Source organism: Astatotilapia calliptera, chromosome 7 (genome assembly GCF_900246225.1).
Source record: "Astatotilapia calliptera chromosome 7, fAstCal1.2, whole genome shotgun sequence".
In the NCBI taxonomy this organism is placed as follows: Eukaryota; Metazoa; Chordata; class Actinopteri; order Cichliformes; family Cichlidae; genus Astatotilapia; species Astatotilapia calliptera.
Genome location: NC_039308.1, coordinates 60,748,608 through 60,889,976, shown reverse-complemented (window position 1 = coordinate 60,889,976; position 141,369 = coordinate 60,748,608). Strand labels below are relative to the sequence as shown.

Sequence of the window (141,369 nt, the reverse complement as noted above, 5' to 3'; positions counted from 1 at the left end):
CATAATTAAAAATTGCATCAACAGTTATCATCTACTTCATGAAAGAAAAAGAAAAAAAGAAAGCAAAAGAGGTAATAATAAACTGGGTCAAAATCCATTAATCCTGAAAGCAAAACATCACTTTTTGTGGGAATAACAACGCTCCCCTAGAAGAGCATTTTGTGTATCTCTAGAGTACACGGGGGAAAAATAAATGATGTTTCGGCTCTTCCAACATCTATATGTAGCACCTAATGCAAAGATAAAAGGCAAATTTAAAAAACCCAGATGAGCAGTTTGTAAATACAATGGAAAATGGTGAAATTGGGGTTGACCCCAGAAGGAAACTGGACTTTTTATTATTTTTGTAATAAAGTCAGACGATTTAATCTAAGAACCAATTTTATGGCAATTATTGCCTCATTTACAAACATCCGTTCCAGTTGCATCGCCACGCTAAACACATTTTATGAGAGAAAAAAAAAAAAAAGAAGAAAAATTATTTTGCTGGACAATCATTTTTGTTGAAAGGCAAGCCAACAAACAATTTCAACACTCAAGCAAAAGAATCCAAGGAGTAGGAGAGAGAAGGGAAGAAAGAAAAAAACAAAACCCTCTTCGAAAAGCTAAACAAAATCTGAAAATTTATTTGGACAACATTTTGAACAACCTCTGTGACTCCACACCAAGACAAATATTCTTGACAGCTGCGTAAAGGATTCGTTCTGCTTTCTAGCTGCTCACAAGCAAAGAAGTTAGTGCGCAAGACACCTCCGTGGCCTCTTATGTTCTGCTGCTGGACAAACCTTAAATTATGCAGTGAACCTAAACATTACGGTCAAATACGAAGTCCACAAGGAGGAGGACAGCTGTTAACAGCTGTTTTTGAGCATATATTGATGAAATGATTATTTGTCAGGATGAATCAAAACAATCCTACAGTCAAATCTTAGCCTAAAGAAAAGCAGGAAACTTTTAACCGAAGTCAAAAAAGGCAACACAAAATGACCCTCATAATGTGGCTGCTAGTCCCATCTTATTAAGACAAAAATGGGTTCAAATATATATCTTGCTTAGAATTTCTGCTTTAAAAAAAAAGAAAAGAAAAAAAAGGCAGATTTATTTCTCACAAAAGCAAAAAACTACTTTCAAAAAAACCTGAAAAACTAGACTATGTCCAACTGAGTCAGACTTCTTTATCGCTGGCTTCGTTTAATCCATCGACCAGAGGCAGTTTACCCATGTCTTCTAGGACATAATTCATGCAAAAAGGAAAAAAAAAAAAAATCTCTCTCACCTCATGGCAAGAACACACAGTACTAAGAAAAGACAAATTAATTAATAACTAATGAAGGTGTTAAAACATTCAGAGATGAGTAGGAGTTTGCATGCATACTTATCAGTGGCATAGCTAAGTCATACCTAGAGGTCGTTAGAGACGGGGACAAAACACGGGGGCTGGGATTGGATCTCATCTGGCTGACTGTTGGTCCTTTCTTCATATCCATATTGTCTACGTGAGCGGGATGAAAATTCATTCTTTGGCATCCCATACTTTTAAAAAGGTCATTAGAGAACATGACCTTTCAAGCAAAGAGAAAATTAACTCACGGTTTAATGAATAATTTGTTAAACATAATTTGCAATGCAATTGGCTCCCAGCTCTGTAAAATGCTCCAAATCAGCATTATCATTTAAAAAAATAACAATCCTAAATTCATCAGGCTCTTGAACCCATATTGTGGGCAACTGGCACTAAACTGAAAATGAAGCTTATTGGTGTCCAAAGAAGCAAATAAGAAGAGAAAAAAAAAAGAAAAGGCAGAAAATTCAGTTCAGGTTTAGTATTGTGTGGGTATGGAGAAATAGGCTAATAATTTAGTGTAATGTACAAAATGTATTACTTGAACTGTTCAACATAGTTGCATTTTTTTGTCTTAAAAGGGAATCATTATTCACATAATTGTACACTTTGTCTTGGACTTCTTTTTCTTCTTTTTGCCCTCCTTGCTCATCTTCTCCTTATGCTTCCGGATTTCTCGCACTAACGTGTAAAAGGCATCGTCGACGCCCTGGAAAACAAGCAGAGAGTGTGCACCGTTAGAGTTAAGAAGCTTTGTTCATGACTGCACTGTGTAAACTTGTCTACTAAAAGTGAATCAAAATCTCCAAATAAAAAGTCTGTCCATTTTAAATACACCGTTTTCTGATTAAGTGTACATTCTGTAAATGAGACACAATTCGGGGGATCAATCCGATTCGAACCATTTAGGACATGCTGAATAAAATGTGTGTTTCAGAATAAAAGTCAGTGGTGCTTCCACTGACATCAAAGACAGTGGCTGCAGTTACATGGGCTTCATTTCTCAATGTCATCAGCACAGTCTGGCACCAGTACAGGATTTAAAATGTATGTACCTGAAGTATTCATAAAATATAGTTCCAGTGGAAAAGATGCACCGCTGGGAAAAGTGCTCTCACAAGCAATGAATAAACAAATTTAAATTAGCCCTTTTAAAAAAAAAAAAAAAAAAAAAAAAAGAAAAAAAAAGAGTTAAAGGGGTAATAAAACTTTGTTTTGTTTTTATATAAATACACCAATTTATTCTGACAGAGGTATTTAAATTAGGCTTTTATTCTCTCACAAAGATCCTATTCAGATTATTGGTGAGTAACAGGCTCCATGGAAATGCAGCAAGTGTCGTTTTAATGGCACACTGACGTAAATGTGTGATGAACATTTTGAACGGTGTGTAAATGTGACAATAATCTGTAAGGAGCAGTAGAGTAAAGAGCCTGAGGCCAATTTAAGGTTTTGACAAAGACAGCAGGAAAACAAAACAGAGTAAAGAAGAAGGGATTTATATCAGCAGGAAAAATTGCCTTAAAACCACACGCACACAATTTGTTGACGACACATCTCTGCCATTTTCTCAAAGCGCATCCTTCGCAGAAACACATTCCAGCAAATGATTCAGTCCAATGTTTGCAGTAACATCCTCTAATCACACATGATGGCTAAACCAGCCCAAAAACCCCATTGTTCATGCTGATTTCAGCCCATTAGGACACTTTCACACTGGTAGTCTGAATCTAGGAACGGTTAGCCTGGAAATCTGACTGTGTGAACACAAGTGCAGACCCCTTTCCAGGTTGACTAAAAGGAAAAGGTCTGGCTGCCAAAGTGCAGAAAGAAGGTTTCTTTCATTATAGGAAAATGTATTTCAGTAGTCGTGTTTGGATTAAAACAGGACAGAAAACAGACTCCCAGCTTTACAGTCGGAAAACAAACCCAAACCTGGTGCTGTGTTAGTTTTTATGCTCGAGTTGAGCAATAAGGTAGGCACTTGTTTGGGTTTTTTTGTAACATTTCTCACTCTATGCAGACTGTTACTTCAGTCGTGCTTTTTCTACTTACAGCGTTCAATTTTTCTGACATCTCTCAATAAGCACAGTCATCATTCATAATGGAAATAAGGGGAGAAAAAAAAAATCCCCACCCCTATATGAGGAAGGCATAATGCAAATGTCCACCAGTGTGAAAGTAGACTAGCTTGCATAGATCAAAGTTCTTTAGGCTCAGTAAACCAATCCAGTGTGAAAACAAACTCAATAAAATCAACCATGATACACAGAAACACTGAAAGGACAGGAATCATCAGCTGCCTCAGCCTCATGTTAGACTCACACCACAGCCCCAATAGAAACCAGCAGGTTAGCTTTGAGAACATGTGAAGCACCAGCTCCTCACTGAGTGTCTTCTTCCATTTCCTTCACCACAATTCCCACTAACAACACACACGCAGAGCTGGTGGGTGTGCGGCTGCATACACTTACCCCTTCACATCACAACACACTTTTTAAGCTTGACACAGCGCGGAGTCTTTTCTTCCTTGCTGATCTTATTGACCCGGTACAGCCTGATCTCCCGTACCAGAGTGTAAAAGGCATCTTCCACTCTCTGCAGTATGAAACACAACTTTCCTCAATGTTGAGGAATACACAGGAGGAGGGGGGAGGACATACTATTTGGATGCATTTGTTACAAACTACAAATACGAAGGAGTAAAGCAAACTGGCGGTGCAGGTCTACTTGCAAAGTTTGCCCTGCCTAATCCTCTGCATAACACTTTATTTCAAAATCTTGGGATATGGATGAATATAAATGTTGATTTCCCCCCCTCCATATCTTTAAAAAGATAATTTGAGTGTTTTTAAGGAGAGGAAATAAATATTAAGTCATTCAGAAAACAAATACTTTGATTCAGTATGTTGCCTGACCTGACTACTATTAAGCAATGATGCACTGTAGTCTCCTTACTTTTCCATCCACATTGAAACTGACAGAAGCAGTGTATTCAGCTACATCAGTCCAAAACAAGTGCAACGCATTGAGTATATGTATACAGTTGTAGTCAGAAGTTTTAATTCACTTATCATGGGCATGAATGTCCTGATAATTTTGGGCCATTATTTTTTTCTTTCAATTGATTGTACAGCATACATCTTTAAGCTTGAGCTTTGAGTTCATTTTAGTTTTCTCTAATCCACACAGGCTCAAATACAAAGACACGCCCCCACTAATATTTGGCTAAATGTCCCTTCTTGAGTTGCACCTCAACCAGACACCAGCCATCAACACGCTTCTGGCATAGTTCTGGCTGGATTGCTGACCACCCTTCTTGGCAGAATTTGTTGAGTTTGTGTAAACTTCTGACCACAACTGTAAACAGACAGTGGAGAGGTGTAATATGGTGCAGGAGTGGTTCAGAATTTTGATTACCAGTGTGGCTGCTCTTATTTTCACCTTCTGAGTACATGTATGCAAGTGTTCTGTGATGGTAAATAAGATCCCTGAGACATCTACTGTAGTGAGGACTAAGACAAGGCGGCTCTCTTTGCTTTAGCTTGTGGTTTTATATCTGCTTGTGGACAGATTGTTATGAATGTGATACCTTTACAACTATGTAAGACGCAGTTAAACTTTACAGTCATAATAAAAATGTCACAATACGAATATATTTGCTTTTTTTTTTTTTAAATTGCATATTTAAAAAAAAAAAAAAAAAAAAAAAGCAGCAAAGCTCAAGCCACCAGATTTTAATTTAGCCAATTATCCCCTCTGGCCTCTGCACCACAGCCAATTTTAGATGATTCAGTGAAAATCTCATTTTTAGCAGATGCATTTGGGAATCTGAAATGGAGTTACCATTACTTCCAGCAGAACAAGCTTAAATGCTTCTCTAGAACTTTATTTTTCAAGATGACAAATGCGGCAAGCAGGGTAAGTCGTGAGCGAGGACTGTGTTGGTGTGTCCAAAACCTCCTTCGTTATTCATGTAACGTGTGCAAGTTCCAAAACTGTATGCCGTTTTAAAAACAGACACCTTCCAAGCTTGCAGTGGGCGAGTGGTAACAGTATTTGTTTGGTATCATTTAAAAATTGTATATTGTGCCCATCGTGCATTTCCAGAGAAGATTAAATTATTTAAGAGTAGCCATGAGTGGCTTCAAATAAATGTAATAGTTCCGGTTCTAATAGAAGCAGCACTGTGTGGACACTGAACTTCCCTGCACCAAAAGGAACTATGATTCACCCCAGATCAGAGAACACTAAAATGCACTTACAGATCACTCCAATAGCCAGTCTGCTACCTAAAGCCATGCCCACAACACACACACCACTGATATCACAGAAAAATCTTCCAAAACCCCAGACACAGCAACCAGTAAGCAGAATCATTAACCCTCTGATTAATTTCCGACACTTTGCCCTTTCATGCAGAGTCCCTGACACCGATTTGCTGATTATTTATAAAGCAGGATCCTTTGCAGGTGGGCTAATAATGATTTAATTCACATATCCGTGACAAAGCAGCATGCAATGATTACATTGTCACCCATTAAATTTAAATTAACCAAAAAAGATTTAATGATGCACAGCGTGTTACCTGAGACAATTTCAAGCAAGATAATCATTTAAGAAAAAAAAAAAATAAATAAATAAATAAATAAAAAGGGACCAACAGAGATAGCAACACAAATCAATAATCCCTCATGATACAATCACATTCTTGTGATCCATTTCCCAAAATCATCCAGCTGTGTTACCAAAATTACCATTAGCTTACCTTTTCTGAAAAAACAATTTGATACGAAAGGAACATTTATGGAAATGACAAAACGACCAATAACCCTGAGACCACATGCACCTCCACACCATTTAACATGCTCTCCATACCTCCAGTTCAATCCCACAACAGTTTAGTGACAGAGTTGACAAATGAGCCACTTTGAGTCTTGAGGACAACACTCAGTCTGTTGTTGGGATTCTCACCTGTCTGGTTTTGGCTGAGGTCTCAATAAAGGGAATGCCGTAGCTACGTGCTAAGTCCTGAGCCTGCTTTGTGTCCACTGTCCGGGACGGGAGGTCACACTTGTTCCCCACCAGCACCATGGGGACGTCCTCAGAGTCCTTCACCCGCTTAATCTGTTCTCTACACATTCACAGCCAGAACAGAATTGCAGTTTTAGTTTCATTTTACTTGTGTAGTACTCCATTGGCTACGTAATACGATGTTAGAAAACACTGTACAAACAAACCACACTGAACACACAAAACACTTGTAGTGTACAGAATGACTTTCTATAAACTGCAAGTGTTGCTGTAGTTTTCAGAAACAAGAACATTAATGACTTAAGCTCAGCCCCTTACAGAACACTGATACACATATTCTGCTGTAGTTGTAATTCCTACAGTGTTTTTGTACATTTTAATAGAAGATCCCATATATTTACAATATTTTAGTATATCAGTAAGTTGGGGGCGGGGGGGTTGCTACAGTAAAAAAATAAATAAAACTAAATAAATAAATAGCAATGATACTGGTATCGATATTGAACCGTTCGATACAGTGCTTTCGGTTCGGTACGCATATGTATTGAACAATAAAACATTTATTTATTTTATCAACTCTTCTTCTGACGATACTGTCTGTGTTGAGCGCTCAGTGGATCTGTGTTCGACTACCCCGCCTAGGCTGCACTGTCGAGTGCAGATCCACTGAGCGCAGCGCAAGCTAGCAAGACAGAAGCTAAGCTCGTTGCAACATGGCAACTGCCTCAATGCTACCCGAAATTGAACCTCCCCCACCCTCATTCAGATCTGGCGTTTGGAACTATCTTGGTTTTCATGTGAAGCATGACCCTGATGGTAAGCGCGTCATGGACAAAAGTAAAACAGTATGTCGGATAGAGGTGGGAATCACCATACATCCCACGATACGATATTATTGCAATTTTTTAAAATATTTTGCAATAGTTAGATTCTGTACATAAAGGTAAACTTTATCAATATTCATTTTATCTAATATCAAAGTCTCGCACTCAGTCTTTCTCTCATTTCAGTCAGTTTTATTGTTGACAAACTGAACGGTTTGTATTACAGTCTAGTCCAACTTAACTGAATGCAACCATCTGGTACAATTATAGCTATTCTGAACTATGCAATTTGTGAAAACTATGCACCCCATTCAGCAACTGAAGAATTTGAAAGTAAATTAAAACAAAATATAATTTTACATTAAATAAAAAAGTTTTAAACTTAATTTAAAAAAAAAAAACATGTCTTAAATTAAAATAAGTAAACTGTCATGTTTATTGCTGCCAAAAAAAAGTTAAACACATTTGGACAGTGAAGGAATGTCAGGATTCTTGCTCAGAAAAAGGAGCTGATCAACATGCTCTGAAGTCAGAGCACAAAAACTTTTTTTGTAACAAAATATCGATTTCTGCTGTCCCTGTATCGATACATTATTAGCAAACAAAATATCACGATACTACACAGTATCGATTTGTTTCCCCCACCCCTAATGTCGGATGTGCCACGCAATGCTCAATTTGTGGGAACTAGTGCGTTAGCGCAGTTAGCCGTTTACGTGTTGACGCCGTCCAGCCCCACGCACGGAGCGATCCGCGGTAACTTGTTAACGGAGATTTGACGCGTTATGGTGTTAATGTCATTTTAACAAGATTAACGCTGACAGCACTAGTGGGAACAACGAATATGACTGCACATTTACACCGACATCATCCTAGTGCAAAGACAAGTGGAAGCAGGCAAAAACAACAAGCACGCATGCTACAAACTTTAGCCGAGTCATTTAGACAGCCTTTAGCACATGATTCTCCTTATGGGGACCTGATATGTTTAATATGCTGCTGAGAATATACCCCAGAAGAAGGCTATAGTATAGCTTTTATTTTGGAAAGAGCCATTTCTCTGTAATAAACTCTCTTTTCCAAAGATGAGTGATTTCTCGATCAGATAGATTTATTTTTTTTATTTTGTTGTTTCAGCAACATTAAATTTAAAAACTGTACTTTTGAGTTAAAATATACATTTATAATTTTAATAAATTAAAAATTAAAAAGGCATGAACATTTTTTGTATCGAAAAAATATCGAACCGTGACACCAAAGTATCGAACCAAACCGTGAATTTTGCGTATCATTGCACCCCATATATATAAAAAATATACATTTTTATATATACACTTTAGTGACTTCAAAATACAGCATGTTATTTCTTAGTTTTAAGTAAACTACTACATACTGGTTACAAAGACATGAGGCAATTTCTCCCCTAGCTCACCTATAGTGGTGAATGTCTTCAAAGGACTTGGTATTGTTGATGGCAAAGACACAGAGGAAACCCTCCCCTGTCCTCATGTATTGATCCCTCATGGCGCTGTACTCCTCCTGACCTGCTGTGTCCAGGATGTCCAGTAGACATGTCTCTCCGTCAATGACTACCTGCTTTCTGTAAGAGTCCTGGAAGCAAAACACATGAGAATCCTGGAATTTAGTGGTTTTAAGAGATGTAATACAATGAGATGATAGCTTATTTAATAATTTTTAAATAGATTTTAAGTTACTCTAAATGTGTTGGCTGAGTGTGATTTACCGATGATATCGCATTTTTAATCTAATAATTACGATACTTAAAGTTATGAGATGATTTCAATAAAAGATACCACAGGGCATCTTCTGTTCACTACACCAGTAGGGCACTTCATTTTTCAGCAGACCTCATATTACAATGAGCTCATTTCTACCGTGTCGACGTACTCCAGCTTTTTATTACACTGATAACTACACTCAATCCCATCTAACACAAATAATTACTCTTTGCTCCAGTGAACAGCCATACCTTTGGATGCCATCTTCTATTTAATCTATATCAATGGTCTAACCTCCAGCAACAAATCAATAATTGATTGAAATCATGATGGGACTTAGTTTGATCACTGGCCTTTTGAGAGCTCGGGCAGGAAGACATCCATTGAAAGTTCTAGAAAACCTGTTTGGAGTCTCTCTTTAAAGCTTAAACCAGTAAAACCTGTTGAAACTCATTTTTGTGAATATATACACATATATATATATATATATATATATATATATATATAAAACAGGACTTACAACTTGTGCTGCCCCCTTTCATATGTCGACACATATACAAAGACACAGGAACAGAAACATTCTATATTTTTCCTTTACCTCAATGGTGGGGTCATATTCATCCACGAAGTGATTCTGGATGAGCTGAATGGTAAGTGCGCTTTTGCCAACGCCACCAGCTCCCACCACAACCAGTTTATATTCTGTCATGATTCACCTGCAAGTTAAAAAAAAACAAAAATACAATCTCATTATATGATTATCTTCAGTGAAAGTCAAATGGAAAGTATTAGTTTATCTGGTGCACAATCAATGCCTCGTGCATTTTCCACTTAAAACAATTTTACAATCTAATCGCATTCAAACATTGTCATTTCTGTACAACAACCCGTTTGTTTACTGGAAATCTGCACACTCAGGACTGGCAGAATGAGAAGATATTAATATATGAACACCACTTCCAGTAAGTAACTCAACTCGCCCTCAGCTATTCGTTTAATAACACACCTGAATCACTGGGAAATTAGATTTCACACCAAGTTTAGTTTGCTTTTCACAGAGAAAATGCCCATTTTAGTATTAACCAAGAGGCTTGTAGAAGAAGCTTGCCACAAACACAATAGATGGTTAATCTGCATGTGTTTGTATGCAAATGGAGGCTATAAACAGAAAAAACCCAAATGGATTCACAAAAAGCTGCTATATTATCAAATATTCTTTAAATAATCAATTGAAATTGCTGTCTCTGAAAATTGTCAGAAACATCAAACGTGAAATAAAATGCATAAAGATGAGATTATGCGTATATATAATTAAATGTCTAAATTCAGTAGTGTTTTCTGAGTGACAGCTCCACAACAGACGCCAACCCCAGGCAGAAATCCATGACATTACATTAAGGCTCCAAAATTGACAGGCAACTGGGAGGGTCTCTGCTGTCTGTCTGCTGTGTGGAGCGGAACACATCAATAGTAGTTGCTGGTCTTTTCAGAGGCTACAGCACAGAAAGCTCAGCTGAGCCTGCAGTCAGGGAGGAGTGCCACTAAATATTATTGCTATGTCTAGAATGCTATGCATTTGCCCAACTACTAATAAACTAGTTTGTGCTCACAACACTTTTCTTTATAAAATTGTCCCCCATTATTTCATCTACACACTAAGTGATTTACACATGTCATTGATGAGGATGCCATCTGTAAAGAAACAACCTCATCTTTAACCTGAACAGACAAGACCAATTCCAGTGTCAATGGAGATTCCTCTGAGTGTGCCACATGGCTTTCACGTCTCTATGTCTATGCTGTCACTTTGCAGCATACTAGTCAGTGAAAGTGGAAAATGAATGAATACAGCAAGCTGTCAAGCAATAAACAACAATTTAAAAATAAGGAATTTAGCTCTTGTACTCCAGTAAGAAAATATAATTTGCGTTTTAAGGATTGAGATTCTTTTTTTTAATTTTTTAATACAGTGAATGATATCTGCTTCAAACTGTGGCAAAGTTTTGAAGCTGTGGAAGGTCGATGGAAACCTTATTTCCTTAAGATAGGAGTGTGCCACTCGTGGCTGTAGCTTGCCTTAAACTGAACCCATTAATGGCATGCAGTGCATCCAACTTTATGTTGACATTCCTGAAATCAAGGACATTCCCAATAGAGGAAGAAGAAGAAAAAAAAACCCACTGAACTGAATATCACTGCGGGAGAAAAAAAATATCACCCATTTCACAAGAAGACTTGTCGATATTTATTAGCAAACATATCGTTATGCTAGTTTGGAACGGTTAGCCGGCTACGTGATTTAGCTTTTCAATGAAAGACCACCTATCATGCTTCAACAGGTAGAAGCATCAGTAGCATACTTAAAAGTCAACAGGGATTTTGATTTAAATTCACCGCTTTGCGACTACAGGGTTACCATAAAGGCTGTGTGAAACCGTCTGAGCACCGGGCTGCTGTGCTGCTAGCAAGCTTAGCATTGGAGCTCGCCAACAGCCTCGAAAGTAAACTCACCATGAGACCACATCAGCTAACTTAACGTATTATAAAAATGTAATTCATTAAAAGGAGCACTGGCTGCACCGCCTACCCCGACACACTCGTTATCATTCATTCAAAGGGGAAGGGTGCCAGATTTTGAAGCCGCCATTGGTAAGCTAGCTCACAGGTCTGCGTTGCAGGGCCAGACGGTAGGTTAACAATTGGGCGTAGTTAAGTTCAAAAAACCGAAAATGAATAATACCACTATAGCGGTGTTGTTTAGTGTTTAGATAGCGGGCACGGTGACCGACTAACTACATTAGTGAAAACAATGTTTCGACAAGCACTACAAAAAAAAAGGAAAGGGGGCCCAACATGTAATAATCTCCTCCATTTGTTTTACCTTTTACTGAGTGGAGTTCCGCGTCCGAAGTAGCGACCGAGTCAAGCTGATATTCCTCTCGTTTCACACGATCTCTGCATTTCCTATTTCTCACCAAAACCCCCGCATTTAAGTTGATCTGTCGTCGGTTCACAAGCAAGAGAGAACATGCGAAAAAGTGAGCAAATTAATCGATTGAACTTTCCATTTGATCCAGCGCCCCGGCCTAGCTGCTCCGTCTGGCCTGCTTTACGCGTATATGGGCGGATACCAGGCGTACTTTTACCCATAAACCATAGCAGGATTTCAACCGGTCTGGGGCATTTATCTCTCGATGTGTGTATGTGTCGCAATATGAGTTGTAATACACTGTACTTTGTCATTTGTGTGCGCATTGCGGCTCTTTTACACAGTTTTCATTTATGACTAGATTTATATAAGCACTGATTATTCTACTAGTAGTGGAGATGTTACCTGTCTTTTTTAATTCACATATGTATGTTTTTAAAATTATTATTTTTTAACCAGAGTGAGAGGTTCATATCAATACTTTAATGATTGAAATGATTAATGATTTCATTGATATACCCACAAAGGTCACAATTTGTAGGACTTGTGCTCTGACTGCTGCTGCCTGCAGTCAACAAAGCCTAGGGGGCACTCCACGAGCTTATTTATAGGCTCTAAATATAACTGGAATGTGCAGGACGGACGTCATTCCCAGGCAGGAAAATGATTTGGCAATCCCTTGTCAGTTTTCCTACGTGTTCACAAGGGTTCCTCCTGCGCACTGCATGTGCAGGCGTTCGTAACAAAAGACGGACACAAAACCCAAACTTATGTTTGAGGATAAAAGGAAAGAACAGCATATAGCATGTTTTGTTTGTTTCTTGTTTTGTTTTGTTTTCTCTTTTAGTCATGAGGATTATTGCCCATTGTACCAGAAAGGTTGTTTTTAGTGGATTCTGTCTGGGACCTTATACTAATAACATTAAATAAATAACATGCAGCAAACATAATACGTTCTTGTACCGTAAAATAATATGACGTTGTTTTTAAAACCCAATGCATTGCTTTCACATTGTACAACAGACACGCTAGAGGGCACTATTGAGCTCTCAATTCCATGTGCTGCTGGATTTAGAGATCATCTGTGAAACAAATGTGTAAATTGAGAATATCTGAATCACTTTTTCAATTTTTAATCACTTTTTCATTACTTTAAAAGATGCCAGGTCAGAGAGGTGCAGGTAAGAGGTAACTTTACAGCTGAAAAAGACTATAATCAAATGCTCAAACGTATTAAGGTCGCATCATTCATTATACTGTGAGCAAATAACAGTAATTATCATAATCTGTGCCTGGAATTTTACATTAGTGTCAGAGAAAATGCTGCATTGTATCTACATCTCAAAAAAATATACAGTGTGTAAAACTAAGGAAGTAGTTAAAAGAGAGAACTCTTAAGTTCCCTCTTTTCAAAGTCATACACGGTTCAAATGTTAATTGAACAAAAAAAAAAACCTCCTATCTACCAACGAAACTCTAACTATAGTATCACCATTGAACTACACATATCAAAGGCACTGTTATTTGCAGACATGAGAGCAAATTTTGGACAAAAAGTAATTTCCACAGTGACAGGCATGTTCCAGCCACATGTTCATCAGTAAAATCACGTCCATAAGTTTTTGGACAAAGATACAAATTTTTTAATTTTGGTGGACAATTGTCATATTAATGAAACGCTTTAATTCTTCAATAGTTAATGTCTTTTTTCTTTTTTTGCTAAGCTAAAAATCTGTACTCAAGTCACATCTCGATTGTTTGATTTAGATTCTACAGTGGTGTCACACAGGGGCAAAACTACAAAAACCAATGTGTCACTCTCCTAGTATTTAACTGCACATTAAAGAAGCTTCTGTGCTATGACACATTTTACTCAATTTGAGCACTCAAAGCACTTTTTACTTAAGTCTCGTTCACACCTCACTTTTATATATGACTAAGGAGTTCTTGTCTAACAGTCACACACACACAGTCCAACTGATACAAGGATATCTCAACACATGGACTAGAAGAGCGGGAATCAACCAAGCGACCTTCGATTAGTAGATGGTCTGAACTTATATATATACTCACAAAATAATAAGCAACACTTTGTGTTTGTTTTTCTCCCATTCCCCATGGGATGACGTGACTAAAATTCATCAGATATACATAAACATCCTCCCAACACTGGTCAAAATCATCCAAAGTGTGGTAGTGGGCACATGCTATATAATATCCATCCCACCTCCAGGTGTGCCACATCAGGATTGATCGCATCATGAGTAGTGCACAGGTGTACCTCAGACTGCCCACAACAAAAACCACCTAAATGTGCAGTTTTTCGCTATTGGGGGTCTGGGACCACGGTAATCTGTGTGACCCCATTTGCCTCATGCATCAAACATCGTCGCATGGATCTATCAGATTTCATTTGCTGTGAATGTGGTCCATCCACTTATGCTGTGCGAGGTGTGGATATTCGTGGAATGGTACACGCTTCGTATACGCCGTCAAGCACATCCGACACTCAATGGGCGAATGTCCGGGTATGCTGGCCATGCAAGAACGGGACATTCTCAGCTGCATCTGCCCGAACAATTGACTGATCATCTGAAGCGACACCTCTCAACGTGCAGACGCCATCGAATTGAGCAGCCCAACAAGTCTGTACGGCGACGCTGAGTCAGGTCAAGACCGATGAGGACGACGGCATGCTTGAGCGTCTGGACGTTTCTGACAGTTGTGCAGAAATTGTTTGGTTGTGCAACCAATTGTTCGAGCAGCGTCGGGTGCTGGTCCAGACGATCTTGGGGTAACGCTGGATGTGGAGTCCTGGCTGTGTGTAGACGAGGTCTGCGTTGTAGCAGTTGATGTGCGCCATATCTCTGAACGCCTGTGGAGACGGCTATGGTTGAGAATGAACATTCATGCACGGCACACATCGGACAATCCTGCTGTATGCCAGTTGCAGCTCCTCATGCTTGTGCAGTGCATTTGCTGTGGACAAACTGACATCCAGGTGCCTTTTGTTGTGGGCAGTCTGAGGTACACTGTGACTACTCATGATGTCATCAGCATCCTGATGGCACACCTGTGTAGGTGGATGGATTAAATATGCAGATGTGCCACTACCACACATTGGACTGATTTGTGACAGTGTGGAGGATGTTTATTGTGTATCTGGAGAATTTAGTTTATATATATATATCAGACATTATACTTGCTGACACAGTCCACTGTGCTTTAGTTTTGAAAGCAATTTGGCAAAGATCAAATTGGTTATTACAAAAGCGATTATGCACATCAGTAAAATAAAAATGTATACATTTATACCAAACCTCGGATGAAGTAATGTAAACCTCACCAGACGTGTTGGTTAAGAGCACTTAAACCACTGATTGCACCACTTCTCTGTCCTTAAGAATTTAAGAGGAAAGTCTGTTTTGTCACAAGAGGGCACTAAGCCTCCGTTTATACGCGGTCTCACTGCTGTAGGCTCATCTTCATCATTTGCATCAGTTTGAATGCATCTACATGCTGTGTATTTGCAAGAAACTGAGGGAATGTAAATGCAGCCTACAAATTCATTCACGTGATTTCTAATATGAATATTTGACAGTGTAAATGATGTTGTTTGAAAATAAAAGTGTTCAGAGCACCAATTTGACTTTTTTTTCAGTTAGATGATACAATGATGATTTATCAGCTCTTTATGTGAGCTTGCCTTTATGGTGTCTCAACAGAACTGGAAGTAAAACACGATGGTGTTTAAATGTCTATTTTCACTCTTTTGGTGCAGTCTAACTGTAGTTCAAAGCTTTTTCGCTCTCTCACGGGCAGATTTTCAGTCACAGCCTACGCGACATCCCCCCTTATCCCAGTATTTCCTTATGTAAGAAAACCCTGCATGGTATCTTTCTTCTTCTTTTAAAAAGTCTGCGGATCTGTAAAAGTTGGCTGGAAGTCATCCTCCCCCTCACAGTGTATTGCAGCTTTAAAACAGTCCACAATGCCTTGCGGTGCGTCCCAGTTCCAATGCGACTCCAGCAGGAGTAATGAAACGGGGGAGAGGGGCTTTTTCCGCATCTTATTGGTGAGACCGCAAAAGACTGTGTGCCTAGAGAGGACTGACACAAACTTTCGGACCGCGGATTGAAGCGACAGTTCATCTGTTTTCGGTGGGTTTCCTAAGCCTCTGTTTTTTTTCTGTTTTCGAAACGTGACTTTGTCGCAGTTCGTTGGTAGTGATTTACTGGGCAATGCTGAAAAAGGAGGACGAATTTTGCGGAATTCTCTCCTCTACCTGTGTTTTCCCTCTAAACTTCGGTCCGGACAGGAAGGACTAACTTTAATCCAGCAAAGGTAAGACCGTTACGCAACGTTGATTATTCGCAGATTGCGCCGCAGCTGAGTCCGCTGTAGTTGCGTGTAAGGCGGAGATAACGGAAACATTTCTGTAGTAGAATTTAGTTAGACTGCTCAGGACCCACTACAGCCCACTATCGCCATTTCTCGGGCTTCCTCCCACTCAACACCCACTACAGCTCGAGCTACACAAGCAGCTAGAAGGTGCTTGTTTTTGAGGTGTTTCAGCTCACAATGCTCCTTGCGTTCTTTCATGTGAATTTTAGAAATATTGTCAGTTACAATCATGTGACGTGCTCAAAGTCTATGTTTGCCCGTGTTGTGTTGGCTTGCCCCGGGTTTTTCCACAATATCGGGTAAGCTGCAGCTTCTTCTGCAAATATGTCAAGCTCGTATGGTCTCAAAAGTATGTATGCATGTTTAATAATTTAATAATCTGCATATAGAGCCACTTGGTTTATTGTGTCTAAAGCTCCAGTGCTTTAACCACTTTGACACACACACACCAAGTGCAGCAGAACCAACCTGTAGAGTTGTTGCACTTGCACAATGTCTTATTCTCTGCAGCCTTGGAGCATTACTTGGGTTTTGTAGCGGAATCGAGTCATTTGGTGGTCTTTTCTGCATTCTGTAAAGAACCATGAAGACCAGGCTGAAAACAACCACCTACAGACTGGAAAAATATATATATAATTGGCACATTTTTTTTCGTGGCTGCCACTTCAGTTACTCCTGTAAAAACCATTTGAGTTCTATAAACGCATACGCAACAGTTTGACTCACAGCTGCAGCTTTGCAAACCACAGTAACATGTAAAAGAAATTGGCCAAAGGCCTCTGGTTGCCCCGCTGAGCCGCCGCTGTGCTGCCCTGCTGCAGGAGCCTGCTGCTTGGCCCTCTGGCTCTTTAAAGCTGGCTAGTGAGCAGAGAATATGGCAAGGGAACAAAGGCGGCATTATTGCTGGCTGAACGTGCTGTCCAGATGTTCCAGATTCTGCCAGCACTGACCTCCCAAATGGGGGAGGTTGCTTCAGCGCTTAATAGTTTAATATCAACCAGACAGAAAAAAAGAGAGAGGAGTAGCTCCAGGGCAAGGGGCCACTGGAGACATCCCAAGAGCTGTGGGTGCTGGGTGTAGCCTAACTGGATGGGGGTTTAATCCCAAACTCTCCTATCTTCAGAGCGAAAACACAAATTCTGAGGAAGTGCTGGAAACATTTTTGTCCTTATTTTTGGGGTTACTTTGGTGGCTTGGGGCATTTACTTAAGGCACACACATTTAAAAAGCTTCACATGTAATAAGTATGTTGAATGCAATCCATTATCTTCTGCTACGTTTTCAGCGGATTTAGTATAGGTGCAATAAATGGACAACAACCATCAATTGGGAATCCTCAGTTTGAGCCTTGCAAACGCAATTTTTCTGACCTTGTAATTATTATTATTGTAGGTTCATGTTATTTAGGTGCCATTACCTACTGTTGTACTTTCCATAGCCACCAGTATCACTATGCAAAGGACCCCATAGCTTTCTTATCTCTTAGTCATGGCCTATTGGATTCTCACAGCCCAGGAATGCATACCCTGTATGTTATCAGTTTTCACTCTCCAGGATCAAGGCTTTTCTCTGGTCCTTACCATGCTCTGTGATGTTTACAGTTGCACAGGACATTGTACACACTCTAGGCTGGCATATCTGTGAACAGGAACTTCTTTATCTGGTCATCAGTGCAAGATGGATAACTTTTAGCCACAATTGTTCCATGATGTCAGCGTGTCTTACATTAATTAAAAACTTTTGCCTCACACAAGTGATTTAAGGCCAGGGATTATACTTGTTTATGTAGTTGTAGCGCTTGACTAAAAGGGAAGCAGTAGATTACTCCTGTTTGTTCCAACCCAGTCGCCTCCACGATAAAACCATCATCTGTCTCTGGCTGCTCACAGTGATCTATTTCACAACAGGTCTGTTACCAATTACAGCAGAGTATAAATTGCTACTAATTACATGCTTCCCTGCAGGGTGTGCAATTTGAATTAAAGTTTGGTAAGTAATAGGCTGGAAGGTTTAGAGAAGACTTTTGTTGCTCCAGTCTGTAAGAAGGATCCTATTGTATTTAGTTAACAGCAGTGTGGGGGAGTTTTAAATCTCAGAAGGCTTCTGCTATAAATCTTTATTAATAAAGATGCTGAATACGAATTCCAATAATGCCTGAATGCCTGAACCTCTGCTAATAGCATTGTTTACCACCTTGTTGAACAATGGTTAGCAAATATAGACAGGAACTGGAATTTTATAAGAACAATTTTATTTCATAGTCTTGTGTTTTGTTTTTGCTGCTTTACAGGCCTTTTCCTTGGTGAAGCACACTGGCTTTGATGTCTCCTTGTTCAGCATACTGATAAAATGCACAATACACCTGCCAGATCGCGATGGCTGACAGACTGTAAATCCAAGACGCAGTTCCGTATTTAAGCTCTAACATTGAAACTCCTACAGTATTTCTGTATACTGTATGTTACTGAAATGTGTTGGTTGTGCTGAAACACCCACAGGAGCATATGGTAGCTTGTTTACAGCAGCAGCCAGTAGAAGCCTTTTCCCTGCCAGCTTGGTGTGCTCCTGTAGGTCTGGAGAAGTGTCATCAGCAGCCGGCCAGGCAGGCTGCTCATTTCTGCTCGTACACCTCACTACTCAAAGAAGACTACTTAACCAATACCAGACCGAAACAAATGTGAGCGGTCACTAAAGTCATTTGGGGTTGTTGTTTTTTTTTTTATGCAGCTGATCATGGCTCAAATGGGCTTAAGCAGAATTTGCAGAAATTCGAGTGTTTCTCTGTCTTGTGAAATGCTTCTCTGGCAAAACACAAGCTGCCCAAATCAGCAGGCGGGCATCTCCCCAGGCTGTGGCTTTGACTGGCCAGAGGAATGGAGCTTGCAGGGCTCAGGATGGCACTCTGCCTCGCACCGCTGTGCCTGTATCATCAGTTGGGTTTTCTGGGTTAATGGTAATGAATACAAATGTTGCAAGCCTGGACTAAACCGAGTGACATTTGTAAATTCCCCTCTGAGTCTTATAGAGCTTTTGCAAAGAAGAAGCCCTGAATCAGCCAGCAGATATTTCTAATGCCAGTGAAATACAAAGTGTTCCATGCAGTGGTCTTTTTAAAATCCTTTTCAGCCAGATGCCATTAGTCTGGAAGTGTTGCTATAGTTTTTTGTTTTGTTTTTTTTTTTTTCTTTTTTTCTTCCAATCAGAATGGCTGATCACCTCTGGCTGCTCCACTATGACTGCTTTGCATCAAGACCTAATCAGTGCCTGTTACTGTTTCTACGCCCCCCTGGAAAAAGGTCTTTTGGGTGATGGCAGAAAAATCTAAGCGTCTGCATGTGTTGGCCGTTATTCATGTTCCTCTACGTCCTTCAAGCATGTAATGCCATTTAGGTTCTGTTTTAAAAGAAGGATAATAGCACTGAAACTAGATGACACTAGTGCACATACATACATAACACACACTGCAATGAAACTACGTAGGGTTTTTGCTTTTCTGCTTTTTGTATTGCAGATAGGTAGAAAATTCTTCAGTCAGTATTATGAAAATTGGAGGATTAAAAGATTTTTTTAAAAATTTTTTTTAATCCAACACTTTGGCTGTTTTTAAATTTCTAAAAACAATCATTTTAAAAATATCAACTTAAATTTCTGATAGGCTTTGAGGACCATCTTTTAAAACAGTAAATATTATTAAGAAGTCTACTTCTGTTTCTCTATTCTTGCATACCATACCTTGTAGCACTGCACAACGTCTTGACCATATTTAGAAAAACTATTGGCGATGGTGACTTTGTGGTTGTGGTCAGGGGATATGTGGGGCGTACAGGAGGTTTAACGGCGGGGCGGGGGGTGAACAAAAGAACCTTTTGACACAGTAGTGTAGGTGCATTGAAGGTTAGATTCATGGAGAGTGATACAGGTCTGCAGAGAAAGTATGCATTCATTCGGTTGCTGTCCTTGAAGTGCATGTCGACAGATGCCTCCATGTAGATTCTTGTTTCTTGTGTGGTGTTTTGTCACTGGTTATTTACATCTTTGTGTAAGTAACCAGCTTTCATAGGCATAGCCACATAGCTGTTGGTATAAATCAGTCAATGTTAATATTAAACAAACTTCACGAGGATACATCTTTTCTTGTATTTTGCTGTATTGTTCCACAGTGGAGAATAAGGGATTCTGTCAATACGATATACATGCCACGGCCATTTTACAGAACCGTGAGCACGCATCCAAAACGAATCTCTACTCCCCTGTGTTGTAATTCTTTCTTTCCTTTGTTTTAAATTACATTTACATTCCTTCTCTGTTTCTGTCCACCCTGCTAACTGAGTTAATCTTTCTTTCGTCGCAGCTGTACAAAAGCAGGAACTGGCCTTGGGAATGTCTCCTGGCACTCTCTTCCTGCACCCCCAACAGACATGTACCTATTCATAGAGAAGAACAAAACAACAGCGTTATGGCCAGCTGGCCCTGGCATGCCAGTCTCTTTGAGTCACTCTCACTGGATTATTTCTTACCTTAACCTACTGCGAAAATAGCGCCACTCTACCTCCACATTATTATTTTTCCCTTCTCAACTGGGTTCTTGTTAACAAGTAGGAAGTATACACCTTTGGCCTTGAGTACATGCAGACTAAAGACTTCCTGTTTCCCCTTGTTCTCTCCACAGCGAATTAATCAGAGGGGCTTCCGCTGCCCTGCCATTGCCACCTTCAGTAATGTTGGGGCCAGCACGCAGCACCCGGCCCCCTTGCTTCTGACCCAGCATGGAGCTCAAGGTATGGGTGGATGGAGTCCAGAGGGTTGTCTGTGGGGTCACTGAGGCAACCACCTGCCAGGAAGTGGTGATTGCTCTGGCACAGGCCATAGGTAAATAATCCCTATTTTATGAAAGCTACAATAAGCACACCTAAAGAAGTTCATTCAAAATGATTCAAGTAGTGTGAATGTATTAGTATTGTCATGCATCAGTAAGTAACTGATTTCTGCACAAAAATGTCATCATGAAAACATGAAAGGTTACACCTGCTGTAAAAAGACACTGATAATTGGCTAATATTAATAAATTCTTTTTCTTATACATGTTGGCCCAATGGTTGAATAGTTTACAAATATTTTTTTAATACCACAAACACTGAACAGACATTAACTTTCATCAAGTGTATTTTTATGCGTTAGCCAACCCACAAAGCTTTAATCTTGGTTTAAATCCCCTAAATGCCAAGTAAGTCCTAATGAAGTGAAAAAACAGACTCTCCTGCCTACATGCTAAGTCCCTGCAGAGATGTAGTGGGACATAGGCTTCATTGGTACTTCCTTAAATCTCAACACCCTACTCTCTCTTTCCATATGGTTCCTGCAAGAATAGGGGCACTTGAGCATACTGTATTGACATCACTTTCCACAAAGCCCAGGGTAGGAGGAGGGGGAGGAAGGAAAGTCTGACTCATCCCTCAGTCTCCTGCCAAACTGAGAAAGCAGCACTTCTGAGCCCCCTCCTTTGCTTTTTAACGCCATGTTAAGTGATCAGACATCAGTATTGATCTGGTACTTAAACCTTTTCTGTCTGCACTCTACTACTAAGTGTTGTGTCTACGTTTTCCCTAAACAGCAGAAAGCAGTTTCTTTGTTATAATCATTGAATGAAATGTACTGTGAAAGAATTGCTCATTGAGCTGAAATCGCTTAATAACACCCCAACAATGCAGATCTGTGCAGCTCGCATCCTGTTTAGGCTGAATGTTCTGTATTCCAGACAGTATTTTTACAGTATGTTCAGACTGTACTCTATAGTGTGAGACTCAATGCTCTTGCTGCAGTTATAAAAACCACTATAAGGTGTTTCAGAAACCATGTAAATAAGCTGGGTGAAATTGTTAACTGTTATTGTTAATGCAGCCAGAAAAATCATTCCAATGAGGTCATCATTCTAATCTGTGTGTGCTAATGGTTTAAAGGTTGGAAAGATTGTAAACACCAATCAGTTAAAACCACTTGCATAATATTTGTAGGTCTCCCTTGTCCTGCCAGAATATGGTGTGAAAGTGGGACTCTTGGCACTGGTTTGCTGGTGGCAGGTCTTTAGGTTCATAAGGTAGTTTTTCCAGCATTTCCCACAGATACCTGATCAGAATGGGATCTCTGGAGTTTGAATGCTAGACGCACATCTTTCAGACTTTGTCGTCTCAACATCCAGTTGAATATTAGGACCCAAGTTTTCTTAGTTAATGTTTAGTGTATGTTGATCACATCACAACTGCATTTCTATGACTTTGTTTTAGAGATTTTTTTCTAGCAGCAGTTGTCACGTAAATGTAAATGTGCTATACTGTGTTGTTTTCAGGTCGCACTGGAAGATACACTCTTGTAGAAAAATGGCGCGACACTGAGCGTCACTTAGCCCCTCACGAAAGCCCCGTGGCTTCCCTGAACACTTGGGGCCAGTATGCTGGTGATGTCCAGCTGATCCTGCACCGCACAGGCCCTTCACTGACTGAAAGACCCCCCTCAGAAGGGCCCCCTCTCAGGGGGCCAGAACGCGGTTTGCATCGACAAAGCCTCCCTCCGCTTGCAAAGCTTCGTCATCCCAATGATCGCTCCCTTCGCCGCCGTGAACCCCGCCGCAAGTCTCTTACATTCACTGGTGCACCCAGAAGCCTTAGGGAGATACTGAGCGGAGGCCGGATTGGTGAAGCCGAAGCCAAACGAAGGCTTCTTCTAGGAAATGGAGGAAGTCTTCACCATGCTGGACCCACTATCGGGACCACGTCCCCCAGCCTTTGGGCCTGCCGCATGGAAGATCTTGTCAGGCTGGTCGGTCTGCAGAGAGAAACTCTCAACGTGTTGGAAAAAAAGCTTGAGGCCTATGAAGCTGAACTTCAAGTCTGGGCTGAAGGACAAGGGGGGCGAGGTGAAGGGTGCGCTGGGAACCCAGGTGTAGGTGGAGGGTTAATAGAGGAGATCCTGAGGTTGGAGAAGTACCTGAGGAAGAATGAGGTGGAGATGGAGGAAGAGGAGTTTTGGGCCACTGAGCTACAAATTGAGCTTGAAAGTGAGAGACAGCTGGAGGAAAGGCTGCAGGAGCTTCGTGGGCGTCTGCAGAGCTGTGAACTGGAGATTGAGGAGAAACTGGCAATGGTGCAGGTGTGTTGTATGTGGGAGCTTTTTTTTGTTAGATTGGATTTGTGGGCGGAAAATACGTTTTTATCATTGTTTCAAAGGTTTTACAGACTTTCTAGTCATCTTTTCTTCCTTCCTTTTCCTGAGTAGTTTAGTTTCTTTCTTTTTCTTCCACCTTCAGGGTGTAGAGGCAGGCCTGGAAGAAGAGAAACTGCAGAGAGAGCGGCAGGAGACCCAGTGGGTCAGTGAGGCTGAGGCTCGGGCTCAGGTCCTTAGGATCAAATCAGAATTGAAGGCCCAAGAAAGACAGGCTGTCCAGCTGGAGAGCAGTTGCAAAGCTGTGGACAGGTCGCTTGGACAGAGTAGCAAGAAATTGCAGGTGACTGATTTGAATGCAGTGTGCAAACTTTCTATGAAAACACTGCTGCAGAATGATGTAATTATAACACAACTCTATCAGCAAGCTCTTCTTTAGCACTGTTCCTCTAAGCTGTGAGGAACAGTGATAGAGGAGTGCTGAGTATTACTCACTCAATTTAGAATCAATAGGAAACACTGATAACAAACCACAGATAACAAACAAGTGCTGTTGTTCTATGTGATGGTTTTTTTGTTGTTGTTGTTTTTTTTTTTTTAATTAGTCAAACATTTTGAGCATTTGTCTGAACTTTTCATGGAAAAAGAAGCTGTCTGAAGCTGCTGGTAATGCTTTGCGGTCTTCTGAAAAATAATTTCTCCCACTGCTGCGTTTTTTTATTGAAGGACATGCAGCATGACCTGGAGCAGCTGACCAAGGAGCTGAGGCAGGTTAACCTGCAGCAGTTCATCAAGCAGACTGGCACCAAGGTCACTGTACTGCCAGCTGAACCTGCTGAGGAAGGAAGTACCCACAACAGCCCCGGTATAGGTATTGAAATTTTCTTCCAAACATTGAATAAGTAGCTGTTTCGGGTCTTCTGGGAAGTTTTCTTTGGAGTAAAATATGTAACTACAACTCCGTATTGCAATATGGATGCTTTTTTTTTTAGCCAAAGTGTGGAGTCTGTAACAGTGGTTTCTTTGAACTAATGGTATGTCAAATTGCAGCGTGCCTTTGGTGGTTTTTCACATGCTTAACATGTGATCTTTTTTTTTTTTTTTTTTTTTTTTTTAATGAAGTAAGAAAGCTGAGATTGAGTTTGCCTGTGCATTAATACAGTCAGTCTGTTCCATCAAGGTGCTCATTATTCTGCTGCCTCGTGTCTTAACAGCATGCTGAGTGAAAATGACTCTGCTGTGTGTTTAAGTGTTTGTTTTCTTTGAGCTTAATCTCATTGTAAACTGTAGGGATTGTATTCACCTTGGACCAGCAGGTAGAGACTAACTGCTGAGGGCCGAGACTTGGTTTTAGGGATTCAAATTAGATTACTGGTAGGTAGAAAAAAGTATCTCGATGGCTCTCCCTCACCTTGTCCCATCAACTGACTCGTTAAACTGGGAAGGCAAAGGCTCAAGGCAAGGTTGCTAGGGAGCTCAGTATGCCCATGTATGTTCATAGGGAGCAAGAGTGAGAGTTCTTTATTATGTAGGATAAAAGCTTAAGTGTATGTTTGCGTGAGAGAAAGAGAGAGAGATTATCCTGCTGAAAACTGTGGTAGGTAAAGGGCTCAGACCTAGTTTATTACCCCCTTCAGTGGCAGTTTTAATCTTCACATCAGTCTGGATAAAGGGAGACCTAGTATCAGTTGTTTGCTACGTTTATTTATTCTTGACTCCTTCACATCTTCAGAAGTTTCTGTGGTGGGTCATTGGACCAAAGCTATCTCATCCTACAAGAAACCGTCAGACAGCTGACACATAAATTAAGAGCACTCAGTGAGAAAGTAATGCAACAAAGGAAATGAACCATCATCCAGCTAGTTGTTAAAAACTTTACGATACCAACCCACAGTTGGATATAACTCTTAAGTTTTGCAATTCAGCCTTTGTAAAAACATTAAAAAAACAACCTCAGAACCAAATGTATAAATGCAAAGGCATAAATATGATAATAATTAAGCCTTTATTCTCATGCATAGGAATGATTTTGGTACTCCACATTCACACCTCCTTAAAAACTGAGCATTTATTTTTAAGTAAATAAAAACCTGGATTTGCGTTTATTAATACTGAATATTGAATCGCTTTATTTAAATGAAGTCATTCATCTGAATGAATTCCATTTACTGTGCATATAGTGAAGCTGGTTATATAGTTTGGTTATACTGATGGTGTAATAATGTATGCCACATTGGATTTGTGCTAATTGAATTGAACTGTTTACACCATTGGATCTCTTAGATGCACTTCATGGTAATAGTTTCTCATTATGAAAAGTAATAATGGAGGGTTGATGATGATCTTCTTGTAACCTTCAGTGCAGAGTGTAAATCAACAAAGGCTTTAGTTCCTGGCCATTAAAATTAACTGCACTGGCTGATTCTTTGCATGGCCCAATCCTGCCCCCTGGTGCCCGTTTAGCAAAATTACACTGCATTACATCATCAGCATGTGTATGTTTTTAACTAATGGTTGTCATTTGGAAATCTCACCATTAAAATTTGCATTTATTCATAAGCTTTGGGGCATTAGTTGATCATAAATCAAGTTTTCAATTAAAAAAAAAAAAAGCTAAATGTTAGTCTTTGATGCCGCTTGCCACAGTCCAATGCTTTTATTATTAAAATTTTGAAATGCTCTTGATAATTATTGTTTCTCATTTTGGTGATGTTTTTATATTTGTTGTTAGATTTAGTGCCCCTGTCTGGCTCGTTAAAGCGCCCTGTGTCAACCCACCCAATGCCCAATCATCTCCGGGCCCTTCACAGTCCTCTCAGCTCTGGTCTGAACCCAGAAGGGATCTATGTGTGAGACGGTTCTGCTGTGGAAGCAACACATCTTGCCCCCGTGCCAACAGCCAGTTTCACCCCAGAACAGTTTTGTAAGTTGATATTTTAGTACAGAATGCCTCCGTAGCACACTACTATGCACTGTTTTTGTTTTTTTTCTCAATTAAGGCAACCTTTACTTTGAAGATGTAATCTTTGACTAAAAGGCATGGAGCACTTGGTAGGAATGAGAGATGGTTAGCAGCTATGGCATGAAAAAAAATGATAACAGAACCAATAAATTACCATGTAAACATCTGGCTTTTTGTTATAAACATATCCACCTGATGTACTCTCACTTCAGTACCTGCTGAATGATGTTTATTGTTTTCTGCATAGCATGGTGAATCAAAACTATTGCCTTTGGAATTTTGGGTATGTGAACCTATGAACCTTGTGTCTTTAAAATCAGCTGATTCTTAAATAAGTGAAGGATCTACTTAGAGTAAAATTGTGAACAATCCATCATTTTGCATATCAGAATCTATTCCTGCGATCTTTGTTCAAATTAAAACTATGCACAAATGCTTTCCTTACTGTAGAATGTTGCATTCTGTATGCACCAAAATGATGGCTTATTGTAAATATGTTTTCTTACTTTTCATCTTTATTTAGTGGATTAGTATATTTTATTACCAAGCGGTGCATTTACCGTCATACCAATGCTGTTCCTCATTCCTGCAGTAATATCTGCACACTGAAATGGTGTTATTAATCCTTTTACACTGATTTTTGTTTTTTGTTTGTTTTTTTTCTTCATTTTGTGTCCTCACACTATATTTTTGCCAAATGTGTTATGCTTGTTTTTCTTGATTATCATGTGGCCAAAGATAGGCAGGTCTTGATGCATGATTATGTTGTCCATATATGAATGTGCACAGCAACCACACTCCATTTAATCTGTTAGTTATATCTGAAAATGGAGGCATGTAGTAATAGGGTGGATAGTTCCAGCTAAGCTAGTGTGTCTATTAGAGTTTGTTTGTAACTATGCGCATCAAAATAGCCAAGGTATGAAGCCCTTATTAAGTAGTAAAGTGTGTGTGTGTGTGTGTGTGTGTGTGTGTGTGTGTGTGTGTGTGTGTGTGTGTGTGTGTGTGTGTGTGTGTGTGTGTGTGTGGTGCACGCGAACACAAACGTGTGAACTCCTTGGGTTGTAGTCCAGCTGCTAATTACATCAAAGTGCCTTATATCAATTCCACAGTGGGTGTATTCAAATAATGTACAGTAAATCTTTAGTGGGGCCATTTAAGGAATGAGCCAGTTTAGACCAAATGTGAGTAGATATTAGTGAGAGAAGCTAAAACGGCACAGCAGCAAAGAGTATATAGTATTTTTTTTCTATAGTTGTTGTTTTTTTGTTTGTTTTGTTTTTTTGTGTCCCTGTGGAAGGAAAGTACATTAGTTTTCATGCTTTTTTTTTCCCCTTGGTGTATTATTGTCACCATAACAGTAGTGCTGTAAAATGAAGTAAACATTAGTTTAGATTTATTACTTGTCATGCAGCACATTTATACTGTAGGTTGGATCAGTACTGTCTCATAGTTATGGTCGTTGTTTACAGCTGCATATCTTCTAGAAAAGCGTAAGATGTCGACTGTACATAACCTGTTTTTTGTTGTTGTTTTTTCTTCTTCTTCTCTGCCTTAATATACTGCAAAGTGTTGACAGATGTATGGCTGTAACAGGTTGCTGATATGACATGGATTGCATGGTTCAATAAACCATCTGACAAAATTAAATGTGTCGCTGGTGCTTGATGTAAGTGTTAAAAACAGCCCATGGGTGTAAATGAAAAAGATTCTGTACTACGTTGTATAGTGTTTCCGCTTTTCACCAGTAGGGGGAGACATTTACTTTGTAATTGAGGCAAACATGGTGGGAAATGCTCAGGAGTTGGGTATGTTTACATGCAAAAGAATGCAGTGAGGAAAAAGAATAATGTTAGAATATGAAAATGAGCTGTTTAGAAAAAGTATGTTTTTGGTGAAACTGAAGTTTCACCAAAAACAATCTAAACTTTCAAGGGTTTTTCTTTTTTGTACCATAATAATGACTTTTTTTGAATTTTGTTGTTGTTGGATTTGTAGTGTGGGTCTTATTCCATCAACAATGATGGAACATGTATAATGAACTTGTTTATACCGTTACCAAGATTGCTTCAAAAAAAAAAGGTGAGAAACTGGAATGCCATGTTAATATTAAAATGATATTGCGACAAGCCAATTAACGGCAACAACAAAGACTGGTTTTAACCTTGTTTAAAGCTTTTGACAGGTTGGAATGAGGGCCCCCTGTTTTTCTTCAGCCTGTACAGACAGACTATAATCTCACTTCATCACCCCTTTTATCACATGACTTTTGTTTAAAGCCTTGGCTTACTGTACATTCCTCTGCTGTGACCTGTCAGCTGATGTGTAGCATTACATTCCACCCATTGAACTTCTAATATTTTTATTATTCATTAATCCCATTATACTAATGCTGTCCAATATTTTGTATTGTTTCTCGTGACCTATGTTACACGTGTATGTACTTGTTGCTTATTAATAGACAATGACCGAAGCTGGATTTTATTGCACGTAAGACTGTGAAGACATGAAAAACTGGTGTAGAATAATAAGTAATCTGCAATGTTCAGATTTTGATATTTATTTTACAACTCATCAGCAATAATTTAGAACAGCATATGTGTAAAGCATTAACGAAATGTGCAACAGTTGCTCAGTTAAGTCTTTAAAAAAAATCCATAGACTTCTACAACATTGACAAAGACATGTATACTTCTTGATATATTCACAAAAACCTATTTACAAACACACATGCCACTTTATAGAACAGCTGATAACAGATCTGAGGCAAAAACCCAGCTGAGGAAAACTACAAAAGCAATGTCATGTAGGCGAAATACAATGAGAAATCTGAAAAAGCAGAACAGCACTATACTTAGTGGGAATTATTTATAAAAAAGAGGCCAGGATAAAGTTCTTAAAATGACCAGACTTTCTTTCCCAGTTTTAGACCATTTAAAAAAAACAAAAAAAAAAAACGATGGTTTTACATGATGATAGCACAGTATCCCAGATGATGACCTGATGTGTAGTTGGGTTCAGGGTTTTCAAACTTGATTGTGATTTTAACCCCTGAAAGAGCTAGAAATCAGTTTTTTGTAAAATCTGGCAACTTGGTTAACTCCCACTTTACTGCATGGAATCATCACAAAATATCCAATATCTCTTTTCATTGATGGAACAAAATCTTTTTTTTTTTTTAAATTTCAAGACCACACAATAGAAAGGTTCAAAGAGAACTATAATGATTTACTTTAATGATGAGGTGACTTTTCAGGGTGGAGTGGGTAAAAGCAGAAAAAGTGCACTTAAAAGAGTAACTCAAAGAGCAATGCCATTCTACATACAAACTTTAACAGCTGGGAAAATACAGGTACATTCAATATCAAAGATCTTTAAGGTGCTATCCTACAATGTTTCCTGGAGGTACAGAAGGTCACTGCATCTCTGTGCAGAAATGCTTCAGTCAGGGGATGTACAATATGCTGGTCAAGCAAATCCTTATGAATGAAGGCTTTGTCTCTCCATTAATGGTTTTATTACATCTGTTTCTTTCTTCTTTTTATTTCTTTTTTTGCCACAAGGATACAGAAAGCAACGGAAACCAGAGTAACTTTAGTGGGAGTGAAATGAAGGAATTTATGCATAACACCTCTCCCGTGAATGTATTACAAATGTTTTATTAAAACATGAGACTTTTATATGTGTTGTGTATGATGGAGATGCTGTCTGTGTATGTTCTGAAAGGGGGATGCGTTTCAGTTCTCAGGAGGTACAGTAATGTGCCTCCCAGCTTACCCATGCAAAGTTGGGGATAGATGCACTTCCAGGACCACCCATTTTATAGGCCCCATTTAGTACACATTTACATGGTAATGAATCTTTCAGGTAATAATATTTACAGTCAGAGTCAGCCAAGTTATTAATAATCTTGGCAGAGGTCAGTTGCAACTTCATACATCCAAAGAGACTCATTGACTGGAATATTGCGCACTGCTGCAGTACTCAAAGTTTTGGCACCAATGCTGCCATGTCAAAATAGTTTATCAAAGAGGATAAAAAAACTAACTCCAGCACAACACGGCCGTGTAGTGTCAATCATTGTCGATAATCATTCAGATTGTTTAATCTAGCATAAGTGCAAAAGGCACGCGCCGTCACAACTGTCCTCTCTTTCGCCAAGATATTGTACAAGAGCAACTCTCCTGTGAAACCCCGTTTAAAACTAGCCTAATTATTTAAAAAAAAATGAAGATACATAAACTCCTCGAGAATGCGCAGAGAGGTAACACGGACTAATTAGCTCCTCTGACACCCAGAAAACTGGTCGTGTGAGCTACTCTTGCTCTCGTGGGACGTGTCGCCTACGTCACCCTCTCCGTCGTCACTAGCGGGACTCTCCTCGCGCTCCTCAGGTGAGCCCTCGTCAGCCTCGAGTGACCCGTCGGTGTCTAGAGAGGGTGAGTCCTTGGACTGAGAAGCGGCTCCAAAGTGCGCAGACAGGCCGGGGAACGCGGCAGCAGCGGCCGCCGCCGCCGCCGCTGAGGCGTGAGCGGGATATAGCCAAGGGAAAGGGGAAGCAAGGGCGGCCGCCGCAGGGTACATGTACTTTTCAATGTTGTTCTTGTCGAAAAAAGGCATGTAAGAAGCAGCGGCTGAGGGGTTAATGAAGTAGAAAGGCATGCAAATCGGTGTCTGCTGTCCCACACTGCTTATTCCCATCAGAGAGTTCATAAACGCCACGTCGGGCCTGGTGAGGTCTGCGCCCCCTGCCCCGTTCACAGGCCAGCTCATCTTTGGTTTTTTGGCAGCCCGCTCATCTCCGAACTCTTGCTTGATTTTCACTGCCTTTGGTCCCTGCGCCTTATTGCGCTCACATTCTTTATCTTTGCCATCGCTCTTTTCTGCCTCGCCCCCGTATCCACTGTCCGTGTCTGTGTCATTCTCGTTGAGCTCTCCACCCTGGGTCCTCTGGATGACGGGGACACAGTTGGCTTGGCTGTCAGATTTCTGACCATCCTGTGCGTCCCCGGCGGGCAGCTGGTGTTGTAGTGGCTGCGCGCCGGGCTGGAACTGCGCCAGCACCTTGTGAAGGTGGTTGATCAGCTGCGCGCACCTCTGCTCCCGTGCTGTCCAGTTCTCAAACTGACTCAGGTATTGCAGGACCTCTTTGGCACAGGCCTGGAATCCGGAGTGGAACGCATCCAGATCAGCGTGAATGGAAGATTTCATCGACCGGTCTCCTGCGAAGCAAGGAGTTTGAAGAGTAACAGATCATTATTCTGTAAGATGCTCATCATAACTAGTGACGAGACGAGGCTAGCGACTCAGACAAAGTGAACAGATGCGGTATTAATAGGAAGAATCTTGAAATACACAATAAAGCATCCAAGCTGAGTCTACTCTAGCTCCTCTTTCTTCAATTCTGCTCGTTCTGCTATTTTAAAAACGGAGATTAATAAAGTTTCCCCAAATCCGGTCAGTTAAATGATAAAAACCCATATCCATTTAATTATTGTCAAGAAGTGCAGTTTCTTTACAAAACTTTATGTATATGAGGATTGAGTTCGTTCATCTTACCATTCTGCAAAGCAATAATCTTCTGGTGCTGCTGCTCAGTGACAGCAGTCAGCGCGTTTAAGTGTTTCAGCGTTAACTCCAGGACGACTGCCTTCTCCAAGTGCCCGAGCGTCTGTGGAGAAAATCAGAGGTTGTGTTTGGCTGTTTACGAGGTCTCTGTCATGTAAAGCCATGTCCTGAGCACGTATAAAACCTTTCATGATTTCGTGATCTCACCGACAGCTTGAGATGTTCGGGTAACAAATCCTTCAGCTGCCCTATACATTCGTTGATTCTGTCTCTCCGCTTCTTCTCTATCAACCGGTGTGGTAACTTGTATGCGTCCTGCTGACAAAATACGAGTGTTTAATTAATCAGAACAGGAACACGCTAGTAACACTATAACACTAGTTACAGTGTGTTTCATATCATTTGTGGTATTTTTAAGGAACAACTGTGAAAACAAGCTACATATTAGAATAATAATTTTTTTTTTTTAAAAAACAACGCGCGCACCTTCCCACCATCCTCTCGCTTTATTCCTCTTTTGGATTTACACATGTAGAGTGAGGGGTAATCCACCCTACGGACACGGGGAAAGTGTCAGATTATTCACCAGGTCATCATGACAGTTTATTAGGCATACTTTGACAGAGTTTGCCAAAAGCGATACTCACCCCAAGAAATCCGCGTGCTCCATGAACTGTCTGTCCTGTAAATGCGGTATTCGTTCATCCATCTCTCCTCTGCTGGTTCTTTGCTTCTTCTGAGCTTCTTTTGGGAATGTTTGTTATTCCAACGACCCACGCGTGGACGGCTGAGGCAGATAATGCACAGTGCGTGTCCTCCAGTGGAGCTGCGCGTCAGACTGATGTCTATAGTTCCCTGAGCTGCCACTTTGCAAAGCCGTCGGCTCTGTGGTTAGAGCGCACGCGCGCCTCCGGTTGGGAACAGCTTCCGACTCACGTGTAGGCTGCACCAGCACAAAGTCCGGTAATTAGACCTTGTCTGTAATATTGCAGCTATCGACGCTGCTTCTATGGCGACTAAGTCCAGGCCATTTTGACCAGGCTGCTGAAACGTGATTCGTGCGCAAAATGCAAAGGAGCAGACGCAGGCGCGTGGAGCGAGGTAGAATAATGATCCTCAGATGCAGCGGTTTTGCATCTAGTTTTATGGGCTACAAAACTTCACAGCTCGTGTTTGCTGTGCAAGCGCTGAGCTGCCGGAGCGAGACACAGACTTCTAAACTGATCACGAATAGTCGCACTTCGGGAAAGAAGCCTCCGCGAGATAAAAACAAGAACCGGTCACGTAACGTGACCGAGCCTGAACAGCAGACAGGTTATTGTGGCGTAAACACGGAGCGTAAACATGGGGGTGTGAGCTTTTTAAAGTCCACAAAATGTGTGCGCTCATGCGTTTTCATGCACCCTGCACCCTCTATGTACGTTGTTGTGCGACAGGACAACCTTAGTTGTACATCAATTCCCCAAAGCTGCGTTGTCAGTAACCATGGCACCGGCCCAGCTGTGTGCTGAAACACGTGCGTCGCAGTTCTTTTATTAGTCCCGGGATAAAGTTTTGTGACTTGTTAGTCCGACGTGCTGAAAATGATGAGTGATCACAGTCCCCTTCAAACACCTCGGTTTCTCGTAAGCCCGTTAGTTCTCTGTATTGACCGCGATAAACACGTGAAGCGTGAGGATAAAAAGAAATAAAAACCTTTTATATATAAATGTGTTACTGCATATTTATAGTTTAACCACATAAAGTTCATCTGTTACTGACACCTGCTCCTCCCTTGCGAACGTTAAAATGATCCAAAAACACTAAAATCTGCGCCACTGTAATGCCCTCACATGCCTTGTGATCACATTACTCGTTCCTGTAAGTCATGTGACACGTTCTGGCTGGCGGCATATGGTTGTCTTGTGTAACTGCTGACAAAGAATGAAACAGTCACTTGGCTCTTTAATGAAGTGTCACCTCCTCTGTGCTGGCTGTTCATTAACTCATACCTGCTGATCCCTCTCTGTACTTTCCCTTTTTTGTTTTTAATGTGAGTACACGATAAATCATCTTATTGTCGTAAGTTGGAATCCCCCTTTGTGTCTTCCTGCCTCCCATCCCTCCTCTTCCTTCCCTCCTCAGTATGCTGCCTGCTCTATATGTGGCACTGGAGCCGCGTTAGGATTCCAGTCCAAATGTTTTCCATATTAGTTCAGAGCCTTCTCTGATTCCAAATAGCAGCCATAGCTGTGTTTATGGTGAGAGAGGGCAGGGAGGGGAAGGGAAGGGAAGGGAGGGAGACCGCAGGCGGGCTCATACACCCCAAAGAGTAAAAGTCGTGTAGAGACACAGGAAAAGAAAGTGAAGGCAGAAAGAGAAATGAGACAGACACAGAAAGATTCCTCAGACAAGAAGGAGGGCAAGAAGAAGAGAGAAGAGAGCCCAACACCAGAAGATGGCCATAAGTGCAGAGTCTGTCGTTTCCCTCTGCTCATCGCTCTGCTCCAGCTGCTGTTGGGGGTGGCTGTCACAGCCGTGGCCTTCCTTATGTTGGCTATCAGTCCCTCACTTTTGGCCAGGGAGACTCCACACTGGGCTGGGATCATTGTAAGCTGCATACTTTACGCTCTATCATCATCCGCTACACTCATTTGTTTGCATGGAACTTCCGGTTTCTGATACTTCTGCATGAGCCTCAGCAACACACCTGTGTTGTACATCTTTAGCACACTGTATGTCAACACCGGCCCCCACCAGGCTGTCTCTGCCAGACAGGCACCGTAGCCATGGGAAATCACTAATATTGTCATGTGGTAACAAATCTCCATCTGTCATATTCACCTGAATGCATACACCTGCATTTCCATTATTTCTCAGTCACATGCATCAGCTTGCACCTTCTGTTGTTCACACTGCATGTCCAAGAAATCTTAAACATCTGGACAGATGAGATGAGTCATCCAATAACAGCATGCCGCATTCCAAACTAACCCACGAACACCCACACAGTGTCAGAAGACCTCATTATTATTTGCAAATATGATGTACATCTTTTTCAGTACCTCTGCATCCTTGCCATCCAGTCTCCCCCACATATACACGCACACATCACATATAGTTTCACACAAAAGTAAACTTTTACGATGCAAACAACAAATGAAAGATAAGTTGCGTGTTTCATTTAGGTTAAGACGAGAAGTGGAATTTCAAGAGAAATTAACAAAAAGGTCACGAAAGCACTGAAAGTTTGTTAATGTTGAAGTGTAACTGACTGGGAGCATCAGTTAAACTGTAAAGCTTTGAGGTTTCAGCTCACAAAGGTGAACTTTGTTAAGAGTAACACGTAAAAAGTGGATAAACTGTAAGTTGAAGTGTTACAAATGCACGCACTTTAACTTGTATAACCAATGAGGCACAAAGTGTTCATCTTTCCTTGTGAAATGTGTAATAAAAAAGGGGGGAAGGCAAATTTACTTATTATTATAGTTTGGGCTAAGACTTCAGGTCACCTTTCAGTGATATATGTTTAAAAAAACGTGTTTTTTGTGTCTGGGCTCTACCCCAGCCTATCACAGATGCCATCTGCCTTCGAAAACATCCCTGGACATCAACATCCCGAGTTAGATCCTCACGAGATTCAGCCAAGTGAAAAACATTGAGGTCATCAAGAACTTTCCAGAGAATCCTGAGTGCTTAAGAACCTGAGAAAAACATTTAAATAAGATGCCTCACGTTAGTCACAAGACTCCAATTGCACTGAAGACACAGAGATAGAGTGTGAGTGTGTTTGTGTGCAAGAAAGAGAGAGGAGGGGAGTGAAAGGGAAAGACAGAGTAAAGTAGTCAGATGGCAGCTTACTGCTGAATCATGTAATACCAGGAAACACCTCTGAAAACCTGGGGGAAAGTATTTCTTTTTCTTATTCATGGTCTAAACTGTATGTAAATGATGATTTACAAGTCATTCATATATGCTATATATATGGATGAAATGGATCTTTGTGGTGCTTAAAAATCATGTTGTCACAAATCATGTAGATGTTTTTAATGCCTTGATGACTGAGTCTATCCAAATAATGCTAAACCCTTTTTTTCTGTTATGTTTCAGCTGTGTTTAGTTTCCATCCTGGGCTTTGTCCTGTACTGTATCACCTATGTCCCTGATGAGAGAACATCGAAGCAATTCATTGTCAAGGTGAGCTTAGCGAAAGCCTGGTGACTTAAAACATTTGCTTATTAATGCGAAAACAAGTGTCTGAAATTGTCCCACGATTTGTAGAATCAGTCAAAAGTATGACCAGGCTTAGTGTTCAGACAGAAAACCTCTGCAGAAAACATTATTTTACTCCCTGTTAAAGTACAAAGCTGGTCTCAGGGAACTGCAACTGTCAGAAGCATAGAGAGAAAAGCATTTAACAGCATTCCTGTTTAAAAGTGCTCTGCAGGAATCCGTGTGAGCGGAGGAGTGCTTTCATTAATGCGACTTGATTGTACAGCTTAATTAGCCACACAATGTATGCAGCTGGAATTTCAAAGCAATTAAAATCAGCCGATCATTGTTTCCTGGGAAGGGGCATCCTTTTTTTATGTCTGGGTCTTCTGTGCATACCAGGTTCAAATATGTAAATGATGTAAAGACAGCATACTTCAGCAGTATTTTGTATTAGAAAATGCTGCTAATTTGCAGAAAGGCTTGTTAAAAAAACAAAACAATGCTAGCATGTCTATTTTGTGTAGCTTTAAATGTCATCGATGTACCTCAGTCACCAGAAAGACACAGATTCTGATCATTTGCATTTTTAAGTTCACAAACTAGTGATATTAGCCGATCCCTAAATGAGACAGTATTGAACTTGTTGAAATTTGACTGCATTGTTCATTTATCCATTTGTCTTGCATAGCAGCAAAGTATAGTGCTGTGAAAAAGTGTTTGGCCTCTTGATACAATGAGTCTTTCACATCGCTGTGGAGGAATTTTGGTCCACTCTTCTTTGTAGAATTGTTTTAATTCAGCCACCTTGAAAGGTTTTCATTCATGAATAGTCTCAATTGGATTTGAGTCCAGACTTTGACTAGGACACTTCAAAACCTTCCTTTTTTCTTTTGAGACATTCAGAGGTGGACTTGCTGTTGTGTTTTGGGTCATCGTCCTGCTGCCCAACTCAAGCGTTCTCGAGCTTCAGAGCACAAATTGATGAACATTTAAAAATTTCTGCTGAAGAGAATTTTTTTTGATTCCATCAATTACAGCAAGTTACTCAGTTCATAAAGCAGCAAATAGCCCCAGACTATTAACCCACCATTGGTCATGATGTTCTTTTTCTGAATTGCTGTGCTAGTTTTATGCCTGATGTATCGTGACATAAACCTTCCAGAAAGTTCAACTTTTGTCTCGCCAGTCCACAGAATATTTTCCCAAAGGTCTTGGGGATCATTAACATGTTTTTTGGCAAATGTGAGACGAGTCCTTGTGTTCTTTTTGGTCAGCTTGAACTCTCCCATGGATGCCATTTTTGCCCAGTCTCTTTCTTAGTGTTGAATCATGAACACTGACTTTAACTGAGACACGTGAGGCCTGCAGGTCTTGGGTTCTTTTTTGGCCTTCTGGAAAAGTTGTGTTGGTCTCGGATGATAATGGCTCTCATTGTGGTTCACTGGACTCCCAAAGCCTGGGAAATGGTTTTGTAACCCTTTCCAGAGTGATAGATGTCAATGACTTTGTTTCTCAGCTGTTTCTTTTGATCATGTGTTTTTTGATATCTTTTAGCTTACTAAACTTTGTCAGTCAGGTTCTGTTTGTGCTTCTTAATTGATTCAAAGGTCTGTTGTAATCAGGCCTGGGTGGGGCTGGTGAATATAATTCATTAATCATAGTTAATTCAAGATTTTACAATGGGGGCAATTACTTTTTCAAACAGCATCAGGTAGGTTTGGATAGCTTTTTTTCCTTTAATAAGATAAGCAATCATTTAAAATCTTTGTTTTTGTTTACTCGGGTTATCTTTGTCTGATATTAAAATCTGCTTGATTATCTGAAACATGTAAGTGTGACAGTTACATAAAAAAAGAGATCAGGAAATGGGCAAATATTTTTTCACAGCACAGTATGTCCTTATGTCAGGTGTCATTTCTTGTAGTTTTTTTTAGCCAAAAGTTCTATGTAGAAGAAAAAACCTCCTTGTCTGGCCTTCAAACAGCCCTCAAACCAAAACAAATGTGTTTTAATTTGTTAATTTACTTTGTCAGTGAATACGCGACTACACTGTCTCTCTTTCTGAAGAATCTGTGGCCTTGCAGTGAGCTTGTTTATTAATTCCAGTTGCCCTTGGTTCAAAGAGAGAGCAAAGGGAGAGGGAGCCGTTCTCACATTAAGTGTTAACTGTGTTGTTAGATAGGGACTCATATGACCACTTTATTTCTCATTAACTGTGTAAAAACACTCGTGACTATGAGTTTTGAAGTGCTCTGTAAAAGTGGACAGCACATAGACTCTTAACAACGACGACGACAACAGCATCCTTACTTTCAACTTTGGGCTTTCCGATCACCTGTTTAGTGAAGCCCACACTGTTCAGCAGAGTGCTTGTTGATGCACTTGCTTTACATGCATCTCCCCTGTAATCATCCATACTCTCCATCTCACAGCTGTTCCAAAATTAACATAAATGCAGTTTCAAATCAAGCACCACTCATCACTTGCATAACTCTATAAGCAGCATGTAACTGAAAGCAAAATACACCAGCGAATGAGGGCTCCTTTTATATAAGCGGTGGATTAAGATGAAGGTTTAGTGTTATTGCAATCGTGCAGTTGCATAAACAGCACAAAGCCTCTGTCACATTTTGAAACTGTATTTTTAGATGCTCTCTGCAAGTATTCTCACACAGGACATCCACTAAAGGTTGGAGGTGGCTGTAGCTGCAGGTCACTGGAATATATGTGATATCTCCCCTTCGTGCTAAGAGCTGGACCAGTACTCTTAGGGTCAGAGTATTCTGGGTAATCTCTTTGAACTTAATTTGCCATAGGCACTGAGCCAGCACGTCTGTTTCTAAGCTACAGTTTTGGCACTGTGGGGTAATCATGAGACAACAGGCTAAAGTGGGAGCCGGATTAGAATATAAAAACATATTGAATAAAAGATAGAAAATGTTTTCTGATGAAAGCTTTCATAGTGTCTGGTCTCACGCTAGCTTTCTGCCCCTACAGCTCCTGTATTTTGTCCTGTGCATGATTGGCCTGGTCATCTCTGTGCTGGTCATGGCGTTTGCTGCCCACCATTACGAGCAAACCAGCAGCTTCATCTGTGAGCAAGATGTAGAAGCCTGCGTCTGCATACTCGATGAAGAAGATCTACTAGCTCGCACCTTCACTTACGAGGGAGTCAGTGACTGCGAGGTGATCACCGGTACACTCACACTTTACTTCCTGATCCAGATCTTCCTCAATCTGGCCCAAGCGCTCATCTGTGCCGTTGGTGCCTTCATCATGTGGAAGCACCGCTATCAGGTCTTCTTTGCTGGTCTTCAGATTGGCTCTCCCTCAACCCAGCAGTGGCAGAAAGTTTAATTGAAGATGGCAAAGCTCACGAGGTGCCTCTGGTCAGTCAGCTCAAGAGGGAGGTTGACTTAACTCTGGCGGACTGGAATATTTGTCTTTTTGTGTGCCTTGGCTTGTTCTCTGTCAGCCAATCACGTGGCAGCAGCTCAATGTATTTATGCTGGAAGTTGTATCAGCTTTGTAACAGCTTTTTGTATTTTATATAAGTAAAGTTCTACTTCCAGTTTCCAATTTTTAGTCCTTGAAAAGAAGTTGTAAAGTCAAAAGCAGCTTATTGTGTTTCATATTTTTGTTAGTTATGTTTTCATCTCATTCACAGAAATTTCATAACCACGACACCTAAAACACATCGAGTTCTTGTGCAATGATTCTCAATTACAGAATGAAACTGCCTCAAAAATTAAAAAAGGATTGTTCACACATTAGCAAATATTAGTAAGATGAATCTTAAACCTTAAAATGAATGCTTTATTTATTGTTACTGTTACTGCATAAAATCCCCTTTTATTAAAGCCTTGTTTTATATTATGTGCATTTTGAGGTTCGTTTTCAGGGTTTTTTTGATGAAAATCATTTAGTTTATTAATTTTGCCACTAAACATATGCAGCTCGCTAAATACAGACTTCACTCCCCTGACAAAAAAAACGTTATCAAAGTCCTTTTCAGCTGGTACAAGTAAACGCCACACAGTTCTGAGTGCAGTAGCATAACCTGAGCAGGCTACACTTCATAAGACTGGTTTCAGACTGAACTGGGCTGTGGTGGAAGGTGGCCAGCAGCCAGCATGAGTCAAACAGCCTGTAGGAGTGGAACTGCTGCAGCCACAAAGAGAGGAGGGGTGAGACGGGGTGAGGAAAGGGGGGACTCAGACTGGCAGCTGGACTGAAGTGACCTATGGTGAATCATTTCACAGTGTTTGAGCTGTGTTAGGAAGCGGGGAAAAAAATAAATGGTGGTTTTTATTTTTAAATGAAATAGGTTTCTGTGTTATTTATTACTACTCTAGCAATATTTACCTGCAATCTCAACATGCTAAGCAGGAAACGTAAGCATGAGTCAGTTTCCATATGAATGAAATGTATGCCCAGAGGAAGAGTGTAACTAGTGCTGAATCAAATACACCCTACATTGTTTTGTCAGTGATAAAAGGTTAATTAACTGAAATCTTAAATTTTATGAATTAATTTCATGTGGATAAAAAAATGCCAGTAGTTACTCTTTCAAGACTGTCTTAACATATTTGGGCACAAATAGAAACCTTTTTGTCAGCTGTATGCAGTTGCAGTTTCCCTTTTTTTGTAATTACATACACAGGTACCAGGCACTTTAGGTAAAGTGTTGAGCTGCCTATTAACACAAAGGTCTAATCAGCCAATCACATGGCAGCAGTTCCACAGGTGTTGGTGTAATGGTGTGGGGGACATTTTTTGGCACACTTTGATTCGCTTAGTACCAGCTGAGCATCATTAAAATGCTGCAGCTTTCCTGAGTATTGTTGCTGCCTATGTCCATCCTATTATGACCACAGTGTACCCATCTGTTAATGGCTGCTTCTAGCAAGATAATGCACCATGTCACCATATTGTCATCTCAAACTGGTTTCTTGAACATGACAATGAATTCACTGTACTCAAATGGCTTCCACAGTCACTAGATCTTAATCCAATAGAGCACCTTTGGGATGTACAGTTGACAAATCTGCAGCTGTGTAACGCTATCATGTCAATATGGACCAATAACTCTGAGTCATGTTCCTAGCACTTTGTTGAAGCTATGCCATGAACATTTAAGGTAATTCTCAAGGCAAAAGGGGTCTAATCTAGTACTTGCACACTGAGCCCAATAGTGTCTAATGAGTGTATATAGATATCAAATGAAGACTGAACATTGCATTCAGAATAATTACTTGGTCTTTACATTAAAACATGTATTATTATTGCTGAAAACAGAGTAGAGTAAGCTTTACCTATGCTACCTGCAAGTTACGCCAATCTATACATCCATTCACAAGCCACAGCATATCCAGGCAGAAGGGCAGCCTATCATGATAATGTAAAACGTAAAAGCAGGCACTGAAACTTGTTGTTCGTTAACAAAATATGTAGTGATCATAATTTACATGTGACTGCTCACATGTGGCTTTCCTCAAAGACTATGGCACAACTTAAAAAATATTAACTCAGTGTGTCATTTATTGTAGGAATGATTTATTCATTCTGTTTAATGATTTATTCACACATATTGCACGATACACAACTGTGTGTGTGTGTGTGTGTGTGTGTGTGTGTGTGACGGAAAACAATATTCTCCATGTGCTTGTTTTCTGTGATATGATGTCAATGCATCATGTGACCAGAAACAACTCAACTTCACTGCCATACAAAGGAAGTCACATGCCAGTCGTCATGAGGCCATGGTTATTTATAAAAATGAGTGTGATGAGGGACCTTCCACCCACCTCTTTGGAAGGTAACAGCTTTCTGTGTGGTCAGTTTGTCTTTCCAGGCAAAACAACAACAAAAAAGCATCGTCTGATATCTGACTCTGGTGGCCACTGATGCTGCTGAGAGTCTTTAGAGAAAACTGCAGAAGACAGAAGATCAATATGTGTATTGACACGAAGGAAAACGATGCACTCTGCATCTCTAAAATAGACTGAACAACATCAAGTGTTTTTGATCATTTTACATGCAGATGCTCTTTATATCCAGCTAAATATGGCTTGATTAATTCTGTGCATTGGTGTCAAAATGCCTTCCAGGCACAGAGGTGTCTCAGATGTTGCCTTATATTTACTGATCTGGGTGTTTTCCTACTTGCTCTAGTGAATACACAAAAGCTAAGCATGTGACTTGAAGATGATCCAAATGTGTCTGAGGTTGTGTTCATAAAGTAAACAAAACACTTCTCATGTGCATTAAAAGGGCTTTGGTAATCACCAAGGATGAAGTTAAGCAGACTGTAGAGTCTAGGCTATTAGCCATTAATAGTAAATGGACATCAAAGTTAAATGGTTTCTCTCCAGGGTCACAGCATAAATATTAGCTGATCAAATTTAGGAAGTGATGCAAGGTGAAGCGGTGGTGTTACAATATAGCATCAAGAGTTTTGCCAGACAGCAGTGATGGTCCTGATATTAGCCTCTCCCTCCTTTCCATTTCTGAGTGCAACACATTCCAGTGAAGCTGCACTTAACCCTTCTTGTCTGCGCAGTGACAGCTGCTCGCCATTATGGCACTGCGTGAACTAATTTTAATGGCTGTCACAGGCAGCAGGAGCAAATGCAGGCCTGCCAGCGTAAACACTGAACTGAAGCCAAGAAGGATGGGCTTCTCTGCAGAGGGTAAATGGCAAGACAGGATAAGAGACCAGTTTACTTTCTGAGACTTGTTAATCATTTCAAATTTCATACAGACGCACAGACAGACGCAGAGACGGGTTTGAGTTCACCACCTCCTCAAGTGATGACTGTGGAATTACCAGTGGGGATTTCCATGTGTGGAAACAAAGCTCAATGTAGCTAATGCTTCAGTTCATTAATGCCGTTAATATTTTTCTTCTTAAAACCATCACCGTTTAGCTTTTGGCGGGGTTAGTTTTTACACCAACATTTTCCAAATTACTTTTAACTATTTTTACATATCCAAGCTGAGGTGTTACAGCTTAATTTGTTAAAATAGGTGCAATTAATGAATAATTGCACCTATTTTGCTTTCCCACCACACGTTCACTGATAGTTAATTACTGCTCTAGAAATCCTGTACAATCTTTTATTTTTGTAGTTTAAAAACTATTTTTTAAGTACTGAATTAAACTTAAATAAATCTAATTAGATGGATGTGATTATTTGAAACTATTCATTAACCGATATGACGGATTGAAATGACAAGGCTATCTAATTAAACATTTGGTATCTCTGATTGCTAGACAGCTAAGCGTACAGATTCAACACCGCCCACCCATTTAATTCAGCTATTGCACATTTTGAAACTATAGACACTTAAATCCACTATTCAGGGAAATGGTTGCAAACTTTACAAGGTCAGGCAGCCATTCATCTCACACATGAAGAGCTGCAGACTTAATAAACTACTTGATAAAAATCTGATGATGATTCTGTATTGAATGAAAGGAGGCCTTATGCTTTTTTTTTTTTTTTTTTTGCCATTTTCCATCATATTTATTCATGGATACTTATATTATACATAGTCAAAGTCTCATTTAATGTAGACAACATCTTTACCAGGCGCAGACAGTCAGTGGAAAGTTAACTTAAAGGCAAAGCAAGTAAAACAGCTTGTTACAGACAGACGATGAACCACGAGGCCGCACTATACTTAGATATAAGCAAAATTAATAAAGATTATTTTGTAATTTGAATCACGCATAGCTACTCAAGTACAGCACAAGAATAAAAATACTGGGCTTGAAATGTACATAATTAGTCCCCTTTAAATACAAGGGGTGTAGCAAAGCTGGAAGAAGTAAATTTGTCATAACAGTCATGAAACTGAGCCGAAATATTAGCTCATCTAAAAGAAGACGTGACATCTTGCATCCCCCTCATGGACGAGCACAAGTAAGTTAAGACTGGTGTACAGGGGCTCACAGTGAGTACTCATCCATTTCCAACAAGAAGATTTGAACTGAACTTTACTAGAGAGTTGAAACATTTTTCTACACACTGCCTTTCAGCTAACAGTGTCTCAGGACATTGAGTGATGGAGTACGCCACAGTCTGGTGTTCATCTGTGCAACTTTAAAATAACTGCAGACTTCTCAACTGCACTTCACGAGGGACTAGTGAAAATTATTTACACTAAAAGACACTTTATAAAACAGTAGGAGATGGATGTTAGAGCAGATACAGTAAATTACAGTATTAGCTTACATCTCTATAAACACAAGGATGTTCATAACGTAACAAAAAACTGTGAGCTTACCATCTTCAGTCAAGATGTATCAATATATGATTTAAGACCATCAAGAAAGTTTTGCACAGGAAATAAGTTTATTCACATTTATATATATATGACATAGAAATCTGTAAAAGGCAACTGAAGTGGTGCGGTGAATGCGTATTTAAACAGAACAAAGCATTCAAATAATAATAATAATAATAATAATAATACCTCAAACCAACCTGTTACTGTTTGCAGTTAAAGGTTTTTACTCTTTTTTTTATTTTAAAAAGTGCACTTTCAGCAATCGCAATGTTCCATTTATAAAAGTTAACGAGTAAGGCAGCATGAGTCTTTTTTTTCCCAAAATGCAAAAATACTCGTCCAGTTATGAACCAACAATTTTCTCATAAATACCAACAAAAATCTAAAACGGTAAAATTCTTGATCTTAGTGTGCACACTCTTCCTCTGGAAGCCTGCGAGCCAATCATTGACCTCTGTGGGGCTGGCTGATCAACACTATGACAGTGGTGGAGCAGAGGCCAAGACAGCTGTCCACAGGCCTGACAGCACTTAACCATTAACCTACCTTAACATTTCCCTCAGCTTCTGTCTGGCACGCTATCACTACATTGGAAGGTGTGTGCTGTGCCTGGTCAATCATTGACAGACCAGTTTTTCTGTACACAAGGGCCCTTATGGCTGAGTGGGCACAAAAGGCACACTGTCTCCAAATAAGGCCGTGTTTGTGTCACTTTGTGTCACAGAAAAGGCACTATGTCTAAAATTAAGCATCAACACTTGCTGGTCCCTTGCAAATTTTGACATCAGTAATTGTAGGTGTACATTTGAGTACAAGTGTTGTTCTCAAGGCTGCAGTTCATGTGTCTGCGTTTCTCTCTGGCTTTATAGTGAGCCAATAGCAGCGCTCAGTGAGTTGGAATGTGATGATTGGGCTGAGGAGGACCCAGGAATCCGAGCCTCTGTTTGTTCTTCCTCTGTTCTGTCATCTGTTGAGGAGAAGGGGAGGAAAACAAAAGCTGTAAGGTTTGTATATTCTGTATGTAGCACACACAGAAACTTGGTTTCTTGCCATTAATGTAGTAGTACAGTTATATATATATATATATATATATATATATATATATATATATATATATATATATATAAAAACACCCAGCACGCCCCTGCGGGCGGTTTATCCTTCAAGCTCGGGTCCTCTACCAGAGGCCTGGGAGCTTGAGGGTCCTGCGCAGTATCTTAGCTGTTCCCAGGACTGCGCTCTTCTGGACAGAGATCTCCGATGTTGTTCCCGGGATCTGCTGGAGCCACTCGCCTAGCTTGGGAGTCACCGCACCTAGTGCTCCGATTACCACGGGGACCACCGTTACCTTCACCCTCCACATCCTCTCGAGCTCTTCTCTGAGCCCTTGGTATTTCTCCAGCTTCTCGTGTTCCTTCTTCCTGATGTTGCTGTCATTCGGAACCGCTACATCGATCACTACGGCCGTCTTCTTCTGTTTGTCTACCACCACTATGTCCGGTTGGTTAGCCACCACCATTTTGTCCGTCTGTATCTGGAAGTCCCACAGGATCTTAGCTCGGTCATTCTCCACCACCCTTGGGGGCATCTCCCATTTTGACCTCGGGACTTCTAGGTTATACTCGGCACAGATGTTCCTGTACACTATGCCGGCCACTTGGTTATGGCGTTCCATGTATGCCTTGCCTGCTAGCATCTTGCACCCTGCTGTTATGTGCTGGATTGTTTCTGGGGCATCTTTACACAGCCTGCACCTGGGGTCTTGCCTGGTGTGATAGACCCCAGCCTCTATGGATCTTGTACTCAGAGCTTGTTCTTGTGCTGCCATGATTAGTGCCTCTGTGCTGTCTTTCAGTCCAGCTTTGTCCAGCCACTGGTAGGATTTCTGGATATCAGCCACCTCCTCTATCTGCCGGTGGTACATACCGTGCAGGGGCCTGTCCTTCCATGATGGTTCCTCGTCTCCCTCCTCTTTCTTGGGTTTCTGCTGCCTGAGGTATTCACTGAGCACTCGGTCAGTTGGGGCCATCTTCCCAATGTATTCTTGGATGTTCCTTGTCTCATCCTGGACTGTGGTGCTGACACTCACCAGTCCCCGGCCCCCTTCCTTCCGCTTAGCGTACAGCCTCAGGGTGCTGGACTTGGGGTGAAACCCTCCATGCATGGTCAGGAGCTTTCTTGTCTTTATGTCAGTGGCTTCTATCTCCTCCTTTGGCCAGCTTATTACCCCAGCAGGGTACCTGATCACGGGCAGGGCGTATGTGTTGATGGCCCGGATCTTGTTCTTACCATTCAGCTGACTCCTCAGGACTTGCCTGACCCTCTGCAGGTACTTGGTGGTTGCAGCCTTTCTGGCGGCCTCTTCATGGTTCCCATTTGCCTGCGGGATCCCCAGGTACTTGTAACTGTCCTCTATGTCTGCAATGTTGCCTTCTGGTAGTTCAATCCCCTCAGTTCTGACTACCTTCCCTCTCTTTGTTACCATCCGACTACACTTCTCCAGTCCGAACGACATTCCAATGTCATTGCTGTATAGCCTGGTAGTGTGGATCAGTGAATCGATGTCTCGTTCACTCTTGGCATACAGCTTGATGTCATCCATGTACAGGAGGTGGCTGACAACTGCTCCGTTCCGTAGTCGGTATCCGTAGCCAGTCTTGTTAATGATCTCACTGAGGGGGTTCAGGCCTATGCAGAACAGCAGTGGGGACAGAGCATCTCCTTGGTAGATCCCGCACTTGATGGTAACTTGTGCTATGGGCTTGGAGTTGGCCTCTAGTGTTGTACGCCACATCCCCATTGAGTTCCTGATGAAGGCTCTTAGGGTCCCATTGATCTTGTACAATTCTAGGCATTCCAGTATCCAGCTGTGGGGCATTGAGTCATAGGCCTTCTTGTAATCAATCCAGGCAGTGCACAGGTTGGTCAGTCTGGTCTTGCAGTCTCGGCTGATTGTTCTGTCTACCAGTAGCTGGTGTTTTGCACCTCTGGTATTCTTGCCAATTCCTTTCTGTGTCCCGCTCATGTATTGACCCATGTGCCTGTTCATCTTAGCCGATATGATGCCTGACAGGAGCTTCCATGTAGTACTGAGGCAGGTTATTGGTCGGTAGTTGGAGGGGACCGGTCCCTTCTTGGGGTCCTTGGGGATCAGGACCGTCCGGCCTTCAGTTAGCCATTCCGGGTGTCTTTCGTTAACTAGCAGCTGGTTCATTTGTGCTGCCAGACGCTCGTGGAGTGCAGTCAGCTTCTTCAGCCAGTAGGCGTGAACCATGTCGGGCCCTGGTGCTGTCCAACTCTTCATACTAGAGACCCTTTCTTGGATATCTGCCACTGTGATGGTTACTGGACCCTGTTCAGGGAGGTCGCTGTGGTCTGCCCTCAGATCCTCTAGCCACTGAGCATTGCCGTTATGGGTTGTGTCCTTCTCCCATATGCTCTTCCAGTATTGCTCCGTCTCCAGCCTTGGTGGTGCTGTTCTCTTATTGTTCCCTTGCCACTGAGAGTACACCTTTGCTGGTTCTGTGGAGAACAGCTGGTTTATTCTCCTGCCTTCTTTCTCTCTGGTGTACCTCCTCAAGCGGCTGGCCAAGGCTGTGAGTCTTTGCTTGGCAGTTTCCAAGGCCTCAGGTATGGACAGCTTGCTGTATTTCTTAGGCACCTTATTTGTCGCACCTTTCTGCAACTCCGTTAGTTGGCTAACCTCCCTCCGTGCTACTTTGATCTTGCCCTCTAGCCTCCTTCTCCATGGAGGGTACTGCCCCTTGTCGCTGTTCAACTTGTAGCCAAGCATCTCACTGATCACTGCTGCCGTATTGTAGATCAGCTTGTTAGTGTCGGTAATCGTGGTTGTAGGTATCGTCCGTAGTGCTGCATTAACATCATCTAGCAGACCTTCTGAGGGTACTTCACGTAATCTTGGTAACCGGCTACGGGGGATCCAGGTTTCAAGCTTGGCCATGATCCTATTTTTCAGGTCAGTTCCTCTCGCACTCAACGATCCTTCTCCTATCGCACTTGGGGCTATGTACCCAATCTCGGGTGGGGGTGATGATATCTCCCCCCTGACCTGGCGTCCTGACTCCTCCTTGCCGTAGCATTTGTGTTGTACCTCGTCAATCTCTAGCTGTGAGAGCAGTCCCTTCTTTCGAATGTTGGAACACTGAGCTACTAGTTGTTTCGCCGTCATTGTGGATGTTGGGTATCGAAGAATCCATAGGTCCCTCATCCTATTCATGTAGCCCCTTCCGCCGGGGTTACTTGCGTAGTAGCATTCCAACAACGCCCTGTTTTCGTCCCTTGCCCACCGATGCCTTCTTGTTCCAGTAGCCCACTTTTCGTCAGGGTGCCCTGGTTCCTCAACACCTGACGCGGACCTTGTTGATCCGGGCGACGTCCGAGCCGGCATGCCTTCATATTTATCTGTCTCGCTCATGTCTGCGGTAGGCTTGCTTAGCATAGGGGGTCTAGCCTTAGGACCCTTACTGGATACAGACGCCCCAGGCAGGAATCGAACTTGCGATCCTCTGTTCCAAAGGCGTGTAGTTTAACCACTACGCTATCCAGCTGCTGTGTATATATATATATATATATATATATATATATATATATATATATATATATATATATATATATATATATATATATATATATATACACACACACACACACACACACACACACACACACACACATATATATATATATATATATATATATATATATATATATGAATAAACTTGCAGTACATGTAGATTTCTCCTCCAAGAGTGAACAAACTGTTTTAGTTTAGACAAAAATCATTGAATTTGTCATTTCAGAAGTTGCACAGTTATTCTACAACATTCTTCTATCAATTTTAAATCGCCTGAGATGTAATCTTCTGCACGGCTGCATGAAAATAACCTTGTTCAACACTGCCGTTATGACTGGAAACTAAAATGTCCCTTGGAAACTTCATTAGAGGACACAGTCATGTGTGGGAGTGTGCAGAACTGTGACCTGCACAGTGGATGTATAAGAGTAAGTGCGTGTGTGTAAATGAATCAGAAATGCTGGTTCACATTTACAGTGGTTTCCAGTGTTGACGTCACAAATGGGGTCCATGGGTTCTGTGAGCCGTAAACTGTATATGCAAAATAAAGGGGGCGAAAAAAAAGCAGGCTGTGCAGAAAGCCACACTGCTAAGTAGCGACACACATAAACCTACACAGAGTCTCAGCTGTGATAGTGTGCAGAGGTCAGCAAAAGGTTGTAATGAAGGAGGAGCTGCAGGAGAACTTTCCTCCCAGTGAGAAACAGTCTTGAGTTCATATCTGGTGTGAGACCTGCAGACCTCCCTTGTGACTGCAGAGCTGTGGTTGGGCCTCACCTAACCCTCCATAAACACACTCACCTCCTGTGGCGTAAACTACACTTTCTGTTTACCATATAGGTGGAGTAGTATTCATGCTAACCCTATGATTCCTTATTAGTCAGAATAGAACCGGCAAACTTAGATTAGAATAGGTCCGCCTGCAGCTGACGCAAAACAGATTCAAAGATAATGCCTTGCCATCTTTGTTCAACCGTGCTGTAATAAAAGACATATTGAGCTGTTACTGGGGGTTACATGAGAGATCCCAGCACACAGCGAGATGTTACCAACTTTACTGCTTGCAGAGGTCGACAGTAGCTGTTCTCTTTTTTTGTTGTTTTTGTTTTTTTTAGTGAAGTGTTATTCTGCCCCATAAGGAGCTGTTTTCACACATTAGGCAGAAGAGGAACAAGGACAGGCCTGTGACTGGAATCACATGCAGAGGAGGCAGGTGATGAGAGTGATCAGTCACACTGCAGCAGCGGTGCTAGTCATCCAAACAGCCAGAGGCTCACTGGCGGCTCTCAGTCGTGTCGACTGCTGACGTGATAGTCACCTGTCGTGCTGCGTTCAGTAGCAGAATCCATCTGCATGAATAAACTGAGAGCATAGGGACTCTGCTAAAGCTATGTCTTTTATGTGACCTCCTCCCCTGTTGGTGTTACGAGGAGTCATGTGATGTGGACTTCACAGCACATGCGTGGCAGTCAGCTACCGAACAAGACGCAGTTTTACTTTGTGCTATTAAGCAGTTACAAAGAGCACAATGCTCAGAAGAGACCTTTTCCACAAGAGCATGAAAAATGCCTGAAGTAGCATTCTACCTGTTCTTTGAGCTCAGCCAGCTGGCCTGAGAGCTGAGCCACCAGATTGGCAGTGTTCTCCAGTTTCTCCTGCAGAGACCGCATCTCATTTTGCTCGTTGTCTCCCTCGCTGCTCACCAGAGACATGGCTCTCATACGAGGGAACCAGTCCAAGTTCTTCTCCTGGAGGAAAGGGGGAGAGAGATGGTATGTATGAGAAACTGAGAGAAAGGTGAAAAGAATAAACGCCTGAAATAAAGCTGACTCAATAGGTCAGAAAGATGGAAGCAACAGTATGTTGGCACACATGCAAGATTTGCATAGACACGTCAGGAGCATTACAGTGCTGAAGCCAGACTGCAGGAGGAGAGTAAACACAGAGGTAGTGGTAAGTGAAGACAGGCATGGAGGTTTAATATTAATCATTTCATCAGAATGGAAGCTGCTCTCCGTTTTGCACCTGACAGTGTAAATTTTTTTAAGCACCATTGCTGTCTCTTGGATACAGCAGATAGCAATAATACACTAAATGAACAGTAACTGGCATTTCAATTCTCACCCACTCCATAAGCACACTGTTGATGCACACAGGAGATGAGTCACTGTCGTCTATCAAGAACACAACTGGGAGTATAGTGTTACTTATGCGCTCGCGCGCGCGTGTGTGTGGTCACATGCAAAACGTGGATGTTTATTTTCTGTTTTTCTAACAGCGCAGCAGCAGCAGAGCAAACACTCTGCAGCAACGGTATAAGAAAACAAGGCGCATGCAAACCTATAGAATTATGTAAAGCGTGACTGTGTTTGTCTCTGTGTGGGTGTGTGTGCTGTTCATTTGCTACTGCATGGATATGTACACAGAAAGGTGTGAGCGAGCGTGTGTGTTTTACAACACGCGTGGCTCTTGTGCAACGCTGAAAGTGAGATAGGTTTCACAGCGACAGACTGCCATCGGCTTATCTTATGTAATATTCTTTAGCCAGTTCTTCTGATAAAAATTACTTAAAAGGTGCTGAGAGTGGGATTTGACTGGCACCACGTTAAGTCTGGTAGGAGGAGTGAGGTATTCTCCCACCTTCTCTTATATAAGAATAAACCGCAGGGATAGAAAGACCGATCAGAGTGCGAGACGCTGAGGACAAAGAAGAGGGCATGCCGTCTGAGGGTGGACAGGGATGTGGAGCGTGTCGGTTATTTGTTTGCATTTCCTCATGTGATCGGTTTAACCACTCTGCTAGGTGAAACATTCGTATCGTGAGTTTACTGCTTTGTCCATTCCTCATCAACAATACAAATGGAAACTCTCAGAAACTGTTCATATCAGTTTTATATATGCTCGCAGTGTCAGATTTTTAACATTCAAACACTGAAAAACTGTTGTGAATTTGACAGTTGTATACAAAATACAAATTTCTACTATATAGACTGAAATCATAATAATAGCACTGGGAATACATGAGAAACTCTTAGTTACTTCGTTACCCAAATCATAAGTGAACCTTCAAAGTAATTTCAGTTTAGCATGCACATGCACTCACCAGAGACTATTAGTTTTACCTTGCTAGCATATTGGTATCACAGCATCACACAGTTGGTGCAGATTTGTTGGCCACTCATCCACGATGAGAATTTTACCACATCCCAAAAGGTGTTCTATTGGATTCAGATCTGGCAACTGTGAAAGCCATCCAGGTGCAGCAGACTAATTTTCATGATGAAGAAACCAAAGCTTTTGTGAACTTTGGCCCCAATTTTCTTTTCCAATTCTGACAGGCGTGGCACCCAGTGTGGTCTTCAGCTGTCGTAGCCTTTCTGCTTCAAGGTTCAGGCTCAGAGATGCTCTTCTGCATACCTTGGTTTGTTGATGGGTTATTTGAGTTACTGCTACCTTCATATCAGCTCAAAGCAGTCTACCATTCTCCTCTAATCTCTGGCAATAATAAGGCATTTTCAACTAAAGAACAAACAATCTTAGCATATTACTTTACAGATGGTTTGGTGGGAAAATCCCAATAGATGATTATTTTGTGAAATACTCAGACCAGCCTGTTTGGCACCAAAAATAATTCCATGTTCAAAGTCACTAAAATCACCTTTCTTCCTCATTCTGATGCTCAGTTTGAACTTCAGCAGGTTGTCTTGGCCATGTCTGCATGTCTAATTGCTCACTGGATATTTAGCAAGCAGCTGAAAAGGTGTAGCTAACAAAGTGGCCACTGAGTGTGTACACACACACACACACACACACACACACACACACACACACACACACACACACACACACACACACACACACAGTAAGTAAAAGCATAATATATCCACTTTAAGAGATGCATCAAACAAGCCGTTTTCTAAAGGAAATAGCTTAACTTACATTATACAGATCAGAACAATTGTACCTAATGAAGTGGCCAGTGATGTTATAAACTTTGCATTTTTAGCATTTTGCTAGGCTTTAGCTGACGCCAACATGAAGTATTAAAATTATCACATTTAACTGGTGTTATTATATAAAATCAAAACGCCTCATCTGAGGGTTAGAAACAGAGAAAAAAGGGGCCTGGTGAAGAATGGAAGTGGAGAAATATGATCAAGTACACATATTACTAAAACTGGGTTTAAAACAAGGTTGAGTCTCTTTCACTGAAGTAGATTTATGATTAGGTGCCATTTAGTTGTGCTATCACATAAGCAGACCCTCTTCGCAGAATGTCAGCTTTTATTTTAAATGAGAGGCAACAGCCACTTTAAGTAACATCACTTATCTGAATCATTGTTAGCAGGTCAGTTTAAGTTGTCAGGTTACAGTTTGCTCCATTGGCCATTTTGCAGATATCTGAGTCAGATCACTCTGTAAATAAAAAGGTCCTTTCACTCCTTTACTGTACTTTGTTTTCTATTCCTGTTTTTTCTTTTAACCAGAACAGTCTGTTCACTACTCAGTGCTGTAAAGTATGAATTAAGTCATTCTATAAGAGCTTGACTGAAGATCTTTTCTGATTTAGGCTTCTGGCATCACAGGGGACATAAAATTAAAAAAGGAAAAAAAAAACAAAAAAAAACCACACAGCAAAGGCTGTGAGAGCTCAGAGACAAAGCTCCAACATCTGAGGACTATCTAAAGCTCACTCTTAACAGCTGGATTAAAAAAAACCCTCAAAAATGTGAACATAATATCATTTTGTATGTGAAGTCCCTCATGTTGCCTGAAGCATTGTTTAATTAAAGAGTTAAAGTTAAACATCCCACCAATGTTTTGTTGCTCTTTATTAGACTGTACAGTAATCCACTGTGGGCTATGCTGCACTGTCTCAATGAGTCAGGCTTTAGTGTCGCTTCATGATCAATTTAAACACATAACTGAGCGTGAATTTACAGACATTCATGTGCTTCTCACTCTGCTGCCGTCACCAGACCAGTGTGCGTTTATTTCATCCCGTACGGGTACATACTGTACATACAATCTGTAATATACTCCAGAAAAGTCAGGGTACTGATATAAAAGTGTGGGAACAACCTTAGATGTCACCAAAGACAAACAATGTATAATCAAATATCATCAACGCTCCAGGTTCCAACCACTGTGTTGTTGTTGTTGTTGTTGTTTTCTTTTTAAAAACCCAGGCTTAAAGCATAGGTTTTAATCATGAACAATAATGCTATCCATGTAATTCTACAGGATTCATTAAACTTCCTGACATATCTGAAGGTATTAGACATGCTGTAAGCATGGAAACAGACATTTATATACATACAGTACAATAAAAGGACATATTCATTAAAACAGTGCAGCCTACTGGGTAAAATTAGTAGTTGAGAGTCGCTGGTTAGCTAAAAGCATCTTTCTCAAAATTTATTTTTAATTTAAAGTATCTGTGCAGTAATGATTTTACTTGCTTTACTTTAATTATCAGTTAAGTATGCAGCACATAATTATTAAAGTGCTATGAAATATGTTTTTTGTATTATGTGTCACAACTCCATGGATCCTCTACCCTACACGCTTGACTTTGAGGTTAGTCAAGCTCAGTGAGGTTAAAATAATGGAGTTCAGCCTGAATGACGTAGCTGCACAACACGTCCTTGTGATCAGCAGCCACAGAAGAGTGTCAAAGTATACAATGACACAGCACACAACAGTGCACCAGACAAGCATACACATATCACTGACACACACACACACACACACACACACACACACACACACACACACACACACACACACGTTCTTGACTGGGACATTTAACAAAAAACCACAGCAGTACTTTCATCTCATTAAGCAAATTCTAACCTCTGTCCTCAGTTTACATCACAAATGCCGGCCCTTCGTTTGCTTCTTTTATTAAAGGCAATGCGTTGCATGTGTGTTATATCAGAAATAAAGGGTTCATGATGTGACAGTGACTGTGTACATGTGTACGTGTGTGTACGTGTGTGTGAGAGAGAGAGGGAGACAGAGAGAGAGAAAAAAAAGAAAGGGACAGGGGAGCACGTGCCAGGCAGGGCTGAGCTATTAGCAGGCCACTTGAGATGGGTTATGTAACGCTGTGGCTGCTGCAGTACTTGCTGGGCCTGTAGTCGCTGTCATAATTTTACACACAAACACCCGCACACTGACTCACATCCACATGCACAACACCGTCAGAACAGTCACAGTGTAACAAGATCCTACTTTTTTTCTTCTTCTTTTTTTTTGGCTTCGCACCACATCACTTTATCCTACCAGATGAAATCATTAGTCAGGAGCTGCTTGTGTGTGCCTGCATGCATGTGTGTTTGAGGTCATCAGGTTACAGCTCTGTTCCATCACTGGGAGGGCAGTTTAGTTCATACAGCAGCTGCTGCCAGTGTTACCCTAAAACTGTAGTGAAGTAGCGGAGAATAGAGTTAAAAAACAAAAAGATCCAATTAGTAAACTGGCACCAGCAGTATTTCTACCTGAACATCACATCAAGCACAACTCTGTGTTGGGATGTGGAGAACACAAACGGTGCAAGCTGCTGCAGACATCTGCATCATGGACTAGCACTTCTCTCCAATTCAGCTGCTCTTTTACAGCTTACGTCAAAACACCGACGCTTTCTCTTATCAAGACTAAGTTACTATGTGTGAGCAAGTGGAGCAATTTAATACAACATTTTAAGATGACGGGGCAGCAAAGAGATAGACTTGTTTAAAAAACAAAAAAGCAACAACGAAAAAACAAAACAAAACAGGAATCCTAATCAAGGCAGTACAGTCTGAAACATGAGTCCCATTATGCCCTAGCAGAGCAGTTTATTGCATTTTTTAATTAGATCCTTACTGTCTGGTATATGGTCACACAACTTGTGTATCTTCTGTTCAAAAAAATAAATCCAAAATAAGACTAGTTAAAAAGCTGAAGTTAAGGTAAAGTAAGCAAACAACTAATACCCTAAACATATACCAAACTTAAACTTAATGAATGTCAGAAGCTGAATGCATCAGACAGAAAAACTATTTCTGGAGATTTTAAAAATGTAAAACTCTGCTTTCAGTTCCCTGTGCAACCTGCACGTAGGTGAAACCTGCACCACCTGCACTCTGAGTACAGCACAACCTCTTTATATTTATTCTGACATGGTGGTAGGATTTTATATGAAAGATTGCAGTAAAGCATACAAGCGCTGCACAAACAAACTGTACGCAACAGGCTGTTTGTTTAGTTGTCCACGTGCGTGCGCATGTGACTGTGTGGGTTCTGCAACACTTAAGAGGTGTTAATATGTAAAACCCAAAAGAAGTTAGAAGTTCATTTAAAAAATAAAAAAAAAGGTGATTCTTTACAAATCAATTTATTCACAATAATATTAATATTATCTCATTCTGAATTTTATGGCAGCAACATGTCTCAAAGTTCGGATAGAGGCAACAAGATGCTGGAATAGAAAGTGGTACTAAGTAGAAAGGGGTGGAACAACATGCAGCTGAACTTCTCAGAAGTAAAGATCGGTAAAGATTGCACCAATGTGCAAAAAACTACATCTAAAAACTGTGGAACAGTTTCAGAATAATGTTCCTGAATGTAAAATTGTAAAGATTTTGAACATCTCATGACCTACAATCAAAGGTTTTTTCATAATCTCTGTGTAAACGTCTGGATTCCTGTGATCTTTAGGCCCTCTGGTGTCAGTGCACTGAAAACAGGCCTAAACTGTCAAGGAAATCACTGTACAGCCTCAGAAATGCTTTAGTTCATGGTGTCATCCACAAATGCAGGTTAAAGAAAAAAGAAGAAGCCAAATGCAAACATGATCCAGAAATTCTGTTGCCTTGTCTGGGCCAAAGCTCATTTAAAATCGTCTGACGTAAAGTGGAAAACTGTGTTCTGTGATCGGACAGATCGATATTTGAAATTCTTTTTAAAGAGAGCAGGACCATCTGATGGTACGGGGGTGCATTAGTACCTATGGAATTGTCAGCTTGCACATCTGCAAAGGCACCATCAATACTGAAAGGCATACAGCATACAGATTTAAGAGGAACAGATGCAGATGATGTTGTTGTCAGAAAAAGCCTTACATATTTTTGCATATTTCAGCAAGAAAACATACTGTAGCCATTGAAACAGCATGGCTTCATAGTAGAAGAGCCAGGTGCTGGGCTGGCCTGCCTGCCTTGAAAACATTTGGTGTGTCATGAAAAGAGAAATACGACAGACGGCCCAGGACTGTTGAGCCGTTAGAATCCAGTATCAGACAGGAATGGGACAGCGTTCCTCTCCGAAAATTCCAGCACCCAGTCTCCTCAGTTCCTAAATCTTCACACGCTCTTGTTAAAAGAAAAAGGTTGCTGTGTGCGTGGAAATTCAAAATTGGCTCGTGTTTCTTCAAATGGTGCATTTTCTTAGCCTAAACATTTGATATGTTTTCCATTTTCTGTTGACAATAAATTAAGGGTTTCTGAGATTTTGTTTTTAAGTAGAATTTACACAATGTCCTCACTTTTTTTTTTTTTTTTTTTAAACTGGGTTTGTAAATTCCTGACTCATCATTGCATCATCACCCAGCAATACCTTGGCCTGGCATCAGAGAACCGACCTGTTGGAAGACCTGCTGATGCATATTAATTCAACGTCTATCACCTGTTTGTTATGCAAATTGTTCATTATAATGCCACCATTCTTATGCCCATCACGGCTGAATGTTAATCACAAAATGTGCCATTGTGCTCCAAGGCTTCATTTGAATCCATTAACCTAACAGCAACACCTTTAGTTGCCCTTACATCCTTCAACTTCTTGTCTGTGTGTCAGTGCGGCAAGTTGGTACATTGATGATAATAGGCCTGGACTGGGTTTAATTACTATTTAACCACACTGTGTCCCTGCAGGTTAGGAGCTCAGTATGGTGAGGACTACCTGAGTATAGAACCCCATCTCTCTCCAGCAGCGAGGGGAAAGGAGAATAAATTGGGATGCCTGGCACAGTCCTAGAGGCTCAGTCTCATTTTTTGATCACTCGTCTGCTGTAGAGGATCACGCTTCTATAGCACACTGTGCAAGTCTGCTAACTAAAGAGGCTGTGCATCTTTAAGGCTCTAACACGAAGACATCTGTATGCTCATCTGCTTGGTGCAGCTTGCCAACAAAATATGAATTAGGGGGTGAAATGAATGTGTTTGTTTGTCCATATGTTCCTGGAATAATAAGGAGGCTTGGGTGTGTTTATGTACCACCTTAAAAATGTGCAGTCTCAAATTCCTAAATCTTTACACTGCTGTATGTCTCTTAAACGTGATCTGTATAAAGAGAGTTAAGCTATTTTGATCAGACAACAACTTGTGAGATGTACCTGTTAAAGTGGATCTATTACGCTTTGACTTATTGTGTGTGTGCGCATATACACTAAGTGGCCACTTTGTTAGGTACATCCGAAAAATGGCTGATTAACAAGCAGCCAATCACATGGCAGCAATTCAATACATTCAAGCATGTAGATGTGTTCAAGACAACTGAATATCAGAAAGAGGAAGAAAGCTGATATAAGTGACTGAGCATGGCATGGTTATTGGTGCCATACAGATTGGTCTGAGTATTTTAGAGAAATCTGCTCACACTCACACACAGAAAAAAAAACATGGATCCATCCTGCCTTATATCATCCATTCAGGCTTCCGGTGGTGGTGTAATGGTGTGAGGATGTTTTCTTGGCACACTTTGAACCCTTTAGTACCAACTAAGAATGGTTTAAACACTAATGTAACCCTAAACACCAAAGCCTAACCGAGTACAGTTGTTATTAACCATGACCATACCTTTATGAGCACAGTCTGCCCACCTTCTGACAGCCGCTTCCAGCAGGATAACTCGACATGTTAAAGCTTAAATCATCTCAAACTGGTTTCTTGCACATGACACTGTACTCAGACAGCCTCCACAGTCACCAGATTTCAAACCAATAGAGCACATCTGGGATGTGGTGTAATGGCAGATCCTCATCATGAATGTACGGCCAACAAATCCGCAGTAAATGTGTGGTGCTATCATGTCAATATGGACCAAAATCTCTAAGCAATGGCTCCAGCATCCTTTTGAATTTATGCAATAAGAATCAAGGCAGTTATGAAGGCAATAGAGGGTCCAACACAGTACTAGCAAAGTGTAATTAATTGTGCGTGTTCATATTAAAGCTGGCCAAAGTTTCAGATAAGGTTAGCATATGAGGACGAGTAGAAATGATCCCTCTGAGCGGCTCTATTTTTTCTACTCGTCACTGTAAAAGATCAGAGTGTGTCCGCTTAGCATCGTCATCTCAGACACAGAGCGCCGGCTGTGAGCACGGCAGCCCCAACCGCTTGCTGCTCAAATCTTCTTTTTACGAGAAGCTTTCAGTCAAGCTTTTTAAGCCCACTTAAAAAGTTTGTTTTATAAAGTGGGTGAACTGACACACTGCACCAAAGCCCAGCATAATATAAATAAGAATAATAACTGTTTTAGTAGATTCTGAGAATAAAAATATGGATGCGTAAATGAGCATAATGGGTCACATTTAAAGAACATAAATCTGCATTACAAAGATACACTGTAACCATTTCCTGTGTGTATAGTGTGTATATATTTGGCCTACTTACTGCAATCATTTTGTTTACGTAGCTCTCAGGACCAGTGTACTCGGTTGGATCCTTCACTCTCACCAGAACCATGAAGTAAAGGTAGTGCCACATGTTGTGTTCAGACTTGATATGCTCCTCAAAGGACACCGTTTTGTTATCAAATTTGTCTCTTTCCAACCCTGCAAGATTATACACATTAGCTCTGTTATGAATTCTACCTTAGACCATTTTGTCTATCATAGGCATGCTAGCTATACCACGAAGCTGTCTGTACACACCACAGATGAAACAACTGGTTTTGAGGATTTCTTCCTTCCCCTGTTTCTCACTCCTCAGGTCTGCAAAGGTGTCAATGATAACACCAAAGATGAGGTTGAGAACGATGATGATGACAACAAAGAAAAACAGAAGGTCGTAAACCACTCGAGCTGCAAATAGTGGCTCCTGGAAATATGGAAGAAACGCAGAATTTTATTTCAGGTTTTTCTTCAGACAGAACACACAATGAGAAAATGCCATTTTTCTGTATTCCCTGTATTCGTTTTAGGCTTGTCCTACCTCTTTGGAGGGTCTCCTGAGAATATCTCCCACACCACCTCCATTACGCAGGCCCTGGTTCAATACAGTGATTATACACATGAGCAGAGTGTCGCACACCCGCTCGGTCCCATCATCTTCACCTAACAAGACGAAAACACAGAGAAAAACATGTGATGGAAGAAATGGAGAGAGAGAGAGAGAGAGAGAGAGAGATAGAAAACCTATAAAAAGGGAGATTTTATCAAGAGGACCTTTGGTGTCTAATGGGATAAATGTGAACCTTTAAATTTGTGTTACATCTGGTATGAAATTACACAAGATTGGACTGACACGCAATACTGTTGTTCTTTAAAAGTTCTTCTTAAAAGGTGCTTCCCTTTTCCATCATTACATTCTGCTCATTTGATAAATTGTTTTTATTAATCTCACAGTGAGAATATTTATTTTTATATTAGTCTTAATTTTATTAAACTGAGCTAGAAGAGTTGAAGAAGATTTTAGTTCATGAAATGAAAACAACATTCAAAAACAATTTGACCTAATTCAGATAAAAGTGTGACTCAGCTGACGCTGACAAGTGACTGATAATAAAACACCTCCAACTCCTACTGTAAATGAATAAAGCCACGCACAGCATGACTGCTGAGGAGAAAGAAGAGGTGAAGGATGTGGCTGAGATCACGTGTGTGCCCTTATGGCGCAGGTGATCCGTGGAGACGAAGGAGAACAAACAGGAGTAGGAGTCACCCGCCCTGCCTCATCAAGTTTCTTTGTGTGCACAAACTCAGTGTGTGTGCATGCGTACGTGCTTATGTCTCAGTATGTGTGTTAGTAACCTTTCAGGAAGTGATTACTGCTGGAAAGGTCACATACACGCCCACCACCCCAGTCAAAACACAAAATCTTAAAACTTATCCACTCCGTGACTTCCACCATGGGTAGGACATATTCAGTTTAATTTTACCCCAAAACCTACCAGGAACAGATGTGGGTGTAGAAGCAGGGCATCTCTCATTCAAACATGAGCCTGCAACCTCGCTGTTGCTCAATAAATCCCTTTTTCCTACAAGAACAACAAAAACATGGGAAGTTTGCGTCAGTGACAACAGCACTAAAAATTTCCATATGAAAGGTGACGATTAAATTATGCTCCTGCATTAAACCTTCTTCCCGCTAATTCTCATCAGCGCTGGTAGAAATCAGCAAGAAAGATATAGTCAGACATTATGTAAACTGAGGCAGCAGCTGCTGGGTGGGCGGTGAAGTGTTGCTGAAAAAACCTGAGCAAATCATTTGCACATCGGCAAAGCCCCGAGCAGCAGAGGAGCCGCACCGCCTGAGCGTGATCTGCTTGGGCAGACAGGCAGAAGAAAGAACTGTGCATCTGGACCAGAGTGTCACCAAAAGAGCTTTTTACAATGATAGTCTGGAGAACTGAGGGCAGGTGACAGGAGGTTTAGGAAGGAGAAGAAGACGACAACTTGGCGGGACAGGGGAGCACGGGGGGGGGGGTGCAGGGGTCACAGCTCTAAGTTGGCAGAAGAGTGTAAAGGGTGCTCCCCAGTTTTGATGAAGCTCCCTCACGTCGTATCTCCACTCAGCCTTCAGCTAACATACAGAGAGGCGTGAGCCCAGCTGGTTACATAACCCACCACTGCTCGGCTGTGTCTGCTGTGCTCTATTCAGTAAAACACAGGATGGCGCGGCCACCAGGTTATGCAACAGGTGCACATGTGCTAGCAGGATGTCTTCCTGACCGTGGGTGCTGGAGCTCATTAACACTACCCACACTCTCCACAGTGTTTTCAAAACATGTGTCTGGGTATATAAATATATATATATATATGGCTTACTCTAGATGGTCGACAATTTCTATGGGGAGATTATACACAAGAAAATGCTGATTTGATCATTGTAATTAAGAAATTATAGATCAGATCAAAAGTGAAGGGAAAAAATGAACTCGCTGGATCAACTAGCATCCAGCAACTCCAAAATGTGAACAACTTTGTACATTACGTTCTATGATTTACACAAATTCAGAAAACGAAAACACAGCTCACTAACAAATCACAGATGTTCATGGCTGGAAAAGATTAAAAAAGAAGAGCAAACTTGTTTCAGTTCAACTAAGGATAACTTTCTTTTTTTTTCTTTTTTTTTTTTTTTCTTTTTTTTTTTCTTTTTGCCTGTCCCGTTTGGCTCTTTTGCCATCAGAATTGTTGTCTAAAGGCAAAGAAAGATGCCCAACGGATTTACTTTACCAAACTGACCATCCCAGCCTTGCCGTAATGGTCCATTTGATTCACCTTTTATTGTTTATTTTATTTTCACTTACTGAATACGGAACAGACTTGACTGGGGGAAAGAAGGGGAGAAAGAAAGAGGGAAAGAGAAACAGCTGAGAAGAGGGACGGGGGAGAAGGGCAAAAGACAAAAACCAACAGAACGGGCAGAGAAAAAAAAATGCATATATCAATCACCTGGATCACCTGCTGAGAAAGAAAAAAGAAAGCAAGCAGAAGAGAACAAGAGTAATAGAATAAACAACATCACAATGATATATGGGAATATGACAGTAAATACTAAATGTTAAACCTTATTGTGCAGCACATAAGATCAACAGAACACAGTGTGCTTTGAGGTAGGAGCCATAAAGGGTGTAGTTTGTGGGTGTGATCACCTGTGTGTACACCTGTGAGCATGGACGCGTTTGTTTTTTGTTTTTTAAAAGGTTCCTTCATGTAATAATCTGCTAGAGGGTGTGGGGGGGGCCACAGCCCCGTCCTCCAGGGCGTGAAGCAGGTGTGGAGGAGATCAAAACTCCAGACATCCAGAGGCCCCCAGAACACAAGAGACCAAGGAAGACCAACAGAGGGGCAGCTGCGCCACTGTCCCGGAAAGAGCTGAGGAGAGTCCCAGATGAGGGCTCACTCAGCAGCCGCGGAGCAGAAGCCAGGGGGAGTTGCAGTGACGCGCCCGTGAGCTCCGCCGGCAGCCAGCTGCGCCTGAGTGACCGAGCCCCAGGCCGAGAGGCCGGGGGCACCCCACCTCCGAAGTGGCCCGAGCGAGCCCCAGGCTCCAGGCCCCGATAAGCGGCCGCCAAGGAGTGAGCCGGTGTGTACCTGGACGCCCATCCCCGGACACAAAGAACCACCAACGCACCGATGTCTGAGGGGGTCCGCCACTGGCAGGGGAAGTGGTGGTAGGGGGAGATAGGCCTCCAAACCTTGGAGGGCCTGAGATGTCCCCAGAGAGGTGGCGCCTGACACCCAACCTGACATATAGACACAGACATACAGGCACACACAGATACAAACATCCATTCCCACCCTCATGCTCTCATATGCACTTACTCCACACTCAACCAACGTGGAGACAGACATAAAGAGACGTTGTACACACGATCACACTCCCCAAGCGTACTCTACAAACCGGGTCTAGGTGCCCCCGCCCCTGGAGGGGGGAACTGCACCCAGACCCAGGTGGTGTTTCCCTTTTCCCTGCGGTGGGGGGAGGCAGACCGCCCCGACTCCGCAGCAGCAGGAAGGCTCCACACTCCAGACCGCAGTTGGACGGCCAACTCCTCCTCCTAGTCCTAGCCCCCCTGCTCCAGCAGGTCGCAGAGAATGGGGGTGAGAGAAGACTCTAAACCTCCCTCCACCCACTCATTGTAATGTTGATGCATGTGTGTTCTAAGGTGCATTTAAAACCCAGGAGGGCATGGAGCTACCTGCCAGAGAGCAGCAGGTAAGCGCATGGTCCCTCCTGCTAGCCCTCAATGTCTACGTGTATTTAAAATTGAGAGGTGGGCAACGATGCCAGGGGTGGGGTGTACACCCTGATGGTACTTTGGACTCCGTGTATCGTGCCCACCCCCAAGATCCTATATGTATGTGTAATGAGAGTGTGAGTAATGTGAATGTCTAAGTTGTGGGATAAAATTGAGGCAGAGGCAGCCAGAAGGGGACAGAGGGGGGGGGGGGGGGGTAGCCTCCTCTGCACCCTGGTGATATACCCCTACTCCAAGGCCCTGCATGTGTGGGTGGTTGTGGTGGAGCGGGAAGAGGGAGGCAGCTGGAGATGGGGAGGGAAGGAAGGGAGGGGCAAGTGACCCCTCCCTGGTGCCAGCTCCCCCGCTGACCCCAGTAGGCACCCCCATACTCCGCGACCCGCCAGGGAAAGGGGGCCCAGGCCCATCCAGACCGGGCCCAGTGCAGCAGCGCCGCCCGGCCCCACAGAGCCCGGGACAGTCCACCCAACCCCACCACAGAGAAAACTGCACCCACCCCACCATCCACTCATCTTCCAGACTACATAAGACAATAAACACCCAGGCTGAGATCTTCCTCCACCTCTCCTGTATCTCCCCCTCCTGCAGAGGGAGCTCCTGAGGAGAGGAAAGCTCCTGCAAGATGTGACAATCTCCCCCACCAGTTGAAGAGCCCCCCAGGTGGCTCGACGCACCGGCGGCACCCTGCTCCAGGGCTGGGCCCCCATGCACCCACCCGCCCACAACCCCGGCAACACACCAACCAGGACCCAAGCCCCCGAGGCCCGATCCGGGTCCCAGCCCAGAGACGGAGCGCCCCCAGAACCTCACGCCCATCCCGGACCCACCCAGGGGCAGCCAGGCCACCAGGTCAGTAACCCACGTCCGTCAGCACAGACCCTCCCCTAGCCCCGCTGCACGCAGCCGCGAGGAAACAGTCACCTGAGAGCCAACAGAGCCCCTAACCGGACATGACCGCTACCCCGGGTTGAGCCCCCCAAGGAAGATGCCTCCGGGGAACCCCCCGACGCCCTAAGCCTGTCCCTACCCCCACACCAATCACTAGGTGATGGAGCTGATCAAAGGAGCCCAGAGCAATTGATCTGATGTGGTGGCAGAGGCTGTATCAAGACTAATGTAATCTAATAGATAATTTCTATATTGGTTAGAATTAAGATTATTTTTATTTTTCCAGTTCATGAGGACAGTTTTCTTGGCTATGCATAGGGCAGTGAAAACCATATGGGCGATATTCTTTTCTGAAGTGACATTATCTAAGCTGCCCAACAAACACACTAAGGGGGAAGTTGGAATGTTACATTTCAGACACTTCGATAAGTCTTCACATATCTCGCGCCAAAACTTCTGAACTGGTGGACAGAACCAAAGAGCGTGGATATAATTGTCCGGTGAATTGGTTTGGCAGTGTGAGCAGTTGTTGGTAGACGTAAAGCCCATCTTGAACATCCGATGACCTGTATAGTGCACTCTATATAATATTTTGTATTGAATTAATTGAAGACTGGGATTTCTAATTAGATGAAAGGTTTTTAAGCAAATCTGAGACCAGAAGTTTAGGTCTAAGTTAACTGATAAATCCACTTCCCATTTTGCAATAGGAAGTGATATTGATTCATCTGTTTTAGAAAGCATTCTGTATATTTTGGATAGTAATTTGGGGGGTTTAAGAGTAAGAAATTGAACCACACTTGGTGGTGTTTGTAGTTCAACTTGACCCGGTTTAAATTTCTTTTTTACTATGGATTTAATTTGTTGATATTCTAAAAATCTTTTCTTGTTGATCCCATATTGTGTAACTAGTCCGTCAAATGAAATAAATTCTGTTCCTTCTAGTATATGTTCTAAATATTTGATTCCTTTATCACTCCAATCTGAAAAGTTTATCATATTATTGTTTTGTAATATGTCAGGGTTGTTCCAGATAGGTGTACGTTTGCATGGGATTAATGAAGACGCCGTCAATTTTAGAAACTCCCACCATGCTGTCAGAGAAGAGCTGATGTTGATGCTTTTAAAGCATTCATGTCGTTGGATGTTTGAGCTGATAAATGGTAGGTCTGAGATCTCTAGATTATTGCAGAGTGCTTGTTCTACATCTAGCCAAGGTTCATCTAAGAGGGTGTGTTTTAGCCATCCTGAGATAAACTGAAGCCTGTTGGCTAAGAAGTAGTGCTGAAAGTTAGGCAGTTCTAGTCCTCCTTTATCCTTGGTCTTTTGTAGTGTTTTTAAGCTTATACGTGGGGGTTTATTTTTCCAAAGGAATTTGGACATACATGAATCTAGAGATCTGAACCAATCTTGTGGCGGTTTAGTTGGGATCATTGAGAATAAATAATTTATTTTTGGTAAGACCATCATTTTTATAGCGGCAACCCTTCCCATGAGTGATATGGGTAGACATTTCCATCTAGCCAGATCATCTTCTACCTTCTTTAAAAGTGGGATATGGTTTAATTTAGTTAGATCTGCAAGCTTGGGAGAAACATTAATACCTAAATATTTTATATTTCCCGATTGCAGTGGTGTAGAAGAGGAATTATGGAAGGAGCAATTAATCGGTAGGACTGTAGATTTTGACCAGTTAATTGAGTAATCTGATATTCTTGCAAAAGAGTTTATCAATTCAATCACCCCAGAGATATTGGTTTGTGAATTTTGGAAAAAGAGTAACACATCATCCGCATAAAGGCTGATTTTATGTTCCACGTTCTTGCATTTTATGCCCTTAATTACTGAATTCTGTCTAATTGCTGCTGCTAGTGGTTCAATAAAAATTGCAAATAGTGAAGGGGAGAGTGGGCATCCCTGCCTGGTGCCCCTCAAGAGACAGAAGCTGGAGGATGTCTGGTCATTTGTTCTAACACAAGCTGTTGGGGAATTATATAATATTTTTAACCAGTTTATGAAAGAGGATCCAAAACCAAATTTGTGTAAAGTTGCAAATAGAAATTTCCAGTTAACTCTGTCAAATGCTTTTTCTGCGTCTAAAGAGAATATTGTAGTTTCTAGGTTTTTACTGTATGAGTAGTCTATCAAATTAAGTAATCTACGTGTATTTGTTGATGAGTGCCTACCTTTTATGAAACCAGTTTGGTCAGGATGAATTAAGAGGGGGGTTATTTTCTCCAGTCTCTTTGAGAGAGCTTTGCAGATTATTTTAAGGTCTACATTTATAAGGGATATTGGACGATAGCTTGAGGGATATACAGGGTCTTTGCCTGGTTTTAGCAGGAGATTAATGTTTGCAGAATTCATATTTGATGGAAGTCTGCCCTTTTCTTTGATTTCCAACAACGTTCTGTAGAAAACTGGTGCTAGAATCGACCAGAATTCTTTGTAGAATTCTGCAGGAAAGCCATCTGGATCTTATTATTGTGCATACTTATCAGGGCTTCGTGGAGTTCGCCTGGTGTCAGTGGTGAATCCAGTGCCATTGCTTGAGTGTCCAATAATTTTGGAAGAGTTATGTTGTCCAAAAACTGATCAATTTCTTTTTTAGATGGGTTTATTTGTGGTGAATACAACGTTTTATAGAAATCCCTGAAAATGTTGTTTATTTGTATTGGTTCATATAATGTGTTCCCAGATGAATCTTGAACAGCACATATAGTTGTTTTTTCTTTATTTATTTTTAGCTGGTTTGCTAGAAATTGACCGGATTTATTACCATGTTCATAATTTTGTAGGCGTAGTCTTTGTACTAAGAATTTTGTTTTTTTATCAATTATCTCATTTAATTCTAGTTTTGTTTTGCGTATTTTGTTCAATGTTTCCTGATCTTGGTGGGACGCGTAGGCTTCTTCTAGTGATTTGATGTTTTTTTCTAATTCCTGAATATTTTTGTTTTCTTTTTTCTTTTTATGTGATGAGAAAGAAATAACTAAGGATAACTTTCACGAAAGATAACAGAAAAATATACTGAGAGGAGCGCAAAGCACAACTACAATCCAGTCTGGAGAATGAACAAAACTTTCCTTTTCCTCCTTACACAGTATAGACTTGAAATGAAGTTAAGAGAGATAATACATATCACCAGATATGCAATTACTGCACATACTACTAGAAGATTTGATCTTTTTTTACATTGTAGAAATTATTATTTATTTAATTGTTTAAACATTGCCAAACTGGAGCCATCAGTGCATTTTTAAAGGTTTTTAAGTATGACACATTCATTGGAAAGGTCAGGTATAAGTACTATGACTAAAATAGATGTGGCATTCTTGCAACTGATTTCTATTGCATCACATTTCTTGCAGTTACATCTGAAGATGTTGAATATCACCCATGTCTCACTCAGTGTTTTTTCTGCTTTCCTCATAAAAGTGGAAGTGAAACTGTCACTATTTGGTGTAGTTTGTTTTAAATATCACACTAGACTGGTGATAAACATAAGCAGCATTTTTGAAGCATTATTTTCAAATGGCAATATCAAAGGATATCTTAAAGCCCAAGGAATTTACGACAGGGAGAAGACCACAGTAATGACTTAGTGTACTTTAAAAGTTAAAGTTTCTGACCTGGTGAAGGAAGGCGGTCCACCTCCATGCGGAAGTCGTCTTTGAGGAAGAGGAAGCCGATGATGGAGAAAAAGTAAACGAGAAAAACGGCCAGAACCGCTGTCAAAAAAATGGAGCGGCCATTTTTCGTCACACTCTTTATCACATTGAGCAGCGTCTCCTCTCGAATCACCAGGTCCAAAAGCTGCAAAAGGAGATCGTTATCTGTGAGCCATCAGCAAACATTCGGAGAACACTGTCACAAATCAAACGAGCTCTCTTACCAAAATGCTGTAGAAGAACTCATGAACAAAGAGGCCCAGGACGCAGATGATGGCATACCCCAAATGGTAGATAAAGAGTATGTCCATCACGACTGCTTTGTAGCCTCGAGTGAACGTCCCCTGGTTCCCCACAAAACTTACAAGAAACACCAACTTGTTGAAAAGCTGAAAATGGAATAAAAACAAAAAAAACTCGTACGTGTGAAGAGGCAAGAACAGACACATTCTTCAAAAACAAGCCTTTGTTCACTTACATTGACAGCACCGAGCAAAAGCAGCGCAGGGCCAAGGCCCATTGTGTAGATAGCACGCAGAATAAGGGAGACCAGGAAGAACCCGATGCCTATTGGTTTAGGTAAGACGGGAAGCAGTGCGGTGAAGACTCCCAATGCCACCCACAGTAAGATATTCCAGAATGGGGATAATGTGCCTGTGTGGAAGAATAAACAATCGAACAAGGCACAAAACATCAATGCTTTAAAGCACAATATCCCTCTAATGAATTATTTATCTGAGCTAAAAGCTTAACTTAGCAAACAGTCAAAGGAAACACTTTAAAATGTCAAACAACCATCCATGGGGACAGCATCAGTCAAAACAACCAACTCTTCTTCAGCTCACTGAGTAAATCAGCAGAGTGATGCTCATGGGTCTTTTGGAAACTGCAAAGTGCTGACAATTCATTGAGGAAGTATTTATCAGAAAGCCATCTTTAACACTTCTGTACGCCACAGGAACCACGTGTACAGTAGGTTTACATTTCAACAAATCACACCAAGGCAAACCAGCAAATACAGCAAGTTCTAGTAACATTTCGCAAAACCTAAAATCAGGTAATCTAACATTGCACGTAAAGAAATGAATTTTAAAGAGTAAAATAGGATGATTATTGGGTGATTTAACTTCATCTGATTAATTAGGTCTCAGGCTGACGCCAGGCTGAGGGCAATGACATGAAGTCGTATCAACATACCGATAAAAACGATTAAAGTCCAAGTTGTCCCACCTCAAAACGATATCATGATGACGTGTGATGGATTTCCTTTAAGCACATTTTGTACACGCCCACTGCTTCTTATCCAATTAGATACTGTATTGTTAGATAAATCACCAGCATTCATGAGACTGAGTGACCAAGGTGTTTAAATAAATGCAGCATCACGTGTCACAGAACACACATTTTCAGTCATAAAAAGAAAGCAATAATCATTAATAATTAACATTCCAAAAAAAGAGAATTGTTATAAACTTACTTTACTTGAAAATTAATACATTCAAAGTGTTCTTCCATAGGTTTTTAAAATTATTAAAACTGCTTGATAAAACAGCTGTAAATAGATAATTTTTTTAAAAAGATCTGCCTGTTGCTCATTGCGTTGTAGCTGATGGTTGGTGGTTGACACTCCAGGCAGTGGTTGCACAGGTTTTCCTCATGTCACATGTCTCATGCTGTATTCACCTCATTTGCCCATCTCAAAACTGAAATTAGTTTAAATAAATGGCCCCTTTGCCAACAGTTGCTTTAAAATTTACCACATTTCTTTCTTTCTTTTCATCACATAGCCACTAGTCTCTTTAACTCTCTGTGTGTACGCCTCTTTTTTTTTTGCATGCTTGACTCCCTCATTATTTTAGTTGGATAATACTAATGAGTGTGTCTGCATTTGAATTAAAGAGATACGGCATAATTTAGCTGATATTAAGGACTTTTATTCTCCACATACATTTTCTCTAGTACATTTATGAGATGTTATTTCAGCACCAGGAGCTGTCCATACTATGCTCTATACAAATTTTACACAATGCACACAATAATTCTGTCTGCCTCATATGGTAAGTTCATCTCTACTTTGATATTGGCAGATGTATTGCAGATTAAATAGTTAATCCATGTCCAGTAGGAGCCATTTGAAGACCACTGCCTTAAAACATTGGTTTGCTTAGCAAAAGGTTTAAAAAAATGGCTTGAAATTACAAATTACAATTTGAGAAATATGCAGAAATTCTTACCCTCATCTTCATCGTCACCAAAAGGGTAGAATACAGCCACAGCAATGTTGAGCAGGAGGGCCAGGTAGAAGGAGATGCTCCCCCAAAGAGAGATGTGACGTGAGAACCAGAACAGAGCCTTATTTTCTGTGCAAACACAACAGGGAGCATAAGTACAGGCACACGAATTCAGCACACACCACATCACTGCAGGCCCTTCAGTTTACTGTGAAAATAACATAACCAGACTTGCTGGATGGGAATCGTGATTTGTCGTCCTGAAGCCTGTTCCTGCTGCCACCACCGCCACCACAATCATTATTATTTTCCAAGAACTGGATGCCGAATGTAAGGAAGACTTACTGCGGATCTTCTTCTGCCACCTCATCTCATTGTAGAGGTTGTCAAACTGGTGGAAGAAGTCATTAACCTTGCTGCCTTGGTCATCTCTCTCAGTGGTGGTGAACACACGCATCTTTGACTCCTCAGTTAGGTACTCACAGATGTTAGGAACTGGAAACACTATCTGCTCCATGCTGCGGTCATTACGCACAATCTGATAACAAAGATTAAAGGTTTGGCTTACAGTTTTATAGTTTGACGAACGATTTAAGAGATTTTAGGATAAATGATAAATTGATGATGCGGGTTACCTCTATCTGAGCTGTGTGCTTCGCATAGTAACGGAGGGCATCATCCTTTTCCTTATCGTGGTCCATGCCTGACCCCAGACCTAACCCTGACCCAGGGGTGAGGCTCTGCTGCAAGATTTTGTTGTGCCTGGCCAACTAGGAATGAAGAAATATGATTAATATCAAGATATGATTTTGCTGCACTACACTGGATGATACTGTAACCAGTAATGAACCAAAACTAAACAAATATGGTTTACAAAATCTCCTCATGAGCGTTAATGTCATGGTCATTTTTATGGATTTTACAAGACATGACTGTGACTTTGGAAAACAAGAACTGGGTGCTGCTTTAACCTTGACTGAAATTTGAAATAGCCCATATGGACAAGAAATATTCCTTCTGGAGAAAAGTTTTATGGTCAGCGCAGACAAAGGTAGTGCCATGATGACAAGAGGTATGTTTCGCGGAGTAAAGGTGAGGCTTTCACACTAAGAACACTCAACTGCCAAGCATGGTGGTGGTAGCATTGTGCTCTGGGAAGTTTTGCTGTAGTACTGGTACACCGCACAAAGTGGATGGAATAATGAAGAAAGTTCTTTCACCTCACATTAAATTAACATCTAAATGGTTGAAAATTTGGCAAAATTGGGTTTTCCATCAGAGCAATGATCCCAAACACACATCAAAACTGGTTTTGGGATGGATAGACCAGGCTAACATTAAGCTTCTGGAATGGCCTTCCCAACTCCATGAACTCACCTCTATCGGAGGATTTTGGAGCAGGTCTAAAACCCAGGTGTGTGACAACCAATTTAAATAAATTCTGCCAAGAAGAGTGACCAAATATCTAAGCAGAATTATGCCACAAAATTGTTGATCACTATCAAAAGGTGTGTGTGTGGTCGAGATGCAACTTATTAAGAGATGTTTAATACATATATTTGATCACTGTTTATATATTTTTGAAAGTCCAAAATAAATGCAATCTTGTGCACCCGATTCTTGTTTTCTAAAGCAATTAAAGATGTAAAGTATACAATGATTCCACCCTGGAAAAAGCCCTAAATTGTTGTGAAATTCATACCCATGATGAGCCCACAACATCTGTAAGTAATGTCTATATACCGTTCAAATTCAAGCTTTATGGCCTTGTTTTTTGTAATAGAGCTAAAGCTGCCATCTCCCATTAAAGGAATTGAATTATTTCACAGTTTTAAAGTGATCCAGATCCCAACCAGAAACCAGCAACAGTTTCTTTCTTTCCCCACACTCTGCAGAGGTAGTTTTTATGTATCCTTGCTGATAAAAAGACATTGAAAAGGACACCTGTGGCACAAGAATTAATAGATGAGTAAGAAACAGGTTCTGGCCTTTTTCCTTTCCTGTGTTGTTTACTTGTTTTGTGTACACTGAGGTCAACTAGAAATCTAGGTTCAGTCAACAAATTAGATTTCCTTATTTTTTTCTGCTTCTCTTTTTAGGTGAGGAAAATTTTACATGGTTTGTGGAGTTCTGAATACTTGCTGAGGTTTTCTTTTTAATTTATTATATTTTAAACATCTATTTTACTCCTTTAAAATAGGCAATTGTAGAGAAATTTATGGAGAAATGTAGAGAACCATTTAGTTTGTGCATTCTATCTATTGTTTATTTTATATTATCAATTTAATTTGTTTATTTAGACAATCAGAAAATATATTTCAAAGCTGATGCACACATTTGTGCATTCCTGTTTTAAGCTGAAAGGTTATTTTTTTAAAAGTCAAACATTAAAAAAAAAAAACTAACAAAAAAAACAAACATGCACACTTCCTTGTCATGATGAAACTCGTCTGCTCTGTAGACCAAAATATCCTGTCTGACACTTTGCTCTAAAGAGACAGAAGTGAAAACCCACAAGACTTGGCTTGCTCTCAACAACTTACAAACAGCGTAGACAAAGACTGAGACACGTCAGATGGACACACACATTTAGAACAAAAACAAATTTCTCAGGGGTACAGTACTCCTTCCTCATTCCCTCGTTCCTGATCCCTGGACAAAGCAAACCATGTGTATTTAGTTGTGCAGCGACTACCTGCCTCAGTGAAAACGCCTAAAGCCTATCTGTCAGTAGAGCCAATGTCACAACACAAAAACTCATTTCAGAAAACTGTCAGAGCAGTTCATTCAGAGAAGCACTCCTCCATCACTTGGCACTCCTGCACTGCACTGGCCCAGTGGTCATTAGACTAAAGCATCACTGCATTTCCTCTGTTTGTCTGACCACTTTAGACTAACTCAAGTTTAATCTTTTCTTTTACCTGGTGGGCCAGGATGTAAATGTTGTGTCCGACATCTTTAGGTTTGATCTCGTCTCCCATGCCGTCATCGTCGTCTTCACTCTGCAAACCCTGTTTGTAGGCGTCCTTCATGACATCCACCTGAAGCAAAAGTGTTTTAGAAGTCACCGTTTTTGCACCACACGTCAGGTGTAGTTTGTGTGCATGCATGACCACACTCACCAATTCAGTGGGTCTCATCTTGTAGAGAATCTTCTCTGCGTTCTCACTGTCATGGCAGCTCTCCATGATAGCTAGCAGGAGCTTGGAGGCATTGTTCTATGATACACGTTTCAAAATAATCAGCTTTTATATTTTGATCAGTTACACAAAGCTGAATAATTGAAAGGAAAAAAACCAACAATACTGGTCAGATGCAGTTTTTTCAGAGTGCTGTGATTCGACTAAAGGGTTGTACTACTAAAGACATCTGCAGTCAGACAGCCAGTAAACATGGGCTTTATTTGCCCCATTGCCTTTTTCATCATTGCACAATTGTTATCTATATTTAATTAATACTATGCAGCAATGCAAGTATATAATAGGGTAATGGAAATGTGTTGCCTCCCAGACCTCTCATACAACTACTGCTCACCTTGAGTTGCAGCACCAGGTCCAGGCGATCCTTACCCAGGGGGTTGATGGCGTTGACAATCAGTGCTATAATAATATCAATACCATTTGACTCATGTTTAGCTATACAGCTCTGGAAAAGAAAAAAAATGGACATGCTGTAGTCAGTGTTGGCTACATTACAAAAAGAAAATCATTAATATAATTCATCAGAAGAAAGTGTCTGTGCTTTACAGGTAAATCCAAATAAAAGATAGTTTAAGACGGCTTACTACACCACAGCTCATGATTAAAACAGCGGTGTGATCACAAAGTGACCAGGTCCACTGTAGACAGACATTTATGCTCATATTCACACCAACAGTAGATTTAGAATCATCAGATTTCCTCCTCCTTCTAATTAGAAACCAACACAGACACAGGCGTAACATCCAAACTCCATACAGAAAGGCCCCAGCTGCTCAGCTGGTTCGAAACCAGAAATTTCCTGTTTCCTGTATTCTCAACTTGACTGGACTTGAACACATGAAATAAGAAAAGCTTTTCGCTACAGGTTTAACGATACTGTATGATGCTTCACATTTAGGAAAAGATGAACAATTTTTCAAATATATTCACAGTATTAGGCTCTATTAAATAAATATGTTGACAACTTGACTATCCAATAAATCGAGCATTTTCTCTCAACTAACCAGCCACCCTCCTCCTACCTGGTTTTCATGGCAGGGCCCCTGGCAATACTCTGTAATGGTTTCCAACGTTTGGAGAATCAGATCCACATTATACTCATTTATATAAAGTCCCAGCAGCCCTAGGCCTCCAGTGGTGCTCCCACAAATGCAGTCCAAGAACTGAAGAGTCTCACACACCAGATTGTAGTTAGTCTTGTTGTTCTGACTGCGCAGAAAGTTCTGGATTCAGAGCAGGAAAAAAAAAAATCAATCAGCGGTCATTTTAATGACTGGACTTAGAAGGGCAAAGTTCACAGAGCATCAGTACCTGCAGCTTTGAATTGTGGTTCTCACAGAGCAGCTGTAGGTAACGCAGGATTGGTTTCATGATAGATACAGCCGGGCTCATCTGAGTGTCTTCCGATGCCTCCTCAGTACCGATTATCTCACTGTTTTGGCCGAGGCCTTCAAGGTCAGGGTCCAGCTCTTTTCTGAAGGCTGAGAAGGCCTTTGAGGTCACTGAGGAGGCTTCTTTTAGCTGCCCTCGCATGTCGTCCCTCATGTGAAGCCCAGAATCTTTCCCTACAAAGAAAGGATTTATTGAAAAAAAAAAAAACACACACACACACACAAACAGACACACAACACGATTCACTGTTTAACTGCAGGGCAGGAGCAAATTGCTTCCATTCATAAGTGCGGCAATTGTATTCAAGAGAAATTGATATGTGTGTATATATATATATTTATTTATTTACAGACGTTCACTGACAAGCAGGCAACAATTTAGTGGGTTTCTGTAGCATAAAAACACTCAAACTTGATACAATGGCCTTTTGATAGGATTGCAATGTGGGCTGTCACATGCTTCAGACATGTGACTGCTTAAACTGGGAACAACAGTTTCAACAGAAGTCAGCAGAGCTACAAAAATCATTGTGGATTTATCCACTACAACTGTTTTAAACTAAACTAAACTTGTAGACCTCAAACACTGTAAAAGCATTACTTTTTTCCAGTCTGTGGCTTTTTAATTCGCTCTTTCTATGGAAATGCCTGGATGTGCTGAGGACGTGAGCCTCATGACTCAGTATTGCACTTTTAAATCCTCATCACTAGGTACCTCTGACATTATAACAGAGGTGATTCACTTCTAATGAACTTTGCTTACTTACTTTCAGCCTCCCTTTGACATTTTGACACAGTGGTTAGCTGCATTTTGAGCTCACAAACGTTATCTGGACATTATGTGGTGTTTTTGCTCTAATAAGTCAATAATGTGAAAAAAATTAAAAATACACCATCACCGAACGGTACCTTTTTTAACCCTGATACTACTGACATCACTGTCATCGTCCCTTCTTTTGCAGGTGACTTCAAACATGTTGACTGACACGGTGGCTCGAATCTCCTGCTGGGCCAAACGCATGCGGTCGTAGAAAACCTTGAAGAACCTCTCGGACTTTTTCTGCTTGTTCAGTTGGCTGTAGAATGAGTTCTAGTTGGGAGCAAAAATGGCCATGAGTATACTTCTAAAACATGTGGAGGAGAAGTACAGGATTCGTGTATCTGTGAAGCCAACCTGTATCTGTGTGTTTCCACCCCTGAGAAGGGCAATGCCCAGCTCGATGCTCTCCTTAAACAGTCGATCATTCTTGGTGTTGACGATGAGTTCAATTACCATCTCTGTTGCCCCAACATTGTCCAAAAGACACTGAATATCCGAAACAGTGGTGGCTGGCTTGTCAGCGTCTACCATGGGAGAACCTCCTGCAATGATGTAGAAATTTAAATTCTAGCTTCTGCTTCTCATGCTCTTTCTGAGTTAGTCTCATGTATGTTGCCTGGTTATTTTTGTGCTGCTGCTCTCCCTGCCTCTGGCTTTCCATGCATGCACATACCATATATAAATAATTGTAGATAGAAATAATCTCTTTTTGAGAAATTGAACAGGAAAAACTTTACAAATGTTTGATTATTTGTTATGCTCATCTACTATATTCCACACCTGCCTGGACCGAATATTTGTGGGATGCATTATAAACCTCTTATGTCTGCCAACAATTGTCAAACAGCATACTGCCTAAGAAACAGAGCACTGTCATTTTAGTTCCTGTTGTTTCCTCGGCTGTGAGTAGTTATTGCAGCATCTACTCAGTTTATTTGGGGTTCTCGGTACCTCCAGGTGACTGCTTGACAAAGCCACCAGATGAGCTGTTTCCACTCCCGAGCTCTGACTTGGAGAGGAGCTTTTGATTTCCAAAGTAGCGTGTGAGGAGAATCTTTCTCAAGTCGTTTCCCTGTGGAGACAGAAATCATAATGTTAAATCCATTTAAAAGTCTGACTGAGTATGAGCTTTAAACTAGGAAATTCACACATATTTAATAGATTTTGATAAAGCTTTTTTTCCCCTTTACAGAAAGGGAAAGAGGAATAACTATAAAAATGATCAAAATGAAGGACAAATCTTAAGAAGGGAACATTTGTGGTAAGGTGCATTCATTGGCATGAAATCCATCCGATCATCTCTCAGAGGGCTGAGCAGATTTCATCTCATTTCACCTAATAGGAATCATCGCCATCATCCCATGACACATTTCTGCCTTGATGGAAGCAGTGGTTTGCAGTATGACAATGCTCTTATCAACAAAGAAATTGGAGCTTGAGAGAGCATGACGGTTATAATGTTGTCCAATATCTTGATCCTATCTGAGCATTTATGAGAGATTCCGAGATAGCAGCCAGGGTGTGTTTGGAGAAAAGCAACCATAAATGATGACAGATGTTACTTTTACTTTTAGTTAATATTAGTCGGCAATGAAAGTCTCCAAACAGTTCAATTTTTAAATTGACATGATGAACCGCTGATCTTACCCCAAACTTTTTGGGATGAGGCTAGTTTTCCCTCTCTTATTGTGCAAAATAGGACCACACTGTGCTTCTTTCTTACACACACACACACACACACACACACACACCGTGTGCACATAAGCATGCAAGTGAAGACAAGTGGAAAAAGGTTATACAGAATGTGGTCATTTGCGTGCAAGGATTACTGATGCATATGTATAAAGTAATGCATTGCACAACACCAGCTTGCCTCTAGCAGCTCATTTATTTAATAACTGCATTTATTTTCTTTCGAATAAACATCTCTCTGTGTCTGCGACATTTGACGCAGATGAGCAGAAATGAGATTAAAAGATTCACGGCGACAATCGCCCTTCAGTGGTTGTGTAATCAAAGTGTGTGATTGGCAGGTGGATGACTTGCATTGTACATTTCACCACCTATTTTTAAAGAACAACAGGGAGAGCGATGGATGGATGAAAAGAAGGAAATATAAAGGGAAGATAAAGTATGTATGAACACTACATGTGGTCAGCACCTGTTTCTATGGTAATCCAACAACGCATCAAGGCCTTGTTTCATGACACCTTACCACTGGTATTGATCAAAAGACTTCAAGAAGAGCTGGGTAAGGGGTGGAGTTAAAATTAATGGGCTGTAAGCAGCCATGTATGGTTTCCATGGAAACGTGTTAGCAGGCTAGCAGAAAGGCAGGTGCCTGTCAAAATAACAACTGAATACACTTGATGTGTTACACTCTGCTTGTGCCAGGTTAGACCCCCCTTTTGCCATCAGAACTCCTAATTTTTCATGCTATAGATTCAGCAGGGTGCTGGAAACATTGTCATCATGATGCAACTCTCCTGTTCCTCCTAGTCCCAAAGGTGCTCCATGTGATTGAGATCCGGTGACTTTGGAGACTATTTGTGTACAGTGAACTAATTGTCATGTTCAAGAAACCAGTCTGAGATGATCCGAGCTCTGTGGCATGCCACATTATTCTGCTGTGAGAAGCCATCCGAAGATTGGTGCACTGTGGTCATTAAGGGATAGACATGGCTAGAAATAGTACTCGGGTAGGCTGTGGTGTTAAACAAATTGTTCCTAGAGCCTAGAGTGTGCAAAGAAAATATCCTATACTACTAGACCACCACCACAAGCCTTAACTGCTGATACGAGGCAAGATGGACCCATGCTTTCTATCGTCAGATTTTAGTTAACCTGTGCAATTTGTAGCCTCAGTTTCCTGTTTTTAGCTGACAGGAGTGGCACCCAGTGTGGTCTTCTGTGGCTGTAGCCCAACTGCTTCGATGTGCTTGATGTGTTTTGCGTTGTGTATAGGTTGGTTGTAGGGACACAATTTTGGCTTCCCACATTTAAACACAGACAGTCTTGAAAATGTGTTATTTAAATCGAACGCAAAGCAAAAACAAAATGAGGCACTCCCCCACCTGACTAAATCAGCGCTGAACCACATCCAATCACAACTGTTCACTGCATTACGAAGCCTGAAGCTTCCTGGACTAGTCTAGACCGATAACACAATGTAAAAAGACAGATATATTAAAAAAATCGAATGACTGACACAGTAGAAGGTGAAGAGCTTAGCAAAGCGGATTTAGGGTTAGTGACATTGACCAAGAAGAGATTATATACAAAGAGTGTTGTAGAGTTGTTTCTGTGCCACAAAGCAACACAACTAACATAACCAGCGGCCTGAAAACTTACCACCAAATAATTAGTATAATTAATGCATGAAGGACAAGAGAAGCAATGCAATGGTTGCTAACCTGAATTGCTCAACATCAACACAGACATTCATAAAAGTGAGGCTGTATGGCACACCACTTTGCTAACAAAGGTGTACTGAAATCACTAACACAAAGCGTTCACTAAACATTTTTACTATTGAAAGCTTCAGGAATGCATTTGGGGGGTTTTCAAGATGGAAAAACTTGCAAAATGTTGCAGGAGAAAAAGAGATAGATCTCACAACAGTAAATTACTATGCTACATCACTCATGCAGGTCCAACAAATTTAGTTTTCTTCCAAGCGATGCACCGAATTTACGCAAACGAGGATACATTTTCTTTTGATGCAAAGATTTGTAAATGAACAGGAATGTAGCGCAACTTGGATGCAAAAACAGTGTTATGTTTAAGTGAAAGAGAAATTTTTTTTTTTGCTCTGTCAGTTTTTTGTCAGTTAATTTTGACAATAATCGCACAGCCCTACTTGATTGTAATGAATCAGTATTTGTTGCCTTCCTATCAACTTGAAGCAGTCTGACCATTCTCCTCTGAGCTCTGGCATCAGCAGAACAGTCTCTGTAATCGCTCTGGGTGGTTGTGCAGAAAAAGTCACCTATATCGCCATTTCTCTCCATTCTGATGCTCCGTTTATAATAATAATGATAATACATTTTATTTATAGGCGCCTGTTGAGGATCCTCAAGGTCACCTTACATTAGTACAACAAAATAAAAACATAAGATAAAGTATGTAAGTATAAAAGCTAAGTAAGATAAAAATAGACTAAGACGGAGTCATGGTGAAGAATATGCAATTCTGAATGGATGGGTTTTAAGACACAATTTAAAAGTAGAGAGAGAGTTTGTAGTCCAGAGATCCAGTGGAAGTGCAAAGACTTCCAAAGACTCAGAAGGAAAGTCAGAAGGACGTAAGATTGAACATCGGGCAGGTTGCCATCAGGTCGCTGCCACATGACTGGCTGATGAGATATTTGCATTACCAAGCAGCTGAACAGGTGTACCTAATAGTTTTGAATATATGTGATCATTTTTAGGCTGTAATTATGCAACCTTTAGGCTATAAAATAACTAAAAGCTGAAATTGTTCATTAGGTGTTAACATTAATTAATTCAAAGTTTAAGTAAAAGTTCTGACTCCTGCTTCAATAATGTGAATATTTGGTGCGTGCTCTGAACGATTAGTAACAACCAATTTCTTTCTTTAACTGTCCTTTTAGTTTACTTATATTGTAAATCTTGTTTTATATTTGGTACTTTTAATTCTTTTTATGTAGCTTTTATGTTGAATCATCTATGAAGCACTTTGAACTGCGTCAACCTTCATGAAAGGTCCTATACAAAGAAGGATTGATTTATTCACTGACTGGCATTGTTGGTTAGACAAGTCACCTCACCTCACCTGACCTACAACCCTATAGACATTTAATGGAAATTTTTCCCATTCCATTTATCCTAATACTTGCATGAAAATAAATGCATTTCCTTTATTATACATTTCAGAATTTTGCAGTTTGTGACTGACGCACCAGCAGTTCAGCAATTGTCTGGTCTCTTTGTTCCTTTGCAAGTTTCCCTGCTGTGATTGTCACACCTCCTTTAAAGCTGACACATACAGCTAATTAGTATTCAGATGTATATGACTCATTTGTGTAGCTGCCATTGTAAGTTGTAAGTAGTTGCTTCTTATAAAATTTTGGGTGCATTTGGATGTGTCAAATGTAGTGTGGTTCATCCAAAATGAAACTGAATTATCAAGCAGAAATAATGGGATTTCTTTTTTTCTTTTTTTTTTAAAAAAAAGCTCCAAACTGCAACCTTAAAAAAGAAAAGGTCTAATTATACAATATCAAGGCATCAGGCAAACGAGGTACCTCTATGTCTCATCACAGAGGCTGGCCAGATACAGTTCAGCTAAGCATCCTCAAACTAAGTGTACCGAAGAGCAAAGATGTGGATGAGCACGTGTAGCTGATGCTCCCTGTGTCAGTAAACACTCTATCTCATCTGCAGTCAGCAGAGACACTTGTCTGCCTGCACTGTCTGGCTGAGATGTCTCACAGAAACACAGACACACACCCACATAGACACACACACGCACGTACACACACACGTGCACGCACACACTTCTTGAACTGAAGGTGAGGATCCATTGAGTCAGTGTCTCTCATTTCCACACACCACTACACAGACACAATCCCAGTGCATCTCCAACCTCAGCACTACACTCTATAAGGCAATGCATCCCACTGCATGCTCCCTTGCAAACTAAACATGTTTGACTTTCCCCTTTTCCCTCTTGTAGGGAGAAGTTGAAAGGTGGGGGTGGTGACAGGTTTTTGGGGGGATTTTTTTGTCTCCCTTCTGGGTGATGCAGTGTGCTGGCACACACTGCAGCCAGCACACTGCTAGGTCTGCAGAGAGAAAGGAGAGGATAGAGGAAGCAGGATGGCAGTAGAGAAGAGTCAGCCCTGCCTGACTCATCTGCTTGTTGCTGCATTGACAAGAAAAACTCTAGTCAGGTGATGTAAGAGCCGAGAGAGAGAGAGAGAGGGGGGGGAGCAAGAGAGAGAGCGAGAGAGAGAGAGAGAGAGAGAGAGAGAGAGAGAACTGACAAAAGTAAGAGGAGGGTGGCAGGAGGAGGAGGAGAGGAACAAACAAAACCTAGCAATGAGCAGACAGTCGTGGTGTTTTAAAATGTGCACCGGCACGCCACACTGCGGCTCTGGTGTCCAAGCTGAGGATGAGCTGCCGATCCCCACCTCCAGCTTCACTCCCCCCCACCACCTCTCGCAGCTCTGCTGTCTACAGATTCCTGTAACTCCGGTGAGAAGCATGGATAAAAAGACACCGCCTGTTCTGTGCTTCTTTAGGTGGTCTGAAAACTCATGCAGGCATCAGAGGGCAGTAGCAGCTGTAAACCAGGACATACACTGCCTGGATGGAGAAGTTAGAGCTGCTGAGCTCTGATAAGGTCAACTGCAGCAGCGTGTCAGGCAGTGCAGGAGGACAATGTTCCCCAAACAAGGTTGAGATGAGAGGGGTGGAAGACTAACAGTCTTACTTTTTTCCTCCACAGAGGAATCCGAGTCGGTCTTTTATGAACAGAATGACTCAAGCACACAGTGGCATAGCACAGTTTCCCCACAGGCTGTGAGAGACCAACAACTTCACCATCACAAAGCTTATGTTACTTCAGTCAATACACTGATCAGTACAGTGTCAAACTGAAAATCTACCTTCTGTTATACAAAAACTCAAAGGGAAATTCGATCTTATCATGTACAGTTTAAAAGCACGCGCTGCATGCAATCTAATAAAAATTTCTGTTGTCTCTAAGGCGAGCTTGGAGCTGAAGGAGAAATGAAAAGCTTAAAGTGGGAACCTGTCATAATAAAATCCATATCAATATGTTTTATAAAGTGTTTTCTCCAAGATATTTATTCTTTTTTAAAAAGAAAATAAATTAAAATGTATTTCATTATTTCACATTTTTCTGCTATTCTACCACAAACACAACAGGAGCGCAGATGAAAAACAAAACACGAGGGAACATAGGGTGGTGTGCAACTGCCACCCATAACTGAGATCACTGGGTTCATCATTCTTTGGTGAAATTGTGGCTGGATGAGCTCAGGATTACCTAAAACTCTTGCCATTAGTCAAGTCCATTAGGGTGAACCATGTCTGCATATTTGCATTTCATCCCATCTCTTTTACCTGCTGCTGAATATGACATGTTCAGAAGTAGCTGTGGAGCGCTGCGTGCAAGGCCAAGAGGTTACAAATGGTATCTGGAATCCTGGAAGACACACGCGCATCAAGTGGTGCCATTTATGATTTCAAGCTGCAGTTCCACAGCGCATGAAATGCTTTTACCCAACAAACAAGCACATCAGCAAAACAAATTAAGCCCACATGTGAGAGCAATTGGTGAGAACGAGTCAGGGAAATACAAGCATAAACAAGTAAACAAGCATTCAGTAACAGGTCTGCTTTAGGGAAGGCCTGACTTTTAACCAGCGGGTTTACGGTGGAAGTGTTATGTGTTATTCACTAATATCATTATGTACTGATTGAGTTTATTAAGGAGACTATGATGCTGAAGATAAGCTGACTGGCAAACAAGGCTCATCTGTTTTGCCTGCCTCACTGGAACTCGGGCAATTTAGTTGACATAAAAAGGCAAGCATGGGGAAAACATAATAATTTTTGAGAGCTTATGTTTCAGCCATGAGGCTTCTGAAAAATTACATCAGCATAAAAATAAGATTACATTTGGCAGAATCACTCATGGTTCTCAGAGAGCATGGGGCCATCTGATTTTTGTGATCCACGGACTTTGAGTCTATCAATTGCAGCGGATCAAACTTTTCCCTTATTCTAAGCTGCTGGTTACTGATGACACACCCTCGAGACGCTGACGTTTATTTTTGAGAGACAGAGTAAGGAATATTGCATTTATTCCAATCAAATACGGTTCAGGTGCTCAGATCCTTCTAAGGATAAATGGTTAATAAAGCATTTTTTTGTCCACCCTGTAATAAAAGGCTTTAACAGAGGTGTGAGCACATGTGAGATACCATGACATAAGAAATGAATCAAAAACTGAAGCAGATACTGAACGCTAACTGAAACACACAGTGTTCTTCACCAGACTCTTGTTTGTCTTGAGTATTATATCATCACTGGATGGTTTGTGTCGTGTTGTCCACCAGCTATGAGCAATAAACGCAAACACAATTTCAAATTCATGTCATTCCGGCTCTTTTCTTGTCATGTGCCTCTCAGACTACAAGTGACCTAACAACACACTATGAACTTGTGAAACTCTGTTTACACTGAAAACCACTGAGATTCATAGAAACACTTAGATACCATACGTAGGTAACTCAAAACCTCAAAATTCCTGCATGCTAAAAATAAAGACAATCTCTTTTTAGAAAATCTCAAAGGTAAATAATCTCATTGCACACATAATACATTTGTTATGTTGCTCGTGTCAAGGTAAATCAGTGATTTAAAAGTAATTTTTCAGCCAGAACTAAACAAGAAAGGAGTCCGACAAATGAACGTGATGGTCTAGTTTCAAGCATCTTCAACTTGCAGATTTTATAAAGCTACACAGGGTTAAAAATAATTATCCACCCAAGTTCAAGGTTTTATAAGAACAACTGGAGCAACTGAAATATTTTTGCTCAACCCACAGGAAGATTATTTCTAAGTTCAAATAAGTATAATTCAGTGTTTTAGATTCTAGAAGGATATCTTCTTGCAGTACAAGTGAAACTTTCTCTCTGTCTCTCTCTGCTTGGAACTAAAAGAGTTCAGCAGGCATCGTGCTCCAGTTCTGGAGGCATCTCTACATGGTGTACACAGACCTCCAGCGCCCAGTCACGGCCAGACTAGACAAAACAACGTGTTCTAATCCCTCATCGCCATGGAAACCAAAGCATAATGCTCCCCTAACAGACACCTGGCTGATGGATCGAGGGAAGCAAGGGCAAGAGGAACTGAGTAGAACCTCCTCAGCACAAGTTCACGCAGCAAAATAAACACTTTTTTTGTATTAGATAAGTTAAACTTCACAAATCAAAACTATTTTGGTTAGACCTCTGCAATCTCCAACTTTCTGACTCAACTCAGCATGCTGTCTCAGCCAGAGTCCAGCCAAAGGTCAACCTTTACAATGTACGCATGAGCTCACGCAGCTCTCTGCCTGCCTGACCCTCTCCACCTAGAAAACCTAAAGGCATGGTCCATCATGATTCCCATCAGACAGACAAACAAGGAAAGGCCTGCAGTATGAGCTCACGCAGGGCAAGCCAGCATGACACTGCATGCCTGGGAGTGTGTGTGAGTCTGAGTCCTTGCATCTACGTGTGCGTTTGTGTGTGATGCGCTTAGCATCGAGAGGGTGGTAATCTGTAAATCTGCTTTGCCTTGGGCAGGTGGTGTGAAACTTGGCAAGCAAGACAGAATGAGAGACAGACAGACATCGTGTGAATGACAGATGAGTGTGATAGAGAGAGGAAAAAGAAACCACGTGAGAGTGGTTTAGATTATATAATTAGCTGGTTTTTTATTCCTATGTCACTTGTTTACATACTTATGCATACGTCTATATCAATTTAAAAAATATCTTAAATACAGGCTAGTAAAAGTTTAATCACAGGCTGCTAACATTTGTAACTGCAAGGATTTAAAAAAATATCTTATTGCTAACAAATCCCTGAAACCAGCAACCAGCTGATCCTATTATGAAGTATTCTCTGTGTAGCCGAAGGCGTTTACATCCTTCTCTTTCAACAGCCTCCCATTGTTGGCGAAAAAAAACTATTAAAAAACACATGAGCGTTTCCTTGCGTTGTAAATACTGGCTGGCATCAAATGTGTGCCATTAAAATCTACAGTGCTCAGCAGTTTTGGAGAATTGCTTCACTTCATTAAAGGAAAGAAAAGCGCAGATCATTAGGTTTTCTATTTATTTATTTGTTTATTTTTATAAGTAGTCCTGACTGATATCCACCTTAGAAAAGGAAATAAAGCTAAATAAATCACTAAACTTTTTACCCCGAACAATACAACACAGACTTCCTGAGGGCAAGTGAGAGCACAAACATTTAAAGTGGCCTTTTACTGACAGCCAAAACAAGTGACATGCAGCAGCCAGAGCCAACACATCTCTGTGCAGTTACTGCAGATCTTGCCCTCTCTGATCAAGGCAAACACCTGAGCAGGGCCTGGGTGGGAGCAGGTGTGAGCGAGACAAAAAAAATAAAATTATAATACTCAGGCGGGCAGACAGACTGCCACAGACTAAGATAAAGCGTAGAGGGAGCAAAGGAGGAAGACAGAGGCAGCAAGCGGACAGGAGAGTGAGAGTAAGCAGGGAGGGAGGGAGAACGTGGTGGTACACGTGACGCTGGCTCAGCCACTGCAGGCTGTTACGTAAGCGCACCCCCTGCCCTGTCTCCTCATGGACTGAGCAGACTCTGCTTCTCTCCAATCCCTATCCCTGCAGCCGCTGCCCACTTTTTTTTCTCTTTCACTCACATGGCTCCTCACATGGCTGCTTCCCTCGCTCCCTCAATGACTCTCCCTCCATCTCTTTCACTCACTCTCCTCCACCCACTCATTGCACCCCAGGGGAGCCACCAACCTCTACTGCCTTTGCTGTCACTCTGTCTCTCTCCTTCTGTTTTTGTCTGTCTGCTTGCCTGCCTGCCTCCCTCTCTCTCTCATTATTTCCATCAATCGTTTTTCTCTCTCTCTCGTGCAGTAAGGCTGCAGCTCCACACTCAGGGCTACGCGGATATGACAAAGAGAGGCCGCAAATACATGCTCGAGCACACTCATGCACACCTACACAAACTGACATTTCACATATCGTTACCGCACTGTCTGGCTTCTCCAAGCCGCTTTTAAAAAAAAGTGACTGTTTTTCCACTTTGAATTCCTCTTATCTTGTTCCACACAACTGTTGAATCATTTGCCTTTCAAATAAAAAAAATAAAAAAAGCGCTCCAAAAAAACAAAAACAAAAAAAACCCCACATAGCTTGGCTGACTGACACACAATACAAACACAAAAAGGAAAAGCAAAACTCTGACTCCTCAAGCAGCTGGAAGTCAAACAAGTTGCCGTGTACTATATTGAGCAACGTAGTCCTGACAGTATTAGTAATACCATTATACTGAAATAGAAGGTAAAAGAACATACATTTGTTCTGCTTTAATAAGCTGTGCCTTAAGTGGACTAATAATAATCACATGCATGCATGAAACATGCAAACGTGCTTTCCTACCACTTTTCTTTAAAACAAGACAAATGGAGCTGCAAACTGAGCAAAGCAGTGGACGATTAAAACAGGCCATGTCATGTTTTTGTGCGAACTGATAAAAGGTCTTTTACAGGAACGGTGCATCCTGTGTGAACTTCAGACTGGCACCTTCTCTCGCCACACAGCTGGAGCAAGAAGTAATTACAGGCTTGATGTTTTTGTACTTTGGCCCTCACCTTCCACCCCTGTCAATGTGAACAAACATGCGCGCTCTCGCACACGTAGCCACCTCTTTGAGTCTCCTCTACACAAATTTGCGTGTCATCCTACCAACTCTAGTCATTCGCTTCCCGGGCCTCTGGCTGAGAGGGAGGTGCAGCAGGACAGGGGCTCCTGTACCCCCAACTCGCTGCAGTATTGATTTGTTTGTTCAGTGCGTTCCCCCACCACCACCTCCTCCTCCTCCTTCCTTTACTTCCTCCTTCCTTTTCTCCCTCTCAGTGTGAGTGTGTCCTCAAGTGCCTCCCTGCCTTATGTAACACAGAAAGGCCCACAGCATACTGATGAAGGGGAGTCTGGGCTCTGGGCTGACAGACCTGAGAGAAAACAAGCACTACGCTGCACTGCTATAGGAGCACAGCATTGCCAACACATGAAGTTGAGGATAAATCCAAAGCAAACTTTTGGATGTTCTCACTCACGTAATGTAACTTGTATGCAAAGGTGAATGTGACATCCTAAAACCATTCACTTGGTGAACTTGTTAAAGTCACCTAAAGTGTCATGTACTCACAGATTGCTCAAAGCTTTCCTTCTTTTCCAGCATCTCTCTGAGCGTCTTCAGGATCTTCAGACACAATTTATCCTCTTTGTCCATCAGCTTCTTGGTGTGTTTGATTAGTCTGGAAGAGCGATAAGAGTTGCTGCGTCATTTTGGTTTCTGGTTAATGCACTCGCTTGCTCACAAAACAAGGCCACGCTTTAATGATCACCGCAGGTGAAATCTCCCTCTCTCTGTTCCCAGAGGGTGTCATAGAGAAGAAATAGTGAGAGCACCCTCAGAGGTTTGATGATGTGTCTGAGTATTTTTTACAAAATGTATTTGTCAATTCATGCAGGCCACTGCCACAAATACTGACTTTTTTGCTACCATGCTCTCATTCACTTCATTTAAAGCTGAATGTGGCTCTATGCAATGACGTTCATTTATCATTTAAAGTGTGTTTTGCAAGTTTATTCTTTTTTTACTTTTCCAGCATCTACACAGCTGATAAAAAGGTGAAAAAAACATTGTCAAAAACTGCAAATAACTCCAAATACTAACTTAGTCATGCTGCTAGTTTTCCCAATGGTCAGACAAACACTTTAAAATGTGGCCTGCAGGCTGTCTTTGTTCTAAGGACAGTTTATAGAGAGCTGCTTACTTGGACATAAAAGCTCCACCCTCACAGCGTAAACGAGCAGGCTCTGGAAACAGCAGTTCTGGGCTGTGCAGAACATCCACCAGCACAGAAAACTCTGCCTGAACCTTTGGACTGAACTGCTCCTCCAGATGGGACACAACCCCCTGCACAACACAACAGATGCATTAAAAATGCTGCAGCAGAGACTGTAGTGCTGATGAGCATGCATGTTCATACATTACGTAATTTCAAGGGATGGCAATGTCAGTTTGTCAGGCCACTACTGTGACTATTGAAACTTTCTATATACCCAGAGGATAAATTCTAACAGCTTAGCACAGTCGTTAGATCAAAATGTTCATTTGCCTAATATTCCTTCTTGAGCATGTTGCACATTATCATAGACTCAAAGCACTGCAGTGTCAGAGCTGCTAGCATAGATGTAGACTCCCAGTGTTAGAATAAAGGTTCACCTGCAGCTTCTCTATGATGTTCTTATAGTCAGGCCCACCCAGTGGCTCCTTGCGAGGTCGTGTACGTGCAGAGATCCTCCAATCTTTAGCTGCCCGCTGCACCATATTACTATGGAACTTGAGAGACAAAGTGTTGACCTGGCTGTCCAGATCAACAGGGATGGCTATGGACCGTGCCTTAGCTGAAGGAAGAACACGTAGAACATGTAGGAGATGTCATTGTGAGCTTAACTTTACAGTCATGCGAAAAGGGAGGCTTTCACAGGACTCTATGCAGCCCTATGGAAAACTAAGCACACACCAAGTACTGCTTGCAAACGTCAATGGAGTGAAGCAACACTGTAAAAAAAAAAAAAAAAAAAAAAAAAAAAAAAAAAGAACGGGGCAAAATTCTTCCACAATGATGTCAGAGATTGTTAAAGTCATACAGAAACTAGTTACTTCAAGGTATAGCTGCTAAAAGCGGTTCCTCAAGCTACTGAGTCACAGGGTGTACTTAGTTTTTATAGGACTGCGTGGAGGTGTTGTGAAAGATCTCTTTTTCAAATGTGTTTCAACCTCAAATGCAACCAAAGCCTAACTTTGGCTGATCCAGCAAAGGACAATGGAACTGTGCTGCACACGATTATGTCATATAATAAGTAAAATAAAGGACAATTGAAAAGCAACATTACAGCAATAAATATTGGTAAAAATTCAGATCAGCATATGCACTGTAAGATATGGATTAAAACTTTTTAAATATACAGTGAATGTGAAGTAATGAAACCATCTCCTATCGAGGCTGAAGAGCAAAGTTGCATCACTCACCCACATCGGACAGTGTTTTGATACAACTCTCAATATTAGCCTTCTGAGCTGAGCTGAGCCATGTGCAGTTGTAAATCCGGAAGGCTGACTGGAGGAGCTTGATGAAGATAGACTGGTTTGTCTACATGTTAAATAAAAGAAGAAGAAGAACTAGCAGGATGCTTTAACTTAAAAAGGCATAACCACAGAGAAATACAGAGGAACAATCAGATGGCATGACTTGAAAATTGAATGTCTCTGAGGTCATTACTGCATTACTGCTAAAAAAAAAAAACTCAATCTTTATTAAATATGTTCACCCCAAAAATTATCCAAATCCATGACATTTGCATGCTTGTCAGGGGTGAAGAGATACCTGTAGGTTAGAGTGATTAACAGAGAACTGAGAGCTGAAGAAACCCTTGACAATGGCCATCACCGTCTCCGTCACATACTTCTCCAGGGCTAGATCTGCATGGCTACGCTCCGTTGTAGTGTTGCACACCTAAATTACAAAAATCATGAAGAGGAATATGTCTATTATCATTTCTTATGCAATAGTCTTGACACATACACAGGCTCATAAGGAAAGAAAAAGAGGTGAATGAACCTGACTTACACTGGCCATGTCCACCAGGAAATTATCAAAGAGCTTCCAGATATGGGAGGAGGTGTAGATCTCCTTCATTTCGACCTCTGTGTCCACATAGCAGTGATTCACAAAGTTCACATAAGCAGTTTTGACCTTAGGGCGAGAAATTAGAAAAAGCAATGTCCAATTAGTTTTTGAAGGCACACAGCACTGAAACATAACCAAAAATGTCTTTACAGAAGGATGGCGATATTATTTATCTTTACCCTACACCTCAATGTGTATTCTTATTGTGTCGTAAAACTATCTGGTCACTACCTCTGGTATGCAATTCACATCAGTGACAACTTTAACAATGTCATCCAGCGGCAGCAGGGAATTGCATTTCAGCTCAGTGTAGACGTTCTTTCCCTCGGTACAGGCAGCCAGCAGCTCCACGAGTGTGTTATGATACGCCAGAGCTCCATACTCATCGGCCCGCTCCCGCTCAGAACCCATCATTTGCAACAACACCTGGAAAGACGAGCGGTCGTTGTAGAACACCAGCACGTCCTCACCAGCGTTCACCAGCTGGAAACGCAAACAGAGAACCCAAGAAGAAGAAAGGTTTAAGGAAGAGTCTCGCACACCGGCATTCATTTAAAAGTAAGCATCAAAAAAAGCCTTTCAATTTATAATTGATTCTTTGTGTAGTGCGCAAGTATTCTCATCTTCTCAAGTTCAGTGAAAACCAAACATGAAATGTTATGATTAGTAATAACAATCTGTCACATGTTAAATTTAAATAACCAGTTAGATGAGTGGCTGCAGTTATTAAGAAAAATACATGATAACTGATTTGGAGAACTTCCACATGAGTGTTTCCTGTTCATAAGATTATTTTTTCCCATTTTTCACACAAAAAACAAACAATAAAAACAAACCTCTGTCATGACTTTGTCCTGACATTTCTTTACATATTTTGTATCAGCCTTCACAATGGTTTGCAAAAACTTGAGGTACTGAACATGTCTTCCGTGCGTTTCGATGCAGTGGACAAAATGATGGACCACCCGCTCACTGATCTCATTGCACAGCTGGTAGTTGTTCATAAAGATGTGGCGCATCGTCTCAGCTTCCAGCAGCTGGAGAAAAGCAAAAGTTGTGAAGATGATAACGTTCACTTAAACGGCACACTGAATCATTCATCAAAAGAAACCATACGGCTGTCGCACTACTAGAAAGAGGGCACCCAAAGGTATGCCAGCATGAGAAAAAGTGGAGGATAGTCATGTCTACACACCCCTGGAGTGAGGAAGAGGTTCAGCTGTTTATGTAGGAGAACTTGATTCTGATGGTTTCCTTTGCAAAAGTTTTGGAGAAATGTATGTGCCAGGGTCATGATGTCATTCATCTTGTCATCACTCTGTGAGAACATGGCACCGGGGAAATAAAAGATGATTAGAGAATCAGGAAGACATCCAGTAACTATGTTGCACACAGAGTGAAGCAGAAAATCATTGAACTGGCTGTTGTGTACACGGCTTACCTTCTCATAAGGGATCTGCAGCAGGTCCAGCACCACTGTATGAGCTCCCATGTTCTTCAGCAGCCTCTGCTGCTGCACGCGACTCTTCTTGTTGCCGTAACACAGCTTACTGAGCCGCAGCAGGATCTATAGATGAGACCCACAAATTTTTTTCTCAGATGCACAAGAGCCCAACAGACATTTTACAGGAACACACTTGAGATAAGGATGTGCAGCGCACCTCTTTTACTATTTTATAGTTGTTTGCCTTGTTACCGTCAATCTGAGGTTTACTTTCCCCATCCTGCACTGGGCTCAGAACAGCCTCCTGAGAGAGACATGAGACATGTGAAAACAGTTGTGCTCAATGTCCACTTTAAAACAGGTCTGTTTTTAATATGAAACAATCTTATCCCATCTCAGTGAGTTATTAAAGTGTGTTCAAAGACTTCCAGCACTCACGGAGATGCTCTAAAAATAACAGTAAAAATAAAAATTTGTCACACACAAGTGCCTAAATGCAGTTCCCTGTGAAGTCAGACATTTTTTACTAATTAAGCTAACAGAACAGTTGGACTTTTTCATTAGCTGTGAAGAAAAAACAACAATCATCGAAACCATTTACAGTGCAGAAGAATTACTGATGGCCCATTTAACACAAACAGTAATTTCTGAGAGAGCTGAAAATGTCATATCCAATTCTAAAACGTTACTTTTAGATGTTGCTTCTAGATGCTTTACTTTTAAATACGAGCACAGCACCTCAGTGTTTGGCTCTTTGGCCATCTTGGCAGCAAGTTCTTCACCGGTGTAGACTACACTCTTCTCCACCCACAGCTCTGACTTCTCAACGGTCAGACGCAGCTGGTCCAGATCCGACTTGATCTGCTTGTAGTTCTCTACATCCTGCTCTGACACGAGCAGCTGCACCTAAGACACACATGCGCACAATGAAGAGTCAGTCAGGGATATTCCTAAAATATGTATAACCAAAAGAAATTTCTATCTTCTAATAAGTCTCTGTGTACCACTTTGGAGTCAAACTGGCTCTGAGGCAGTTTTTTTTTCATCTGAGGAATCTCTTAGTGATGCATTTTAGAGCTGTTGGCTCTTTAGAGAACACTCCTCCTCCAAACTGATTACATCAACCAGTACTGAAAAAAATAATCGCTTAACTCAGAAAGTGCAACTGCTTTGTTGTTACCTGTTTGAAGGCCTCCAGCACCTCAGATCTCTGACTGAAGTGTTTAAAGAGGAGCTGCAGAGACCCAGATACCAGTGGGGGGTAATCTTGCATGATGAGATAGATCAGAACCTTCAAAAATGTCCGGCCATCCTCACCGTCCAGCTCCACCGCGCTCCACTCAGAGCTGAAGTCAGAGCTGTGCATATTTAAATTTTAATTTGCTTTATCTGAATGTTTGAAAGCATATTAAAAAACACTGGCATACATTTCCTGTCTGTCTCTACTGTCAATCTAATAAAGGCATAAATGCCCTAACAAATCATGCGGAGTCAATAAATAGGCACATGTTCACCTACCTTTCTACAAACATGCTCTCTGCTTTTTGTACAATCTCATCTATGTCAGGTTCACAAGCTGAAGACAAAAATAAAATGAAAGAAAAAGTGACGTGAGCAGACTGCAGTAATCAACACAGGATAATGTAATAAATAACTTTTCTGCATTTGCACGGTAAGAGAGGAAAGTCTCACGTGTTATTGGAGGCACATCGGCCAAAGACATCGAGCTGTCAGTTAAGGCCCTGTCCCCAAACGCTTTCTTGTAGATCGACAGTAAGTATGTGATCCTGTAATCCAACCTCACACTCAAGATGAACTGTCAGAAAAAAACAAAGTTCACAAAAAAAGTGTCAAGCACTGGAAAAAGAAAATGCAGCAGTGATGGTAAGCAGAACATATAGAAGTGCCACTGACTTGCAGGATCTCGATGATCTTTAGTTTTGTGTCCATCACCATCAAATCCTCATTTTCAGGCAGGAAGAGCACCTTCCCATAGCGTAGAGAAGGAGGAGAGTCAGGGAGGATGTGTGGCACACCTCGACTCATCACCATCTGAGTCATCATTTCACCAACACCGTGGATCGTTCGCAGGACATTGTTGCCTAAAGAAAATAAGATTTATACATGTCTCATTATGTGTTTGTGTGTGTCAAGTCAATTGAAGTTAGATTACGTTCATTAAAAGCTAGGAAAGTCAAGAGAAATAAAATGCTACACAGCTATGAAAAAGTATTTGCCTCTTCTTGATTTCTTAGTGTTTTCAGCATATTTGTCACATTTCACATCATAAAACTTTAAGCTATCCAAACCTACCTGCCCCATGTGAAAAAGTAATGAATAATAAATGAATTACTTTTTCACATATAGTCACATTAATGACAAATCATGAATCATGAATTAACTGTGATAAACCCCTTTTTTTTTTTGGCAGGTATCGCAAACACTTGATTGCAGCTCTTGTTGCAAAGAGTGGCAAAACCAGTTATTAGGCTTAGGTGGCAATTGCTTTTTCACACAGGGCAGGTGGGTTTGGATATCTTTTTCTCCACTCAGTTAATTAAAATCATAATTTAAAAACTGCATTTTCTATTTAAACTGGTTATCTTTGTTTGATTTTACAAGTTGTTTAAAATATAAGGGGTGACAGATATTCTGAAAACCTATGAAAAAAGGAAAGGGGCAAAAACTTTTTCACAGCATCGTAGATGACCCAGATGTTTCTCCAGCTGAAGAAAAGTTAATATATAGTTAGTGTTTTCATGTCATTAAACCTCAACACCATTTGTATCTACCAGTCTGTTCACCAATCTTAAAAGTTTTAATTTTTGTTTAAATTCTATCTGCATTGCATGAGCAGATCTGTCATTTCCTCTGTTCTCTGCATTTTTTAAATTTAGATTAAAAAAAAATTCAAAGACACACATACAGTAATTTAAACACATAACTGCACTAACCGCCAGCCTCTGGGCCTTTGCTGAGCTTGTTCAAGGGGCTGGCCGGGTACTGGACAAAATCCAAGATGGACAGCAGAGTGCGCGTGAGGCGCAGCAACTCACTAAAGCTATAAAAACCAAAGTAAACCAGATTTCGAGCCAGGTTCACCACCTGAAAGAGAAATCAAACATGATCCATCATTAAAACAACCCAATAAAACCAGTAAATGAAAAAAAAAACATGCCAAAGTTATATCTGAAGTTTTGTTTATCCTACCTCCAATGTGAGTTCATTCTTAGCTTTTTCCTCAAAAGGATGAGCCTGGTTTAGCACATCCTTAAGATATTCTTCCACAAACTCCATAGTTGGAGCAAACTTCTTCTTCATTTCCTCCGTTGAGCTGTCAGTTGACTCATACTCAAACCTGTTGAAGCCATTAAAATCTACATGTAGTCACTCACAAATTGTACTTGTAAACACATATAACCCAACACGTAGATGCTCACTCATTAATGTTGATCTTGGAGGGGATCTCGGTCCAGAGGCGGGCATAGCGCACAGGAACCACGGACTCCTGTGGGTCACGATCCACATGCATATGCAACATGAGGCGGCAAAAGGAGGCTCTGAGGTTGTAGGGCAGGCAGTCGTCATACATGCACCGCAGGAGCAGATCCACAGATAGCTGACTGGAGATCTGGTTGATGGCTAGGTACTGTCGGTCCAGACACATTTTAGCAAACAGGTTTAACTGGTATCTGTGGAGTAGAAGAAGAAATTGTCAGAAAAAGGGGAAAATGGTTTCTGTGCACGCATTTGTGGAACTGAATGTTAAAGAGACCTGTAGTAGGTAATGATCTCGGCATCACACTTGTGGCTGGCCTTAGCATCCTGGGCCATGTGGCGGATGGATTTGCCATGAGGCTCCTTGTTGCTGTCGATCCAATAGAGCCAAACCTCCTCCTCCTCCCCCTCTTCTTGTATCAGAGAGGACTCCAGGTTGCTGGACTCTATGTTTGAGATTAGTCTTGGAAGGATAAAGGAGCGAGTGAGACATTAAGTAGTAGCTAGAAAAACTGCTCACTTTACACACTGATGTAGAGCTGCTGCTGCTGAAAATATACATTTCACAAGAGGTAGATGCTCTGGAGGAAACGGCAGTCTCGCACGCTGTGCAAAGGCATCACATATTGGAATTTTTTTTTTTTTTTAATGGTTCGGGACATTTTAAAATATAACAATCACCAGGTGTGACTCACTTGGTCTGGATGAGGATATCTGCATTGGAAGGATTCAGCATGAATTTACAGATAAGCTCTTGTGTGATGGGGATGGCCGTCTTGTTGGACACACAAAGATCAGACAAATAGTCCAGAAATCTGTGCAAAGCAGAGCAGACATGAAATGCCGAGGTTTGTTCAAATATATATTTACATTTAAGATTAACCAGTATATATAAAAATAGAAGAAATAAAAGATATCAAGTAAGTAAGCAGCAGCTGGAAGAAAGATTTGAACTAATTTAACACTTTTCCAGCATTTTTTTCCCTCCATGTAATTGTTCCCTGGGGTTGTCTAATATTTGGGAGGTCTGCTTGACTGACCTGGGTTCTCTGTTGCGCCTCAGCAGGTTGACAAAGGTCTCAATCTCTCTGGCTGTAATGTGTTTTTCCAGCAGCTTGCGGTTGTTGTGCACCAGTGCAGTGATCGTGTCTTCAGCCAGAATCTCATACCCGATCTGAGACTGCATGATTGTGAATTTTTTGGCTATATATTCCTGCATGAGGAAACAAACATGCGTTTATCAGCACTCGTAATGCAGAACGTGGTGAAATAAAAGTGTGTGTGTGTATATATGTGTGTGGGTGAGACTCACCAAAGGACTTTTGTTTTATTAAAATAAATAATAATAAATAAAAAACTGGATTTGCAATAAAATTAAAGAAGGGAATGTTTTCATACATTTTGCTGTTTTGATCATCATAGCACAATTGTTGACTGAATGTTGCCATGTATTTTTCTTTTTGAGACCTACTACTTCGATTGGGACCATTAACACATCAGTTGGGGTCCCCAATAGATTTTTTCAGACCATCTGGCAGAATCTATACTGGTTTCAGTCAAAAGCCACCTCTATCCTTAGCTACCTCACATCTTATTGACACTGTTAATGACCCTGATGACAACTCAATGAAAACTCAATATCAGCTTGTATGGAGGCCAGGGAACAACTTTCCTGGCCTGAAAAAAAAAATAAAATAAAATAAATCAACAAAGTGCCAGAGACTTTGTTGCTACATGATTTTATTATTTTATTATTTTCCCCGCACTGGTTAGCTGATCAAACCCAAAAACAGCAACTTATATACAGCATGACAACATACTTGGTTCTTGCGATAGTCCTGTTGGGAGTGGCGTAGGATCCTGTAGCACAGGCTGAACATATACTTGTAGTGAGCATAGCGCTGGTCTCCCAGTTCCTCCAACCTTAGCATTGGCCCGTCGCCACTATCTGTAAATGAAGCCTTCAGGATGCCAAATATCTAGACAAGCAAAAACCACAATGCACTGATAAAGAACGGAACACAAAATGTTTTTATTGTAATTTAGCTGTATCATTCGTTGCAGTAGACTTTTGCACCGGGGCCTTTTTTAATACTTAGTACCAATCAGCACCTGTGTTTACATATTCCTGACCTGGGCAAGGATGTTTTGTTCCCGCATGAGTTTCTGCCGCTCCCGGTTGGGCGTGGATGTGACCACAGACAGAACGTCCTCTCCGTTGTTGGGCACCACACACACAAAGTAAACCAGGTCCTCCAAAAGCTTAGTCACAAACCTGAAATATGCACGAATGAAATATTACATCAGAACATGAAGTACGCACATCATCTGGTGTTACGTGTGTCGCGGTGCTTGCTTTTCTATACCTCCTCTCATTTTGAGTAATACTGGCGTTGAAACACTTCTTCACAGTGGACTCCAAGACTTTGTTTGCATCATTAGCAAAGTCCAAGTCTCTGACCTCTGATAGGGGAACAGACACAATGGCGAACGCTTCTTTGTCCTCTTTAGTAGAACAGGTGCCAATCTATTGTGACAGCCAAAAAAATATGTTAAGTAATCTATCCAGGGTTAGCGCGAGTGTGTGAGTGTGGCCATATTCAGACCTTGAGCATAACTGGACGCTCCTCATCTGCATCAATGGGGACGTTGGTGCTGGTCACCCAGGTGTTGGTGCACAGGTGTCTAAGTCTTACATAGGAGTTTCTGAGGAAGGACAATTTATTCACAGCATGAATGTCAGTTAATTATTTATCTGCGGTAAAATAATTAAAAGTGATCCATCCAGTAAAGTCAATTAACCTACATCCATTCTTAAATTGTTATTTTTAGCAGCAGCAAGACTTTGGGATACTGAAAGTCACAAATTCCCATTACAAAGCTAAAATTTCTGTTTTTTAACAGCTATTCCAACTTTTACTCCAATGGTTTGTGATTGATTTTTTTTTTTACAATTTACAGACATTAACCTAGAATGTGTTCCACTTATTGTGAACTGGAATAACCTTTAATAACGCTGTTTTACTCCATCCCCCATGAGTCACTATAATTATTACTAACAACAAAATTTAAGTAATCTCAAGAAAAAGGGTCAGAAGTTAGAATTAGAAATGGAAGATTTTCTGACATGAGCTACTGTGAGCCTCCTGTGGAAGTTAAAGCTGTGACCTATTTTCTTTAGCGTTGCCTCGCGTGGGAATAACTGACCTGGGCACGAGACAGTCGGCACGCTGCAGAGTGGTGGCATCCAGCTCAAACAGAGATGAAATGTCATTCCCATGAGGAACAGAAACCAAGGTGAAAGCAATCCTTTCTGCTGCTTGATTCTTCTTCTTCGAGTACACAATATCGGTCTCATTCTGAAGCGTACACACGCACATACACACCCACAAAAACAAAGGAAGTAAACATTTGTGTGTGCAGTTTAAAAGCTTATATGGCACAGGCAAGTTACTCGTCAGTCAGAGTCTGTTTCAACTATCAGACTCAACACAGCACAGCAAGCGCAGAGTCGATGCTGGTTTAACTTGAGAAAAAAAAGAATCTCTCTGCAGAGCTCGGCTACGCAAATGGGTCAATTGAAGAAAGTCGTACAGAGTGCAACTCATTAATACACAGGTTAACGGGGCTATTGTGCAAATTATCCTCCTGAACCATTGCATCAAAATGCTTATTTTTGTTGCTCAAACGTCTAAAAGTCAAAAGAAAATTGACTGAAAAGTTTTAAACTTTTAGTGACTCAAATTGTTCAAGTTTTTTTGGTTTGCTTGTTTTTTGGGTTAATGCTAGTTCCAGCTACTCATGATTGCTTTTAAATACAGCATGTAATATTGCATACATACAGTGGAGTTGCACAGGAAAGAAAAATAATTAACAGGCTAACAGGCTCTGGATCGGACTGGTAACTCTCAAGTGTATTGAGTGACTTCATGTATGTAAATCACGATGTTCTCCAAAAGTTGATTTTGTTCATCTGGACGTAGCGTTTTGTGGGAGAAACGTTTCGTCACTCATCCAAGTGACTTCTTCAGTCTCAGCTGACTGCAGGTTTCCCCAAATCTTATAAACAGTACATTTGCACAATGACTGAAACCAGCCCACTGAAGGAACAATGGGCTGGGAGGTCAGTTCCTTAATCTGAAGAAGTCACTTGGATGAGTGACGAAACGTTTCTCCCACAAAACGCTACGTCCGGATGAACTGAATCAACTTTTGGAGATTTACCTACCTGGATGATTGAGCATGCATCAAATCACAATGTTATTTTTATCCTGCTTTCCTGCACTTTCCTATTTTTTCTACACTTCACTACCATTCAAAGTCATTATCCTTAACTAGTACTTCTTTCAGTTGCTCCTTTTTTAGGGGTCGCCACAGTGGATCATTTGCCTCCATATCACAACATCTCTAGCATCCTCCTCTGTTACACCAACCCTTTGCATGTCTTGCTTCACTACATCCATGAACCTCCTCTTTTCCTCTTGCCTGGCAGCTCCATATTCATCTCAGCGTCACCTCTGTAACCAGACCCGCCCCTCCAAAATACTAATTTCTAATCCTCTTACTCCCGTTCATCACCAGAGGAAAAAATCTTAGCATTTTTAAGTCTACTACCTCATGCTCAGCCTCCTGTTTTTTTGTTAGTGTCACATCTCTAAGTCATACATCATAGCAGGTCTCACTATATGTTGAAAACCTTCCCTTTCACTATCCTTCTGTCACAAATCTCCCTGTACACTTATTTCCACCTTTTCACCCTCCTCCGCACCCTTTTCTTCACCTCTCTTGTTCGCTGTAATTTCAGGAATTTAAACTAATCCACCTTCACTACTTCCACTCCTCAAATCTTTATCATTCCCTTATCTCCCCCCATCTCATTCACACCCATGTGTTTCATTCCTCTTCTCGCCAGTGCATTCCTCCACCTGCTACATACTCCGACTGCAGCTCACGTCCTCTGCAAACATAGTTCACTGGGAACCTAAATTAAACGAAAACCTAAAGTGCGAGTGCAAAAAAGGTAGTCTGGTTTTGTGAAAATAGCGATGAGAAAAAACAAATCAATGACAGTAATTCAGATTATTTCAATAAAAAAAATCTTCTTTTCTGTAGCTGCACTCAAAAAAACTTCGGATTACAAGATTAAACAGAAAGTTTGATTCAAGCGTTTCGTTGACTCTACAATTTTTCCACCCATGTAAAAACTTTTGATTGATCTGATAAACAGTTTAGCACTGAAGGCAGTAAAAAACTTTTTGTTGTTCTCCTCATGTGCAATCTAGCAAATCTACCAACATCCCAAGGCAATAATTCAAATTGTACTCGCATACCCAATGGAAAAAAGATCCAGTACATCCGGCTGCACAGTAAATATTCAGCCACGCTGAAATAAAATTGTAAGTATTGGCTCTGCACTGACATACCTAGTGTCAAGTTGTTGTGTTTTTCCATGCATACACCTAAATAAGACCTAATGTTGATTAATTGAGTACAAATTACACCGAAAACACAAAGAGCCGGGACTTCTCCGTGTGTTGTGTCAGACACTGCAGTACTTAGGCTCCTAAAGAGCGCAGATACTGCAGATAATGGTGAGGGTTAATTTCTCCCACTGTTCTCTGCATGTCAATGGGAAGCTCCCCGGAGCTGCCTCCATGCCTCAGCTTCTCCATCCTCCCACTCTCCTCCTCCCCTCCTCCACCTCCCCCTCCGCTCTGCTAGTGACTCACCCCACCAGCTTAGCACAGCCGAGTGGAGCAGAGCAGACAGCACGTCTGCCTCCCCTCCATCCCCTCTCGCAGGGCACCCCCACACACCCAGACGTTATGTAAGGAGCCCCCCGTGTGTCTGAAATTCAGCATGTGCATGAGAAAGTGTGCGAGACTGAGAGAGTTGGTGTGCATGCTCCTTGCATTGCCAGAATACAAATGTGCAAGCTCGCTAAGAGCTGAAAGAAATGTCTAGATATAGATTTGGAGTTTGGCAGAGTTTGTGTGTGTGCGAGAGAGAAAGAGAGAAAGGAGCTGGTGGTATTGCATAACCAAATAATGGGGAGACAGAGAAGTTTGAAGTTGCAACGCATTTACCTTAAAAACACAGTTTGAAGTTTCTCTCGTGTTAATTAACTCGTCTTATTTCAGTTGAATTTAGAAAAAAGAACAAGAATTAAACGTGCTCTAAAATTCATTAATACTGACAGTGCCTTAGTATTAAGAATATATAAGCAAAATTAAAGTAAGCCACAGTCTGATGTCAAGGGGGTGTGATAATACATGTAAATCAGCTTGTTTACCTGATTCACATCTCCTTTGGTCTCCACAGTTTTGGGTATGAATTCAGGGTTTACCTGCAGAGAGACGATGACCCGTCAGTGGCCTCAGATCTAGAAAGCTCTGATGACAGAGTCATTATCATCATCAACACCTAAAACAATCTATTCAACAGCAACGCACGGGTGATAGTGGGCATAACAATGGGAACACTGCCACCTACAGCACATCATCTAAAATCCTCTTCAGCTGTGCTCACTCAAAACTGAAAAGCAGGTGCACTCAGCTTGAACAATAAACACCATATGATTATTAATGTCAGCTGATTTTTAAAAGCAGGTAACATAAAAAAAACCTCAGCTGCCAGGTAATTTCCAGTCGCCAGGTGTTTGAAGCGGAAGAGACTGTTCCACTGTCCAGCTCCGCTCCGACAGGGGTCATAGTGCACAACCTGACATAAGGACACAAAATAAGAAGCTTTAGTTGTTTTTTTTTTTTATCAGAGATTAGCATGTTTTCAACAGTATCACTCCAAAGAATGTATTTCAGTGTCCAGCAGTTGAGAGGAGCTTTAATTATCTTGCTCACAGCTTGTATGTGAATTAGAGTACTGCACATATATTTAGACATATATCTGCACATTTAAAAAAAAAAAAAAAAAAAAAAGACAGCTGGTGTAAAAGCATTGAGATTAATTCGCTGAATGTAACACCGTGCGGTTACATGACCTGGAAGATTATGAACTAAAAGTCACACTGGCATAAATGCCTTGATTTTAAAGCTTTTGGTACGCCAACATCATTTTGCACCGCAGTATCAGAATGAGTCAGCGTCATCTCTTACACACTGGCAAGAACACAAGAATATTTTGTTTTCCGCAGACTGTTGCAACAACATGTCAGACACTGATACAGTAAGAGAAGTACATCCTGGCACAAACAGAGGGACAACAGGAACTTCAACTAACTGCAAGCTGATAAAGAGGAACATGCAGCACAACAGACGGGTTTATACAGAACTAAAGACGAGCACATGTCTTACATAAAGGGGAAATAATGTCATAAAGTCATGATTGAATGATCTTTTTTCATGGCAATTTTAATATCTGCTTATCCAAATTGTGCTGAGCACAGTTTACAAGTCAGGATTTTACTCTGTTAAAGCCGTGCCTGGCAGTTACTTAGAAGGAGAAACTGCCCCCTGAACGCCAAGTTACCCCGGGGCTGAATTTCCCAAACATACTACGGTCACATCTTCAGTCTGTTCTATGCTTTACCTCAATCTCCCACAGAGCCTTGGAGCTGGTAGCAGAGGTGGCAGACTGCCGCAGTGTGGTCCTGAGAAAAACGTACTGATGATCCTTGTACTCGTCACAGGTTAGAAACTTCTCCTGCTCAGCATGAAACAACCTCACAACGTCTCCCTGACAGAGGACAGCAAACAAAAACATGAGTGCTACATAGCAGAAAACTGCATGTTACACATTTTAAGACGCATATAATGAATGTGGTTCCATTAAAAATAATGGCTAACAAGAATATAAAGAAAGAGGGGAGGAGACGGGGGAGAAAAAAAAAAGCATACTCCTTTTAGGACATCGTCCCTGTAGTCACTAAACTTCATGAACAAGGTGACTTTCCAGCTGGTGTTGCAGTTAACAGCATTGACCTAGGGCATGCACACAAGTAGAAGACAATCGGATAAATAAGAGTCATCTGCCGAAATCACTATGATGATATAGTAATAATGTGACATCCTCCTTTTAATACCCAAGTGTGCCTCCTGATGAAAAACAATCCAAGTGCACTAGTCTCACCTCTTTGCAGCCAAGGTTATCCAAAAGCTCAATGTTACTGGCGTGAAGCGGCTGTCCGGCGTTCACTGGCATCAGCACCACTTTGTCTCCAACCACCACCTTGAAACCAATAGAACAGTCAAATTACAAAAAGAGACCCTGTTTTGTCAATTTCTTGCAGTTTTCCAATAGCTTAACAGGAAAGTAAGAATGCATCCATGCAAAGGGTTTTTCAAACATCCCCATTTTTTTTTCTGGTCAAGGGTGCAGCAGCAAAACAGGCTGGGCTTCACTTGAGAGAGTGGTCGAGCCGTTCACAGCAAACAGATTTATTCATACCATGGCCAGAGGATGTGAATGCAGCATTCAAAAGACACGAGGACTTAAAAGTGCACTTCCCTTTGCTTACTTAACACATGCTTTCTAGTTCATAAAATAGAAAGCTGTAACAGACTCTACACGGTCAACTGTTTCTCCTCTTAAGCATCCACACACAAGCACGCTGTGGTATCAGAAACAGGTGGCCTGTGCTGTTCTGGAGTATTTGACAATATTTCAGCAGTGGCAAACAGCAGATAAAAAGCAAACCAGCTGACTAGATTTTTAACCTCAACCTGACAGTCTACGTGCATTCGAAATGGTGTTGCATCCATGCTTTTCCACAGTATTTTGTGTCAGACCTAACACATGTACACACATCATGCACAATCAGAAGCAATACCTTTAACCATAGGATGCTAAAGCCAAAGGAGAAGGACAAAATCAGAAATGTTACTTGAACAGGACAAACAATGAACTGACAGTCTAGACAGAGGGAATGTCAAGTTTTTGTACAGTACTTCATGTCTACAAAGAGCTGATGCCAAGGAGACAGAAACCTACATTGTCTCCTTCGCTGCGGAGCTTCCAGAAGGGCTGAATATAGAACCAGGAGCCCTCATTTCCAGCCGGGTCCAAAGAAACCCGCATGGCATTCTTCTCAAGCAAAGCAGGGAGTCGCTTATTCACCGTCAGGTACTTATTACTCTTTATGTGCAGGAGCTGAGACAGAAAAATTAGGCAGTTTAGACACTGGGAGAGCAGTGGAGGAGGATGTATTCAGACCATTTATCTATCATTGTTGGGGGGGGGAATGAGTGTGAAGAAAAAAGACATATGATTCAGAAGAAAGAAAAACCCAGAAAATGCTAAAACCATGAAATATTTAACATTTTTGCTCAACAAATCTAAGTTATAATCTGAATAATCATCTGGCAAAATGTGTATACTGCAGGTGCAATTTCTGATGATGCTTCAGAGAACAGTGCTGCTTTAGGTCTGCCATCTCGTCTTTTTGTCCTCCACCCTGCACACCACGCTGATATTAGATTCAACTAAAGAAAAGTGGACAAATGATGTGTTTTTGAGAGCCTGCAAGTAACAAGGTGCCTTCATAGGTCTGTGTGTGTTAACAATAAGCAAAAACATTCCTCTGAAAATGCTCAGGTACAAGGACTGGACTGAATGAGCCATCCGCTCATTTGTAGGATATACGAGCTACTCCACTATGTTATTTAATTTGACTTCATTTGGAGACATTTCCTGAATTCACTGAACAAACGAGGTTCTAAATTAGCCCGTGCTTTGAGTCAATACAGACAAATTGCTTATCCATAAGGCGAGTTAACTAAGGTAAGGGAACAATGGCCGGTACCTTTCACAACAGCAGTTAAATGTGTGGTTTCCCAATCCAACCATGCAGGCAAGAGTTCAGCAATGAGTGAAATCAAATACCAGCATTGTTTTTTAGAAACCTGCCTGAGGTGTCAGGGGTTAGATGACAGTAACAGAAGCTGGGTAAACAATAAAACAAAATGTAGGCTCAGCACACAACAGAGTGTAACACCATAGTTTAAGAGATTATCTCTACCTGGATAACACTGCTGTACTTGACAACTTCTCCAAGAAGTTTCTTGTTCTCTGAATCGTTCTGCTTCTGCTCCAGTTCTGCTGCATGCTGCGTAACGAAGCAGACGATTGTTAAAAAGGTATTACATACACATCCTTCCTCATTCCACATTTTGTTTACAAACGGAAAGGTTGTCCACACAAGATCAACGACCAACCCTACGCTACCATTTTTTAAAAAATATGCTGGATGGTCATAATAAACTGAAGTATGCTCTCTTAACCTCTCTGCTCTGCTTCGTGTGTCACTGGTCAAGCAGAGGAGCAACGGAAAGAAAATAGTTCAACTGACAGCAAAACACAGTAGAGGCTCTCACGCTGAGGTCTAAAGAAAAATTGTATTTTACAGTTAAATTAGCAAAGTGATGTTAAACTCAATAATGATGTTGGCTTACTCATAACACATTGCGTCTTATCCTCACGTTGACAAATAAAGCTTAATAATTTAACACTCGGAGTCCAGATATCTGTACTAGATGGAAAAACTGGATTGGTGCATCCCTGATTTAAACTGTAATTAGGCATAAATTCATGCATAATTGCTTCCCGATTGTCATTTGAGCTCATGTGCCCAACGGCGGTTCAGAGTACCCGGTCTTCTCGGCGTCCCTGGTTTGAGTTCTTGAAAGTACCCCTGCTGAGGGACTTCATTGCTTACATGGGCAACAACAGTGTGACCTAGAGGGCTGTGACTGGGAGGGGCGGCCTGTCCACTATAAACCCAATTAGTGTTTTCTGCTACAAACAGTCTGTCCACAGCAAACTCCATGTTCAAGAACAACAGGGTTTATAAGCGCACTTGGTACAAGGACATCCTAGGTCACACTCTGGTCAGGTTTTGTAATCATATCATTACATCTGTGGCCATGTTTCTTCTGTCTGTTCTCTGCTAATAGCCCCATTACAAGCAGAAAGAAAACAACTGCATACAAGTTAAAAAGTTCTGTAGAACTTTTAAGGCTTTGAAATGCTCATAAAATTAAAAATCCTCATACCTGTAACTTTTTAAAGAGTTCTCCTTGTGTGTTGTTTCCTTGTTTCCCTTGTTTTGCCTTCCAGAACTGTTTCTGGGCCGAGTATCTGTTCATGGGACATACCTTGAAGAGGCAATCTGCAGAAGAGAAAAAAAGAAAAAGCAGTGAGGCTCACAGGACTCACCTGAGCCAGATAAAATGACACTCTAGCGTCTACATGTAGAGCTTGAAGCCTTGAAGTCATTTCAACACATCAAAGCTTATTTGTAACCCATAATGCAGTCTCAGAAAAGTCCAAGTTCACGTGTGTGCCCGCCCATGTGTGTGTGTATGACCAGAAACCAGTGTGACCAGTAAAATCCTACACACCTCTGAACTTTTTGGGTGGGTTGTTCAGGTCTCCAGCTTCAGGCTGGACAACACACCTATCATCGACAAGCCTGCAGAGAAGGACAAACATGAAATTGCATCAACATGATTACTATAGGTGTGTTATTACGGACTTAAACTCCTTTGAGAGCATTTTAATAAGCAGTAAACCACTCTATTATTGTGAGTGTGATATACTATAAGGTATATCACACTCACATGCAAATACATAAGGCAGAATCTCAAACTACAAATAATACCATGATTCGAATAGACAGTTTATAGCACTCCATGGGAAGAAAAGCTTTACTGTCTCTCTTCTCCATCACATCCATTTAATCCAAGGCAGTCCCATTATCTGGATGTGTTTCTGGGTGGGGTTCATCCACGTTGGCAGTGCTTTGATCTCTGCTTTCCTGACCAACATAGGTAATGTGGTGTTGTGCTGAGATAAAAGAACTAGAATAAACTGACGTCAAAGTTTCTATGACTTTTACATGGGTCCGATTAAAACTGTAAAATAAATAGTGTCAGGATAATTTAAAATAAAGCTGTGAGACTGCACATTGAATTGGTCACGGAAGATCAGGCCTCTCTGTGAAGTCTTTTGTAGCTCATAAAGTGCACACTGAGCCACCTCCACCTGGGGAAACCATGTGGTTTCTGTTCAGAGTGGATGAGGGGGCTTTCAATAGGTGTCATCCAGTTAACTGTCTTGTTCCCCCATATCCTCGCCTTTTATTTGCCACACACTAGACACGTTTCACTGAAAGGGTTAAGGGACACAGCAGGTCAGCAAAACTCGCCTTTCTGACACATCTGACGAGCACAGAGTTAAAGCTATGAAGTTGATGATGGCTGATAACTAAGGAAACAGAACCCAGTTCAGATTGAAAAAAAAGTATTAAGGAAAGAACAATTATAAGAATGCACATTCATCAACAGCCATTTAAAGTTATCTGATGCCATGAAGTGTATTCATTATGTACTATGGTGTCCTAAACTGGTTTAAATTGGTCCAGAAGCAGATCTTTGGCAGGCAAAAGCAGTGATCCCTTTTATTAAAAGTGTCCTTCTGCACACATCGTCTTTAAACTGCAAAATTTGGGCAACCTTTGTTAGCAGCCAGCACAGAGAGAGCTGAGGCTGAAGGTGCTTGTAAAAACCTTAATGGCTAAGAGCCCATTATTGAATCGGTGGGAAAAAAGCAAGCAGCGACAGAAAAAGAGCATCATTAAATAATGAAGGCTTATAACATTTCAGTGATTGTGGAGTTACAGGTTTTTCTTTTATGACTAAAATGCAACTTTAAGTTCCAGCTGTGAATTTCTTTGCCTCTTGTTGTGTACATAAGGAAGAAGACTCTGATATTTGATCTTACCAAACTACTGAACTAGTTATTTTATCTAAATCCGTATCCTGCCCATTGTTTGTTTTTATATATAGTGCCTTAAAACTATAAAGTGAAATTCCATTTCTTGCTGGGCAAAGGCACCAGAACATTCTGCAGAAGCAAAACTGAGACATGTGGAGAAAAAGGCCCTTTTGAGGCAAGAAGAATTCATGTAAAGTAAGCCTGTAAGGGAAATTATCACACTACCAAAGATGGTTTTTTTGCAGTATTTGTAGCATGCATACAGCTTTCACTTTCCCCGAAGAGAAATGCTAGCATTTTTTCTGCAGGCAATGACACCAGCTAATGAATTTCTAAAGACTCCATAATCATCCCATTCCATTTATCTCCTCTGCACCACATTTTGAGTTGCACAAGTGCATCCATTCATTCCGTCCGGTGGGGAGAAACATAATGCAATGCACAATTCCTCCAATTCATACAAAGCTGGCAGCTTTGCTAAAGAGAGCTGAGCCATTTCCCTTTTTAAGTCACGGCAGTCAAACAGTCAATCTACAGGCTGTGTATTGCTTCCTTCAACACTGTATCAAAGTTACATCTAAATGAGAAACAATAGAGCCCAACAGGAAGAATTATCACAAGGCTAACTGGCTAAAGAGAAGGGCTCTCTGGGAAAGCTCATAAATAAGGAGGGCCGCAGAGAGCTGGGCGTTAGTACAAACAGAAAGACTCTGACAGTGCCTGACACTCTGTAACCAAGTTAAACATGAACCAAAGATAAATCTAGCAGGCTGGACACAGGGGAGCTAATTATAGCTATTGCCTGTGTTTAGTCGACTGAGAAAATAACACAGACAAAAAAACGAAATAGAGAGCATGTAATGCAAAGCAGCAAGTCTATGTAACTGCTGTTAAATGTTTTAAAGAACAGCGACGGGCAACAGAACAATGACTCATCTGCAAGAAAAGTGGATGCATGTGAACAATTTCAACACGAATGCATGTTTCAACTTGCTGATACCACGGTACTCTAAATGAGTCACACACATACTGATTAAACAGACTCTTCCAATGAATTCACTTTTGGCAAAAAGGTATGAATGTGAAAATGTTTGGGTTTTTTGGTGTTGCATCTATGCATCAGTTTCTACTGTTAGTTGCAACAAACTGGACTGATTGTTACGACACATTAAAATATGGGAAATCTGCCAGTTAAACTGCAAGACTTAAAAGGTCAGGTTGGTGATGTCACTTGGAGGTTAGCCAGCTTTTGAGAGTTTGCAATGACAGGTGTGGAACTAACAGATTTGATGTTATTTTATGCAAACATGGACACGGTTGGGTAGATCAGGTTTAATTGCATTGACAGGGGTTGCAGCTCTGGGAGGATCTTGAAGGCTCTTTGCTTTACTTGCTGCTTCTCTTTGGGCCTGAGTGAGCTCTGGCACAGCAGCGTCCTTGATAAAATTCTCAGGGCACCAGTCAAACTACGTGAGCTATTGAAAGCACCTTGGTGGTTCAGCTACCCAATTTCGCTGTGCAAGAAACTGCACAATGACAATATAAAGCTCTAAGTCTCTAAGTCTCTAAGAAAGGCTGATAAGAATTTAATTATTTTCCCTTTGCAACAATAGCAGGCGTGAACAATCGTTGCTGTGCACTTTTGCTTTTTTGAAACTTACAGCCTCTGTGTACCATGTAGGGTGCCGTCACTTCGATTTGCATTACCACACGCCTTAACAGTTAGCAGCTTAGTTCACACCAGCAGATAAGTCAGGAAACAGCATTGCATTCAAGGGTTACACACAGTTCGGCTTCTATTTGCTCCAAAACTCTACAGATTATTTGAGCATCTGATGTGAGGTACCTGTTGGCAGGAATGACTTAAAGCAGGACAAAGGAGAGAGAAGAAGAGTTGGGGAAAAGGAGAGAACATGGGTGGGGCAGAGCCATTCCTCAGGGCCAATCAGTGTTTCCACACTCGTTCAGCAGGCTCAGAGGCCAGAGTGTAACCCGGAACCACCGAGGCATTTCACCTTGCACTGAAGCTCTCAGCTCATGAGGGGCGACAACCAAACAAACTGTGTGTGCAGCTTCTTCTTTTTCTGCACTGCTTTCCAAAGAAAAGCTGTTTTATTTTCACCAAGTAAAACTGATAAGTAATCTACTGAGTGCAAGTGCTACAACATAGGAAGGAGTCAAAACCAATGGTTTCCTCATTTTAAAAAAATTATCCTGAATATCATTATAATGACACAATAAACACCAATAAATTAACAATAAATGACAAGAGCAAACGGGAATCAGTGAAAAGGTTTTAAATATCTAATATGACTTTAGAACGTTTTTCTTCTTTTTAGCCCCCACATTCACCTTGCACCCTCTCATGTTTATCTTGCAATCCACCAGATTCGTTTTCAATCTGTACATGGACTGCAAAGAGATGACTTCAAAGCATGTGCAACATATAGAGCACACTCATTCCTTCACCTAAACAGGAAGAGTCTAGTCCTTTATTTAAGTGAACACTATAAATATTTGAACATCATCCAAATAAGAGGTAGCCTAGAGCTTCACTCGGTGTCAATTTATTTTGTTAGACGTGGTCTATTTAACAGGAGGAGTGGCATTCAGGGTCATTGGACATTTCTTATCTTAACGTCAAATGAATGAACAACTACTCTTCTCTCAATCTGGTCACCCTGACACCTCCTCGTGCCTCTCTCTGGGCCCCTGAACCATATGTTGGTGACCACAGTAACAAGAATCCGCTCGCAGCCTCTCGCGAAGCGTACCTGGGCAACACGCTGGTTTGCATTCCTGTTAGATTTGCGTAAACGTGAAGAATTTCCTGAGAAGGAGCAGTTTACGCGCCGATGGGCCTTGACCGCAGGTCGCACTTTAGGTTTTCACTTGTTGGATTTGCATAAAACATACATTTGAAGAAGTTCATGCCTGATGTAAAGTGAAAGCAGTTTTTAAGCGTGCATACGGGAGGGTTAAGCCATGGACTCTTGAGTGATTAGAAATTGAGATAGAAAGGAGGAACGTACCCCAAAGTACTGATGAAGCCATTCACCGAGCCTTCCGCGTACAGAGACACAATGTCTCCAATGTGAAGAAAACTGGATCTGTGCTCTGGCATTTTCACCGAAGATATGTTTCACACTCGTTCTTGCTTTTCCATTTATGAACAAATCCACACGTTACAGCGCCTCCAGTTTGGCATCAGCCATCAGATTCGCCGTCATTCTTCCAGATCTGCCGCTCGGCAAAGTCGATCGAGTAAGGTGAAAGCGCAAGAGGAAAAACAAGCAGGCGAGTTTGAGAAAAGCGCTGTGTTTTTGCACTTAATCAACTTCTTCCTGTATGTCAGAGAGACCCGCAGTCTTCACATCCACTCTTCGGGGGGAGGAGACTGCCGCTGTCACGGCTGTGAGCAAATTCCGTTCAATGACAAGTTTTTTGGTTTTTGCTCAGAGCAGGCGCACTGAAAACACAAGTCATTAAATGGCGTTTTACAAGGAAATGCAATTGCATAAGTGTGCGGAAAGACACCTGTAAACATGTATCATAACAGACACGGGGGAAAGTAATTCAAATATATTAAAATTATAAACTGGGCACAAGCCATGAGTATGTTTGTGCAGCTGGACAAAGATCCCACATTATAAATCACAAACTATCAGACTGTCGGATCTACCCGTCATCTCTGTTATCTTGATCAAAACTATTCATTTCCGTGTAAATATTCATATTGGTCTCAACACAGTGCAAACTTCTGACTGCTCAGCACTGTAATGGACAAACATGGTACTGCACTCTTTTGTAACCTATACAATTTTTGTGTGATTTCACAAAACTTCACAGTTTGACTCATTTGTGTTGAAGTATCTGCTCCTTCACTCATAAAGACTCGCATCTTCAGCAGCTTCTTGTTTTTACACATTTTTTTTTCAAATGAGCTTATAAAAGCCAAACGACAATGTCCTTTATTGTCATTGTACATGTACAACAAAATTGTGGTTACGTATAACTTTTGGTGATGGTAATAACACAAAAAAAACAACTAAAAGCAGCAAAAACTGCATTTATAAAACGAGTGGGGGAGTAGAAATTACGACCCAGCTACTCCAAAAAATGCTACTGTGAGCTATTTTTTTTCTATCGAGCTACACTGGTATCAGTCAGCAGAAAAACCATCCAGAGTGACAGATGGTAAAAAAAATAATAATAATAGTTTATCCTAATTGAGCTTTTATGTTCACTAAAACAGAAGAAAGGAAAAAAAGCTCTGCAGATATTTTGAGAACCTGGTATGAAACTTGCTCATTTGTTTCTTCCTTGTGACTGCGAGCTTCACAAGGTCAGAGCCATCTAAAAGATCACATTCAGAAGATTTCAGACATTTCTGCAGCTGTTCTCTCTAAAACAACCCAACTGTCACTAAACTGATTTAGATGGATCAACTGCACTGTAGATGAGAGAAAATATAGGCATGTAATTATGGGGTAAAGTACACCTTTAAAGCAGTTGCTCCCAAATTAAAAAATAATAATAAAAACTTTCTGGCTTGTGTCTTTTTACTTGTTATCAGTTCCATTGATTAGATGTTTCTCCTCCAAACTTTGAGGATAAAAATGTAAAATTACAAAATATTTAACCAAAAAAAGACATATATTTTAAAGAATCATATAAACTTGTGCTTGTTGTTCCTTTTTGTTCACCCTTTCTTATGCCATAACTATTTACATTTGGTTAAGAACCACTGAACTAAACCACCATGGTGCTGTTAAAACATAGTTATGTATCAGTACTAATAACGTAATAACATACACAATTATGTCATTCACAACTCAAATAGGATACATTACACTCGATCCATCCAGCTGTCCTAGAGTTAGAGTTAGAAATAATCCGTGCTTTTATTTTATTGAGAGTAACTTCTTACAATGACTAAAATTATTATGACCGTAGTGTTAAATTAAATTTAATCAATACTGAATGTACGATCATTATGGCACATGAATGTGAAATGGCTTAAAATGAAAGTGTCATTTGCCCATTTTATTGGGAAAGTTAAATCAGCAGCAGGAAATCAGCTGCAGTGGAAGAGTGGCAGGAGCTCACGAGGAAGAAAAGTTGTGGCGGTTTCATGTACTACCCATTCTTTTACACCAGGGGGCGCGCAAGACCCAATCTTAAAGAGTTCCTCCGGAAACGTCGCTCATGCAGCTCAGATGATTCACCCTACATCGCCCCGTAGTGTTCACTTCATTGAACCAACAGGTGATTCAGCTGTTCCACTTTCTCTGTGTTAAATATAAACACCACCGACTGCTGTTTCATACTGGTTTCAATAACTGGTTCCTCATGGTGATTCAGTGCAATACAAAGCTAACTAATAACTAAAATAATAATGGTAATAACACAAAAAAATTATGAAGATTATTTCTGAAACTAGAAGAAATGAGTGGGTTGCATAATGTTAGGCTTTCCTTAATTTGATGCTGGCACACAGACAGTGACAGGCTAACAGCCTAAACTGAATAAACATAATTGGGAGCAGCACTTTATGCTGACAAATTTTTATTCCACCGACTGGGGAAAAAAATCCTGGACTTTTTTTTTATCAAAAGCAGTGGTTTTAAAAAATGTAGCATCAGAAAAAAACAAACTAAATTATATTTTAAATATTACACTATTTTAAATATACATAGACCTAAAACTAGTGTCTCTAATGGAAATTAATATGATATTAATTTCTGATACTTGCTCACAATAATACATCCACAGTTGTGGTCTATATCCTTACACTTACCAAAAAGTTGAGGCATCTGAATGAACTGCGCATGTTACAGAGGTAGGTGGCAATAATTTAACATGAGGTGTACTAGTGAGGCAAACACTGACCGGGTGGCTTCGTGTAACTTGTGTGTGACATACTGGGCTGGAGAGAGAGAGAGAGAGAGAGCAGAGCAGTCGCACCTTTCACAGCTCTGAACAATGAAACGCTCCACTCCTTCCTTCACTTCTCTCTACACGGACCAGCAGTAGGAGCTCCACTCTGGAGGAACAAATAAGAAATAACTTAATATTCGGCCTTGTATCCAGACATCCAGCAGGACTCCCCTCGGTCAGCCTTCACCGCGAGCTGTCGGTCCGAGTGGTCGCGAGGCACCGGAGGATGAAAGTAAACCAGGCTTGTTAATTTTTTCCCTCTTTCGGCGCATGTGCAGTCTCTCTCTTCACGTTAACGCGTTTATTTATTATTAAGACAAATCGTTGATGTGGTTAAATCGATACTTTTTTTGTCTTTATTCCCTTAACCTTTCTCCGCTCGTTGATGTGCCGAGTTAACTGCTCTTTCGGCTTTGAGTAAACAGTGAAAGGCAGTGTTGTAGTACATTAGGACAACGAAATAGTAAAAAGGAGAAAAGGCTACATCAATATGCAAAAGCAGGAGCAGATGGTAACCTGAGTCAGTAGAGGTAGTGCAAGGTGCATGGCCTCTTTAGCGCCACATTGCCAAGACCTCTATTGCCACACTGTGCTGTGACTCTGCTGTTGGATATGTGAGCTACTCCATCTGTATCGTAAACTATATAAACACACGATGTATTTTCAGGGCTTCTTTAGTGCCAGCTGACCTTTTAAAACTCATTTTTTGGATATAGGCTTGTGCCTGGTTTCATTTGCTTTTTTCTGATGGCTAACTCTCATCTTTTCCCAGCAGAATCAGGAGAAGTAAAGCGATGTGAACGGTGACTGGAATGTAGGATTATCATCTGAGCTCGAGTGGAAGGAGAAAAAAAATCAGACTATAAGATTACACATTTCCTGATCTATGCAGCCCTACAATGCCTTTGAGGTTGCAATGTCTTCTCTACAGCACGTTATTCTGCAGGATAAGGACACGGACAATGAAAAGAAGCTGGACTGGAGCTACATCGAATGGGCTGAAAATGAAGTTGTCACAACAGGTGTGGCGGATGCTGAGACGCAAACGGACTCGCCATCTTTTGAGCACAAAGAGAGCCAGACCAGTAACCCAGTCATAATGCACATAGATCTCAAACGGACACACTCCAAAATGAGACATTTGTCTTTGGTAAACCCAGACAACTCGGCTCCACCTTTCTTTCAGTTTGACCGCCAGGCTCCTGGACGTATCTCCACATCTCCCACCTTGAGGAGGATGAGGAGCACCCGACGTCCTCAGATAGATTTTAGAGAGCCTCACAGGATGGGGAGCACTCAGGAAGAGCAATCATCTGCAAGCACGGGATCCCCCATAAGTCCCCTGTCACCAGGACACCGAGTAGATTCACCTCTTGCAGCGAGCCCACTCTCTGACGGGGAGGCCGATCATCAGCCAGTGTCATCCTCAGGCCAACAGCGAAGCAGATCGCATAGATCAAAGACTTTTGACAACAGTATCACTTCTGTGGAACAAGAATGTCACAGTGCTCATCCTTTTCTTATTAAAGACAATGGATTTCCTGAGGATGAAGTTCAGGTGAGCTTTTACCACGTATTTGTAAATTTAGTGTTTGCATATTTACTCAGGAAAAAGACGATTTTTCATAACCTTCACACCAACCTCTTCCCCATCACCACACATAAATTTCCTGTAATCTACTGCAGATTTTTTTTCTTTTTTGGCAAAGTCTAAAAATTAAATGGTTGCACATTCCTTCCTTGAGGAAAACCTTCATTCCCTCAATTGGCCTTGCCTCCCGCAGTGGTCACTCACAATGCAAGCTTTTGACAGCAAATGAATCAGCAGTTACATGCACTGACAGCTCTGACCAAGCCCACTGCCTGGAGAGCCCTGGGAAGTGCTCTTCTCGGGCCCCTATTCACCGCAGTCAGCAGTCACCTAATAATGGAGGGGTCAGTGAGCGATGGAAAAAGATAATGGGGAGATCTATTCATCAGCTCACGGTATTCAAGCGAGCCGATCCTCAATAGAGCACCGGCATTCTCCTCCAATATCAGAGGCTTTTGAATGCAAGCGACCACTTAAAATACAGATTCAAATTTGAATGTCTTTGAAAGTGATATAGTGGTGTTGTTAGCGGCAGGAGGTCTGTGAACCCTCTGCTTGGTCCTGACTGTGGAGCGAGACAGTGTCGATGTGGCGTGTAGTATAACTGCTGATTTGGAAAGATGAGGTCACTAACAAAGTTCTTTTTTCTTACAGGAGAAGGAATCCTGCCATGATAGGTAAGTGTACCTTGGACTGTTTTGCATGTTGTCTGTGTTACCCTATCGTAAAACTCTTCCTGGAACGGATACAGCTGTCACATATGGTTTCTTTTTTTATTTTTGTCCTTCTGTTTCACCTGCTCACAAAAACAACCCAAAATCCGAGCTACAACATGTCAGAGTGCCTCTGAGTTGTGTGCTCTCTTGGTGCTTGAGAGCAAGCGAGGATGATTGGACCTTTGCTTTGAGGATCCCTGTTGTGCACTCATTGTCACTCGTGTCTTTGTTAATGCTTCATAAGCTTGGTGGGTTAAGTTTTGAGAGTCCTATGGTTATGTATGGGCTCATTAAGGCTGTTTTCCCTTACTGCCGCCCACACCCCTCCTAATAGGCGTCCAGGCTCTTCCCCTCACCGGATAATTAGGCAGCTATTGTCCCTGTAATTACACCCTGGCACTGTGCCTCTTACAGTGACCGGGCCTTTGCGAGCCTTGGTTGGGACAGTCTTGTTTGGGAGCATCATTATTTCTCTTGTTATGCATGAACAAAGCGGCCATTTTTACAAGTGCTCTCTGTAGCAGAGAGGCGGACAAAGAGAAAGCTTTCTGAGCTGCCACAAACCAACAGGATGTCATTGTGAGGATGCTGTGGAATGAACTGCAAGGCGACACTGCCCTGGTATGAAGAGGTAATCGTACCTTTCGTGCCACATGTCCCCTCAGGTGCTACTGCCGACTGTTATCTGTCTCTCTGTTCAGCATCTTTACATTGATCTGGACATGGGTGTCGTATCAGTTTACCAGGAAGAAAACGGCCCATCCAGTGAGAGCGAAGAACAGTTGGTGCTTTCACAGTTGAACAAAAGTGTCCTAGAGGAAAAACGTACCAGGTTACCCCCGCTCAGTTGTAGACTGACTTATCCTCCAAGTGTATGAGTTGGCCCTGCAGCTATGTGGCCTACATGTGCACTCGAATTAGTCTCGTAGGGTACTTTTGCAACTGTGCAGCCACAGCAGCAAGAATGCAGGTCCTGTGTGAGGGGATGTGTTGCACCGTGAGGGGAAGAACACTTCCTCCTTCAATCTAATGAAGAAGTTTTACATAAATTGTTCCTGCATTTTCTTCCCCTTGCTTTTACTTCTGCTCCACTGTATTGTATTGTCAATCTAAACAGGGGCATTAGCCCTCATCTGTCAGTCACACTTCCTTATGGTTTTTAGCCACATTGTGTGTTGCTGTTATCTGCCCTTAATCTGTTACTTTCATCACTACTGATTCCTGCTTAAATTCTCCTTTTTGAAGTCAAAGGCACTAAAATATTTAAAAGCCAAACCGCAGAGTGTTGACGTGGGTCACTGACCGCTTGTCGATCAGTGTCAGCATGTTCAAAGTGAGCCTTAGCTTTAGCAGAACCTTGCGTCCTTTTTTATGGCTGTATGCAGTCATGTTTAACGACTGCAGTTGTCTATTTAGCATTGGGACGGTTTAATGTCATGCTGTCACCAATCAAGTTCCTCCTTTTGGGCTTTTACAACAAATGAAAACATTTCCATGGCCGTGCCCTTTCTGGATATTTAGCCTGCATATTCCAGGGTCAGCTTCCATTGCTTATGAAGATTTATCACTGGGCTTTTAATTTTTAATTTCAACATGTGAACGTCCATTTTTGCTTTCAGCAATAATCCCAGAAGTGCAGCAGCAGCAGAGGATAAGTCAAAACACTTGAGAACAGTGGCCGTTTAAGCCCTGCCTGAGGCTGAGAGGCAGGCCTGTGTTTTTCCAGCCACAGCCATGCCTCAGTTACTAACTATGAAAAGCAGACCAAGCGGATTATAACTGGCACACACTGACAGCTTGCCTCCTTCCACACAAATAGGGCGATCCATTAACAAGCATCTATCCACGGATAACCAGACACATAACACTTATCCTATGTTAATCGCCGGGTTGCTGCACAATGCGGATGGTATTTCAGTGGTATCCCAACAATGTAAAACCACAAATAGGAATTCTGTAATTTCCTGTTGCTTGTATGATTTCCATTCTTTTAGAATATAATACACTTACAATGGAGTAATAATCATTGAACTGTACATTTCTGATGTCTGATGAGCTTTTCTTCTTAGTATGAAGAACTCGTTTTTGGTTTTTTTGGTTGTTTTGTCTTTTCTTTGTTTGCGTATTTGGATTTTTTTCCATCTTAAATTGTCCACCTGTCCGCTTTTGTGTCCTCAGGCTTTATCAGAGGAGACGGAGCTCCGTCGTCGTGAGTTTGCCCGGCTTGGATGTTTCTCCAGGAGATCTTTTCGTGTCCAATGGAGCAGCTGACTTACTAAATGACTCAAACTTCGCAGGTACCTCTGTCAGTCCCAGCAGATTGCAGTCTGCCCTCTGTTTAGGTGATGCTTGCTCATGAACTAGTATGGGTCTGTTATTGAGTCAATATGTCTATTGTTGTAATGCTTCACAGCAAAATGAACTTCCTGCTTCCTGCTTGGTTGTATCGTGTCCTTTCTTGTTGTTATGGTGATCGACTCAAATGTGTGCACAACAGCTAGATTTTTTTTTTCAGTTTACTTTATGAATTTCCATGAACTTTTTATTTTTAGACGTGGGACTCACCAGGCACGCCACCATACAATATCATCGCAATTTTTAGGCATGCGATATCCTGAGTATCTGCTAATTACATCCGTACCTGTTTTATCCAGTAACACAAAGATAAAGTTATCTCACTTCACTTATGTTTTTTGGCTGCAAAATGAGGTTGCTAAGCATACCAACACCATCAATAAAACCTCCCATAAATGTTACCCTAATGCAGAGTCAATCTGCTAATCACTTTGATATCAATTAAGTTTGCTCGGCTAACGTTATGTCAGATGATGGTGCATGAGATGAGCCTTCCTGTTTATAGTATTCTCAGACTATTTAAATTTATGACTAAATTATATTTATTTGGTATTCCTGTTTAGATGCAAGTAAAAATACTACAAAAATACTGCAAAATGTTTTTTCCCCACCATTATTGATTATTGAAATACTTGAAAGCTACTTTGACTAAATGTTTAATTTAGTACTTTAATAAAAGTTTGTTTTTTTAGCTGAATTTCAAACCTCAAACTAAGTTCATTAATGATTATAATTACTTTTTTATAATGAAGGTAATGGTTTTATAGCATTAAATTTATTCAAAGTCAAGATTATTGTAAGTTACATCTTATTTTATTATTACATCTTTACTAAAAGTGTGGTTTATAACTTTATCTACACACCTATAAAACAGACAGACTAGAGATAATCTGTAGAAAGTGCTATATAGAGTTATGAGTAGACATCAGTCTAGTGTTGTTGTGTCGTAAAGGGAGCATTATTTGTATTTCTAGAATTTAAAAAAAGCAAAAGGACAGAACTTGTGGTGGTCACTTTACAAAAAACAAAAGATTTTTTTGACATTTTCAGCAAGCTGTGATTGGCACTGTCATGTGCGTATAACTTAAAATGCTCACGCTTCTTTTCACTGTCACAACTTTTACAGATACCAAGAAGTCAAAGTGGCCTTTTTCGAGGCGTAGTACGGTAAGTGCATTTGTATTTCTGCTAGTCATCGATGTGTGTGACTGGTGCCAGTGGCATGCTTGTAATTTGTTTTGATGTACTTTGTTTTAGGAGTGAGCAATTGGTTTGGACATTGTTCTCTGACCCACTTCCCAAAGCAGATTAGTGTGTTTCCTCTTATCCCTTTTGGCCCACACAGCTTTTTGTAATTGGTCAACACTTGAAATGCAGAACTTGAGCCAAACTTGTTAATTTAGTTTTGAAACTGCTGGGTTGTTATGTGAACAGATATTAACAACAATTAGGCACACACCCTTTTTTCTTGGCTAGTGCACAGCCCTAAAAATCTGCCTAATGTGTTGCCTAATTTTTTTTTCCCTTTCAGAGTAAAGGCAAGCCGCAGACATGCACGGTGTCAGATATTGAGAAATATCTCTCAACTGCACAGATTCAAGACTGGAGAAACTTGGAGCTTCAGAGATATAAGGCAAGAAATGAGCGCTATTAGCTGCTGTTTGTTTTGTAAATCATCGTGTTGGTTCTGTACGTTCACTGACTTTGTGATCCAGGCTTAGCCATCCAGATTCCCAAGTCAAATACAACTCAGTGTTTGCCAGATGACTCAGAAATGAGAAGCTGACAGTTACATGGAAGCTCCTACAATGTTTGAATGACACAGACTGTGTAAGAACCAGAATTTCTAGGCAGTGACTACACAAGTCGACCTGTATATGTACACAAACAAACACTGATGTACTCCTGAATCTATAATAGTGGCAGATGGAAATTTACAGCCATAAAATAAACACGTTTGCTGAGATTTCTGTGGAGGATGCAGCCTTTACTTTGAGTTATAGCTTCTTGTCTTTTTGTGTATCTGTGAGCAGGACTACTCTCTGGCTGAGTTCCTGCAAGACCAGTCTTCCCAGGTCAGTGCTTCCTCTGACCCGCAGGGCTTCAAGAGACAAGAGACCATCTGGGAGCTCTTCACCAGCGAGTGTGTTTACTTCATGGATCAACTCATGGTTCTCAAAGAGGTGACTCTTTCCCTACAGAGCCTCACAATGCACACATACACACAATCACAAAAACACACACAGGATCACAAATAAATAGACCAAACCCAAATGCAACTGAACACCTGCTTCTTTGTATTCTTCTCACTGAATTCCCGCCTTTGGAGTTCGTGTAAAAGTCTCTTTGGATTTTCCCGTCTTTCCACCAGTGGATTTGAAATTTAATGCTGGCATGAGAGAGACCTTGAACCTATTCTCTTTCTGCTTTCTTTGTGCCTCTCAGGTGTTTTCGGCTACGCTCACAAACCTGCAGGTGACCAACTGCCTGACTGATATTGACTCATGGAGGCTGTTTGCGAATCTCAATGAGCTTTGCCTGGTGAGAAATGATGCAAATCATTTGCATGAGGAGTTTGTGTAAATCATTTTTAACAACAGTTGCTTTCATATCCTTAAAACAACATGGTTTGGTGTCACATCAACATAAAGTTACTATGAAAGGGCTAATGATGAGTCGTTACAGCTGTATTATTTTAAAATGCTAGCTTTTTATTTAAAGCTTATTTAATGGTCAGCAAAAAATAATGTGGTGTAAAAAACCTTTGTTAACAATTATCTTAACATAATACCTCGGTGATATTATAAAAATGTCACATGGCCCTGTGGTGACATTTGACACTGTTTTCTGCTCCAGGTGAGCTCAGGTTTCCTAAACAGCCTCCTCCGCGTTATCAAGAACATGTTGGAGATTACTGAGGGTGGCAGTCCCACCCTGCTGGATCTGCTGGGGAAGGCAAGTTTGATTCACATTTGGACTCTGTGACAGCAGTGTTCACTATCCCGCTGATAAGACAATCAAAATAGATAGAAAAAGTATGAATGATATGCTCATCTGGATTAATTATTATATAATCCTTAAAGTATTTTCATAAACAGCTTTTTTTTTCAAAGACTTGAAAAATAGCTGCATAGTTTGAATTTATTAACCTTAAGCTCTTATTTGGGAAGCATTCTTATTTTCTTCTAGCTATTAAGGATCAGCTGGACTTGATATAATGTGCAGAAAAGCCAAAATGTAATATTCTCGTACAGTTGAGGTCAAACATTTAAGTACACTGATCATTTTTTGGTAATTTTTTATGATTTCTTTGGACTGTTCATTTTCCAGGATAGGCTGATTGTATAGCATATATCTTTAATGACTTCAAAAAACAAGAACTGGGTACACAAGTTGGACTTTATTTTGGATTTTCTCTAATCCACACGGGATTAAAAATGCACATACAGGTATTTAATCGCTCGTTAGGGTGGAATTTGAGTTCATTTAAATTGCTTGGTTTGTTGGCACATACCTGGCCTTTAAGCATAGCCACATGAGAGGAATTTGTTTAGGATGTTCAAGAACAACTTAGGAACCACCGAGGCTCCAGCCTGCTATGAACTGGTAACTGCACAAGCGTTTTACATCACCATGGACTGAGAGAAGCTCCTGCTCTAAAATCGACAGCTTCAAGCTGGACTAGATTTCTAGCTGCCCACATGGACAAAACACATTCCACAGAGTCTTATAGCCCAATAATCAAGTGTGATAACTAGTGCCCGGGAAAGTGTCCCCTTAATGCAGATGTTTTTTATGAAAACACAAATACACAGCTGAATTTACTTTCTTTCTTTCACGATGCTCTCACTGACCAAATTTAGCATGCTTGCATTTAAACTGTACTTTGAAATCTACGTATGTGCTTTGTTATTATCTGTTCCATCTTCCTTTCTCTCATGACAAGAGCGTGTTGAAAATATGGCATCTTCAAAGCTCGCTGAGAAGGGAAAAGGTTACCTAACTCTAGTTACAATTACATAAAATTATTAAAAGTTTAACAGAAACATCACAGGACAATCTTAGACGCATGTATGCCATTACAAACACACACTGGACATTTTTGTGCGTGCATGTGTGCATGCGGCATCCTCTTTGTGCTTTTTTACGATATGTTTATCTGCAGCTTAACAGCTGATGCGACCCAGCAGCCTGTATCCCAGTGTTTGTCTAACACTACTGTCTGCTGGCAGGCTTTCCAGGAGAGCATATGCCACTGCCTGCAGACGTATTGCCTCAACTACTCCACGGCTCTTCTGTATCTGGACAGTCTGAAGCCCAGAGAGGACTTTGGGACTTACGTGAAGGTACAGGAGAGGTCTTACTGGTGTGTGTCTGTGTGTGTGTGAGCGTGCCAGTCAGCACAGTGGGAAGGACGCTGTGTACCATGACAATGCAGCAGGTGTTGTGTGCCAATGTGAGAGAGGACTCACAGGAGCATTGGTGCCCAAATAGCAAACAATCAGTTCAGTGTCACAGCAGCCTGCCAATGGGAGGAATGTCACCGTTTGTACCTTGTGTAACTTTCCCTGTCATCATGCTGGTGTGTTTGCTGGAACTGTCACTGTGTTTGGTCTTACATATAATTTCTTCTCACAGGCATTTCACTGCCCATCCTCTCCCTCCTTCCCTACAAAGTCAAGTCCTTTCAAACATTTGACCTCACTCGTTCTGTCACTGTACCCATTCTTTGTCCCTCCTTTTTTCTCCTCAGTGGTGTGAGAGGAGCAAGCAGTGCCGAAGGCTTCACCTGCGTGACCTGCTGGTGGCACCGCTGCAGAGGCTAACTCGATACCCGCTGCTGTTGCGGAATATCGCAAAGAGATGCCAGAAGGAGGACGAAGCCCGAGGGCTGGAACTTATAGCAGAACAAGTGGATAAATCGATATGTGAGCACTGAATTCGAAAATTCCCTTCTGTTATCAAAATGCTCTCCTTTTGATTTCGGCTGACCTCATTAGGAGACTCTGCTTGGCTAAATTTGCTTTTACTGTTTCAGTCCTGCTAAATTAAAGCGCCTGCATAGGTCTCGTCACCTTGCAAAATGAATGTTTTGAGTCAGGCGTCTGAGTAATGTTAATCAGCTGATCATGACTCAGGTGTTTCTTCAGCACGACGTGTTTGCCTCCTGGTGGTTTACAAACATATCTAGATAGAAGGGTTTTTTAAGTGGACGTAAGTCTGTCAACATAAACAGGCCAGCTAGTATCAGTGCCTGTCAGCACACAGGTTGCATGCTTTGGATATCAGCCAGGAGGCCTTGACCATTTATTTTTCACTGCAAGCCTCTGCTTGCAGACCTGTTTTGGCGGTTTATTATATAACTGGAAGGACAGGCTGTGGGAAATGTTCTACAGCCGTTCAACTCAATGTCATGTTGCCGCGTTGAACAAATAACCGTACCAAACGAAACTGCTCAGGGTTCAGAAATCTTTAATTAAACCTTGTCCCATAACCATTAAAAAGGTGTGTTTTACCACACCTTTTAAAAGGTTATGATTGTGTAAAGCGTAGGTGACAATGAGTATTGTAATCACAGCTAGGATGTGTAGACCAAAGTCCTCTGTGGGTGTGGGGGATATTTACTGTAAAAGCAGAGACAGCTGAAATCTCTCACGATATGGTCACGCCCATGTATGGCATCACTGTATAGCATTATAAATGAATGTAATCATTATGCACTTTGGTACATTATAAAATGCATATTTTACATAGGTATATGTTACGTAAAATAAAAGGCATAGGAAATGTAGCAGGAGTTTTGTGTGACGTGTCAGACATGAATGAAGTTGTCAGTGACCAATTTGAGTCTGAGGACCTGTTTTTGTCCTTAATGACATTCAGTCTCCTGTCCTCTCTGTTTACAGGTGATTTAGAAGGAAAGGTCAAATGGCTGGATAACTACCAGAAAGTGAAACAGTTGAGAGATGCCCTGGTTTGGCTGCCTGTATGGGAGAGGGACAAGCGTGCTTTCATCCCTGAGGTCTGTCCTGTGTTTGTGTATATATTGCTATTTGGGTGTGTTTGTGTCTTCAGGAACTGTGTTGAAAGAGCAACGTGTCACACAGATGTGCCAACACTTTATCCTCCAGTGCCTGATGATCATCAGATAAACTGATCAAATTATCAGAAAATCAGATCTGAAAGCAATGAATAGCAGTATTTAGAGTTTTACAGTGTCATTTGATAATAGTTCAGTTTCACATCTTTAAATATTAGCTTCAATTTGAATGGGAGGATGACAGCGGCACTATTCTTCTTCTTCTTCTTTTTTCCAAGAGAGTCTTTCTTCCCTATCATTGTAGGTGGATTAACACTTCTGTTTGTATTCTCTTCATCTGTAGTTATTTTATCTTCACTTTCTCTCTGCCGTACATGTGGCAAGGGAATGGGCTTTGCATACAGAGCGAAATAGAAAGAGCAGCAAACACTTGGTGTAAGTGAGAGCAGTGAAAGGAAGACAGTTAATGAATAGCTTGATTTCATAGCACTTATACTAAGGTAATAAGTCTGTCATCCAGGTGCAGAGCACGCTGTGAAACAGAAAGACTCAGACACCAGAGGAGAGAAACTTGCATGTGTGTAAATGCACTTATTTTTTTCCCTTTTGTTTTAATGGGACCAGCCCACCCAACAGTTGTATGGGGAAAGAGCTTCTACTGTGAAACCACCTCCCAGTTTGTATTTGGAAGACAGATACCTTCTAAACTGATTAAAACATTCCTTTTTGAAAAGTTAACTTATAGTTGCTGCTATAGTTTTGCTGCTACAGGCTTCTGGGAGATTTCCTGTCATACACTGTGACACACATTCTCTTCCGAAATTTGTGTTTTGTCCTGTCAGATTTTTTTTTCTCTTCTCTTTCTCCTCACCATGAACCAGTTCCTTGATAGCTGCCCCTCAGTGAGCCTGGTTCTGATCCGGAGGTTTCTTCTTGTTAAAAGAAAGCTTTTCCCAAGTGCCTGCTCATAGGGGGACTGTATAATTGTTGTAGTCTTTGCTTTTACATTGCAAGTTATATAGTAAAGCATAAATTGCCTTGAGGAGGACTATTGTGATATGGTGCTATATAAACAAACCTGAACTGAAGTGAACACAGATAGCAGTGGTAGAGAGTTGCGATGTGTAAGTCTTACATGTAAATGACTTGTTGCATATAAGTATTGTGAGCATTTAACTATCGTCAGTGCTGACAATACTTATTTACACCCGTGGTACTGGTAGTGTCAGCATGTAACCGTAGTTAAATGTGACCACAGTTTTGAACATTTAGTTCTTTCCGCCATTGTCATCTGTTTATGTGAACGTGTTTGTTTTTGTGTGCTACCTGTTTGCAGCAGCTACCTGTAGCCCTCACACAGACAGCTCATCTGCATTTGAAATACCAAAGATGCATCTTAAATTAGACACGAGTGACTTGCTCTTTCGCTATCATGCGCATACCTATTTATTAATCCAATAGTATGCAGTTAAGACGTGCTATGCTTAAAGTGATATGTACATGTTACTAGTAGAGGGCCAGGGTGCTCATTCAGAAGCCAACATGCTGAGTTGCTGTCAGATTAATGGAAAGACCGATGTGTCTGAAAAGCGCTAAAAGGTGAAAATGTTTTCTAATGTGACTTTCTTTCTTTTAGAATCTGAAACATCTTCTGAAGGCTGTCACACTGGATAATCTGATTTCTCACAGGAGTCTGCTGCACGAAGGGAAACTCGTCCTCACAGGTGTGTCAGCTGGCATAAATCCAACACATTTCACACGCTTCCTGCTTCGAATTGACTAAAAACTTTACGTCGTCTTTCTGTGGTTAATTCCCAGAGAACGCAAAGCTCATAGACGTCTATATGTTCCTCTTTGATGAATTCTTGCTGATTACAAAGATGAAGAGAAACAAGAAGGTGGGTCACTCATTAACCTTTGCTCACTCTAACCTAGGCTAGTGATAGATATTTAGTGCAAGGATGCCTTAACTACATATCCCTCATAACTTCATATATATGTCCTGACATCCTGTGCAGAGGTCCATAGGTCCAGAGCAGAATCCTCTGAAAAACCTGGAGCTGGATCAGATGCTGAAGGAGGGATGCACCTTCACGGTTCTCGACCAGCCAATCTCTCTAGATCGACTCCAACTTAGAAACATCGATCAACTTAATGCCTCCTGTAAGTAAAATTTTTAAGATTCAACTAATTGAGTTTTCTAGCTCTAAACCCATTTTTTATAAAATACATGTTTGTAGCACATCGTAGCAAAGCAGTCAACAGAATCAAAATATCCTTCAGGGTCACGTCTCTCTGTTTATGTTTGCATGCCATGTGGTGCATTGGTGTTATTAAATGAAAGCATTTGTACTTTCTTGATAGCATCGGGGTTGCCTCATTCTTTCATAGTAATGCACCAGAACCGCTACCAACAGTGTATTGGTGCATTCATCCTGCAAGCTGCGTCAGAGGCTGTCAAGGTAGATCAATTCAACTGTGAATACCTGAAATGTTTCCAAAGAGAGCATGCAGGACACAGATCACATTATGTTCAGAAGAACAATGTGTCATAAGTTTATCCAAACATTTCTGCCTTGTGCAAAACATCATTGCAAGATGTGAACTCTACAGAGGCCTGAAAGTGAAGCTAAAATATTTGAAATGATTTCTAAATTCAGTTTGTATGCATGTCTGTTCAGATTTATTTATAGTAAAAAATTCATAGCTATACATTTAATCTTTTTAAAGGTTTCTGTTATTTTGGTTTAGATGAACAATGTATAGGAAAATAAAAATAAATTGCTGTATTGTTTAATCTTACTTGTGTGAAGCTGTTTAGGACAGCTTACAGCAACAAACATTACAAAGAAATAATAAACTATACAATTTATAATATTATCAGTTAATCAAACTGGTAAATCTGATATTTCTCTTTCTAAACATTTTTTCCCCACCAGAGAGTATGGATGTCAAAGATAGAGGGCGCAGTGACGGCGCTGCTGAAGCAGGACTCTCAGCAGGCACGAGTAAAGAGCTCCTCGCTGTGGCTGGAGTCTTCGCAGATATGACCCATCAAGCAGAACTAGAAGCCATGTGAAAAAGTTTCTACTGTTAATGTGCACTTCACTGCCCCCTGATGTCTTGTAAATGACTGCACTAGCACTAGGATGATTTTGTAAACGGTTTGACTGTGAAGGCAGCTGCTACAGTAGTGTGAAATAAACATCTCATCATGTAGTAAAACGTTGGGTTTAGCGTTCCACACATCATTTCATGCAGTTTTTAAATTGTCTGTGAGCTATTGATCACTTCTGATGTTTTATAGTGCTTCATACAGTACTGTGCAAAAGTCTTCAGCCACCCCTAATTATTTAATATTTTAAAAATAGGATATAGGTGCATTCTAAAGAGCTTGAAAGTTTAGTATGACCACTGCAGCTTGATCTCTTAGGCACGCTTTTTGTAACTTCTTACAGTCCTTCAGGAACAGTTCTCCAGGCTTCTTGAAAGACATTCAAGGCTCTTCTTTTGATGTTTCTCACTTTTGTTTCATTTTCTGTGCAGACGATCCCACACTGCTTTAGTAATGTTGAGGTCCAGGTTTGTTTTTATATCCAGGTATGGTTTTACTGCACTGACAGTATGTATCATTGTCATGCTGAAAAATGAAGCCGTTGCCAATTAGATGCTTTCCAGGTGTTATTGCATAGCAGATGGTGGTGATGGTATTTTCCTGCATTTATAATACATGTACGATTAATTCTGACAAGATCTCAGACACCACTGGCTGAAATGCAGCCTCCACCGTGGTTTACAGATGGCTGTGGACCTTCACTGCCGCTCCTCTCTCCTGAGCTCCTTTCAAATTGTCATCAATACGTATAAACTAAAAGAAAATTTGGATTCAAGACCCGTTACCACTCATTTTCTATCTGTTTGCCTTCCTTAATAATGGCTTCTTGACAGCCACCCTTCACCAGTGCCAGATCCAGTATTTGCTGGATTTTCCATCTGTTCTTCTTTTGTCATCCACTCATCTTTTTAAGGACATACTGCACAGCATCCAAGATATGCCAAGTTCCAAGTAGTCTGCTATCTGTAGATACTACACTGGTTCAGCCCTTTTTATGGTTGAATGATTCATAGCACACTCTTAAGTTCCTTAACAAAAAAAAAATTGTCTGAATTGTCAGGTTCAAGGATAGGACTGAAAATTAGGAAAACTTTGAAAGACCTCCAGAAAGCCTGGAAGAGGAAGAATATTAATTATATTAGCAAAATATAAAGAAATGAGGGGTGGTTTCAGACTTTCTGTATTTTATCACAGCATGGATTCGATATTTGAGACAGCATGGAAGAACATCCAGAATTCATTTAAAAAACTACTTGATTAATCAGTGTAGTGGGAAATGTTCACTGAATGAACATCGGGTTCAGATGTGATTTGCTCTTTCAGTCATTTGCTGTTTGTTGGTGCTGTGTGCATTTCTCAAACTTCAGCGCTTTTAGAGGCTTCGAGAATCATTCCTGCAAAGCGACAAAAACATGACACGGTAAGATACAAACATACTGCAGGTTTTATTTTACGTTTGCCATGACAATTAGAAAAATCATCTGGTGCATGTGAACATAAATCACTTCCCTCATCCAGCTTCAGTGAGCCAAAGTCACGTCGACGCTGCTAAAGGCGAGCGGTGACGTGCAGGATGTTTGCGTGAAAACACACTTTCACAACCGCCAAATATGATGACTAAACAATGGAGAAACGTGTGAGCCACAGGCCAGTAAAGTCATCATGCATGATAAGTGAGAGCAACACAAAGCAAGCCACAATTCAGTGTCTCTACAGAAGGAGACTTTGTTATGTGTCTTCCTTTAATGATAATGCTGCATATGTCTCTCTGTGGTTTAGGTTGTACAGCATTTGGCTGGATGACCCTCCAGGGAAAAAAGAGTGAAGGCACTGACCTGCACAGCCGTACCGCTGATACTGTGGGCATCAGCCGAGAGCACGCAAAGGTGTTTAACTATGGACGCATATATGGCGCAGGGCAGCCCTTTGCTGAGAGGTTGCTCATGCAGTTCAACCACCGCCTCAGTCAGACAGAAGCTGCCAGTAAGGCCAGACAGATGTATGCCCTAACAAAAGGTATACGCAGGTAAGTTCAACGTAGGGGTGGGTTTTGATCATCAGTTTTCCGATTAAACTCGATTCTAGCTTGAATAACGCGATAACGATTCATTAAAATCCTGAATTGATTCTTAAAAATACATTTATTTTGTCCGAAACGCCAGAATCTCAGGTTAAACCTCACAAAATTTTGACAACCACCAAACAGCTAAAAACGCAAATGAGAGCAGGTACACGGATTCAGCATGAAGACCTAAACACAAAGTGCGGAACCGCCGACGGATAAGAATCAGTGAGATTTTGGCTTTCTCACCCGACTGCACGTACACGCCGTCATGCCGACAGCTCACAGATTCTGATGCGTCGGTGGGTCCGTGCATTGTGTTTACGTGGGGTTTTTTTGCGGTAGATTCTGGAGCTGTAGGCTTTGTCTCTCTCCAACCAAATTTGACTGAACCAGCAGCAAAAGAAGATCCAAACTACGCGTCACATTTCGCTTCACATAAACATCGTCATGTATTCCCTCTTACTTTTGCTGTTTTGCTTCCGCCACGGTAAAATGACACTTCGTGCACAGCTCTCTCTCTCTCTCAGTGCACTTCAAGAACAGTTTCTTATCTAAAAATCTGTTTTCTGCATTATTCGCTTGCTTATTACGCACAAGTCTACCGTTATGTACAGCGCTGTCGGCCGCTGTTTTTTGTTTTTTTTAATTTAAATTTGACTTCCGACAAGAAAGCCTCATTTCTGCTGTTCAATATTGAAGACATTTAAACTTTTTAAAATTTTGCAAAGTTGCAAAACACTTAACTGTGTCTCTAATTAAACCTGCGTAACTTTGCTCTGCTTCACTTCAACAGCATCAGGTAATGTTTATATGTTGATTAATGGTTTTCTTCTGTTTTTGTTCTACTGCACAATGTTTAAGGTGGTAATCTGCTATAAAAAGACAGGTGTTTGTATTTGTCAGATATCATTTGTCAGAGGACGGCGAGTGGCTGGTGAATGAACTGGGTATAGATGTGGAGCGGGAGGAAGATGGAAGCGTCTCCCTCCAAGAATTGCGGAGGATCACTAGAGTGGCTTCACAATCGTGAGAACGCAAAACACAAACATTCACAAGTGCCTGGCTTGCAATAACCCATTTACTGTCCCTGAATATCCTCCTCTCAGGTGCTCTCCTCTTTAATTTTGCTTTTTTTGTGCTCCTGACACCATCTCAGTTCTCGACGGAAAAGATGGGATATTGTTGGGAAGCGTCTGTGGGCTGGAGGTACTGAGTCGGACATGTTCAATAAGCTGGAGAGTATAGCCCATTCAAAGAACCCGGCCACTCCTGTTCTAGGCTGCAGGATCAGCAGAGCACTGGAGCCCAATGCGGTTAAAGATGAGGTGATTGACTAAAGCTGGCAACAGGAGTATAATATATATATATGATTTAATCTGAGTATTTAAAGGGATATGCATGTTTTGCCAATACAACAAACGACCAATGCATTACTCAAGAGGTCAGTCAGAGTGCTCTAAATGGCAAAATAAACTCTTCATTAATGTCTCCTTTCAGTTTATCACCAGCAGAGTGAACTGGGTGGTTCAGAGCTCTGCAGTGGACTACCTCCATCTGATGTTGGTGGTCATGAAGTGGCTCATTGAGGAGTATAACATTGATGGCCGCTTCTGCATCAGCATCCATGATGAGGTGCGGTACCTGGTCCGCAGTGAAGACTGTTACCGAGCAGCTCTGGCACTTCAAATCACAAACCTCCTTACAAGGTGTGCTCTTAGCTGACCGTATATTCTCACTGACAAACTGTGTGCTCTATAATGGATGGTTACTGTGTTTCTCTTCCTGCAGGAGTATGTTTGCTCATGCTTTAGGCATGCAGGACCTTCCCCAGTCTGTAGCCTTCTTCAGTGCAGTTGACATTGATCAGTGTTTGAGGAAGGAGGTCAACATGGACTGTGTGACTCCCTCTAACCCCACAGGTGTGGAACGAAAGTATGGTCTACCGCCTGGTGAGTTCTGCACACCATCACCAGCCTTCTTCCAACATTAAGAGTAGTATATTTATTATACAAATGTTTCTTATAAAAAGTGCACAGGAAAGACAGGACAGCTTGTCTCATTACAAAATCTAAATGTAACAAATTCAGACGCAAGAACATGCAATTTAGCTCTAGCACTTAAAGCTACAAAAATGCTCGTGTACAGACCAATTTGTTTTAAAACAACACCTTACAAAAGTTGGACTAAACATCTCTTTAAAATACAATAATGTATATGGAAAGTAATTAAATCCACCTCTTAGCATGACCACACAGTATTCAGTTAGTCTTCAAGAATTTTAAGAAAATCAACAGCACAGCTTGTTTATCACGAGAATTCCTGAAAGGAAGTAAATCAAATAAGTTTCAAATTTCTAAATAAGCCAAATTAGAAATGACTATTTTAATGTAATCAAGACAAAGACAGATATAAACTGTGGTTGGAAATGCAAGAAGGCTTTTTGATAAAGTGAACTTGAGGAACACAATCAGAATACTAAATAATGTGTGCAAACTTTCCACAGGTGAGGCCTTGGACATCTACCAAATCATCGACATCACTAAAGGCTCTCTAAACAAAGGGAGATAGCTCTTTGTGGACCAGACAGCTTTTATTCCAAACATACAACTGCCAGGACTCCATTCACCCGCTGCTGCAGTCTGGACGTGTGTGTAGCAGTGGTGCCCAGTATGACCTCACTGTTTCCTCTTCTTCTGTTTGGGTTCTTGTGTCTCGGTGGTGTCCTGTGACTCTGTGGTCTGAGAGCAATGGAAGAACAAAGACAAACAAACAAAGAGATCGTGTTGAAGGGAAAAATGATCTACTTTTAGCTCAGAGCATTCAAAGCATCAAGCTACATGCACATTTCAACCGTGGGAACAGTGTGGATATGGAGTCAGTTTTATGGACTCGTATAATAAAGTAAAAGTGGAGAGAAGAGGCTGTTGTGTATGTTGAACAGTATTGAAGCTCCTGTGGAGCTGAGCTAGCGCTTACCACCTGACTGTCATCCTGTTCCTGCAGGGCTGCATCCAGAGTAGCGGCATTGATGCGGAAATCTCTCGAAGTGCTCAGCTTCATATACTGCATCAAGTTTACCTGGAAAAACATGCAGCTAGATTTTACAGTGTCCAGAGGCCTGCAGAGTTTTAAAAAAAGTATATATTTTTTCAATATTTACACAAACCTTTGATTTCTTTGAGAGTGTGATGAGATACTTCTCATACTGCTCAATGCTGAAGATCAGGTTGGGGATAGCTTTAGTCTCACGCAAAAGTTTTGCCTTCCAAGAGGAAAAACATAACAGACTTGTTTATATTTCTTTGTATGCATATATTTCATTATTCTAAAAACAAAATTTGTATTGTTCAGTCCTCATTCATTAAATTTACAAGAGGCCTTACAGAAGCACCGGTGTTCACGTCATTCCTTCTCTTTTTCTTTTTGTCATCTGCACCTCCACCACTGATGTCTCCACTCTAAGAGGAATAAAAAGCATCTTGTGTCATTTCTGTAACAACAAAACATTAATGCAACGGAGCTGGACAAACTGAACCATGCTAATACCTGAGCATATGTGATAAAAGAATAGCACTGTGGTGTTAGGTGGGAGCCAGATAGTTTGACCTGCAAATATGAAAGAGTTAGTATGACGTTAGATCTATACAGGAAAATTTGAGCTAGGTGACAGTAGCTTGGACTCACCAGCTTCTCAAAGCGAGCTGGCAGCGACCCGTGCTGGCTGGCACACACCTGGATATACTAAAGTAAAATGAAGATAATGTAATGTTACACTCTGCAAGCTGCCCTGACATTTTCACTCAGAACATCAAGTTGACAAATACACACATATTTGACCAGCGTGGTGAGGATGGTATACGTGCGGGTCAGTTCTCTTAACAGTGTAACGGTGCAGGTGCCCAGCAGCAAGGCCGTCTGGACCAGCTCACTTAGCGCTGTTAAGAGAGTCCCAAGCTGCAGCGTCACTGCTTTCTCAACTGGGTCCTGCCGACCTGCAGTCTGTGTGGCTTCACCTACACATTTATGAAACACAGCATCAATTGCATTTTAGCCCCACTTGCTGACAAATGCATCTCTTCCTCCTCAGCATTAATCAAAGTGAGCATCAGTGTGAAAGGCTTCTTACCACAGCCCAATTTGTCAGAAGCTGTCTGACTTTTCTTCCTGGCAATAAGCCAGTCCACTTCATCAAGCACTCTGTCAACCTGAGACAGGACCAGCAGCTGGGACAAGACATTAACATGAAGAAGGTGGTGAGCAGGATAAGCAAAGGCATAACTCTCACAGCCAGTCAGTCAGAAAACCAACACTTACTGCTGCTGTTGAAGCAGTTTTCATGTTGACAATGGCAAAATTGGACTGCTTTTCCACCTCCACATCCTGAGACAGGAAAACAAAAGAAATCAGTTCACAAATGCACTTTAATGTGGGTGTATGAAGGTTACAGTCATCAGTGTACTGTGGGAAAGAAACTTGGATTTAAAATAGTCTTGTTTAACTTGTTTGATCATTAAATTCTTTCATATGAACTTGAGTGACATTTCATTCTTAATCCATAATGTCTGAAATGATGTTGGCCCAGCTTTGCAGCTATAACAGCTTCACCTCATCTGAGAAGGCTTTCAGAAGGTTTGGGAGTATGTTTATAAGAATTTTGAGCATTCTTCCAGAAGTGGATTTGTGAGGTCAGACACTGATGTTGAACAAGAAGGCCTGCTCGCCATCTCTGCTCCAATTCATTCAAAAGATGTTCTCTTGGGTTTAGGTCAGGACTCTGAAGGCCAGTCAGATTCTCACCAAACTGGCTCATCCATGCCTTTATGGACAGGTATGGAGTCATGCTGGAACAGAAAGGGGCCAGCCCCAAACTTTTCCCAAAAAGTTCGGAGGATGAAACTGTCTAAAATGTCTTGGCATGCACCATACCACCGCCAAACCCAGACTTGTCTGATGGATTGCCAGACGGAGAAGCCTGATTTGTCACTCCAGTGAACACGTCACCACTGCTCTAGATTCCAGTGGTGACGTGCTTTACACCACTACATATGATGCTTTGCATTGCACTTGGTGATGTAAGGCTTGGATGCAGCTGTTTGGTCACTGAAACCCATTCCATGAAGCTCTCTACAAATCTTCCAGAGCTTATCTGAAGTTTGGAGGTCCGTAGTGATCAATGTTGAGAAAGTTGCCGACCTCTGCGCACTATGTGCCTCATTATCCGCTGACGCTGCTCTATGATTTTACGTGGCCAACTACTTCCCAATCCCAGTCATTTTTTGATAAAACACCAGTAACAGTTCACAATTGAATATATGCTGGCAAGGAGATTTCACAGCTGGACTTGTTGCACGGGTGGCTCCTGAGAGCAACCCTTTCTCTCACAAATGTTTGTAGAAGCAGTCTGCATGTCTAGGTGCTGGATTTCATACAGCTGTGGGCGTGGAAGTGATTGGAACACCTGAATTCAATGATCTGGATGAGTGAATGAATACTTTTGGCAATATAGTCTGTCGATCAACTCTAGCTGTGTGTGCAGTTTTATATAATTAAATGAGTTGCAGTAATAACAGTATCAGTATAGTTTAATGCCAAATTGTGCTCTGAACACTGCAAAGAAAAATTGTTCGTACCTGATCAATATCTCCCAGTACGCTGTGGATGTCTTGGCAGAGCTCCAGCAGTAGGCCTACAGGACTCTTATAAAGAACATGAAGGTTGAAGAGGAGAGAGAGCAGCCCCTTACAGAAGGCAGAATCCTCTAAAGGGAGAGAAAACCCCCACACACATACACACACATCAGGAAATGGCACCTAATATGCACCTAATATAGACACAGAGGTTAAGTAAACTATAACTTACCAAAACTGGTCTCTTTGCAGATTTTCACAGTCCACGTGATCATCTGAACAAACTGTTAATTAGATAATAGTGAATTAGAACAGGAGTATGTTAATTTGTTCGGTGGAGTGCATTTAAAAATAAATTTACCTGCTGGGAGGAGGGCTTTAGCTGGCGCGAGAGTACGCTTAGGATGCTGATCAGAAGCTGAGCCTCTTTGCTGTTAAAGTCTTCCTCACCGCCACTTAACTGTGTGAACAGCGCCCTCTGTTGACAGGCAAAGAAAACTGGATTTTAGCAAACATGTCATACTTAATAAACACAGTTTTCTTGTATTATTTAGTGTTAAATCAGAAGCACCTGAAACTGTCGGATGTAAAAGTAGTTAATCTCTACAACATCGCCTTCGTCATCTTGCTCTGTGCCATTTTCTGCATCATTTCAAAGAAACACATAATGATTAATTCCTGTATATTTTTTGTTGCTACAAAATGTACTGCTTTTTCACTGCTTGTCCAACCCATGGTAGAGAGCAGCTGGGCCATCTTGTTTGGGTAGCGTTGTTGGCAGGTTGTGAAGATCCTGAGCAAACCCTCCAGACACAGATGAGACAAACTGGAGCGCTTCTCCTTCTTTCCCCCCTCCTCAACCACGCTGGGGATGTTCGTGTAACGCCACATCAGGACACTATAAAGAGACATAGACAGAGATCGTTTATTCTCATTTTTGGTCCTATAAGTATTATAATAAACAAATCGTGTGCTGTCATTTAGCCCAAGAGATTTCTACCTGGTCATGTCACAGAGGAAGCGGAAAGTCTTGTCTGCGTTCTGTCCATCTGGGCCGTCTGTGTGTCCCGTTTCATCCAGCTGCTGGATCTTCTGCACAACCACGCTCAGTATATAACGCACAAACTCTCCATTTGAACGAAGTACTGAGAGAGCCTCCTCTCTGCTCTGAGTGTTATCCCTGCAAAAGAAGATTTGATCTGATTTACCATTTCTAATTCTTATCCATGGAATTTGACTTTCCAAGTTTGCATAGTATTTCTAATTAGCATTTTAATGAATAGATTTAAACAATCAGAGTGCCTACAATTAGCTGCAAACTATAAATAACTGATTTTATTAAATTCCACAGATCTAGTAGTAGTCCATGTAAGCAACGCTAAAGAAACCATTTACCTGAAGAGCACAGTGATTGATGTTGATATGATGCCCATTGAGAATAAACTGCGGGGGGTCTTGTGTGAGGGCACCCGACCCTTTCCAGACTTCTCCTTCAGGATCTCAGACAGCTTGTGGTAACGGCTGAACAGCTCGATGATCTCCTCAAAGCACCTTTTACTGCAAGAAACGGGGGAAGATACAATGGTAAATTATAAAAAGAAATCCTCGCTGCATAATATGGCATATGTTTTGTATGATGCATAATTAAATTAGGATGATTAACTTTGTTAAACTTTTATTTTGGTAAAGATCCAAGTATTTTTGTGTTACTTCAATGAAATCAGCTATAGGGGGAGTGCTGGCTCTGTGTATCAGTCAGTAAACGTAGTGACCTGAACAGTTGCTGTGGGTTTATAAATTCAACTGTGTAACACAACAACACTTTCTCAAAATGCACAATTCAAAAACAGGTGCTTGTTACCTGTAGTTGGCTTTGATAAAGTTGTACTCCATGAGGACCTCATACACTCCCATCACCAGCACAGCATAGATATTATTCTTCACTCCAACACTGGATCCCATTGAAAACTCAGCCGACTTGTCCTGATCAGTATACACACATTATAAGACTTAGCAATATTGGAACAGACCAAGGTTCAGAGCCAACGTAAAAGCAAGGAAGAGCAGAATAATCTGAAATCTGCTAAGGACAAAGAAGCTGCTTGCTCTTGATCTCAAGACATACCAGTTCAAAGTCTTCTAGTTCGCACTTGATCATGCGTCTTGTCATACTCTCTAGAATAGCATGTAGGTCCGACCGGTATCCTTCCTCCTCTTCCTCATCACCATCACTGTCATCGCCATTGGGGTTGGCTGACTGGCGTGTGTTTTGCAGCCACATCAAGCAATGTACAGTACAGCTCAGCAGATGGGCCTGAAACATAACACTATTTATAGCTTGCATATCAGTCGAAATAAAACAACTTGCAAATATGGTACAGTGCACACAAGAGTACCAGAGGCTCCTGGAGGTAGACTTGGTCTCCGTGAGCAGTGATGCATGGTTCCAGTTTCACTGGGGGCAGGAGGTCTTGTTCAGGCTCGTAGTACCGCTTCAGCTAAGGACAAGCAAGCTTCTGATACATCATCAAGTCCATTATAACTAAGACAGCATGCAGTTAACTCATACATATACATACCTGTGACAAAAGGGTCTGCATGATGGAGCTTGCAAGTTGCGAGTTACGACGAAGAACATCAAAAAAACCCTTAAAAACCACAAGAATTTTCTTTTTCAGTATGAAAGTAACATTTTTACAGCTAAACCATATTTATACACATAAATAACGAAAGAGTAGAGGTTAACTCAGATTTGTTTTTCCCTTTAGGGATCACCACAGCAGATCATCTGTCTCCATCTTAGCATCCACCTCTTTCACACCGTCCCCCTTCATGTCCTCCTTCACTACATCTATGAACCTTCTCTGTAGTATTTCTCTTTTCTTATGCCTGCCAGCTTCATATTCAACACCCTTTGTAAAATGTATCCACTAACTATCCCAGGTTCACGTCTCTAGCCCTTTCTTCACACTGATAAACATAATAAGACATGACATTAAAAAAATGCTTCTGACCTCATAGAGCATGAGGCGCACATCAGCCTGCTGGCTGAGGCAGCGACGCAGACTGCTGAGGATCTCCAAGCAGAATGCTTCATTGGCAGCTGAGTTGTATCGCGAGTGAACATCCACTTGGATCTATGAATTGTAACAGAAAGACAAACCAAAAAATTAGACGGTTCCACACCTGCAGAGTGTTTCTAGCACACTTTCTAGAATCAAGTATGTAAAGTATACAGAGTTTTACTGCAACTGTACCTGACTGGAGGAGATTGCCTGGCTACACTGACTCGAGGCCAAGCTGCCCAACACTTTGAAGTTCTTCAGAAGCAACAAGAAGCCTGTAACTGCAGACTTCCGACCATCCAGTTGGCTAGTAGAGTCAAGTAAGGGGGTTGGTTAGTATAAGCCACCCTTCTTTAATTGCACTTTAAAGCTGTGTTAAGAATAAAGTAACACAAACCTGGAAAACATGGCCTTGCGAAGAACTAAAATTAAAGCATCTTTTAAGGACATGCTGACCTTGAGCAGGGGCTGAAGATTAAACAGAAACCAACGATTACACAATAGAAACCTCTAGAGCATTTATGTGTATCTGTTGGCCTGTTTAGGTACCTGGACAGCTTTGAGTAGACCTTGAACGGTGGCCAAAGGCAGGTATGACAAGTGGTCAAACGTCTCTGTCACCTTAGAGGATGACTCCAGAAGGATCATTGGGGCAGAGACCACAATATCAGAGAAAAGGTCTGAAGAAGAAAAAAAAACATTAAAACACAAGAATAAAAAAAACCCAAACAAAACAAAAACTGTCAAAACATAGTCTATAAAGTCAAAAAATGCTGCTGTGCATCTATAACTTAACCCTGCTGTCTAGAGGTTGTGTTACCTAAGAAATGACTGACAGGTGAGGCTGTCTTTGTGACTAGTCGATTTAAGACCTGCTCCAATATCTCTCCCCTGATAGGCTCATGCATCTGTTAAAGACATAAAATACACAATATTTGCATGACATTGAAAATCCTTTATTTACAATACTTCATAGCATAAAATTTTAACAAAAAATGTTACCTTAAAGCCCTGGAGTAGCACCTGTCCTCCTAGCTTACACGCTTGTTGAGTTGGTGTTCGGGCTACAGCTAGAGAGCCTTCTGTGGTCTTGCCAAATGGTCCAGGTTTGGGTCCAAATGCATCCATCAGGAAGAAGCCCAGCTGCACTAGCCCTTGGGTAACATGATCCCATCCGAACACACTATACGGATGGAAACGTAGACCTCATGTGAGAGGTTAAAATACAAATACTGTTTGTGTTGTACCATGTCATTTATTTTTGTTGAGGGTGTAGCGCGGTGTGGTCTGCGGTGCCGCTGCAGGGGAGGCGGATAAACTTGAGGGGCATCCGCAATCACACCTCGTCGGCATAAAGAGTCTGTACTGGGTCCTGTCAGTTGTTGTTGTTGGTATGTGTTGGGCTGTGAGCTGCGGAGCTGCAGCTGACTGTGTGTGTGTGTGTGTGTGTACAGCAACCGCGAGAAAAGTGGTGAATAAAGTATGCTGAACAGCATGTACATGTCACCGTGTGCTTGCTACAGTGCCTTTATCCGGGGAGCCTGAACAGCCCGGCCCTCCTCCACTCCCATGCCGTCGGGGAATGCTGGTGGGGGTCGCGGCGGTGTCAGCCAGGACCAGATCCAAGATTCTCAATCACCTGCACCCCACGCTCGATCCGGTCCTGGAGTTCTTCCTGTTGGCGGCGTGACACTGCCGCCTGCTCTCGCTGTGTGGCTGTCAGCTCTGGTCCTGGGTCTGCCGTGGCCCCCCTCCTGGGTTTTGGCAGGCTGTGAGCTCTGCAGCTCACAGCCTGACACATACCAACAACAACTGACAGCACCCAGAACAAACTCTTTATGCTGGAGAGAGGTGATTGCAGATGCCGCTCAGGTGCGTCCCCCTCCCCTGCATCGGCACCACAGACCACGAGCTGCCACAGAGGGGCATTACCTTATTTTGAAAGAAATCATGGAGAAAGAAACACATCAAGTTTTTCTGTTGAAGGTATCAAATAGAATACATAAATCAACATTTTGCTCTTCTTACCTGTTCTGGACTGTATCCAGTATCATCTGAGCCACACTGCAGTGCCCGGGTAGGAGGTCCTGTAGTAACTTTGACCCCTGTTGTAGCTGCTCGTCCTTGAAGCTCTTGATGATGGCCCCTTTCAAAAGTTCAAATACCTTCCAAAAAAATCATCATCATCAAAAATGAAATGATTAACACAAATGAATAGGAAAGATAACATGAATTAAGACTCTACTGAGTACGGGAAGTAGTGTGTAGTGTAGATTTCTAACCTGCTCTTCATAACGCTGGATACGTGCCACTGAGAGCAACAGGGCAACACTGAAAGGACACAAGTCTGCATACGATGTCTGCCAAAATGAAAATCAATATCTATGACACAGACTATCCGTACAAATATAACAAACAATTCTCAAACTATTAAAGCAACAAACAGATGAG

The 141,369-nt window shown here is 41.3% G+C and overlaps 7 protein-coding genes across 15 annotated transcripts in view; 3 read left to right on the top strand and 4 right to left on the bottom strand.

Moving 5' to 3' along the window:
• LOC113027003 (GTPase KRas) overlaps positions 1-12,105 on the bottom strand; it is a 12,526-nt gene extending 421 nt beyond the window's left edge. The window contains exons 1-6 of one of the 3 annotated variants that reach the window (XM_026176376.1): positions 11,821-12,105; positions 9,538-9,655; positions 8,633-8,811; positions 6,317-6,476; positions 3,825-3,940; positions 1-2,052 (exon numbers count right to left, since the gene is read on the bottom strand). The exon at positions 1-2,052 is cut by the window's left edge and continues 421 nt beyond it. In XM_026176376.1, coding sequence (XP_026032161.1) covers positions 1,935-2,052; positions 3,825-3,940; positions 6,317-6,476; positions 8,633-8,811; positions 9,538-9,648 — 684 coding nt within the window. In that variant the 5' untranslated portion in view covers positions 9,649-9,655; positions 11,821-12,105 and the 3' untranslated portion in view covers positions 1-1,934. Of the gene's footprint in view, positions 2,053-3,816; positions 3,941-6,316; positions 6,477-8,632; positions 8,812-9,537; positions 9,656-11,820 lie in introns of all 3 variants that reach the window. The other 2 variants (XM_026176374.1, XM_026176375.1) reach the window with 2 other exon arrangements.
• Positions 12,106-15,863: 3,758 nt separating this feature from the next.
• LOC113026999 (ras association domain-containing protein 8-like) lies at positions 15,864-28,039 on the top strand. 2 transcript variants are annotated; one of them, XM_026176368.1, is made up of 6 exons: positions 15,864-16,028; positions 20,942-21,141; positions 22,616-23,415; positions 23,573-23,770; positions 24,154-24,298; positions 26,159-28,039. In XM_026176368.1, the coding sequence occupies exons 2-6, from the start codon at positions 21,039-21,041 to the stop codon at positions 26,278-26,280; spliced, it is 1,368 nt and encodes a 455-aa protein (XP_026032153.1). In that variant the 5' UTR covers positions 15,864-16,028; positions 20,942-21,038; the 3' UTR covers positions 26,281-28,039. The 2 variants fall into 2 exon arrangements, with proteins under 2 accessions (XP_026032153.1, XP_026032152.1); XM_026176367.1 differs by having other exon boundaries at positions 15,864-16,212.
• An 894-nt stretch (positions 28,040-28,933) lies between these two features.
• On the bottom strand, positions 28,934-32,920 carry LOC113027000 (class E basic helix-loop-helix protein 41-like). 2 transcript variants are annotated; one of them, XM_026176370.1, is made up of 5 exons: positions 32,605-32,920; positions 32,444-32,510; positions 32,165-32,275; positions 31,949-32,060; positions 28,934-31,611 (listed from the first exon to the last, which is right to left on the bottom strand). In XM_026176370.1, the coding sequence occupies exons 1-5, from the start codon at positions 32,664-32,666 to the stop codon at positions 30,668-30,670; spliced, it is 1,296 nt and encodes a 431-aa protein (XP_026032155.1). In that variant the 5' UTR covers positions 32,667-32,920; the 3' UTR covers positions 28,934-30,667. The 2 variants fall into 2 exon arrangements, with proteins under 2 accessions (XP_026032155.1, XP_026032156.1); XM_026176371.1 differs by having other exon boundaries at positions 32,165-32,272.
• A 1,234-nt stretch (positions 32,921-34,154) lies between these two features.
• On the top strand, positions 34,155-40,475 carry LOC113027001 (sarcospan-like). The gene is made up of 3 exons (XM_026176372.1): positions 34,155-34,546; positions 36,047-36,133; positions 39,149-40,475. Exons 1-3 carry the CDS (start codon positions 34,319-34,321, stop codon positions 39,506-39,508), a joined length of 675 nt encoding a protein of 224 aa, XP_026032157.1. The 5' UTR covers positions 34,155-34,318; the 3' UTR covers positions 39,509-40,475.
• Positions 40,476-44,490: 4,015 nt separating this feature from the next.
• LOC113026984 (inositol 1,4,5-trisphosphate receptor type 2-like) lies at positions 44,491-111,883 on the bottom strand. The gene is made up of 57 exons (XM_026176344.1): positions 111,437-111,883; positions 107,030-107,100; positions 106,682-106,797; positions 105,649-105,735; positions 104,622-104,780; positions 103,761-103,859; positions 103,529-103,612; positions 103,221-103,367; positions 102,300-102,395; positions 101,968-102,021; positions 98,883-99,034; positions 98,282-98,381; positions 98,042-98,202; positions 97,809-97,950; positions 97,496-97,654; positions 96,716-96,888; positions 96,371-96,490; positions 95,953-96,138; positions 95,618-95,869; positions 95,388-95,535; positions 95,132-95,282; positions 94,092-94,279; positions 93,870-93,993; positions 93,696-93,753; positions 93,358-93,535; positions 92,916-93,083; positions 92,395-92,481; positions 92,175-92,300; positions 91,929-92,051; positions 91,570-91,770; positions 90,965-91,216; positions 90,674-90,799; positions 90,431-90,559; positions 90,076-90,196; positions 89,266-89,447; positions 88,814-88,956; positions 88,183-88,291; positions 77,166-77,286; positions 76,569-76,756; positions 76,304-76,484; positions 75,315-75,568; positions 75,026-75,226; positions 74,338-74,448; positions 73,926-74,021; positions 73,725-73,844; positions 71,439-71,573; positions 71,149-71,341; positions 70,807-70,932; positions 69,051-69,226; positions 68,797-68,961; positions 68,534-68,717; positions 61,197-61,283; positions 60,239-60,360; positions 59,959-60,124; positions 59,699-59,859; positions 50,627-50,788; positions 44,491-45,413 (listed from the first exon to the last, which is right to left on the bottom strand). The coding sequence occupies exons 1-57, from the start codon at positions 111,526-111,528 to the stop codon at positions 45,333-45,335; spliced, it is 8,094 nt and encodes a 2,697-aa protein (XP_026032129.1). The 5' UTR covers positions 111,529-111,883; the 3' UTR covers positions 44,491-45,332.
• A 2,454-nt stretch (positions 111,884-114,337) lies between these two features.
• LOC113026986 (pleckstrin homology domain-containing family G member 7-like) lies at positions 114,338-128,276 on the top strand. 3 transcript variants are annotated; one of them, XM_026176349.1, is made up of 17 exons: positions 114,338-114,576; positions 115,120-115,902; positions 116,590-116,612; positions 118,830-118,948; positions 120,133-120,173; positions 120,538-120,639; positions 121,040-121,189; positions 121,452-121,547; positions 121,863-121,961; positions 123,239-123,352; positions 123,760-123,934; positions 124,913-125,028; positions 126,683-126,770; positions 126,865-126,944; positions 127,065-127,209; positions 127,411-127,508; positions 127,986-128,276. In XM_026176349.1, the coding sequence occupies exons 2-17, from the start codon at positions 115,231-115,233 to the stop codon at positions 128,094-128,096; spliced, it is 2,229 nt and encodes a 742-aa protein (XP_026032134.1). In that variant the 5' UTR covers positions 114,338-114,576; positions 115,120-115,230; the 3' UTR covers positions 128,097-128,276. The 3 variants fall into 3 exon arrangements, with proteins under 3 accessions (XP_026032134.1, XP_026032135.1, XP_026032136.1); XM_026176350.1 differs by having other exon boundaries at positions 115,117-115,902; XM_026176351.1 differs by lacking the exon at positions 114,338-114,576 and adding an exon at positions 114,730-114,958.
• Positions 128,277-132,797: 4,521 nt separating this feature from the next.
• fanci (FA complementation group I) overlaps positions 132,798-141,369 on the bottom strand; it is an 11,108-nt gene continuing 2,536 nt past the window's right edge. For 2 of the 3 annotated variants that reach the window (XM_026176346.1, XM_026176345.1), the window contains exons 10-36: positions 141,201-141,278; positions 140,947-141,083; positions 139,921-140,101; positions 139,739-139,826; positions 139,468-139,598; positions 139,316-139,386; positions 139,111-139,225; positions 138,868-138,990; positions 138,433-138,501; positions 138,250-138,351; positions 137,979-138,167; positions 137,715-137,836; positions 137,249-137,410; positions 136,854-137,033; positions 136,585-136,751; positions 136,425-136,495; positions 136,215-136,331; positions 136,086-136,137; positions 135,857-135,984; positions 134,541-134,606; positions 134,353-134,449; positions 134,055-134,239; positions 133,911-133,967; positions 133,773-133,832; positions 133,610-133,684; positions 133,393-133,488; positions 132,940-133,304 (exon numbers count right to left, since the gene is read on the bottom strand). In XM_026176346.1, coding sequence (XP_026032131.1) covers positions 133,047-133,304; positions 133,393-133,488; positions 133,610-133,684; positions 133,773-133,832; positions 133,911-133,967; positions 134,055-134,239; positions 134,353-134,449; positions 134,541-134,606; positions 135,857-135,984; positions 136,086-136,137; positions 136,215-136,331; positions 136,425-136,495; positions 136,585-136,751; positions 136,854-137,033; positions 137,249-137,410; positions 137,715-137,836; positions 137,979-138,167; positions 138,250-138,351; positions 138,433-138,501; positions 138,868-138,990; positions 139,111-139,225; positions 139,316-139,386; positions 139,468-139,598; positions 139,739-139,826; positions 139,921-140,101; positions 140,947-141,083; positions 141,201-141,278 — 3,177 coding nt within the window. In that variant the 3' untranslated portion in view covers positions 132,940-133,046. Of the gene's footprint in view, positions 133,305-133,392; positions 133,489-133,609; positions 133,685-133,772; positions 133,833-133,910; positions 133,968-134,054; positions 134,240-134,352; positions 134,450-134,540; positions 134,607-135,856; positions 135,985-136,085; positions 136,138-136,214; positions 136,332-136,424; positions 136,496-136,584; positions 136,752-136,853; positions 137,034-137,248; positions 137,411-137,714; positions 137,837-137,978; positions 138,168-138,249; positions 138,352-138,432; positions 138,502-138,867; positions 138,991-139,110; positions 139,226-139,315; positions 139,387-139,467; positions 139,599-139,738; positions 139,827-139,920; positions 140,102-140,946; positions 141,084-141,200; positions 141,279-141,369 lie in introns of all 3 variants that reach the window. The other variant, XM_026176347.1, reaches the window with a different exon arrangement.

Coding starts and splice junctions, on each gene's coding strand:
- LOC113026999 (XM_026176368.1), top strand. CDS start 21,039: ATGGAGCTCAAGGTATGGGTGGATGGAGTCCAGAGGGTTGTCTGTGGG. Junction 23,416..23,572: donor AGAAACTGGCAATGGTGCAG/GTGTGTTGTATG, acceptor TTCCACCTTCAG/GGTGTAGAGGCAGGCCTGGA. Junction 23,771..24,153: donor AGAGTAGCAAGAAATTGCAG/GTGACTGATTTG, acceptor TTTTTATTGAAG/GACATGCAGCATGACCTGGA.
- LOC113027000 (XM_026176370.1), bottom strand. CDS start 32,666: ATGGATGAACGAATACCGCATTTACAGGACAGACAGTTCATGGAGCAC. Junction 32,511..32,604: donor GAGCACGCGGATTTCTTGGG/GTGAGTATCGCT, acceptor CCGTGTCCGTAG/GGTGGATTACCCCTCACTCT. Junction 32,061..32,164: donor CCGAACATCTCAAGCTGTCG/GTGAGATCACGA, acceptor TTTTCTCCACAG/ACGCTCGGGCACTTGGAGAA.
- LOC113027001 (XM_026176372.1), top strand. CDS start 34,319: ATGAGACAGACACAGAAAGATTCCTCAGACAAGAAGGAGGGCAAGAAG. Junction 34,547..36,046: donor CACACTGGGCTGGGATCATT/GTAAGCTGCATA, acceptor GTTATGTTTCAG/CTGTGTTTAGTTTCCATCCT. Junction 36,134..39,148: donor CGAAGCAATTCATTGTCAAG/GTGAGCTTAGCG, acceptor CTGCCCCTACAG/CTCCTGTATTTTGTCCTGTG.
- LOC113026984 (XM_026176344.1), bottom strand. CDS start 111,528: ATGCCAGAGCACAGATCCAGTTTTCTTCACATTGGAGACATTGTGTCT. Junction 102,022..102,299: donor GAAATTACCTGGCAGCTGAG/GTTTTTTTTATG, acceptor GTCTCTCTGCAG/GTAAACCCTGAATTCATACC. Junction 93,994..94,091: donor AGATCATCGAGATCCTGCAA/GTCAGTGGCACT, acceptor TTTTTCTGACAG/TTCATCTTGAGTGTGAGGTT.
- LOC113026986 (XM_026176349.1), top strand. CDS start 115,231: ATGCAGCCCTACAATGCCTTTGAGGTTGCAATGTCTTCTCTACAGCAC. Junction 118,949..120,132: donor AAATGACTCAAACTTCGCAG/GTACCTCTGTCA, acceptor CAACTTTTACAG/ATACCAAGAAGTCAAAGTGG. Junction 126,771..126,864: donor AGGGAAACTCGTCCTCACAG/GTGTGTCAGCTG, acceptor GTTAATTCCCAG/AGAACGCAAAGCTCATAGAC.